This window comes from Arvicanthis niloticus, chromosome 12 (genome assembly GCF_011762505.2).
Source record: "Arvicanthis niloticus isolate mArvNil1 chromosome 12, mArvNil1.pat.X, whole genome shotgun sequence".
In the NCBI taxonomy this organism is placed as follows: Eukaryota; Metazoa; Chordata; class Mammalia; order Rodentia; family Muridae; genus Arvicanthis; species Arvicanthis niloticus.
The window spans coordinates 48,145,384-48,289,562 of NC_047669.1; the positions used below are offsets into that span (position 1 = coordinate 48,145,384).

Here is a 144,179-nt window from a genome sequence, read left to right on the forward strand (position 1 = left end):
AGAGGCAAAGGAAATTTACATGGCTGAACAAGATGCTGTGAGAGGAAACCTCAGACGATTCTCGAGATTTTCAGAGACTGGAGAGACCAATGTAGTGATAAGAGAGATGAAAAACTAAACAGTAGCACCAGCACACAACAAACTGGGAGCAAGCAGACCACAAGGAATGGGGTCATCGGCAAAGTTAACCAACATGGTGATTTTAAAAACTGTGTATATATACAGCATTCCAAAGACACTAGCTAGAAATTTGTTTAGATTAAATTTTTAAAAATAATTTAACAAGAGGAACAGCAAGATGGTGCCAGAGTTTCTCTAATGTTTTCCCTAATTTGAACAGCTGTGTTCAAGATGACTCTCTTTCTTGGGCAAGTGGATCAAAGGAACTCAAAGGTAGCAGTTAAAGACAGGACAGCAAAGAAACACTGCTTTCTGACTTGTTTGGTCAAGTTGACCCATAGAGATAGACAGACAGACAGATGGACAGACAGATGATAGATAGATAGATAGATAGATAGATAGATAGATAGATAGATAGATAGATAATCTAGTCTACTTGCCTAGGAATGGCACCTTGTACAGTTAGCTGGAACCTCCGATAGCAATCAATCAATAAAATGCCACCATAGTAGCTGTCTAGCTAGCTCATCAATTACGAGCACTTTCTGCTCTTGCAGAGAACCTCATTTTATATGCCAGCAGACAAATGGCAGCACAGAACCATCGGTAACTCATTTCAGGGGAACCAGATTCATCATCTAGCCATTTCAGGTCCCAGACATGCATTCGGTATACTTCCATACATGCATGCAAGAAAAACACTAAGACGCATAAAATTTTATATATATATATATATTTTAAAGATGAAAAGGTCTCACAGACATTCTCACAGGACAATCTGAAGAAGGCAATTGAGGCTCCCTATTACTGGGAGATTCTATACTAATGTGTCTTCTGTTCAATGTTATCACTTGGCTGAGAATTGCTTTTCAAAACTTTAGACATAATTGTTTAGCTATATTTATTCTGTTTCATTTTCTTCTTCCAGACTGGGGTCAGGGCCACTATTCATGTTCATGGCTCTATGTTCTGTACTAGGTACCCCTATTACTTAGGGGTTAAAACCTTAACTAAAATGTTAATTTTTTAAAGTACTTTTGCTAGGAAACATCAGTTATATGATCCATTTTGTATCTTCTATAAACACCTAGAGTATTTACAAATTCCTATTTTAAGCAAATAGTAATTGTTATAGTTTAAAACATTCTACATAATTCACAATAATTTTTGGTGTGCATGTATGTATCATGGAGACAGGGCATCACAATGTAGCCCAGGTTGGCTGAAACCTGAAATCTTTGCGATTCCATCTCCTGAGTGCTGTGTTTACAGGTATATGTCATAGGCCTAGCTCATGTTTTTTTTTCTTAAGAACAACTTAAGAAATAAGACAATAGAGAAGCAATCATTATTAGGGTTTTCTATAACTGCCAAATTATCTCCCTGGCATTTCATACTGTGTTGCATGAACTAGCGTGATCAACTGTGAACCCATAGAATCTGTTTTCTACTGCCCTGCCCTTCACTATTAGATATTACTGATGTGTTTCGGTCACTTTTCAAATAACCTTCTTCTTTAACGACTAAGTTGTAAATACTACTTCCTTTAAATATTGTCTCTTCTCTACAAAAAAGCTGAGAAAAAATAGTTTTATCTTTCCGTCACTGGCAGGATTGTCCCCTCATGAAATTCTGTTTAAGCTGAGAAGATATCATAGAAACAATTAAAAAAAAAAAAAAGATGTGTTATCACCAAAAGTTTGAGATGAAAAGAGCTTGTGTTATAGTTCTCTGAAAAGGTTACAGAAAGCCTTGTATACATTAACATATCAATAGTATCATTTTATCCATATCTTTATTAAGATAAAAAGTAAAAAAGAACAAATTTATGGTTAACTGTATTAGAATGCGTCAGACCAATGAAGCATTACTTTAGAGTTTGGGTTTTGTTTTGTTTTTTTTTTTTTTTACATAAAGAGCTTCAATACCATGACCTCAACATTTACATATATTTTAGGGTACTTTACTCCAAAGATAAGTTTTAAAAACAACAAAGAGAAATCAGACACTTCCCAACAAGAATTTTTAATCTGGAGAGTCAAAAGAAATAGGAACAACAACAACAACAAAAAACCCATTGCAATGTATTGTAATAATTGAGAGCACCCCGATGAGAGAGCATAGCGTTTTATGTTCATAGGAAAGCCAATCTTTGCACACTAAGCAAGAGAAAGTTTCCCAGAAGACGCCAAGGAAAAGCAGACACTTTTTGGATAAAAAGGCACAAACAGAAGAACTTTCCAGACAAGAAGGCTGTGAATTTAAAAAACGTGATGGGATAAAGCCCTTACTATAATTTATGCATTGAAAAAAAAAAAAATCAGTGTGTGTGAAGCAACTGAGCGGAGGCAAGAGAAAAGAAATCAGTTTTGGGAACGCATTGTGATTTGAGCTGGTGAGGTGGCTCCAGTCCTGAGATGCTTTGAACAAAAATGACCCACATAGACTCATACATTTGAATGCTTGGCCCCAAGTTAAAACAACTATTTAGGCAGGATTAGGGTATGTGACCTTGTGGAGGACATGTGGCCTTGTTAGAGAAGGTTGGCACTGCCTTCACTGGGGGGTAGGCACTGTGCACAGTCTCTCTCTCTCTCTCTCTCTCTCTCTCTCTCTCTCTCTCTCTCTCTCTCTCTCTCTCTCTCTTAAGCCTCTAAAACTATAAGCCCTACAATTAAATGATTTCTTTATAAGAGTTTCCTTGGTCACAGGACCTCTTCACAGCAATGGAGCAGTAATTAATACAAGTAGTAAATGCAGTTTACTATGCAAGCATACTGACATGAGTTTGATTTCTGGAACCCACATAAAGGGGGAAACAGAGAACTGATTCCAGAAAATTGTCTTGTGATCTCTATTTATGAGTGCTATGGTACACACACAAACACGTACACATTAATAATAATAATAATAATAATAATAATAATAATAATAATAAATAGTGATGAGGATTATTAAAATTTTTAGAAAAAAAATTATCATGCTTCATCTGGGAATTTAAATACCCATAAAATAAAAGACAATGACTGATTTAAATTACAGGCAATGGAGAATTATCAATTTTGTATATCTCAAATTCAGATTCAGAACTAAAAGCTCATGTTTCCAGGTTATGTGTGTGACAAATAGCTATGATCATATCTAGGATAAACTATGATAGTAAAATGGGGGAGCAACAGACCCTAGCAACAATAATTCTACACAGTTAGTGACCTAAATAAGAGACAGGTAGTGAAAACAGTCCCACGTGACTAGGTAAAGATGGAAATTATCATTGTAAAAATGAAGAATTATGTCTAGGTCTTGTTGAGTTTGAGATGTCTTGGGCTGGAGAAGCAGGTTTGTAAATTACTAAATCTTATCATAGGTACTGATCATCAACCTTGGGGCTACAGGCAATCTATTGGTAGATCCTGGAAATGAAGCATATTTTTTAGACATTCTTTTTATCAACACAATGGCTGTATAAATGAAAGTAATAAGCAAGCGACATTACAACTCATGTCTGAAAAGTCTGCAAGTTAATAACAGAACTGATTCCTTATGTGTACGTTTTCACCTATGAAGTGAGATCTGAACTTTCCTGAGAGCTAGAAAAACAGATTTGCATATATTGACCCAAGAATACTGTTAGCAGAGAATTGCCTTGTCAGATATCACTGGGAGGGGAGCCCCTTGGTCCTGTGGAGGCTCCATGACCTAGAGTAGGGTAATGCTAGGGCGCTGAGGAAGGAGTGGGTGGGCAAGTGGGGGAGCACCTTCATAGAGGCAGTGGCAGGGAGAGGGTATAGGGGATTTGTGGAGGGAAAACTGGGAAGGGGGAAAACATTTGAAATGTAAATAAATAAATAACAAAAAATAATACTGCTATTAATATAGCTTATAAAGGAGAATAACCACATAACATTCAGTACCAAGTGGGACAAATATTTCTGATATTTGACCATAAACTATTCATTAGCATTTACACAGTTTCTGCAATGAGCAAGAAATTCTGTTAAAAATGTAGCATTCGCAGGGCAGTGTGGTGCACGCCTTTAATCCCAGCACTTGGGAGGCAGAGACAGGCAGATTTCTGAGTTTGAGGTCAACCTGGTCTACAGAGTGAGTTCTAGGACAGCCAGGGCTATACAGAGAAGCCCTGTCTCAAAAAAAAAAAAAAAAAAATGTAGAATTCAGGGTTCAGCTTTTAAAAGATACAAGTTTATCTTCCAACTAACAAATACATTCTAAAAATAATCTTTCTCCTTGAGTAGATGCTTCATCATCTAATATACAGAATCATAATTTTTTAGCAAGAATTTAAGCAAGCATGGTAAGAGAAACAGGCATTAGTGTCAAAGAACTTGAAAAATCATTGGTTTCAAAGAGATGGAAAGTTGATTTAATCAAGATTTCTCATTTTGAAACTTTGTTTGGAAATATCTGAGCAGTGTGCTGGTATCCCTTCTCCCCTTTTTCAAGGATTTCGAGTTATGAGACCTCACAGGCTTGGTTTTGACTGATGGTGGTTGTCTTAGTTTGGTGGTGTCAGAATTTGAACCCCTTATGAATTCAAGCCAGGAGGTCCCTGGAGGTAACCGGTGGTAACTTCTCACCTTTGCTAGAACATAGCCTGTAACAGGCGCAGGAGTGGGATCTATGCAAGGAGTGGATAGAGAGGGATGTCCAGTAGATGAAGAGGAGGAAGAGGAGGAAATGGAGGAACAGGAGGAAGAAGAGGAGGAGGATGGGCCTTGGACCTGGGTTTGGGACTGAGGACCATTACTGTTTTTAACGTACAGCAGCCAGTCAATAGACTGGGGCTCCTGGCTTATATCTTTGCTCTCGGAGGATACAGCCAAACACTTTCGCTTTGTCTTGAGCCCCTGGATAAAATCAGATTCGGATGCAGGGAAAAACTGTGTTATCTTCTCTAATACTTCCAGATTATCATCGATGGCTTCTAAATTATTTTCAGATTGACTGTCTTTCATAGGAAGTTGGAAACAGGAAGAGGAAGGCGTCTCTGGTAGAGAAAGGATAAGGATTATTTTCACATCTGCTTTTCCATCGTTGCCACTCTCGGGTGTTGGTATGACAAAGAGTGTTGCGCATCGGGGATCTCTCTTTCCTGAAAGATGGTTACAATGAGATTTTATAGCGGAAGCACATTCTAAACAAACAGAATATGTTGATGAAAGGCGGGGACCAGGACGAGGATTTGGCTTTCCTCTCATTCTTCGAAAGAGAATTTGCCTAGAGAGATCCTTCTGGATTGTAGACTTGGGGATGGAATTGACAATTTTATTTACAACATCAACAGGAACACTACCACCTTTAATAATGCAGGGATGACTGTAATCTAAGGACCATAGGATTTCATTCTCTGGCTGTGACTTCACACTTTTATCAAAGCTACATTTATTCAGCAGTCTGGAACACTGAACTGAAGCACTTTTGCTCTTGATACAGGGCTTAGGACTTGATATTCTTTGGCCTGACATATTTGGTTTAGGATGAACTGATGATAGCTGACGAAGTCTTTGTTTGTCACTGAGTGAACCTGTATTCTGGACCTTGGGGTGGCAAACAGTTGCGTTGACGACCCGGGTGCTAGGATCACATCTAGTCATTATTTTAGGTTTGGGCGGGCACGTTGATAAACTCCGAGATGGCATGAAAGAATGTGATGATGGAGCTGATTTTCTCGATTTTGTTTGGGACAATGGTAAACTACAAACATTGTTATTAGAGTTTGATACAGGAATTTTCAGAGTCTTACCGTCGAGTAATGATGAATTCTGAGCCACTCTGTTGGATTCAAGAGAAGATGAAGTTGGAGGAAAGCTGTTTCTTTGAAATTTGTTGGTGAATGATGGTGAGCTCAACGTTTTTTGACTGGATTCTAATAAAGATGACCAAAGGCGGTCTAATGAGGAATCCTTCTGTGGCTTAGATTTACATAATTGTGAGTTATGTTCACTTTGGCTAGATTCCAAAGAAGGTGTAGTCCAGATGATATTTAGAGAAGGTGCTTCGTGATGTTGGAGGGAAGGTGGAGATGATGTTGAGGTTCTTTGAGTAGACTCCAATGAAGATGATTTCCAGCTAAGGTCAAAACTTGATGATGTCTGTGTCTTCGGGAGGGGTAACCTTGATCTCGGACTTGTTTTGCTAGGTTCCATAGATGAAGTACTAGTGAAGCTAGCTGTAGAGGCCTGAGATTTGTGGTGAGACCAAGACGAGTCCAAGGATTTCCAAGAGGGATGTGACGAACATTTCAAGAGGGAGTCTTTTGAAGCTGTTGGTGAGCACTTGGAGTATAATGATGACGATGATGATTTCATAGCCCTGTGGTAGCCTTCAGTCACTGCAGAGTTCAGAGGAGAAAATGAAGAGAAGCTCTGGGCCTTCTTGTTAGAGCTTACTGGGGACACCGTGACTGTATTTTGGGATTGTTCTTTGCACACGGGTTGGCTGTAAGGTTGGTTTAGTTTATCAACTGTGTAATGATGTATAGGCGAATTGTTTGTAGCCTGCTGCTGACAGTCTTGTACATACGAAAAGTGTTTATCATTATAGCCTAATGGCACCATCTTGTGATGAGGCAGGGATCTTTGGAGAAGCAATTGGCTTACAGGATGTTTTAGTAACAGTCTTTAGAACAAGAATCCATGGACAATTGCCACTTAAATAAACACTAGCAGTTCTAATTTCTAGGTTGTTATGTTGTGTTAGTGGCAAATGTTGTAGAATGTGTCACAATTAAGCTGTAAATGAAACTGGAGGGGCAATGTTACAATGTTACCATTTAAGCTTTTCTCTGTCTTCCATTTAATTTCCAAGAGTTCAGGGGTTTTCTCTCTCTGTCTCTCTTGAAGAAATAATTCCTGTTAACAAAATTGTAGAGAATTTAGAAGATGTCCCCACAGGATATACTTTTACTAACTTGTAGTGATTAGAACAAAAGGTTTATAAGACTATACACAGAATGTGTACCCCAGCCATCTCACACATCTTTTGAATTACCTTTTCTAAACCCATTACATATCTATAAAATAGATACTTTTAGTTTCCTGAGCTAAAGACTAAAGTAATACATATGAAATTCTAACAGTTCTAAGAATCTTAAATGTTCAAAAAAATTAAAAAAAAATTACTTATACTTCATCACTTATTTTATTCCTACAAAAATGAATTAATAACTTCTTATGCCAATAATAGCATCTTTAAGAAAGGTAAAAAACAAATTTGAAAACGTTGGCTTTAAAGGTAGATTCTATTATTACTGTCACATTTTTTTAGTTAGATCTAAGAATCTAAACATCGAGTTAAAAGTCTTATATTTAGTCTCATTTCTGTTTGTCCCCACTTCAGCACTGTAATCATGCGCTGTTCCCTTCTAAATCTACTGGCTTCATGAAATTCAGTCCTTCTGCCCAATTCTCTTATTTCTCTTTAGGTCCTTATGTTATTCATTATTTGCATCTCACCACAACACCGTCAGTTACATCACTGTGGTGATTTAAGTGAAAATAGGACTCAAATGCTCATCAATTTGGATGCTTGGCCTGCAGTTGATAAATGCTTGGGAACAATTAGGAAGTATGATCTTATCATTTTGGTATATCATTTTGAGGTTTTAAAAGCTCATGCCATTTCCAGCTAGCTAGCTTTCTCCCTCTTGCTTGTGGATGAGCTCTGAGCTCTCAGCTACTATTTCTGTACCATCCTTGCCCACCTACTGCCATGGTCCCCTCTGCAATGGTCATGGACTCACCCTTTAAAAATGTAAGCCTCAATAAACTGCTTTAGAAGTTGCCTTGATAATAGTGCTTTCTCAGAGCAATAGAAAAGTAACTAAGGTAACTACCATTTCTCTTCTCATATAATCCCTGAGTAAGTTCATCAATTATTGTTTAGGATTTGAAAAGAAACTATAGAAGTCACTTTATAGAATGTAGACACTCATTCCTAACTTAAGGAAATTCATATTAAGATATGAGATCTGAAGTTATTATTTTTTCTACCTCTCTACTACCAATCTAATATATGATGAAAACAATGTATTCTTCACATATATCAACTTATTCAAGTAATGATTAAACAATTAAATTATTGCTATAGATGGTCCCTTTTGTCAATGTAGTTTGATAGACTCATTCTCACTCTACTTACAATTATTTGAAACATATGAGAATCCTAGTGCAATTGCTTTTAAATATTTGGTCATTGTGATCAATAGTATTTATTGATTCAATATCAGTCTTCCTAATACTAGCTCTGATTAGCTCTTCTATGTCAATGGTGTCAAACGAAGTATCAAACTTCTCCATCTAAAAGTGCCAGTGAGCCAGCCTGGCAGTGGTGGCACATGCCTTTAATTTCAGCACTTGGGAGACAGAGGCAGGTAGATTTCTGAGTTCAAGGCCAGCCTGGTCTACAGAGTGAATTCCACGACAGCCAGGGCTACTCAGAGAAACACGGTCTCAAAAAGCCAAAATAAATAAATAAATAAATAATAAAAAATAAAAATAAATGAAAAATAAAAATAAAGGTGCCAGTGATAATTCAAACACAAACAAATAAAACTCAATTAATTCAATTCTCTTCCTAGGGAAATTATTTTCTCATTTCTTTTATTGTAGTTCTAAAACATAACCATTTATTTTAGAATCCTTGTAGTGATAGAGGATAATTTCCCTTTATGAAGCTAATTAATTATCAACATTGATTGATTTTTGCCTCTTTCATATCTTAGTTTCCCGGTCTCACCATTTCTGTTTTTTGTATAGGTACATCTCAGGCAGATTAATGTGATTATATTTACTTCTATAAATCATTTGCCCGTAAATGAACCCTTTTCCATTTTCCTTCACCAGATGTAAAAGAATAAAGTCTCTCTGAACAGACACTTCTGATTCTCACTTGTGGGTTGTACAAACTTTCAATGTCTGACAAGGAGTGGTTAAGTTTCGAGTTCAGACCCTCAGAATCAAACAAATGCCCATTTAAACAACAGAGCAATATATCAGTAAATACCAGAATTTGATAGACAAAATGAAAACTGAAGGCTTCAATACCTTCAGAGAATGTATATTAAATAGAATGCTCATGTACTGCTAAATTGGCACAGATAATTCTGTTTGATAAGTTTTCTAGTTGGATCTGTTATTAGTGTTATTATAAAAGAGAGAATTTCCACTACAAAGAACATTACAGCAGACATATGTGCATGGAACAAGACATCCTTTGAGTATTTTCATAGAAACCACAAACCAGAATCTAGTGCTGATCAATAGTAGACAATATAAATAATGTATACTCATTCAAAAATAACAAACAATGAAAATTTATAGAAAATATAGCATGAATGCAGCTGCATACATGAGTCTCACATGGAAAATATTAAGTGAAAAACATCACATATAAGTGCTAAATGTTTCATGATTTGATGTAGGAAACTACAAAAGCTGGTGACCTTGACCATGTCACTAAAATGAGTGTGCTTTGTGGGGTGAGGATTAGGAGAAAGCACAAGGTATGTCTGAGAGGTGGTGCTGTACTGCCTGTGGACCTGGGTCCTGATGGGATGAACGAGTTCATTTGGTGATAATTGGGTTCTAACACTTATAATATGTGCGTTCTTGTAGATCCCTTCACTAAAATAAAAAGTGTAAAAGTAGATGACTTGAGGCTAATTAGAAAAGACACATCTGAGAGAGTATTGCACTGGAAGGTGAAACTTTAAAGAACAGACAAAGATCTGGCTCACAGATGCCAGGGACCTCACCCCTCCACCCCCAACCCACACACATACAAAGAGAGAGTGAGAGAGAGAGAAAGGGAGAGGAAGAATGCAACGTAGAGATCCTGCTAGCCTATCATCAAGAATAAAGGAATTCAAAACAACTGGAATGAGCAAGAAGAATCTAAAGGAAAAAAAAAAACATAGAAAGTACCATTTCTGAATGTTTTTACTTTCAGAATTACTCAGCAAATGTCATTTATATTTCAAAAGCATATCTTGCAATAGCTATAGAAGTATTACAAATATTGAGAAAAGCTAGGACTCATGGTAAAGCTACAGTTAGTGCAGAAAATGAACACCAATATAAAACCATTAAGTCAAATATTTTCTCTGTTCTAATGCTTTTATTCTTGGGTTGATTCAAATGTTTCACCATTAAGTATAATATAAATGTTCTTCAAAGTAAGATAAATATAGAACAGTTCTTAATTTGTTTTTTGAAAACAATGTACAATCAATACATTTAAGTATGACAATGGTAAAACAAATAAGGGGAAATATTAATATTACAATTCACAAGTGGTGCGTACAGGCCAGAAGATGGCTTTAGATTTCTCAGAACTGGTGCTGGAAATTGAATCTGAGTCCTTTAGAAGTCAGTGCTCATAATCACTGAACCACCTCCCCAGCCCACCTTAATTTTTTAAATTATCTTTTTGTGTTTTCAGTTTTCATATAACATTGGCATTTTCCATTTTCTTTATTTCCTCCAAACCCTCCTATATACCCCTTCTTTCTATCTTTCAAAGTCATGGTTTCTTTCTCTTTAGCATGTTGTTGAATGCATACAAGCGTGCACATGTGTATACCTGCATGGTTATTGTGTTCGGTGTGTGTGTGTGTGTGTGTGTGTGTCTATATATGAATGTGGTGTGTGTATGAGTGTGTGTGCTGTATGTTTGTGTGATATTATTAGTCGTAGATGCAGGGCTGACCATTTGGTATTGGATGCCAATGTTATGTTCTTCCCTTGAGAAGACTATTTATCCCACTTGCAGAAACCCTATTATGTCTTTACTAGGGTTGAGGCCTTGGGAGCTCCCCCCCACCATTGTGTGTTAGCCTGTGTGTTAGAGTAATCACTGTTCAGGTCATATTTATGCAGCCATGTTGTTGAGACTACGTGGATGAAGCTTTTGACCTTTCTAGGAACAATCACAGCAAGTTCATATTCCTCTGGTTATTACAGTCCTTCAGACCCCTCTTCCACAATCATCTCTGAGTCTTAGGCACAGGATTTGTGCTGTAGATGTATCAGTTGGAACTGGGTTCCACAGTTCTGCATTCTGATTGGTGGTGATTTTCACTGATGGCTCTATCTGTTACAAAGAGAAATTTTTTTAATGAGAACTACATTTATCTGCAGGTATAAGGATAAACATTAAGACTGTTTTATGAGTTATACAGGTTTAGTGATGATCCAGCTGTAGGTTTTTCACTAAAACATGTGGTTTCATTAGCTCTGGGTAGTTAGCTGGTTTCCAGTTCAGGCACAATTTCTGAAGAGAATATTGTCAGTGAGTGCTTTGCAAATAAAATATCCAGACAAATTTATTATTCTAATATGTTCAGTTTATTCACACAAACATTACTCATAATGCCTTGCTAATATAAAGGTTAAACCATCATCTCAACAGCCAGGGAACAATTGGTCAAAAAAATGCTGCAGGGTTTTACTGGGAAATCTTCTCTGGTTGTGGTTAGGATGCTTCCAGAACTTTGAGAGTATAATGTACATCCAACACAGATGGATGAAATCCTTCATCTCTGTCACAGGCCAGAAGTATGGCACTGGTGGAAGTTCAGAAAGTACTTGAGTGTTCCTGATGGTAGCTAGCACTGACAAGTGGTCATGTGTGACCTGGAGATTGATAGTGAAAATCCCACAGTCACCGGATCCAGGACCACACACAGAGGACAGTTACAAAGTCCTCTTACCACTGGGTCTTAGAGCAGAGGTTTAAGATGCCACATCTTGGGAGCAGTGCACAGAGGTGCTAGGGATTATTTCTCATTGCAGCACATGGAGATCATTATAAAACCAACACAAGTTGCCAAAACACAAAGAGTAACTGATTGAGGCATTCTACGACAAACATATTCATCTACCCTACAACTTCTGCATCTACATTTCAAGGAACATCATGGAAGGTGTGAGAGACAGAGGACCAGGAAGTCTTCTGGGAAATCATATCTCCTAGAAATAATAGGATAGCTGCATCCAAGAAGATGTGGCTGCTAAACAGCAATGACAAGACCAAAATACAGGGTAATGGGTAAGAAGAAACTCTCATAGGACTCCCCCTTGAGACAAAACTTGAGGCAGTGAAAGACTACTGAGAGGGAGAATTAGTGATTCTCAGCAATGAGCACCTAATTGTTTTTCCAATTCCAATTCTCAGCCAGAAAATTATACGTGTACATGCAACACAAAGAAACTCAGTAGGTTGTAGTTAGTTAGTTAGTTAGTTAGTTAGTTAGTTATGTATTTGTATATACATGTAATAACAAAAAGAAAAGGACTGCATGTATTTGAGGGGGAATTGGGAGCATACATGGAGGAGGTAAGAGGAATGGATGGGAAGAGTAATAATATACATTTTCATTTTAAAATAATATAGTTAAAAAACAAAAATGATAATACCATTTCTAGTGCTGTACAAATGCAATCTTTATGAGAAAGAACAAGAGAAGTCATTATTCCATAAATATTTTCTATAATATACATTAAGCCAGTTAAAGTCACGGGATGTGCACAAGAAACCATTGTCACATATTTGAGAGATTCAAGCATAGAGACTAAATAAGTGTGCTATGATATCCTGGATGGGCTATTAGACCAGTAATCTGACATTCACTAAAACCTTCACAAAGTTCTGTGACATTCTGTCAATAGTGATGTCTCAGTTACTTTCTTGTTTTGATAAATGACATAATTCCCTACAATGAAAACCCTAAAGACCATCCTAGAACATCAGAGAAATATAAAAGTAAACTATGTGAAGTTAGGGCATGCAAAGTAAATATACAAAGATTAGTTGCATAATCAACAAACCATTCAAAAAAACAAGAGTTTTGTAAATGGAATTTTTCTCCTGGTTCCATTCTTGCAAATTATTGACATTTAGAAAAATCTCTCAGCTTCTGCATGTCTGCTTTGTATCGTGCTAATCTACTGAAAAGTGTTAATTAGTCTTAACAGTTTCTTAGTAGAGCCCTGATGGTTTTTCAAATTTGAAACCATGCTTCCTGCAGACAAGAACAATATGGCTTCTGTTTACTCACATTCCTTTTCTTTCTCTTGTATTGACAGAGTCTGAGCAGTACAAATTGCAAAGGAGTACAGAGAATGCGCACTTCTGTCTTATCACACATTATAGAAGAAATGCTTTAAGGTTTACCTTATTATCATAATGTTGACTACGGATTTGTCATAGACCTCCTTTATTACGTCGAATACTATACCAAGCTGTACTGCCATCTCAAGGGTGACCTACCTCCACCACTCCACGGCTGTATCTATTTCCGTGTGCTAACCCTTGGAGAACATGTTCTTCAGCAGTTGCTTTGTGAACTGGGAACCTCTTCAATTCAGGCTTTTGGCTTTCAGATAAACATTGCATAAGATACAATCTCAGATGGGTAATGTTTTTCTTTAAGGACACCTTTCCAATTGTCTCAAGAATTACCTGAGGTTTCTCTTCCATGCTACTGATCTCTGTAACTATTACAGCTGTTTGCTCAACCCCACCCTGAATGCTATCCTTTTATTGACATTTCCCTTGCTAAACAAGCTACTCTGTTAATCAATTCCCCAGAGCTAGGAACCTCATACTCAGTTTTATCACCCCCCCACACACACACACACATACACAAAATGGCCCCATTTCTTAAACCTAGTTTCTATCATAGTTACAACTGTGGCGACTGTGGTATAATATCTTGTGTTATAAAAGCAATATAAAGAGAAATATAATTTCTCTCGCAGTTTAATGTTGTAGTACAATATTTTTGGAAGGTCACAGCATCAGGATCCAGCTACATGGGGCAGCAGTTCTCATTGCACCCATATTCAAGAAACAGAACAATGAGGTTCAATTCAACACGTGTCTCCTCCATAGCATTTAGGAACTCAATCCGGAGATTATGACAACCCACGGTGAATAGGTCTTCCCACATTAACTAAATAAAGACGAATAGAAATAATCACATACTGGAATGCTCAGGGGCCCATCTCCCAAGTAATTTGAGATTTCATCAAGTTAACATTTAAGATTAACCCTCACAGATGAATTATTACTGGTCTTACTCCCTGCTCGTGTGAGAGACTAACAGATACACTGTTTGTTTGATCTGGAATATTTCCTCTTAATCTTTCTTTGTTCATCTGTTCTTTCATGAAATTTATTCTTTCTTAAACTCTAATGGTTGAAACTGTCTTTTTCTTGTGTCTTTCTCTCACTATTCCTTCAAGTATCTTCTGTAGTGCTTGGTTATTGTTCTTAAATTTTCTTATCTTGACATGTCCTTATTTATTTATCATTTTCATGATGAATAATTGACTTTATGCAGACAGTTGACTGCATAAAGGATTCTTGGTTCACAGATCTGGGGTAGCTGTTCTGGTGATGGTGGATACTGTTCTTGTTTTCACTTTCAGCTCTTGAAATGCAGAATTCTTTCCATTTTTGTTTTTGAGGGTTTCTAAGGAGAAGATTAATGATATTCTAATGTGTTTTTCTTTGTGCATGAGTCCATGCTTCCCCCCTCACAAATCTTAATGTTAACCATTGCTTTGTATGCTCGCCACATTGACAATAAGATGATGCAGAGTAGTTCTTTCCCGATCATGCTTGTTTTAATTTCTAAATATGCCTCGTGTGTCTGAGTGTTTATTTCTTTCTCTAAATTTGGGGAATTTTCAGCTATCATTTTTGCTGATAGAGTCTCCACAACTTTGGGTTTTCTCTCAAATCTTCTCCTCAGTTGTAATCCTTAGTTATTAAACTGGTGGACATGCTCTTCTTTGTTCTAGTTGATATTCCAGTAGTATTTCTTCAACCTTGTTCTCTAGTCCTGATAGTCTTTCTTCAGCTTGATCAAGTCTGCTGTTGGTGCTTTTCACTGTGTTTTTCATGAGATTCAGTTTTCCATCTTCTAAATTTCTAGTTGGCTTTGTTTAAGATTCTCAAGTCTTTGTTAAATTTTTCTTCAATATTACTGTCTTTTTCTCACATACTTTACGCATTTTTTTTCTGTGTATTGCTGACTTCCTTCTCTGGGCATATATTGAACATACATTATTATCCCTTTCATCTTTCAGGGCACTGATCATTATATCAAAAAACTTGTGAACTGTCCTAGCATTTTATATCTTTGAGTTCAGTAGTTGAACATTGTGAGTTTTTGAAGGAGTGTTACTGCCTTGGGTTTTTTCCCCCATGTTTCTTGTGTTTTTGTGCTATTATGTGTGCATGTGTTGATTTCAATATTTGTTCTGAACTTGACAGGAGAGGGAAATATTATCATTCAGCATCCTTCTCTTATCTTTCCAACCTCCAGCACCATTCATCAAAGAGGAAAGGAACTGTTCTGCAAGAAGCAACATCAAACCACATGAAATACAATGTATACTTAAAATCCATTGCAAACTACTAATAGCTAACAAATAATGAACCTGAAAATGACAATACTATGTATAATGCATGTTGAACTTAAAAGTTATCTAGAGTAAGTGTGAAAATAGTAAACAAATGAGAAGAAAGAGTCAGGAACTGAGAAGACAGAATAAGATTATGGTTATAATAAAAGAGGCAACAAGGGCATAAAGAAAATATCCTGAGGAAAACAAAAGCAGGATTTGAGAAAACAGAGATCCTTATAATGAAGCCATTTAAAAACAAATTAATTTAATTGAAAAGGGCATAAAAATAAAACATGAGAGTATTTAAATACACTATTAGGTATAGGGTGGAAGCAAACAAATAAGGAAATATAAGGAAAATTTAATGTTTGGATGAAGAAGGTTTGACTTTTTTAAACTGCCACTAATTTAATATTTATGTGCTGAGTAAAGACAGACATTAGAAAATATTAAGCTTTTGTTTCCTATAATTACACCATGTTGTTTCCCTAAGAGCAAAGCCTTTGCAAAATAATTAACACTGCAATTTACAATGTACAACTGTTTCAAATATGAACCTAGGTGCTTTATGCAACAATTCTTGGTACTGTGTAGTATGATGTCGTCCACTTGACTTTCATGACATTAAATGATGTAATAGGTATATTGCCAGAGATACCTCAGATTCATCACACATTTGATTTCTCACTTTAGACATTAATTTATTGAGCTGCAGAGACTGCTCAGCAACTAAGAACATGCACTACTCTTGGAAAGGGGGCAGGAGTTCTGTTCATAACACCCACATTAAGCTGTGCATAGCTGTCTATAACTTTGTCCTCAGGAGAATCAGATGCCACTGAGTCCACAGGCACCAGCACTCCTGAACACACACACACACACACAAACACACGCGCGCACGCAAACATACAGAAAGAAACACACACAACACATGCATACACATTATTTAAAATAAGTTTTGCTATTGTTAAACTTTTGGAACATTCATGTTAGTACTGTATAATTGACTTCAATGCACTTTACTCAAAAATGCATATGCTTACAATCAATCATGTAGTCAGCTACCTACTCACCAACTTTACATTTTGGCTTCTCAATGTGGGTTCAGTAATCCATTGGGATGAAGATTTGAGATATAGTGATTTGATTGCTTTATAGTCTGCTTCTAACAAATGATTGAAAGTCATTTTAATCTGGAGTAATATACACTAAAGTATCTGGGTAAAATTTTGCAGAAATCATTTGTCATTAATTAGCTTTCTATTGCTGTGATAAAATACCATAGACAAAAGCAACATGGAAAAGAAAGGTTTTATTTCAGTTTACAGAACCACATCATAGCCCATCATCCATGACATAAGAGCAAGAACTCAAGCAGAATGGGAGCCTGGGGTCAGGACCTGGAGCAGAATACAGAAAGGAGTATTTACCAACTTGCTTCTCCTGGCTTGCTGGGCCTGACATTTTATACACCACAGGACCACCTTTCTAGGTACAACATGCACAATGGCCTGGGTCCTACCAGATCAATCACTAATTTAAAAAAGTGACCCACGGGCTTGCCTGCAGGTGAATCTTACAGAGGCATTTTCTCAATTGGCGCTTGTGTCAAGTTGACAGAGATAACAAAAAAAACTTACAAACGGTTCTTTCCTTGTTTATAAAGTCACAGTGTAGTAGGATACTGAATGAGTGACTCACAAACATTGACTTTATCAGTGATAATGAAATGAAGCATCAAGTTTCTGTAGAGCAAAGATTGCTGCCAAACGCTGTCTTCCTAGATATGGTCCCTATGTATACATGAACAGCGACAATACTTTCAAAGTTATATGAAACACAGTTCTCAGGAAAGCAGCTGTGCAAACAAAGAGAAGAGCCTCAGAAAACCATGGCACATTTTCAGACTTGTTGATTACACCGCATGTCTGATTCAAGATATTTTGCTTATACAAAATCATGAAGTGAGCCTGCAAAGGATAATTTGGTAGGTTACACATTGCTTTCATTTTATTTGATTCATGTTTTCCACTTAACAGAATACCCCCAACTGTCTGAATCTAAAAAGATTAGACTTCTGTAACGCCGGTTTTCTTCCAAATGCACTGAACTAACTAATGTATATACAGAACATTTTCAGATCAATGTACATGGCAATGGCCAAATTTTAATCTTTTACAGATAAGAATGAAATATTAGGATTTAAAATATCATATTTGATAAATAGCTAACAATATTAGTATGCCTTTTCAAATGTAGGATGCCCATTTTCTTGTGTTGATAACAAACACAAATGTTATCATAATGACAGGTAACACACCCATTTTCTGCAATTTATGTAATTTAAACATTGGATAGCCTTTGCTGATCATAAAGAAAGGCCTTGATTGCTTTTTAAAATAAGCTAATATTAGTGCTAGTGACTAAATTTTCACTAGTGTAAATCATTTCATAAGGTTTGCCATTTTAAAAAATTATTTTGAATCCTTGATTCATGATTTAAAATATTTTTTAAGCTCAGTGTTGGTTTTTGTTTAATATTTATACAAACTATTCCAGGAAAAACATTAAATTATGAGCAGAACTAAATCTAATTTTAGTTATCTTCCTTACAGATTATTATTATTTATTAATGTTAGTAACAGTATGTATTAATGTTAGAGAGAAACTACTGTGTTCTGGGAATCATCTTGCCTCAGCTGCCTATGAGCTAAGATTCCTTCCCACCATATGCCCCAGTGCCCAGCTAATAGCTACTACATTGAAATATAAAAATTGAAAGATCTATGAGACTGCCTTACAATATTCCCAACTGAAAGTCTACCAATAATGCTTCAAAACTGATTTTACTAAGCATTCTCCCTTAGCACTATACTGTAAATACAATAAAAAAGTAGGAGAGAAGTACAGAGGTCTACTTAGATCACTAATATCACAAATGTCACCAATTTTAATCATACAATCATGTGTGCCTTTCATAATTTTCGGTCCCACGACCACATTTCTTCTCACAGAAAACTGGGTAATGAGCAATGATACAATATCAAAATGCATCCATCCCTCAGCTGGCACTAATTCAGCCTTCAGCTTGTGAGTCTTTTCTTTTTTTCTTTTCTTTGTCTCACACTGTTCTGTCAGGGCATTTTATTTTTTAACTTATATATCCTTTGCGCATATATATATATATATATATATATATATATATATATATATATATAATGGCTACTAGGGTTTTTTGTTTTTTGTTTTGTTTTTAAATCAATTTTATTGGATATTTTATTTATTTACATTTTAGATGTTATCCCCTTTCCTCATTTATGCCCCCATAAACTCCCTATCCCATCCCTTCTCCTTTTTGCTTTTATCCCATTTTAATTTCATGCAAGTATTAAGGTCAGTTCTAGGTTGAGGAACTAGCAATACAATAAATGCAAATAGTCAAGGAACAAGCAATAGTCAAAGAACAAGTCAGGCAGTAAACAGAGTCCTGTGATCACTACCGTGATCATTATTTCTAAGGGCTTATCAGGATGACCAAAATATCTGAGCCTACTCCCTTGTCCTAGCCCAAAGTCATCTTCATGCTTGAAGTCTACTTCTTTGTTCTAGCCTGAGATTTAGATTCCTGCCTGAAATTACTTCTTTGTTCTAACCTAATGTCAGATTCCTACTTGCAGCCCATTTCTTTGTCCTTGGCCAATGTCAAATTCTTTCCAAGAAGCCCATTTCCTTGTCCTTACCCAATGTCAAACTCCTGCCAGGCAGCCCTAAAAGCTCTCCACATCAGACAGAGTTATTAATTTAACAGGCTGGCAAGCCAAGGACTGGTAAGATTCTGCAGAGACTTACCAACCTGAGACAGAAGTGCATTGTTTTTGATAATGGATATTCCATGATGGGAAAGGAAGGCATTCTTATCAGAATGACATAAGAAAGGCTCAGTCATGTTTATGCAACAACAACAACAACAAACCCTCTGTTCTTTCTGTTGCTCTCCAGTAGCCCCATCTTCAGCCCTATTTCGTGAGGAACCCTGTCCTGGTTGTGCAATCTACTTTCAACCAGATTTGACTTCAGGCTTGTTATTTCCCATACAGGATAAGGATTGTTTTCCCGCCTTTTTTCTTTCCCCTTGGACTTAAGGCTGTCTGATTTCTGTTTCTTTATTCTGAGTGATAAATAACCTTCAGAACTGCCATCCTCTCTGCACTCTCTCAGCCTGCTGCCAGCATCTGTTTTTAGTCATGTCCAACATACCTTCCAAAGCCTTCCCCTCCTCTTCCTAACCTTGCTCTTTCACCCAGATCTCTGTACTTTTCTCAATTTGCACTCCATTTTCAAACTCTATTCTAAAACTTTCTTCTACTTTACACTCAAGTTCGTTGATACACACACACAAACACACACACATTCCCACACTTCTGGGTCTATCAAAATTGCTATGCCAGCAATTTTAAGTGTTTGAGGTAAAACACAGATGCTCATACAGAACAGTCAAACACAAAACACTTAATATAAACAGCATGTTTACGAAGTCCCTGGTGCAGACTAATATATCTTCAAACCTTTATCTAGCCAGAGTATTGAATGTATGTAAGAAAGGGAAGAAAATTCAAAATCATTCACTAGATTTGAAAAATCATTGTTGGACTTAAAAAATTATATATTATTTTCTCATATTCCCTAAGCCAGAAGTATTTGAAGTACTCAGCATTTTCTTAAAGCACACACTTTTTTTTCTGCTTGGAAACCCAACTGAAAGGTCAATTATCAAAGAAATTAAAGTAAAATAAGAAGTTGAGTTATATTATATGGAAATCTCATGAAAATATGTTTTAAGTCATTGTGCTATGTGACAATTGACTGTGTCCAGGTTTCTTTATATTAGAAAATATAACACCACCATATGCAGCCCAGTTCAGGCAAGAAATTAGCCAACAACCTAGGTCAGTCATGTTTCTGGTGCAGTCTTAGAAAATCTAGGTCAGGCAGTGAAAACAGAGTCGAGCTTTGGTATTTTCTAATGTTATACCTTGTGTAAATTATTTAAGACTGCCTCTTCACCAGTGAAATAAATACAATTATACATATAGAAATGTTTTACAAAGCAAATGTAAATACGCAGAATGTTGGGCCAAACATTTAATAATGCATGAATGATCAATAGCTAATTTTTAAAGATTTGTTTAGTTTTAATTGAGTGTGTGTACACACATGCTCATGTGTGTGTGCACATGAATAGATGTGAGTGCAAGTGTGCTTGAAGGCTACAAGTAAGCATTGGATCCCCATGAGCCAGAGTTATACATAGTTACAAGCTGCCCCATATTAGTGGTGAGAATCAGACTCAGGTCCTCTTTAAGACCAATATGTGTTCTCACTGCAGAGCCAATTTACCAACCCCATTACAATAGATTATTATTTCCATAAAAGCTACCCATGTCACCTTATACAGAAGAAAGTCAAATTATTAAAACATCTTCTTCATAATGTTTCATAAATTGATTGTTTGAGCATTTTGTTCTTGGGAAGCTAGGGTGTTTTTTCGTAGCTGTATATTTATAAGGAAATACTGAAACTTGAGAATATTTGAGTTGAGGATGTCAGTCAGTGCAAGAGTTCTTGTGTCACATGTGTTAAGCCTCAAGTTCAAATACCATCGGAAAGAAAGAAAGAAAGAAAGAAAGAAAGAAAGAAAGAAAGAAAGAAAGAAAAATAAGAGTGAAAGAATTGTGAATACTCTAAGTACTTCATAATTTAAATCAAAAGTAAAAAGATGGTCATATATATATATATATACATATATACATTATATATGTGTGTGTGTGTGTATACATATATATTTCTCCCATGGGAAGCTAGGGTGGTTTTCCTTAGCTGTATATTTATAAGGAGATATTGAGACTTGTGAATATTCAAGTTGGGAATCTCATTCAGTGCAAGAGTTCTTGTTTCACACATGTCAAGCCTCAGATTCAAAATATATATACATATATATATATGTGTGTGTGTGTATATATATATGTATATATACACATATATGCATATACATATATATACACATTTATGTATATATACACACATTTATATATATACATATACATACATAAATATATATAAGATCAATATATATGTTATATATATAACATTATGTATATAACATATATATTATATATATAATATATATTTATCTTAACCTAAAACTAACCTTTTAATTTTCTTAAAAATTATATTATTTTAGCCTCTCACAAAATCATTTTAAAGAAGTTTTCCTAAGTTACCATTGTAGCCCATGCCTGTTTTTCTGATGCTCAGCAGGCAGAAGCTGGAGTGCTATGAGATCAAAGTCTGGTGGACTACATTAACCTGCTGTAGACAGGAGTAATTACACCAAGGTCTGCATGGAGTTCATGGCAAACTTAAGGCTTTTCTAAGCTATGTAGTAAAACCCAGACAAAATTTAAAAAAAAAAAAAAACTGTATTAATAATCTTGGCTTCTGCTTTTAAAATAATCCCTTTCTGTTTTCACAACAAGTCTAAGACAATTCGGTTTTACTGTGGACACAGAAGATAGCTCTCACCTCAAAAAAGAATAATAAAATGGTTTGTATGGAACCCAGTATAAATGAGTGTGGCCTAGGATGTGGATATGAACAGCCCTGGATAACATGGCTGCAGGAACTTCATAGTCACAAAGGAAAGCAAGACATTTTCAAAGACTTTGCTGGCCATCAGGCAGGCAGAGCACAGCCAAGCACAGGTTACACGACAGGCTTGGGATGTCTTCTTGTTATATTCTTACCTACTGGTCTGGAAAGTTGATAGATTCCAAAGTGCTTATCTAAAGGTTAGATCTGTCTAAGGTGAGGCACGGAGGAAGGCGATAAATGAATATTAAAAGAATTAAAATTGACCTAAGATCATTCTGACCCTGGCTTTAAATATGTCAACTCTGAGCAGGATGTTCCAATCAATCTGCCGTTAGAATCCTTAACACACGGACAACTTTTTATTCTAGAAACTTCATGTTTGTGAAGAAAAAAAAAAAAAGTACTTTACAGAAAAACAACCTATCTTCTAACGCATATGATTTTTCAAAAATGTGTAGATATATCAAAGCAACTATGAGACCACTGAAATTGAAGAAGCTGGAAAAACAAAACAACAACAACAACAAAAAAAAAACAAAACAAAAAAAAAACAAAAAAAAAATCTCTACACTCAAGAATTTAAACCAGCATACAAGCAATCATAAAAATACACTATATAAATTTTATTGATTTTTTTTTTTTGGCCTAGGACAACAGCTGAAAGAAGAAATAACCTTGACATCTGCTAACATAGGAAACAAAGAAACAAGATTCATTTAAATCCCATGTTTCTTTATTTTTCTTTCTACAGCAATAAAACATCCTCTCTCTCTCTCTCTCTCTCTCTCTCTCTCTCTCTCTCTCTCTCTCTCTCTCTTTCTCTCTCAAGTTACATTGTCTAAGAAAAATGTGGGGCAGCCACACATGGCTTCCAAACCCAGACACTGAAGAACAACAAACATTAATTGTTTTCTTGGCAAAACCTAAAGATTAATCAGCTATATCTTTAAAAAGAAACCACCTTTATACCTCTCTGGTGTCCGGGGGAGGGGGGGCGTGTTAGCTAATAGAAGCTCCTTTTGTTATCCTAATGTAATGTTCCTTCCTTTGAAAAACTCATGAACCTCTCTAGGCAACACTAAGATAAATCCGTCGTTTATTAAGTTACACTCTCCTTTTGAGTCACCTTTGACCTCTTGGCACAGGTTGTTAAGTGAGGCAGCCAACGTTCCTCTTTGCACCTGCAAAGGACAGTTCAATCTACAATTAAAGATCATTTCCTCTTCTTTAAAATTCAAATAACGGTGTTAAAACAAAGTAATGTTTTCTATCTGCATCTGGTCAGGCTATTTCCTGGCATGTGTGATGAAGTCACAAGATTGAATGTGTAAAAAATGGTTCAGAAAGATGCTGAGATCATTTCTAGGTGAACGAAGAAAGGCAAGCAGCTTCTAGATTTTCAGATGAGTATACAGTTGTGTAAACAGGCACATTCTATAGTGCTTTTACAGGAAAAAAATAAAAAGATAGCATTATCTTCTTCACACGAAATTCAAATATGGCCAACATTAATGGTACTTAAGGTAAAATATAACAAAGAAACAATTACTTCTATTACCCTTAAGAATGATTTTTCCAGAAGGTTTACATCACATGTACTTTATCCTTTGTTTGAGGTGTGTTCACCTTGGTTTGGAGCAGCATGTTTCCTATCTTACTACTTCAAAGCGTTTCTCATACTTCTCTTTTGTAATACCTGAAGATTGTGTATAGTATGTATATTAATTTATTCTTGCATACACTGTGATCCTAGAGCCTCAATTTTTGTTCTTAGTCCATCCCCAACTAATCTAAAAAGGAACTTACTTTTAATTGCAAATTCGATTTTTCTAAATACCATTTTGTAGAGAGGTTTTTCCTTCATTCACATTACTCCTGAGTTTAAAATGCCAAATGCAAAAGAGATGGTCAAAGATTAATAAGGGAGTAAAAGCAATTCACAAAACAGTTACGTATTTTGTACAACTGGGTTTTATAGCTATCACAAACCCCAAAGGCATGAAATGTCTCACATGTTCAGTTCACATTTGTGATAGAAGAATGGAGAGACTGAGTTTCAAAGTCGTTAGTTAGATGGCTTGTACAATTTTTTTCAGCTGTTCAGATTTCTATCCACAATGAAATAGATCTGGAAATAATTCACATGGAATTGAAAAACTTATCCGTGAGGATAAGAAAAATTTCAAAGTACTAAGTAAATGTTAGATGTTCTTGAAATTGATATTAAAATGGGTCAGCTATGAGGGAACATGCCTGTGATCCCAGTATTTGAAAGGAAGAGGCAGGGGGATTGAATGTTCAAAACAGAGTGTGGGGCAGTAAGAGATGGGGTGGGGGATGGTAAATAAAATAACCATTGCAGAAGGAATGGCAAAACAGATATTAAATATTGAAACAGCATCTAAGGATCATACACAACTCAGAATCTTAATTAAAACAGACATTTTTAACATTAGGATAAGATCATCCAGCCATAAATCAGTGTTTAATAGCAGTGATTAAATGTCACTCTGTTTTTATACTATGATTATTTTAAATTAGTATTTCTGGCATTAAGAAGTGATTTTGACTCAGAAAACACTGCAGCTTGTCGCTTCTCTCTGATAATGACATGTGTAAAAAATGAAATGAGTTACAAGGTGCTTATAGATTTATAATAATATTATTGTGGAAAATTCCTCTCCTTGTCTATGATCATGTGGGTACTGACCATTTTCTAATGCCTGCTTAGCTTCAGGTAAACTCACAATATAGTAATTTGTAATTATCTGAGGGGAGTATGCTATGAATTATGAGACATATGTCACTGATTGAGTAGAGTCATTAATGGGATATAGTTTGTTCTCTATTAACGGTCCTCGAGTAAAACAAGCTCTGTGCACCTCAAAGCAGATTGAGACTACTGAAGAGGGAAGCGGAGAAAGACTGGCTTCTCACTCTCATCTATCCAAATTATGTTAGTCGGACACCAAAGCAACTTAGTGTGAAAAATTAAACGTGGCAGGGACTTAAACACTTTTAAAAAATGTATCCTTTTGGCCTGATAATAAAAGAACATTGAGTGTCTTTCGTTCAGATTATTCATACAGTTATTGAATCAGGCACATTTCAAATAAATGAAGCCCACCACATCTAATTCTTAAGACAAAGTAATTTTTTTTTCCTAGTCTTCAACACTAAGAACATGACTGGAAGGTAGCACAGTTCACACTTGGGAAAACACCTGTTCACAATGGGAAAACAAGTTTGCTGTGAATTTTGAATATCGAATTTTAAATTTTGAATATGGAAATGAGTGAAAATTTCCAGTTCAACAATAGTGTGAATAGCATGGGTTCAGCTTTCTTTGGGGTCTGCTGTTGTAGCTATTCAGCAAGCTAATCCTTCAAACCAATAGGCTTTCAAGACCAGATGAAGAGGCTCCTCCTTCCTCGTTAATCAACGAGCACTGGGAAGAAATGCATACCCGAAGATAGAGCTTCCAGCACATCAAGGTTGTTTTGATTATTTTAATTATGAACTTATGTCATGTTTATTTTCTTTTCGAATTTGTACACTTTCACATTTTTATAATGAAATTTAGAATTTGTTTAAATTTCAGGAAAGGATTATACTTAATGAAAAAGCATCCTGTTAGCTTGATTGAACTCAACCATCAGTTAGACTGTGAAATGTGCCCAGAAGTGACTTTTAGGATCAAAAAGACGTTTTTAAACGGGGAGAAATTTCACTTCTATTCCTATTCAATTTATATCCTCTTGTCAGACTTCTGGAGTTATCGCGGTAGTCTGGCACGTGACTCATGACTTGGAAATCTCTCTTAATGATCTCCATCTTATAAATTTATTTAATCCAGCATTTTAGTCAGTCCAGAGCGACTTCTCATTCCTTCAAATGTGTTACCACTTAAAATTCACAAAATATTTTGGCATTTGGTACTGCATATTACATAAAGTGTTTATGAGGTCTAAATGTAATGTGTTCCATCTTGCTAATTTGGATAAGGTCGTTCAGGCTATAAAGATTTTTAGTAAATACGATTTTTCTTTCCTTTTCACTCTCTCTCTCTCTCTCTCTCTCTCTCTCTCTCTCTCTCTCTCTCTCTCTCATCTTCCCACACATAGCATATTCTAAAATTTATTTCAAAAAAATCTTTCTCGAAGGAAGAATTCAACTGGAGATATGTAAATGAGAAAGTGGTGGAGGATGAATCTGGTCAAAATACATTATATGAAGAGGAAAATGAGAATTTACCTGGAGAGAGAAAGAGCCAGAGACAAAGGTTGCTTGAAATGATCACAGAAAAAATACACTAAGTATTTTGTCTATACAGGAAATATTTATACTACAGTGTGTACACACTACACACACACACACACACACACACACACACACACACACACACACACATATATATATATATATATATATATATATATATATATATGTAACACTTGATGTGACAACGCCCCCTACCCCACGCTACAAGTACAGACAATCTCAAAATCTCCCGTGCCAGGCATGATGAACCTCTCGTTGAGTTGTTTGACAGGAGAGAGAAATAAACTTCTAAAATGATATAGGCTGCTGCCATTAGCCCTGGTTGCCTTCCAGAACTTAAAGGTAAGGCCCTATTGCTGAAGACATCACACTCCTCTGACACAGTAATTGAAAAAAAAATTGAACTGAAACTAACTCTGAAGCTTCTTTACAGATTAGCTCTCATAGCATCTCAGGGGCCTATATAAGCTTCTGAGAGAAAAAGGCAGTCAATGTTCCTACCCAGCTGTAATGCCTGTGGACCACAACAGTGACCAGTATGATAAAGTATCTCCAATGATGCAATAGCAGCCTTATATTTTATGGGTAAGTAACAGTAATCTAATTGGACTTAATGGCTACTTAATGAAAAGGCGTTCATGCCTGGTAGTGTAAACATAGCCAACTACATGTGGATGGTTAGGCTATAGTTTCTGGAGAAGAATCTACTAATCCACCTTCCTGAATATAATCTAATCCCTAACTGTATTCTAAGTGTTTATTCTTACACCTACAGAAACATATAGCTCTCGCCCCTCATCAAAGAAGTTTCTATTTGCAGAAGATGGAGACAATCACAGAAATCTACAACTGCTTAAAATTCAGAGAACAGCTGTCCATGGAATGCCTATCCTGAATTGATACATCTACAACAAAATCCCTATACTTAAGGCTCTGTAACATCACAGAAGAGGGTACAGAAACATTGTAAAAGCCAGGGTACCAAACAGTCTCTTATAAAATAGTGTCCACTATGTATTGCAGGAAAGGTACATCCATGAAATCTCAACAGCATGGATGCCTAAACAAGACCTGCACAATTACAACACCAGTTGACATGTCAACATGGGTAAGAGAAACTTCATAAGGTCCTATGCTTAGAGCTATAGAAAACTAATGGCAATTATTATAAGAAAAGAAGCATTAATCTTCTGGGGAGCCAACCACTGATAGTATATCTAATTCCAAGTGGTAAATGCTAAATACATACTTATGAACACTAGACTTATTATACACCCTCCCACACACATATATATTGTATAGGAGATATGTATATATACATATATATGTGTGTGTGTGTGTGTGTGTGTGTGTGTGTGTGCATACAAATATATGTGACATGTGTGTGTGTATGTGTGTGTAATAATAAAAACTATCATGACTTTGAGAGGGAGTGGTAGGAAAAGCTGGAGGAGATATGAAGGGATAGAAATGATATAAATACAATAATCATATGTGAAATTCTTAAAAATAAAACTGAAGACACACCTTCAATCTTGCATTTTAGAACTCTTATAGCTGTTATATAGCATATTTAATATTTATACAATTTTTTTCTGACCAAGGCATTTTTGGCTTGAACCAACAGAAAATCTGAGCTCAAAATGAGATATATACTACTTGATCAAGAAGATGTTTAAATCATATGAATTTTCAAACAAGAAGGCATGAACTAAGATCTTGAATTACAGATAGCCCTAGGAACTCCCCCAAAGCAGTAGTCACATCCAAGGACAGTAGTGACAGCCCACAGCGAGGAGTAAGAGCAGCAGTAAAGGTACACGTTACCTGCACTGTAGGTATGTGTCTGTGGCATGACACTTTGATAACATAGGTGTGCACAGTGAGTTATAGTGCTTAGCAAATCTTCACACATTTATACATCAAGTCCCTTAAGAGATGACTGATGTGACAACATCACTGTGATGTGGCTGCTACAGAGACTTCATGATTCCTCGCTTTAAATTCTGGCTATACCACCTTCCCAGCAATCAAACCGATGCTTTGATTGTTTGTTTGGTTTTTTTTTTTTTTTTTGCATACTTGCAATCAAGAGCCAAGACACTAGAGTTAATTGTTCTAGTTAAATATTATTATACTTAATAATATTCATTCCAATGCAAAGTTCCAATTATGAGTTAAAATAGATTTTTAAAAATAAAAGCCAGTATCAATCAAACATTTACATGAGGCAAACTTATCCATACTAAGGGTAGAAAATTGGTTATTTAGAAATCAACACTATCTTAGGTTAGTTGCAACTAATATTTAAAAAATGTAGCAAGCTCTATTCTACCACTGATACATGAGGTGATACATTGTATAAAATAACCAGTAGCTCAAAAACCCAAAAGAAATGATACTAAATGTTTTACCACAAAAAAAGATGTGTTATGTTTATAATGTATGTATGTCAAATGAAAATATATAATAACTAAGAGATTTAAGCCAAATGTCCACAAAAGTATGTTTGCTATGTAAAGGATTTACAAGTCAAAGAGAAAACCGTATGTTATATTATATTACAAAGTAGAACAAATTTCTGTCTTGACCAGTAATTACAAGAATTCAAATATTTTTAAGAAATTGTTCATGAACAGGTTTACAATGCCAGGCATAAAATCCCTTCTGTGGTCCAAGCCCCAATCAGAAAGCAGTTGGATACTACCCAAGCTTGCTTCTCTGTTACTGTGATAAAACACTGACTGGAAGCAACTTGGAAAAGGATGGTTTTATTCAGCTTATGGGTTTTCATTCATCATCAAAGCAAACCAAAGTAGAAACTCAAGGCAAGAGCCTGAACAAAAAAGCTGAAGAAATCCTGTTTATAAGCTTGCTTTCTCTGACTTGCTCAGCTATCTTACTTACAAGCCAAACCGACTTGCTTAATGATAGTGTCACCCAATCTGGGCTGAGCCTTCCAATATTAACTAGGAATAGAGAATATTCCCCCAGACACAGGTCTACAAGCCAATCTGATAGAGACTCTTTCTCAGCTGAAGATCTGGTTTCCCCTAGGTGACTACAGTATGGATCAGGTTGACAATGTCTGACCAGCACAGTTTCGCCCTTCAACTGCCATGTCATTCTCCCGTGAGAGGGCACAGAGGGCACATCTTAACAGACAGGTGAGTACTGATGAATAAAATGATCATAATAGATTTTATAAATGTATAAAAATTTCAAAAATGAATAGAAGATACTACTTTAACATTATTGACTATTAGGGGAGGAAGGAAAGCAAATGTTCATACAGTAATAATCAACAAATTATTTTAAAGTATCCAGTAAATATTTTACTTTTTTTTTTCCCACGAGACGTGGGAGGAGGCGGGTGAGAGCGAGCGGGATTCGAACACTTACAGAGGGAGAGAGCGCGGAGGGACCCACGCCCTCTGCAGGCGGACGCCTTATGGGCTGCGCCTCCTCCGGTTCGCTGAAGTAAATACTTTAAGGTTTGAAAATTAACATTAGGTTCTCATGATGGCCTGCACGGATTAAATCCTAGTAATGTCCGATACCTATCTAATTCAGCATGAAGTTTTTGGACTTTTTTAAAATAAATATATGAAGTTTAAAACTTGATCTCAAGGCTACCTCTGCTTTCTCATTTAACCAGAGCGTTGAGAGAAGACATATGACCTCTAAACAAAGATTTTTCTCCTTAATGATATTAAAGTTTTGACTGGACCTAGTGGCTCATGCCTATAACCCCAGCACTCCGGGAGTCAGACCTGTAAGGATTATCAGAACTTCAAAGGTTTGTGAATCTCTGACCAGCCAGAGCTACACAACCAGAGCCCACCTCAAACAAAACAAAGCAAAGCAATACAAAATGTGGGGAGAGGCAGTTAGATTGCTGGCTTGGCACCGGCAAAGCTCGGGGTTTCATCCCAGTGCTGCAAAAATCAAAACTAAGAAAGAAGCAACCTAAGCCTCATGACCTAATGGATAAGTTTATCAGTTACTCGGAACTAATCTATGGAATGAAATGCTCGACAGTCATTTCAGAGCACAGTTTTTAAAGACTAACCATTGGTAAGGGATATGGCCCAGGTAATAGTATGTGAAATTAAAAAAAAAAAAATGCAGGCTTAGATCTGAAGGCTAACCCCACTGCAAGCAAAGGAGTTGATGAAGCACCTACTCAAAACCACGTCTCTGGTTGACTGAGAAGTTTGCAATTGGCTTTTGCTTGTTTTCAAATTTGTTTGTTCATGTTGTGGAAAGAAATTTTGTTCACTTTTCCCCCATAGAACTATTTTTATTGTGCATGTTTATACTCTATAGCACGATCTTTTGGTATCCCTTCCTTGAAATGTCATACAAGTACATTGTGATTTGTACAGTTCAGCGCATTAACACTCCCAGAACTATCTTCCAGTTTCATGTACATAAAAGTGCTTAAAATCTCCTCTCATGCAAACTATTATTATATGGTACGCTATTCTTATATTCTGCCTACATTTCTTTAATCAATAAACCAGATATATGATAATGAATAAGTTTCATGTTTTTATTGCTGCTTACATGTATTATAAACTTTCATTAATTTTGAATTATACTGTAATGAACTGAAATAAGGAATTAATTTCTAAACTTTAGATAAATATTTTTCTTGGTAAGAGAAACTCTTTCCTAAAACACTCTCCTAAATTAAAACAATTGTGAAAATATTTAGTGGCTACAGCTACTTGTCCAATTTTGAAGGTATGAGTGTTATGATTTAGAATAGCTAACTTTCTCTGCAGAAATAACATAGTAATGAATCATTTAAAAGTCAGAGGCATTGTGAAAATACAAAACACTAAAAAATAAGCTACCTATTAATATACACAAATTTTAGAGAAATTGAAAGATAAATTCCTAATGACTTAAGCACTCTCCAGAAATGACAAAACTTTTTAAAGAATGTACAGTTATCACTGGGAAACTTATCCGCTATATTTTGCATAATTTTAAACATTAACTGAGACATATAAATTAAAATTTACATTTCATATATTAATACATTATAATACAAATAAATACATAAAAAACTCAATTATAACTCTTATTGATATTTTACTCATTTGGTCTTACTGCTGCTTCATTTGTTTTCACTTACTTAGCTAGCAAGTATTTTGGAAAAGTTTAGTCAGTTGTTTATTGGGTTATATATTTAGAGACATCACATATTTATATAGTAATTACATTGTTGCTATGTTTTTCTTTCTTTTTTCTTTTCCTTTTCTGTCTGTTTGTTGTTCTTTGGTTTGGTTTGGTTTGGTTTGGTTTGGTTTGGTTTGGTTTGGTTTGGTTTGGTTTGATTTGGTCTGATTGGTTGGTTCTTTTCATTTTGTTGGAGACAGTATATCTCTATGTACCCCTGGCTGTTTTTGAACTTGCTATATAGACCAGGGTGGCCTCAAACTCATAGAGATCCATCTTACTCTGCGTCTAGGTGCAGTGCTTAAAAGTGTGTGCCACCACGCCTACCTGCTATGTTTTTCATAAAGCATGTCTCTTGATTGCTTGCTTCATTTCAGAATATTTTTATAGCTTTATAATTCCAAGAATTTTCAGTTAATTTTCTTTTCTGTTCCTGGCATAAACTCCCCTATAAAGCATAAAGAATTTCTATGTCTCCTTCTTGTAATCAGGTGGTAGTTTCAAACTCTACTCTGAAACTCTAATGTCTAAGGATGGAGCAGCTCCACACAAGCTTACTGTTTTCTTATAACTCTTGGATTTCTTCTCATTAGATTCAAGGGGGGATTACATTAATTCTTTCATTATTTTTTTTTTAAAAAAGAAACATATACACATACACATGATAAAATTACTGAACATCAGGGCTTCTCATAAACTCATTCAAACATTTGATTTCTTATTCAAAATTACACTTGAAATTTTCATAAATTATTGATGAAACTGTGTTGTCAGAAAACAACTGAGACCCAGTTATCTAATATCATTTTGGAATCAGCTATAGAAAGACCTCATGGCAGAAAACTGAGCAGATAATTCCCTGAAAAGTGTTTTGGATCATAAATATTTAACTTCGTGTATTCACTAAAATTCTTATGTTCAATACCTTGATAGTAAAGAACAATGCTCTTTACACGTTGGTATGCATTAAACAAATATTCAATCTGCACCCATTACGTAACAGGTTCAGTGCTTGCCACTGGATAAATGAGCAGAAAATCTGACAGTTGGGATTCTTTCTACACATGGGGTGACTTCTGCCTAACTGCTAAATGAAACCTAATATTTAACCTAAACTCATACATTGTATATTGTTTTAAAGGTGAGAGATAGATGGGAATAATTTAGATGTTTTATTGTTGCTATTATCTGTTTCTAGATTTACTTATAAGTAGATATATGCCATCATAGAATTAATTATTTTAAAAGTCTATGTTATGTTTAAAAGTTGAATGATGTTAAACTTTTTGGTCAAAGTTTGCATGCTGAAAGGAACCTACAGCAGATGTCAGTTGCAGAGCGATCTACAAACACACATTACCACTTGTTGAAAATGAAAACTTAAGGGATCAAATTGTGCTTAGTAGTTTTTGCTATGAAAATTTTCAAGAAAACATCCAGACCCTCTGGAAAAAAAAAATGATTCCTAGGATAGTTTCTGCTAAAGGTTGTTCTTACAAATAAGCTCACAGCACAGTGAGGAGAAATTCCAGATGGCTGCTGAGAGTCGTGCTTTGTTACTGGAGTTTGATTTCTTGATAGTAGGAGGCAAGTGCTGTCTTTCTGAAAAACAAAAATTATTTTTAACTATTGAAAATATGAAATGAAGTCATGCCAACTGAAGGAAGATCTTACTCAAGGTTGCCATTGCTGCAGATAAGAGAAAGAGCTGCCCTGTAGACTGACATAGCTTAAGATAGTGTAACCCTGCTGCAGAGGCATCCCCTTCTCAGGGCTTAAACTTGAGATTTAATATGGTTTCTTTAAAATTTCTCAGTCTATACCAGATATTTTGAATATTTTTATACTTTAATCTTGAATAATTTTCTACTATAATCACAAGAGATTATTTCTCACTGATAAAAATCACAAGTTAGAGAAATGTTTGGTTTCGATGGATGTATACAAAGGCATAGAAAAAACCAGGTAGATACAATGCTACAAACAAAAGTGAAATAAGCTAAAAGATTGTTTTTTGAAACATGAGAAAATAGAGGAAACACGATAGGCCCTACATGTATCTCATAGAAATGTCTATCATGTAGTTTCTCTGTAAACATCCATCTCAGTGCTTAAATTTGAAATTTAATATAGTTTATTTAGATTCAACACAATCCCCATCAAAATTCCAACACAATTCTTTAAAGACATAGAAAGAGCAATTCTCAGTTTCATATGGAAAAGCAAAAAAAAAAAAAAAAAAAACCAGGATAGCAAAAACAATTCTTAACAATAAAAGAACTTCCAGGGGAATTATCATTCCAGGGGAATTATCATTCCTGACCTCAAGCTATACTACAAAGCAATAGTAATAAAGGTAACTATATGGTATTGGTACAGAGGCAGACAGGTTGACCAATGGAATAAAATTGAAGATCCAGAAATGAACCTACAAAATATGAACACTTGATCTTTGACAAAGAAGCCAAAAATATACAATGGATAAAAGAAAGCATTTTTAATAAATGGTACTGGTCTAACTGGTAGTTGGTATATAGGAAAATGAAGATAAATCCATTTTTGAAACCTTGCACAAAGCTCAAGTCCAACTGGATCAAGGACCTCAACATAAAGCCAGATACACTGAATCTAGTAGAAGAGAAAGTGGGAAAGAGCCTTGAACTCGTTGGCATAAGAGGAAATTTCCTAAACATAATTCTAATGGCTCAGGCTCTAAGACCAGAATTGATAAATGATACCTCATGAATCTGAAAAGCTTCTGAAAGGCAAAGGACATAGTCAATAGGACAAATAAATCAGCAACCTACAGAAAAAAAATCTTCACTAACTCCATATCTGATAGAGGGCTAATATCCAAAATATATACAAAACTCAAAAAGTTAACCTCCAAAAAACCAAACAACCCAATTTAAAAATGGGGTATAGAGATAAACAAAGAATTCATAACAGAGGAATCTCAAATGGCTAAAAAGCACTTAAAGAAATGTTCAAAGTCCTTAGTCATCAGAGAAGTGTAAATCAAAACAACTCTGAGATTATACCGTACACCAATCAGGTGACAATACATGTTGGCATGAATGTGAAGAAAGAAGAACACTCTTCCATTTCTGGTGGGACTGCAAACTGGTACAACCACTCAAGAAATTAATCTGAAGGTTCCTCAGAAAATTGGTAATAGATCTACCTGAAGACCCAGCTATATCACTTTTGGGCATATATGCAAAAGATGCTTCGCCATACCACAGGGGCACAAGCTCCACTATGTTCATAGCAGCCTTATTTATAATAGCTAGAAGCTGGAAAGAAACAAGATGTCATTCAACAGAGGAATGGATATGGAAAATGTGGTACATTTACACAATGGAATACTAATCAGCTATTAAGACGGGGACAACATGAGTTTCGCAGGCAAATGGATGAAACTAGAAAATATCCTGAGTGAGGTAACTCAGGCCCAAAAGCAAATGCATGGTATGTACTCACTAATAACTGGATATTAGCTAAAAAGGTACAGAATACTTAGGATACAATCCACAGAACTCAAGAGAATTAACAAGCCGAAGGGGCCAGGTGAAGATGCTTCAGTCCCACTTGGGAGGGAGAAGAAAGCAATCATGGGAGGCAGAAGGAGGGAGGGTTCTGGGTGGGAGAGGGGAGTATGAGGGGAAAGGGGAAACATGATCAGGTATTGCGGAAACAGGAGAAAAGACCTGAGGGCCAGCAGAATGAATGGAAACAGGCAACTTCTGAGGGATGGAAGGTGGGAGGACCCTCTAGAATGTTCCTCTAGAATGGGAAGTGAGAGCCTCTCAGGACTTAGATGAAGTGCCCTACAGTGGAGAGAGAGAACTTGTAGAGTCCACCTCCAGTAAAAAAACAGGGCATCAGGTGGAGGGATGGAGTTGCCATCCCACAGTCAAAATACTTGATCCAGAATTGTTCCTATCTAAAAAATATGCAGGGACAAAAAAAAAAAAAAAAAGAAAAAAAAAGAAAAGAAAAAAGAGAAGAGACTGAGGGAAAGGAGGTTCAGTGACTGGCCCAACTTGGGATCTATCTCAAAGGGAGGTTCCAAGTCCCACCCTATTACAGACACTATGGTGTGCTGACACACAGGAGCCTAGTGTATCTTCTGTCTTCCTCATAACCAAGTCTAGTGTAGCCTAAGTGCGCACATGCTATAGGATTAAAATGAAACTACAGCTTAATACATATTTTGCAATCAGAAAACTTATAAGATGTAAAAAAAAAAAAAAAAAAAAAAAACTCACTGCAAAAGGCTCTTAGGAGCCTTATTTTTTTCCCAAGAGTAACATGAAAACTATATTGTATTAGTCATAAATTTTACACCAAAAAAACTAAGATTTATTTAAGCTAACTGAGAATAGAGGAAAATTAGAAATACAAGATATGGGAAAAACTTAACTGTTAACACTAGCAAAAAAAAAAAAAATGTCATTGAGTCTTTGTTGACTAATGATAGTCAGATGCAAGACAAGAGGCTCTTTGTTAAGCTAAGCTCTTATCACCTAACACATTTGATTTAGAGACTGGATACTGTCTCCACAACAAGAGATAGCAAGAATCAGCTTCAGAATAATGATAATTCTGTATCCAGCTGCAGTACCCATTAAAGTATGCGTGTTATCATTATGTTGTTCTACAATAGATAAGTTGTTGCAATGCCTAGCTAAATATCGGAACCATCTAGGAGATATTGAAAAACACTGTATCTTTGGTTAAAATAATTACAATGTCATGGTAGAAAGTTGGGTATGATTAGTATTTTTAAAAACACACTCTCTGGTAATTTTGAGTCAATGAAATTGTGATATTCTGACCTTAACCTCATGTATGATTCGTCATCACTCCTTTGGAGTTTTTGAGCTTCCCAAACAACAGAACACGCTTTCATTTGCCTTAAAAAGAATAGCAACAAACATTTAAAAGGACCGACGTGAGCCTTTAGGCAAAAGGTGGTTTTGTTGCCACTTCTTTTGTTACTGGAATTGATAACAATTTTTATAAAATTCATCGTTTTTCTCCATATTTAAAAGAAAACATTTTAAAAACAAAATAGCAGCCTTCTAAGAACAACAATATCAACCAACCAGACACCTCCCCCCAAAGCTTCCAGGGACTAAGCCACCAACCAAAGAGTACACAGGGGGTACCCATGGCTCCAGCTGCATATGTAGCAGAGGGTAGCCTTATCTGGCATCACTAGGAGGGGAGACCCATGGTCCTGTAGAGCCTTGATGACCCAGGATAGGGGAACTCTAGGCCACTGAGGCAGAAGTGGGTGAGCGGGTGGGGGAGGCACCCTCGTAGAATTAAGGGTGATGAACTATAGAAATGATCCCTGAACAAGGAAGTAGGCTTCAGACATGAAAATCACCTTGAGCTAGGACAAGGAAGTAGGCTCAGATACTTTGATCATCCTGATAAGCCCTTAGAAGCAGTGATTACGGTAGTTTTCACGTAATTGGGTTTAATGCCTTGCTTTTTTCTTTGACTATTTGTGTTTATTGTATTGCTTGTTCCTTGACTATTGCATCTATTGCTAGACCCTCAACCTAGAACTGACCTGAATACATGCATGTAATCAAAATGGTATAAAAGCATAAAGGAGGAGGGGGTGGGATGAGATAGGGGTTTCTAGGGAGGGGAAATGGGGAAAGAGGATGACATCTGTATTGTAAATAAATAAAATATCCAATTTAAAAAAAGAATCAGGGGTGAAGGAGAAGGGAAAAGGGGGCTTGTGGAGGGAAAACTGGGAAGGGGGATAACATTTGAAATGTAAATAAATAAAATAACCAATAAAAAGAAGCAGCTTTTCTGTATTTAGTCTCAGATCACAATTAGAATTGTATTTGTTTTCTCATCTGGCCTCACGGAATAAAGCTATGTAACTAGTTCAAACATAATTCTATGTTACTAAATGCTAACTAAGGATAGAGAAGGTCTCAGTTATTATCACACACACACACACACACACACACACACACACACACACACCCTGACCTTCGTTTCCCTGTAGACATTTGGAAGTTGTCAGCAGTAGCATAATGACAGTGCTAATTATTAAAATTACTCGTGTGGAGAGCGCTTTGGAATAAGATGCCGACAGGCATGCAATATGTTAACTGTGTGACAATCTTTTCTTTCAAAAATAAATGAAATTCTGAGGAATATTCCACTGGCTTTCATCAAAACGCCCTCAGTGCCCCAGTGACAGTCATCTTCTCACACATTCCCATGCAATTATCAATAAATTCTTAGTTCGTAAGGAATCCCGTACTACCAAGATGTATTTTATTATCACATCCATTCAGAAAATTCCATTCAACTCCAACTACAAAATGTTTTGTGCTCTGGGTTCTTTATGTTTTATATAACTACATTTTTAGAAATTCTCAAATACTTTATGATATCATATACGGGCAGTGATTAAAACAGTATAGATTTAAAAATGTTTTAAATATATATTGGTTTTACTCCCAAAATGAGCTATACTTTAAAATACTTACTCTAAGTGATATTATATTTATATTTGATGTACCTGTCTAAATGCACAATTATAATACACAATTCTGATTTAAGTATCTCATTGTCTAACACAGGCTTCTCTAGGTAGCAGAAAATGTCACACAGAGATTCTGTGTCAAAAAGAGAAAAGGGTAGTTTAAATTGTTAGAAGAACCAAAAAGTTGCCAGGTACCCCAGAAACAACTTTGGGATCAGTATACCGTAAAGCGGTGAAGGAAATCAGCTGATCTAACTTGTGTTTGTTGTTGTTGGTTTGGTTTGGTTTTGTTTTTTAGGAGGATGACACTGGATCTTTGCATGTGGTATGCTTGGCCAGCCTATGAGAAGCCTTGATTTAATGCTCAGCGTTTTGTAAAACAGGGTGAGACGTTGCACACCTGTAACCCTCCACAGCTCTGGTGGTGGAAGCATTCAAGGTTACCCTTCCATCCACACTAAGTTCGAGGCCAGCCTATGTTACATGAAAGCCAGTTTTCAAAACTAATGATTTCATATGAATCACAGTCTCGTGATAGTTGTGCTTGTCCTGGTTCAGTAGGAACAGTGTGAAAACTCGCCGTCTCTGAAAAAACGATAAAAATTCTCAGCTAGCTCCATATGCCATGGGTGTGGCCAGCATGAACTCAGACACAGGGAAGTCTCAGCCTGAACACTGGTGTTCCTGCCTCTGTCACGTGTAGATTGCCTTCCTAACCCAGAGGGAAGAATTAAATGTTTGAGTTTTAAAATGCCACCCCTTCCAGCTCCCAGGGAAGCTTCTGCTGGGCCTGATAACAAAGGGGAAGGTATAAGCACAAATCTTTATCTCAGAAGACAGGGGCAGATTTCAAAGGATAAATAAATAATAAACATTAACTACTAACAAATGTGGTTGTTTACTGTGTAAATAAACTAAATTGCCTCCATGTCTTCATGTCATTGCCTTTCCCTCTGTAAATCAGTACAGAATATAAATTAAATGTTTACCATTCATGGGTCTTATTCTCCAGAAACAAGGCCAGATAGCTTTGATTTTGTTTTCAAGGAAAAAAAAAAGTTTGATGTAAAGGATATGGAGTGATTTATGTAACATTTTAAAATGTAGCATATTTGGAAAAAATCGCACACACACACACACACACACACACACACACACACACACTGTGGTGTGCTAAATTATTTTCATGCCTCAGTAGATCATGAGTCCATACAACAGAAACTGTTAATGTGAGGCATTCAACAGAAAAATGCTCTTTTAATTTGGAAATAACAGTCAAAACGTCCTTTTATTTTGAATTAAAAAAAAAAAAGAAAAAGAAGCTTACTGACCAAATCTTTTAATAGAATTTAGTTGGATGGACTAGCCTGTATTTTATCCCTTCAGTGCTCAGAAGCAGCTCATAATGGAGAATCATACTCAGCAAGATAAACTTTGAGCATTCAGTGAGGGAGCTCTGAAAGCACTGAGAAACATAGCATTGTAATCATCTAAGAATTGGTACCCAGCCCCAAAGCTAGAAAGACATAATACTGATCGCTTACCACCTCTAGAGTGCTTACATCTATTGATCTGTGGCTTGAAACATATACCCATGAGTGTACAAGGAGTATCCCAATTCATAGAGCAAACAAAAATAATAAAACAAAATAAATAAAATAAAAGGCTGGTATATTCCCTCATCCTCTTAGCCAAATGTCTGGGTGCTTGAAGCCATTTTTAGCATCTAGTTCATATCTACTAGGAACCAAGGTGAGAATTGATGTCTGGGTTTCTGAATTCTGGCAAAAAAAAAAAAAAAAAAAAAAAAAAAAAAAAAAAAAAAAAAAAAAAAAAACCCTCACTTGAAGGTATCCCAGAGGAACTGAAGCTGTAATGAGGGAAATGGTACCCTCTCAAGAGGTCACACCTGCCAAAACCATTCCCCCACGGTTGCTAGACCAGAGGAAACACTACACCTCCACAATCTGGCTTAGGACTCATAAAGCAGGCTCAGCGCATTAACACAGCTCTGGAGATCAAATGACCTTTGCAAGGAATGATACCCAGAGTGCCTCACTGTTCTACAAGGATTATATGAGATTATGTATGTCCAAGATTGGCATAGTATAAATATCGAATGTTTCTCTTTCTCTCCTTCCCCTTCTTCTCTCCACTTTTCTTCTTTCGACAACCACAGTGCCCTTATTTAGACTTGTTATCAGTTTACAAATAGGAGAGAAAATGAAAATTGAAAGGATAAGTACCTTTTCTTTGAATGGTGATGAAAAGAAAAAGTCAGAAGTCAGTCTGATCATGCCACATAAATCTCTCTCTCATAAAATGTGCCCCCCTCATGCACACTCATTTTCATGTGCAGAATGCTTACTGAACATTCTTATTAAACAACACATCCCACTAACCCTGATCCCCTGTGGTCTCAGTTCCTGGATGCATCTTCCTTGTTGGTTTTTTTTTTTTTCTATAATCTGCATTTTCCCACCTTTCATAGGAGAGTGTTAGCTGCTGTTTTTTACTTTTGCTTGCTTATTTTGTTTGTTTTCTCATCAACAAATAAAATAATAATGGCAATTTAAGGAGAAAAGGGAAGAAACAAAGGAAAAAAAGCAACAACAAAAATCACTGTCCATAACCTTGCTTCTTAAAGAATGATCATCAATGCTGTTAGGTTCTTTGGCTTTCTCTCCTTTTATCAGACTATAATTAAAGTATTTCTGTAGTTCTTTACAAAGTTAATATACTGAGAGCTGTTTTGCAAGTGTTTATACAAATATTGATTACAAAATCTTTGCATGCTTAAATTTTAATGAAACCAGTTTTCCTAGGATATTTAAAGCATAATTTATTCACAAAGTCCCCTGGAGGCCTATGTTGGTTATTTCTATTGGAATACAGTACTGAGAGCCTAGTATTCTCTCATCAACTCATTAGGCAAGATGAATTGTATAGTCTTTCCATTGAACTGCTGAATAACTATAGCAGCAGCAAGACACAGGCATTAAAACAACCCCTACTCCAAATACAAGAAATGTCAACTGTATAACAAACATCCTGCCCTTAAAGAATCTGGTCTCTAAAATTCTTTGCTAACTTGCTCATGTTTCAGATTTTTCAAGAACTGCTAATACAAATTGTTAAACAATCTACTCCAGATACTTCCTTTTTATCAACAGTTTAAGAGAGATTCTGGATCTAGAAAGACGACTCAGTGGGTAGAGAACTAAGTACAAGTGTGAGGCCCATAGTTTGGATCCCCAGAATATGTATAAAAGACAGAAGTTGTGTACGTGTGTGATGCCAATGCTTCCGTGTTGAGGTGGAAAACAGCACTCCCCAAAAGCCTGCAGGCCAGCCAGCATGTAATATGTAAGTGCAATCAACAAGCAATCCTGTCTCAAAAAAGGAAGATAGCAAGAACCTACACTCAGTTGTGCTCTGACCACCACACACATGCCATTGTGTGTCCATTCAGTATTTATTTATACATATGCAGAAATATGAACACACACACACATATGCACCAGAGGAAAAAAGAGATTCTTTTCCTTAAACCAACTCATTATTAAAAACTTTATATTTTTTCATTAAATACAAAACAAATTTTCTTTTGGTATTATAATTGACATCTGTAATACCTGTATCTGTGTGTGTGTGTGTGTGTGTGTGTGTGTGTGTGTGTGTGTGTGTGTATTCAAATATACATGCACATAACAGTGCCTTCTGTCAGACTTTCCAAAAGCTATCCCTAAGTACTTTTTTCAACATAAGTCTTCTTCAAAAGATAAGACATTTCTATGCCAACACACTACCAATTCTATATCTAAGAAAATATTATCCAAAATAGATTCTTTATTGAAAAAATTAAATATCTTCTCAGGATCCCGTCATTACAGTTTTTTCTCATTGGTGCCTTGATCTATGAGTCATGTTCTCTCCTTGGCACTTTATGAACTGATCCTTCAGGAGCCCAGGTGAGTCAACTGATAGGTGATCTGTCTGATTGCTTTTTAGTATTATTAGACATATCTCTCAAGAAGGCAACACTGAGACATACTCCTTGATTCAGTTTATCATGAGTCTATGTCTGCTAAACAGGAATTAAATAAGTTTGATATTCTATCAAATTTACTGCCCAAAGTGGGAACTGGAAGAGCTAGCTTGTGCCTAGATAGACTTTTAGTTGATAGAGAGCCAGTTGAAATATCATCAATAGAATTTTAGTTTAGAGAAAATTGGTTTGATTTCTAGCTTTATTACTATGAGGTATGTAAACTTGGGCAAATCACTTATTCTTTGAGTCTTAGGTTTCTCACAGAATGAGGACACTGGACTAAATGATTTCCCAATTTCCAGCTAGTCCTAGAGTTCTATATTTCTACATAGTTGAATTATTTTACCATGCTGTTGTTGGGGAATATAACTAACACTTTGAAGCTACTAATTTTATGTCAAGCTTTAAAGTCCATAATTGTTATCTTCAGAAATATTATTTGACATACAGTATGTTTAAATCAATTTCAAAAAATCACTTTAAAACAGGAAAAAAAAAAAGAGCTAGCTTGTATCAAAGTCAAAACAGACTGGCCTACTGTGGAGGTTTAAATAGGTGTGGTCCTCACAGACTCATGTGTTTGAAAGCTTGACCCATAGGGAATGGCACTATTAGGAGGTGTGCCCTTATTGAAATAGGTGTGGTCTTGATCTAGTTAGTGTGTCACTTTTGGGGGAACGCTTTGGGTTCTCCTAAGCTTAAGCTAAATGACAATCTCCTTCTGCTGCCTTCCTATCAAGATGTGGAACTCTCAAGTCCTTCTCCAGGACCATGTCGGCCTGCATGCCACCATGCTGCTTGCCAAAAGTGATAGTGGATTAAACCTCTTAAACTGTAAGCCATCCCCAATGAAATGTTTTCCTTTATAAAAGTTGCCAGGATCATGGTGTCACTTCACAGCAATGAAACCTTAACTAAGACACATACTTTTATGTCCCAATTTAACCAACCCATTGTAGCAAGGGTAGCTGTAAAATAACAGTTCATAGATTTGTTACACATTTCCATATTAATTACTTTTAGTTGTGATCAAATACCATGAACAAATGTAACTTATGGCAGAAGTTTATTGTGAGAGACTCCATCATGTCAGGGAGTCACAGTAGCAGAATGCTAGAGCAGAAAATTGCGAAATCACCTCTTCAGCCCCAAATGTGAGGAAGAGACTGAACTGGAAGTAGGGTGAAGCTATATATTCTCAAAGCTTACCCTTACCCCAGGTGACAAACCCCAGCAAGACTCAACCTTCTAAATATTTACTCTATAACCTCCACAAAGTTCAGAGGGTGTCAGCAGTTAAAGTAAGGGCGTTAATTGGCAAAGTATGGTATCTTATTACTTGGGATGTGGCTGTGTGGGAAGACCCTGTTGACGCTGAGAACTGTGAATTCTCTGATTCTCAAGGGTTTACCTCACCTGAGGAAGTAGCGCCCTTTGAAATATTACTTTTTTCACTTGAGGAAATTAATCCTTCATTGTCTGATAAGCTAGTAGTGACTTTCTCTGAAGAAAATGCCAGGCTGGTGCTCCTCAAGACCCACTAATAGTTGCCTCTAGACCTATAACCAGACTCAAGGCAAAACAATCCCCTGGAGGGGAGGTAGAAAGTGTGGTCCATGAGGAAATGCACTACACTACTAAGGATCTTGATGAGTTTGCTAATTCACTCAAACAGAAGTCTGGGGAATACGTGTGGGAAAGGATTTTTAAGGGTATAGGATAATGGTGAAAGGAACATAAAATTATATTGGGCTGAGTTTATTGCTATGGGCCCTCTGAGTGGAGATTCTAGGTTTAATATGAAAGCTCGCACCATTAAAAAAGGTATCAGAAGTTTGGTTGAATGCTTGGCTGAATGAAGCATTTATCAAAAGATGGCCTTCTACAAGGAGGTGGAGTTGCCTATTATTGCTTGGCTTAGTGTTAATAAAGGGATTTTAAGGCTCAGGGAAATAGCAATGTTAGAGTAGATACACTGTGTAAAACCTAATTCTCCACAATGGAAAGTCCCAGAAGACATGCTCTTCACAAACCTTATAAGATGCAAAATGGTGAGAGGAGCACCAACACATTTGAAAAGTTTCTTCTTGCCCTTTTCCTTGCTCCAGATCTTAGGACTGAAGATGCTACTGCTCAACTGGGTGAATTAAATGCAATGGGTTTAATTGGGCCCTGAGGTAGTAAGGGCCAGTTGGCAGCATTGAATTGCCAGAGGCAAAGTGATTTAGTTAGTATAATGGGCAGCACAGACAAAACAATGTTTATAGTGACCTAGCCCATAATGGTCAGCACAGAAGAGGTGAAATTTATAGTGTGATGACGCGTATTGATCTTTGGTGCTGGCTAATAAGTCATGGTATTCCCAGGCACAAAATAGATAAGAACTCAACTGCACTTCTGTTTGCTCTGTATATGCAGAAAAATTTTAAAACAAATGAATGAAAGACTGCATTGGATTGTAGCAAAGGCAATCTGGGCCAGTGAATAAATTTCCACACTTGTGCCAGTTTGAAGACTCAGAATCATTGAGTAAAGGGGTGACCAGATTCCCCTGAGGAAGATCTTGATAAGACACCTAAAAGTTTTGCTGTTAGCCTTTCTCCAGTTCCTTTTTCCCCAGAGGGACCTATAGCCTGTTACAAGGGTAACTGTACACCAGGGATAAGGAAATAATCATACTTTCTCAGGTCTACTGGATACTTGTTCTGAATTGATGCTGATTCCAAGAGATTCCCAAGAAACACTATGGCCCTCCAGTTAAAGTAAGGGCTTATGTAAACCAGGTGATCAATGGAGTTTGCCTGATGTCCAACTCACAATAGGTCCCCAAACTCATCCTATGGCTATTTCTTCAGTTCCAGAATATATAATTGGGATAGATATACTTGGAAGTTGGCAGAATTTTCACATTGGGTCCCTGATCCGTGGTGTGATGGCTATTGTATTTTGGAAAGGCTAAATGGAACTCTTTAGAGTTGCCTCTGCGGAAAAAAAAAAAAAAGTGAATCAAAAATAGTATTGTATTCCTGAATGAATTGCAGATATTAGTGCCACTATCAAGGACTTGAAAGATGCAGGGGTGGTGGTTCCCATCACATCTTTCTTTATCTCTCCTGTCTGGCCGGTGCAGAAGACAGGAGGATCATGGAGAAATACAGTTGACTATTGAAAACTAAATTAGGTAGTGACTCTGATTACTGCTGCTCTACCAGATGTAGCTTACTTACTTGAGCAAATTAACACGTCTCCTGATACCTGGTAGGCAGCTATTGGTCTAGCAAATGTCTTTTCTAAGTACCTGTCCATAAGGACTATCAGAAGCAATTTGCTTTCAGTTGGCACTGCCGGATGGGCACAGGAACAAAGTGACCATGGTGGCAGAGATGGGGATTATGCTTGGGCTCAACAACATGAACTTCCAGTCACAAAGTCTGGTCTGTCTAAAACTGCTGCTGAATGCCAGATCTGCCAAAAGCAGAGATCAACACTGAGCCCCAGATATGGCACCATTCCTCGAGGTGACCAGCCGGCAACCTGGTGGCAGGTTGACTACATTGGACCACTTCCTCCAAGGAAAGATCAATGTTTTGATTCGTACTGAAGTAGATATTCACTTTGGTTGTGGATTTGCCTTTCCTTCGTATAATGCTTCTGCAAAATCACCATCCATGATCTTAGAGAATGCCTTCGTCGTTTTCCACACTGTATTGCTTCTGACAAAGGAACTCATTTCACAGCCAGAGAAGGGCGTCAGTGGGCCCACGATCATGAAATCCACTGGTCTTACCATATTCCCCACCATTCTGAAGCATCTGGTATGATAGAAAGATGTAACTGTGCCTTTGAAGACACAGTTACAGTACCAATTAGGTGGCAGCAGCGTGGAGGGCTCTGGAAGGGTTCTACAGAAGGCAGTATATGCTTTGAATCAGTCTCCGATAATATGGTACAGTTTCTCTCATAGCCAGGATGGGGTGGAAAAGTAAGTTCCACTTACTATCACTCCTAGGGACCATCAAAAAAGTTTTTGCTTCTTTTTTGCCTAGATATTCTAGATATTCTAGATATTTTGCCTAGAAGTTCTGGTTCCAGATGGGGGAGTGTTCTTGCCAGGAGCCACAACAACATTCTACTAAACTAGAAGCTCAGACTTCCACCTGGTCATTTTGGGCTTCTAATGTCCTTAAACCAATGGGCTAAGACTGGAATAACAGTGTTAAGGGGGGTGATAGATCCAGATTACCATGGCGAAATTGGATTGCCTTTCCACAATGGTGAGATGAAGAATTATATCTGGAGTGGAGGAGATCCTTTAGGGGCTCTCTAAGCTCCACCATGTTCTGTGGTTAAAGTCAATGGTAAACTACAACAACCTAATCCAAGCAAGTTGCCATAGGGTACAGACCCACCAGGAATGAAAGCCTGGGTAATTCCTGCAGGAAAAGAGCCACCACCCACTGAGGTGCTTGCATAGGTTGGAGGAAATACAGAATGGGTAGTAGAGGAAGGTAGTTATAAATATTGTCTAAGACCACAAATGAAGATTATGAATGACATGGGTAATTCTGTTTTGTTTTATTCCTAAAAGGATGTTTCCCAAGAGACATTGACTTATTATAAATTTACAATGAATTTGCAGCCATACAAGGGATAGTTATATCATGTTAGGCTTATTTATGTTCTGGTCATTGTTTTCATTTAGACATGAAATATGATTTGTGTCAAGTTGACAAGGGATAAATTGTGATGGCCATTCACAGTTGTCAACTAGACTATGTCTGGAAAGAACTACAATCCAGACATGGTGGGCTTCCGGTGATCCATATCTTGAGGCTGGAAGACACTTTTGGTCAGAATCCTGAAGCATAGTGGACACGAAAAGTTTAAGCCCAGGCAAGGTGGTACAGGCCTTTAATCCTAGGACAGGCAAGCAGATCTGTGAGTTCAAGGCCAGTCTGGGACAGAGAAAATTCCAAATAAAGAACAGGTTAGGTGGAGGTGTGGTGGAACACATCATTAATATGGACTATACCATCTGCTGGAGGCCTACATAAAGACAATGGTGGAAAGTTTTTTTTTTTTCACCTGCTTGCCCTTACTTGCCAGTATATCTGTTGGAATGTACTTCTTCAGAATTTCAGCTTATACAGAAGACAGCTGAAACACCTAGCCTTGTGTGAATGAGCAACTACTAGATTCTTGGACTTTCGATCCATAGCTGCCCACTGTTGAGTTAGTTGGAATGTAGACTGTAAGTCATTCCAATAATTTCCCCTAATATATTGAGACATTCCATAAGTTATGTGACTCTAGAGAACCCTGACATACATGCATATATACATATATATATATATGTATATATATATGTATGTGTGTATGTGTGTGTGTCTTATACATACATATATACATATATACATACCTGTATACATGATAGATAAATAGATTGATAAACCACTGATATATATGATAGAATGAATGGACATGTTAAAAATGTATGGAAAATTCAATGTTCCATAAACATCAAATAGTTTAAAACCAAAAGTAGAAATTTGAGATTTGTTCTGAACCATATGAATAACTATATCTTTAAATTGTACTTCTTAATTTTACTTTTATAACTTGACAAGGAGTTGCATTTCATTGTGATAATTTTCAAAAGGAATTATTTGTGTTGTGCCCCTTGTCCATCATGTCTTTCTCCTCCCTTGTGCCCTCCCACTGACATCCCTTCCAGTTCCATGTCGCACACATGTGGGCCTTTCCTTCACCCCTTTTGTCAACATCTATTATAGTCACCTGCCTAGCATCATGGTTTGTATCACTCTCATAACCCCTTATTTATGAACATAGATCCATTCACAGTTAATGTCTACATATGAGTGAGGACAGATCTTTGGTTTTCTGAATCAGTCACCTCACTCATCATAATCTTTTCCAGTTTCATTCATTGTCCTTCAAATTTCATATTTCATTTTTCACCACAGCTGAGTACATTTCTATTATGCATGCTACATTTTCATTATTTATTCTTCTGTTAATGGACATCTAAGCTCACTCCTTTTTCTTTCTATAGTGAAGCAATAAATGTGGATCTGTAAGTATCTCTAGAGTCAGGTATAGAACCCTATTGGCATATATCCAGGAGTGCAGTAGCATGGGCATATGCTGGTTTTATTTTTAATTTTTTGAGGCTTCTCATACTGATTTCCATAGTGATGGTTCCAGTTTACACTGATGAGAAAGCCCAATGAAATACATTTTTAATCTGACTGTACTTTTGGATATTTTCCTCATTACTATAAATGAGAAAATTTTTATCATAATTGTAATAAAATGTCAGTTTATAGGAGCTGAAGAAATGACTCAGTGGTTAAGAGCACTGGCTGCTCTTCCAGAGGTCCTAAATTCAATTCTCAGCAACCACATGGTGGCTCTCAACCACCTTTAGTGGGATCTGATGCCCTCTTCTGGTGTGTCTGAAGAGAGCGACGGTGTACTCCAATACAATATATATAAGTATGTATAAAATAAGGGAATAAATAAATAAATTTTAAAAATAAGTTTATACAGTTACTTACAAACAGCATGAAACTAATTTGCTTTTAATATAACATTACTAATTTCCCCATACAGCATCCTAAGCCTTAATGTTTCAGTCACAAACTATGCCTAATCCCATCCGCAGTTAAATTAAGAAATGACATTCTTGGAGTCAGTATTAATAGCTCACAGACTTGCTATTTGTTCTACTGTTTCTCTAAACATGAGAAAAGTCTGTATTTCACAGATTAATTTTGGAGACTCAATCCTGTGTGTTTATCAAAGAATTCATATTGTGAATCAACCATGAGGCAAGAACACTGTAAGGCTGATGTCTCAGAGCCAGGAATTAATTTAATGGTGCCATTTGCAAATAGTTAAATTCAAGTCACAAATAACATAAATAACATCACAAATAACAATAAAAGCAATAAAACGAAAGTTAACAATGAAAGTACTAAATTTGTGAGATATGCTTTCTATTTAACACCAAAGCACAGATTTTAAAGATGTTAAAGTCATCTCATAAGCAGACAATTGGAAGATTTGGTCAAGAGCCACAGAAGACAAATTGCTTTAAAAAAAAAAAAGACAATTATTGTTTTCACAGCAGCAGATACACACACACTATACACCTATACACACACACATATTCTCTCCCTCTCTCTCTCTCTCTCTCTCTCTCTCTCTCTCTCTCTCTCTCTCTCTCTTTCTCTCTCTCTCTCCACAGAAGCCAATGCAACTAGAGACTTGGATGAATACAAGATACCCAACCATACAGTAAGAGTGTAGATTGTCACAGACTTATGGGACAGGTTGTTATAGCTACAGGAACGACTCACAGTATGAAAGGAAACCCCAAATTCTGTAGAAAGACACACTATCAGGATAGTCTAAGCTTGGCACCTTAATTACTGCTGCCATGTGGATTTTTGTTCACCTACTCAGGAATCCAATTTGCCCCATTAAAGTAAAGCCCTGTGTGGGAATGGTTATTTTCAAAGAATATTTAATTTTTTTTTCTATTAAATACTTTGGAGTTTTTTTTTTTGTTTGCGTGCTTGTTTTGACTTAGTTTGGATAGGTTTTCTCAGCAATGGTCAGGTAAAGAGGCCTTCTGTGATGCAAGGCCCTAATTTCTACAGAGCCAACGGCCCCAAGGGAGCAAAATAATATGTCACTGATGCCTTTGTCACAGAAGTTAGTGACTATCCCTGATTTCATAGCTTTCTACAGTAAAGAATAATTTAATACTGCATTGTTTCATATTACAAATGACCAATAAAATGAATATTGGATGTCCCTGCAAATAATAAAGACAAGAACACTGACTTCACTGGGATATGTGGTAAAAACAGAAACTCAAGGAGAAGACACTAGGACTAAATTTCTTGATTCTTAAATTATAATCAACTTGCAGAGCTGCTGCAAGGTGAGCTCAGGACTCCACTTCACACTCTACAGAATCAACTAGCTTCTCTGCTTGCTTCGTTTTGTATAATTAGGTACTGAGAATCCAGAGAGGGGAAAATCCAGTTTAGAGAAAATTTTCCCACATGACCTAATCCTCGACTTTTTCCTCCCTGGAAGAGATCTGAATCGTTTCCCTTTCTGATAGTCAGCCGGTGTAGCAGGGAACGTTACACTGTCTAAGCCATTCCGAAGCCTAGACAACCAATTTGAATACCTAGCAAATTTCTGCAAGCAGATGCTTCCAGGTTTTTCAGAAGGGAAGGAAGTTGAATGGGAGGCAGAGACAGAGGGGGGATGGGTACAAGCACACACTGAAATGGAGTAGGGAACCACTGAAGCATGGCTAATCAGACAGGACACTTCATGCATATTATGGACCCTTTGTGATAATAAAATTGGAATCAAATTGCCTATCCCAGCCACTCGAGGCATCCTGCATCTTTAATTTTTAAAGTTATGAAGACACTTGACACAGAAGGGGATCAATTATCATGAGTTTTTTCGTGCAAATACTTACTTAAGCTGTGCAGTGGGTCAGAGGCAGTAGCGAAATTGCAGGCTTGCAGTCACATAATGGCGGCTAATTACACTGCTCTATGGACCCTCTCCAGTGGGCTCAGTTGGCAGTAATGGTCATGGTTGATTTATTTGGATTCATTTTCAGGGGCCTGAAGTTATAATAAATTTATGTATTTGCTAAAGATAACTGGTTTGGATCGTGAAACTACCAAACTACCAAAATGTAAACACAAAAGAGATTCCTCCAGTTAACTTGTTAGGAATTCAAATCCTTGGGAAAAAATTGCTTGGCACTGCATTACACTATATATATATATATATATATATATATATATATATATATATATATATATATATATATTATTTAATGAGGTTTCACAAAGCAATGGGGGAGATACTCTTTGGTAAGGTTAGAAATACCATATTGCTTTTAAAGTGAAAACTTTCCTCACTACTTAATTTCTATGGTTTGATACTTAAATGGTTAGGCATAAAAGGCTTGCTCCTCCACCTTGGCATTATTTAGAAGTGGCAACACCATTATGGAATGGATCAGAGGCCTCCGGCATGTGACAGAGACAGCCTCCATCTTGAATTCATGCAGGCAGATGAGAAGAGCATGGGGTAGCTAATAGAGGACTATTTTATATAAATAAAATTTATAAATTCTTTTAACTTCTGTTAATCATAATGTTTAGTCTTTCTTAGGCACTGGTATGTTTCTGAACTATTAAAACCAATTTGAGACGCGTTTAAGATTTATTTTGATGTATGTGTATGTAGTATGGGGACATTTGTTTGCCAAATGTCCCCAAACGACAGAAAGGGGCGTCAAGATCCCAGAGCAGGAGTTACTCAGAGTTACCCGAAGTGGGAGCATTGGGGATAGAACTTGGGTTCTGTGAAAGAGTAGTAAGTTCTGTAGAGTGCTTGAGCCATCCTCCCAGCCCTCAAATTCAAGAGTTGATGTTACTTTTAGTATACTACCTAAGAATAACCAGCTGATTCAGTAGGAAACTCTCAATTTCATAAAGCCATGAGAGAGTAATGTTACTTTCACACTGGAATGAAAGGAAAAATAGCAAATTGATCTAATAGACAAGGAAACTTAATAGCCATGTTAAGGTCAGTAAAAGAAACTAAGTGTTGTCAAACTCCTAGTAAACAACAAAAAGAAGGAAACTTCCCCCTGGCTGCCTCAGTTTCCTTGAGGGAAGAACAACCTACACCTTGTTTATTACCACCTGTGAAAACCACCTAAAGCGCACATGAAGACAGAGTGTATCCTTATCTATAAGCTCTTGGCCCTTCACGAAGCAAGTCTGGTAATGGTGAATTAGTTGCTTTTTTCTTGCATTCTTCTGTCTTAATGCATACTTTAATATTTACCCATTGCGTATTAAAAAAAATAAACCCATTACATAGGATGTTCTGGAATTTATTGCAAAGGTAGCAGCTGCACAGGACATAAAGCTTTGCTTTTGAAAGAAATTCTCTGACATTAAGGAAAATAGTCTGGCAATGTTACTTCCTGTGCAGTTGAGACAGGGCACAGACCTCTGTTGGATGAAATAGCACTCGTTCTAAAATGGAAGCAGGTAATGTTCAATGTGGCATAGGTCCCCCGGAAGCTACTCACATTTTAAAGACCATTCCTTTGCTCCCTTGAATTTGGTAACAAAACCTTGTTCTACATTAACCCATAGTAAAACATAGAATACCCCTGTTTACGAATTCCACCCAGGAGATGGTATATGAAGTAAACTGAAAGATCAAGGACCTTGGTTCATCTCCTAGACCATTAATGCAGAAACATGACAAGCAAACAAACAAAAATGCGACGTTCATTTAGATACCTCTGTCTTTATCTAACGCTGTTCCTTCACTTCACTTTCAAATGTACAGTGTGTTAGGATTTGAAAACAAACACACACCACTGGGTGACTGATGACTGGCACGATAGTCTGCCAATGATTCCCTTCAGACTTCCACTTCATCCCAAGCTGTGGTGGGATGGTGAGGTTACCGTTCCCTATGGATCTTTGAATTGATATGGTTGGCAAGAGCAGTTTCTCTTTGTTTTCTCCACTTGGCGGTCTGTGTGGGAGTCTGAGGCTGTAAGCTTTGGGATGGGAACTAACAGCATTACATGCTACAGAGAGTCAGCAGCTTGAGCAAGTTTTCCTAAGGCCGAGCCAAAGCAAAGCAACTAGGATCCTCCCCCTCACCTCTCCATCAGGCACATGACAATGGAACTCCGACATCTTCTCCACAGGGCAAATTCCATGACAGAAACTGGCTCTGTGGCCAAAATGGGAGTGATGATATGGGTATGAAAATTAAACAGTAAACAATACAGACGCGGTTTTTTTTTCTTTCCAGAGTAATTTTTAGTAACACGGGTATACATGCTTGACCTCACTGAAACAACAGGAACAAAAAAAACCCTTCTAACTATAGATAAATGCATGATATTTGGAAATACTATTGTAGCAGTTTTGTTTGGTGATTGAATATGCAACCAAAGAAAATGATGGCCCCAAATTCCCTAGGGATTCCCTTTCCTAAAAACGTGAACAAAATAGCCCCTAAGGCCTGACCCATAAGAAGTGAGTGCCACCACATTGTCCATTCTTAAAATGTTATACGTTTCGAAAATTGTCTCTTACTTCCAAAGTCATAAGAAGAAAATGGCATGGAGTAGACCACATTCAAGCAAAACCTTTTATACTTGTGAAAATAGTTGAAGCAGCCACTGTTCACATCCACCAGGAATGAGAAGGTGGGTCTGCTGTATGCAGAAAACACTGAAGCTGAAAGTACAGATACTCGATGTATAGGAAATAATTACCCAAATTTAACCTCGTTGATTTTTTTCTTGTTTTGAATAAAACTTCAGTGTTTAACGTTAAAATTTAAAGCTACATAATCATTATAGTTATTTATTTGACATTTTTATGTCTAATTGGCACCTTTGTAGTTTGGAATCATTTAGATCTATTATCTTTCCCATAGAATTCTCAAATACTTTCCCAAAACATAGACTAAAATTTAGCACTACATGGCATTAAAAGTTCATATATTCCTTACCTAAGGAAATAATAGAATCTTAAAGTTGGCAGATCCTTTTAGCATGATCTAATGCAAATCCTCTAATTTTTATAAGGAAAAGTAATGAGGTTTGGGAGGAATGAATCATTTAAACTAGCTATCTACACTTTCCATCGTGAAATATTTTTATTCTATAAGCTTCCTAATGAAATAAAGATTAATACACATTATAATCACCTTTGTAAAGAATTGAGTGCCTAAGAAGACCGGAGTGCAGAATGTGTAAAGTAAAGGGGAGAGATGATTTAAAACAGTTGGCTGGTTCAGATTCCCCAAAGGAAATAGATGATACACTCAAGCCGAGATAATTGGAAGAGAGTTTAATGAATGAACTGCTTGCCAAAATATAGGCAAAATATGAAGATATTACAAAAAACCAAATCAGCAGAGTCCTTGTTGTACCTGTTGAAATAAGTTGATATTTATTTCTCTTAGACTAAAAACCAATCTCCCTGATGAAGTAGCAAGCAGGGGGTGGGCAAGTATGGCGCTCATTAAAGAAACAGATGATTCATGGTACTTCCTGCTAAGGATCAGATGGGCTTTATTTCAGAAGGCAAGCATAGGACGAAGGCATGGAAAAAAACACTGGAATAATATTTTGGTGATGCTAATGTAGCCTATGTATACTATAATATACACTAAGCAAATACTCTACCCCTGAACTAAATTCAGCCTTCTAAATGGAATTTTCAGGAGAGAGCTTGAACTGACTCCCAGTGTATAGTGGATGAATGGAATGGGTCAGTGGATGAAAAATTACTAAAAACAAACATCAAAAGCAAGATGAATTTGGGGTAAATTAACAAGATCCAGGCAGAAGGTAGGCTTCCGTCCAGAAGCACCCCACATTCCTTCTATATACTCATCAAGGTATCATCACCCAAACTGCCCTGACACATTCTTATGTGCTGTGCTCCATAAATTTATCTCCACAGATCTCTGGCCAACTGTTTTTATTCTGTTATTCCATCTCTTTCTTCTGGTTACTTAGTATTTGATTTCTTCCACAGGAATTCACAGGCATGGCAGGCCAAGGACGTGAAATTTGTCTCCCAAGAAAGAGTAGGCTCTGCCTGATTTCTGGGATCCGCATGGGTTTTTCTGTGCCCACTGTAGGCCTTTAATTCTCTCGTTTTACACCACCCAAATCATTTTTAAGTTCACACCATATTCTTCTTAGAATTTTGTTACATTTATTTGTGTGAGAGTTTAGAGCATGCATGTGCCATGATAAACTTGTGGAGATTAAATAAACAAGCAAAGAAAAAATTGAGGGTGGGCAGGAAGACGTCTCAACGGGTAAGAGCACTTGCCACCAAGTGTGTTTAAATTTGTTGAGATTATATTGATTCCACAAAACTTCAATATCTATACCTGGTAAAGCTAAGGGTGACAACTTCAACTTCAGGTTAAAAATTCTGCAGGGGACAAGCCGTATAAAGTCATAAACATGTGTTACATGTAATAGAAACTATTTATTAAGATTAACTATTAAGAAATTAACTATTATTAAGAAATTATTTATTAAGATTAACTATTTTTTTATTATTATTATTATTATTGATTTTCTAACCATTGAAAGCTGATAATTTATTGTAAAAAAAAATGGTAAAGAAAGCAAGCTATGAGGGGCTAAGCCTATGATATGAAAAATGAAGAGGAAAGAATAATGGTAGCACCTGAGGGTCCTCTGTATCATTAAGCTAATGTGTTCTCTAGTGACACGCTGATATTTTTCTCAGGAGTGATGAATATTTATCTTCATAAATCAAATTGGATAGTCCAGAGTAAAGTTACAAATTTTTAATAGTGACTTTAACTTTTCAGAACTTGTACTAAATGAATCATATTCTGGGAATTCAATTTCATGTTTTTCCTTTTAAACCAAAAGAACTAGGTTAGAGTTCAGTGAATATCTGAAAATCTTTGAGAAATATTTTGGAAAAAGATTAGCAATTGAATTATGACCTATACAAATGAAATCAAAGTAGAAACATGGGCTGACTTATGTGGGGGGAAAAAAGCAGCTGTAAGCTTGAAATCAGATCAGCAGAACCACACAGAATAAGCCGGATGAAGCCATATAATGCTACAGATATTAGTCCACATGATAAGAAATAGCTCAATATTTATTTGGTTAAATATATTTGAAAATAGACAAAATTAGCCTAACAAATGCCACTCAACCACCTCACAGACTTAATAAACATATTTCATTTCCTTTGGAACGTTTTAGAAAAGCCTAACCTAGGAAAGATCGGTTGAACCTTTTCTGTTCCCTGCATGCCACTCCCTTTGAGCCCACCACATAACAATCATGATAAAGTAAAGGCATATCCCTTTTGCTGACATTTTTATACTTCTATACATTTCATTACATATGGATATTCAATATATATATATATATATATATATATATATATATATATATATATATCTCCATACAACATATATCCATAACACCATGTATCAGTTTTCTAGGGGTTTTTATTTCCCTTATCCACTGTGATTGCTGTATATAAAGTTATTCATTTCTAATAATAGACATTTAGGTTGTTGCTGATTCCTTACTGTAAACAATGTTGCAATTCGTTATCTTTATATATTTTCTTGTGCACATATGCTAGAGTTTTTCTAACGTAAATACTGCGCTTATGAATGTTGGACCCTTGGCAACTTGACTAAGCATTACCAAATTGTCCTCAAACCTTCCATCAACTTAGACAAATCACTAATGTCTTATGAGGACTCCCTCTGTTCCACATTCTTACTGGTGCACAGTACTATCAGAATTTTTGACTGTTTATTGTTCTGGTGAATGCAAAATCAAATCACATTTGTTTAGATTTTATTTGAAAGCCAATGTTAAAACAAATTTTCAAATGAATGTCTTCTAAGCAATCAATTGCTGGGTTGCAGATTTGAGGTAACCTGCTACATTTTCATTTAACCCTTAGTGTACCTGTCTGGAATGGTACAATATACAATATTCCAAACTGTCCAAAGGCTGACAAATAAAGCATAGCAGACTGCCCTTCTTTTCCAAACAGAAGAAAATGGTTGTCTTATCCCATTTTCTCTACACCCTAAAGTAACCAAACATATAACAGCTCACTTAAATGGTTCAGATGTCTTATTTGAGAGTGTCATAGACGGGTCCACACTGTGTCATTTCTAGCTCTCCAGAGCTCTTCTTTTCTAACGCATCCTAAGTTCCCATCCCACTCCCTTATTCATGGTCTCTTCTTCTATGATTATTATTATTCCATATACATATACTCAACAATCCGCTGGATTCATTTACTGTCACATGCTAAGTATATGAATTCAGGTCTGACCGTTTGAATTTGCATAGCCAATCAGTGGTCTTGTCCATGCAGAAAATTACTTTTTTTTTTATCTTCTGACACCTATTGGTCTGTCCCTCTTCATCTGTGAATAAGGCATTGTGAGATTTCTTCTAACCACATGACATGTTGAATGATGTGTTTATTAGGTGAATCTTGTTTAAGCAGCTGTATCGTTTCCTGAGTTAGGATTCCTTTATCATGACTAGAAGCCATTAACTCACAGCAGGTATACTGCTAACAGACATTTCCACGTTAACTTACACTTCTGTTAGTACTACTTTACTTAGATGGTCTTCTTTTCTTTCCTTTTTTCCTTCTCTGCTTCCCCTTTTCTCCTCTTTTGAGGGTTCTCTTTTCTCTTAAGGAACTCACTTAGAAATATTTAGTTGTTTAAAGCCAATGGCTTAGCCACTTTTTGAAAAGGACAAAGACTCAGTCTTCCTATCTTTGCAACAATGGAGAACTTCATTATATTTCAATCAAAGATTTAACAGTGCCAATGAACCTATCTTTGTCCTAACCAACTGAATCCCAGCTACTCTGGAGTTCGAAGCAAGGTGATCAACACTTCAAAGTTTGCCTGAGCTACAAAATGAACTCAAAGCCAGCCTAGAAAATCTAACATCTGTCTCAAAGTAGAATAGATTGAGGAGACAGCAGAGTACTAGTGTATTTGGCTGGTGGAAAGCCCAAGTTTCACTCCTCCAGAACCATACAAATGAAAGAAAAACAAAGAACCTAACTTATGACTTTTTTTTATTGTGATTCATATTTCCAATATAGTCACAGCTCTATTTGCTCCAAATTAAATTTTCTATGAAAGTATCTTAATTCTTATGGTTCATTCATAGGAGTAGTTTTAATAAAATGAATTCTTCCATTAAGATTTTCTTTACCAGCACCAGCAATAACTGCATGAATATTATTGATGTATTTCTTTCATTGTTATTGTTGATGATCACATGATTTTGTATGTATATGTTCATTATTTTACAGATATTATAAATTTCCTAGAGTCAGCATTATTTGAAAATGTATTTATAAGATTTAAATTCTTGTGAAACAATAAGAATTTGCTCATTAAGTATGGATACCAAGATTCATAATCTTTATTGCAAATAAGACATTTTTTTTGGATTTAGGATCACCATAGAAACACAGCTTTGGATAGGTCTATAAAGGTGATTCTGAAAAAGATTTAACTGAAGGAAAAAAAATCTGCCCTGAATGTAAATGGCATTGCAACATGAACTGGAGTCCCACAAGAACAACAAAAAGTCAGTGGAGCACCAGCAATCACCTCCCTTTACCTCCCCCTTGGAATGTGACAATTCCCTCAAGGTCCTGCCACCATGATGTCTGCACCACGACAAGCTGTATCTTCAAACACGAGGGTAAACAAAACCTTCCTTCTTTAAGTTTTGCTTTTGTCAGTTATTTTGTTTTGTTTTGGGAAAATGTCACTATTGAAGATATTATATTGCTATCCATCTTAAAAGGCCTAACCTTTGATCTTCATGTTTTATCAAAATTTAATACAATATGTATATTCTCTAGCTATTATTAATAACTTATTATTTTTAATCATAAAAATAAAACTGGTACCTAAATGTCAAGGCACTTAATACTTTTATGCAATGTAGTTCCATTGACTCATCCTAAACCTCAATGACATCTCTTGGTGATTCACTGACCACTACAGCATACTTTTCTCCATTGGTGCCTCAAGTCACCCAACAACTTTTTGTGGACAATTTTGCATCATTTTTTTGGTAATAAATAGCCTCTTGTTTAATATCTTAAAACACATAAGTTAATTTCTTATTCTTTGAAGTTTAGAAATTCAACACAGGTTTTCAATGAAGTAAGATAAAACTGTAGTCAGGACATCACTCAAAGATCTTGAGATGTATCTTGACAATATCTTGAGATCTTGCATGTATCTTGACAAGATCTAGAATCATCCTTTTGAGGAGATAAGCTTCTGGACATGCCTATGAGGAATTACTGTAATCAGGTTGACGTGGGAAGACCTACAATAACTGTGGGTGGCAATATTCTGTGGGAATGAGTAAAAGGTCAATCATGAGCTGAGACCTGGTATTCATAGCTTTTTTTTCCTAACTGCAGAAATAATATGCAGAATGGTCTCAAGCCTCTACCAACATGACTTCTTCCCACGATGGACTTGTGAGTGAAAATACCTGCCCATTTCCCATCCCCCACTCTTAACTTGGTTTGTGTGGTATTTTGTAATAGCAACAGGACAGTACCTAAAAAAGTTCCTCTTCCAACATCTAGATTTCACCCACAGTGCTTGGCCTGGGATCTCCCTGCTCTATACATACATGTATATGTATGTGTATGTGTATATTATTATATATAGTATATTATGTTTTCAGTTTATTTTTATTACATTTTAATATACTTCATTATAAAATAAAATCTTACAAATAAAAAATCACACATTAACTAGACACAAAGTCTACAAAGCTTAAAGAGTGTATACACAGAATTGGCATTTGAAGCAGAGGCTGAGAAGCTTCACATCAAATATTACTCTTTCAGAATCAAGTATATTTTATGCTCTTATCCACTTCCTCCATTATTCCAAGCTAGCAATGTTCCATCTTTTTGAACATTCTAAAATTGTGCTTTCCCATACTTTACCATCCTAGGAAGTGTTCTCCAGCTTTAGGGACTTACAGAGTTATATCAGTTCCACTGTGATAATATTCTCGTCTCAAATGCCCTAAATTACCCATCCCGGCAGATTCCCTTCACCCATGAGCATGAGTTCAGGAGATTAGCTCACAGACACTTCTGGGAGGGAAACATTATTTGTCTCTTACAACTTCTTATTTTCACTAATACTAACACTTCATATTTTAGCTCTTCATCCTTGAAACATAGCATCCTTGAAACAAACATGGCTGGCACTGGGTAGTTCAAAATTGCCTCCATGTTTACAAATAAGGCCACTAATCTTGCTAATACTATATATTAGCCTTTACCAAAGAATTATTAAATGATAAATAAAATACCTTGCTTTTGACATTATAACAACTTGAAGTCCAATTACAGCATATAAATATATTACTTATGAATAATTTCTCTAACATTTATCATTTTTGTTACTTTATAATCTTAAATTTATTTTAGTGACAAACTTTTCTTTCTCAAATGCTAAGTTGATTGTATGTTTTTTTAAAGATATTTCTGTTATAATAAAATATCTTATGTTTTACTTTTATCCTGATTTTTAAGAGTCATTTCTTTGTGTAGTCTGTAGCCTGTATCCACTATTTTACCAATTTGAGGCACCATCCTACCTAAAGCAAAGGCTGAGAATCCTCATTTTATTTAGGGACAAAGCACAATGGAGTCTTCATGTAGTATATCTTTAGGGAAAGATATACTGCATGAATGTTCCATTTCATGCTCTAGGACTGTGATGGTTATATTCAGACCTTAGCCTTTTAATTTATGGAAGAAGAAGTAGGGATTTCCACTTCAGTCCTGGATGATGGGTGTGTTATAATTTACAGTGGGAAATCATGTCTATTCGTCATTGCTGCTCAATACCTGGAATGTTACTTGCATATGACATGCACATAGAAAATATTTGTCAACTGAATAAATGAACAGATGCAGAAGTCAGACTCTTTCATGTATGTTTACATCCATATCTGAACTTTGAATGCAGAATGGGGTATCTGAGGTTTTTCCACTCTCCTTTTCCCAACCTACCCTGGATACTCATTCTGGAATATTTCTCAGACTGGCAATATATGTACTTTCAGCTTAAAGATGTGGGTCTTTTTTAAAGATGGTGAAATTGTTTAATCCAGTGTTTTCATTATGTAGTTTTCATAGCAGGCTAGTCTGAAACTCACTATATAATCTAAGCTTACCTCAAATTTATGGTAATTTTTCTATCTTGGTGGAGTATCAGGATTATAGGCATGTAGTACCTTTCTTAGCACATGGTGTGATTTTTTTCAAATGTTAAAAACTAAAAGTTACCTTATACAAACCAAAAATAATAATGCACAAGGCAATTATTTTGTCCTAAGAATGAAGTATCAAAACTTTAGTAATAGAATTCATTGCAAAAGTTCCAAAAAAATATATTCAGTGCCTATGCTAATTTTGAAGAATACATTCCTCAAACATGACTTCACTAGAAATATCACGCACATCAGTACTGATATCCCAAAAGTTCAGCACGTTATTTTTATTTGAGTGCAGCATTTATAATTATTATACATTTTGTGTAACTTCATTTTTATGAATTGACTATCAAATCCCTCAGATATACTTGGTATATTTTTGAGTGCTTATGCTGAACACAGTATTTTTTTAAAAGCTGTAATGAAAGAAGCTGCACATGGTGACATATACCAGTATTCCCAGAACTAGCCAGAGTATTAAGGAATCAAGTCAAGTCTGAGCTACACAAAGACTTCCAGACTAGCCTAGACTACATAGTGAAACCACGTCTGAAAACTCAAACAATGTGCTAGTTACTTTTTGTAAACTAGATATAAGATAATCTGGAAAGAGGGACTATGAATTAAGAAATTGACTCCATTAGATTGAACTGTGTGCAAGTCTGCAGAAATTTCTTGATTAATTAGTGATGTGGAAGGACATAGTTCACTGTGGGTATTACCACCACTGGGTGGGTAATCCTGGGTTGCATAAGAAATCAAACTGAGCAAGCCATCTGAGCAAAATACCAAGAAGTGTTACTCCTTGGTCTCTGCTTTATGAAGTGGAAATTTCTGGTTGTGTGATGTGATGCTTTGCTGAGGCAGACTCATGTAATGTTTTGCTGAAGCAGACCTGCGAGAGAACACACGATGTTTGGAAAGTATAAGTAGGATCCCAGAGACAGTGATGGTACTCTTGAGTAGCTGGTCATGCAATGCTTCATTGGTCTAACATCTTTGCTGATCTTCACTATACTGAGAGAAGCATGGCAGAAAACTTCTGGCAGTGGCCTGGATGTTTCTGCTGGATCATGCCAATGCTGCTGATCTGTATTTGGTGACACTTTTTGAACTGGACTGTTGGTATCCTTACACTACTGAATGGAACGGCTAGTATCCTAAAAACAGAGATTGGAATGACCCCAAAATACTACTTCTAAACAGGTTTACATCCCTATTGTCCTATTTACCATCTTTTTTCCCCTACCATTGGTTAGTGATCTAGAAGCGGGCATCAAAGCATTTGAGAACACTTATTAAAGTAGGTTTTAAAAAAATATAAGCCTACAGCTTTAGTGCCTGCCTCCAAGCTCTGTCCTTCTTTGAATTCCTGGTTTGACATTACTCAGTAATGGACTGTGAATAGGATATCTAAGCCAAACCAATCATCTCCTCTCCCAAGTAGCTTTTGGTCATGGTCTTTAATCACAGTAACTGAAAGTAAAGTAAGACAAACCACAAGACATGTAATGAGTGCGGTCGACTCCATGCTTAATATTCCTTTCTCAGACACAGTGTGGATATTAATGTGTATACAAGGAACAGTAGGGGCTGAACAGACTTTAACACTGAGTAAGACAAAGGTCCATGGGCCATTGGAAAGAAGAGAGAGAGAGAGAGAGAGAGAGAGAGAGAGAGAGAGAGAGAGAGAGAGAGGAAGAAGAAGAAGAAGAAGAAGAAGAAGAAGAAGAAGAAGAAGAAGAAGAAGAAGAAGAAGAAGAAGAAGAAAGAAAGAAAGAAAGAAAGAAAGAAAGAAAGAAAGAAAGAAAGACCCCTCCAAAGAAATAGCTATCTCTTTATACAGATTCCCATTGAAGATATCTCAAGAATTCTTCTATTTCAAGATTTCACTACTAGATAACATTTTCAGTTTTATTAGTAAACAAAATCTCTTGGATTTTGATCTGAAATATGTTGTTTCTTTTTTATGTTCAAAGTAGTATCTTTATATGTCCATAAAAATGAACAGACCAGAATAGAAAAAGTTACAATGGGAAAATAAAGCACATATTTTAATGTATAGATAAATAGATACCATTTAATACTATTTGAATCTACATACACCAAATTTGTGGTACAATTAATTTAACTAACTGATGCCCAAATGTAAATAGTTTAAAATTATAAGGCTGGCATTTAGACTTTCAGAGCATGCTGGTGTTGTTACTTTTTAAAACATGAAAAATTGAAGGACAGAAAGAAAGTCCATTTTTCTTCTTATTTTACTGATGACAAAACAGGAACATGGGAATTTTGAGTATTTTGTCTAAATCATCTAATGATTCCTGATTAAAATCGCTGTTAGAAATCGGAGCTTTTTATTCAATGGGTTTAACAATGAGCCATTCATCTCCCTTTGACATTTTGCATAAGTAATAGCAGCTCAAGATGAAGAACAATTCCAGAAGCCATAGTGTCCACATTCTTCTGAACATTAGAGCATTTAATTTTCTGTTTATAAATTCAGCATATTTCTCTGAGTTGGATGTAGTTCAGAGTTTTATTATAGGAAATAATATTTTTTTCCTGTAGGTTGTCAGGAAACAGTTACCCAATTTTACGAAGTTATAACAATGGTTCTTATCCAAATAGCTGTTATAAGTAATGAAAATGAGATCAATTTACTGGCTCGGCTCCCAGTCAGGGATTGCTTTATGAATAAATAAAATAATACATGGCATCTGAAAGGAGAATGAACAATTTATATATTATCGGGGCACTTCTTACTTTTCACTTTTAGTAATGAAACACTGTTTAGAATTGAAATCCCTCCAAACATTATTTAATTTTGGAAAATGGATGAAGAAAATAAATAGCTAAATATCCTATTAACAAATAATTTAAGTTTAGCTTGCACAATAACTTTGTGCATCCTAAATAATTTTAATCTTTTATAAATATACAATGCCTCTTCCCTTTTATGTCAACAGTGTATCTATCACATTAAGGTAAATTCTTTCAAGTTTTAGGTCTTTCTAGAGATTGCTTACAAACTAATAGAAGTAGAGGGAAACATCATGTGAGATACAGAATTTGAAGTGTAAAATAAAAAATACAGAATTTAAAGAGATAGGAATAATATAATCTCAGTGCCAATGTTATTATTTTGTAGGGAAAAATGACAGAGATTGGAAGGCAAGAGAGTTTTAGCACTGAAGAAGGTATATGACACCAACCACTCACTTGTACCTCAGTCAGCTACTGATTTTGTTTTGTTAGTAAAGATTGCTTTTGTCTTTACTCCATTTCATTTTAGCCACACATTTTATGATCACAAAATTAAGCAATAGCTCACAGAATTATTGTTCAGAAATGTCACTGTCTACACTTATCATTCTATGTCAATTGTGTTTTTTTCTTCTTCATTTTCTTTGAGAAAGAATCTGATGTCTTCAGGCTAACTTCAACCTTACCATGTAATCAAAGCTGGATGTGATCCCCTGATCTGGCTCCTTCTGCCTTCTGAGAACTGGAATTACAGGCAAGTGCCACCAAACCTGCCTAATTATACTTATTATAAAAAAATACTTTTATTTGCTACTGGTTTAATTGTTCTGTATTGTATACACGTCAAATAAGCCATTCTCCATACAATTTAATTATTTTGATAATTATTTAAATTAAATATTATTCAGTCCATTGGACCAATGCCTTTTCAGTGTGTTATTAAAAGTTTAATTATACTATGCTATGGAGAATTTTTGTGCTCCTATCCAGTTGACTTTTGGCCTCTTGTACATAGGCAGCTCTTGCTCTTGGTTGAGGAAATTTTCTTCTCTGATTTCACTGAAGATATTTGTTGTGTCTTCACCACAGTTTTCTCTTCTTCCTTCTGTGTTCATATTTAAGAGGCTATTCCAAAACTTTCCCATGTTCTATTTACATTTTCCTAACTTCTCATTGATCTTAACTTAGCAATCCAGTTCCCTTTCTTTTTTTCTTTTTTGTTGCATTTTTTATTTATTTACATTTTAGATGTTATCCCCTGTCCCTATTTCCCCTCAATAGAAACCCCTTATCCCATCTCCCCTCCTTCTTTTTGCTTTTATACCATTTTAATTACATGCAAGTATTAAGGTCAGTTCTAGGTTGAGGAACTAGCAATAAAATAGACGCAAATAGTCAAGAAACAAGCAAGACAATAAACATAAATAGTCAAAGAACAAGCAAGGCAATAAACAAAGTCCAGTGATCACTCCCATGATCACTGTTTCTAGGGGCTTATCAGGATGACCAAAATATCTGAGCCAATTTCCCTGTCCTGGCCCAAAGTTATTTTCATGTCTGAAGCCTACTTCTTTGTTCTAGCCTAAAATTTAGATTCCTGTCTGAAATTACTTCTTTGTTCCAGCCTAATATTTAGATTCCTGCCTGAAATTACTTTTTTGTTCTAGCCTAATGTCATATTCCTGCCAAGCAATCAATTGCCTTGTCCTTGGCCAATGTCAGATTCTTGCCAAGCAGCCCCAAAAGCTCTCTGCCTCTCCCCCTTTTTTATTTCATAAACAAGACTGAACCTGTCTTAGGACATTCTGACAAGAATGCCTTCCTTACCCATCATGGAATATGCATTATCTGTGTATGTAGAGGAGGATGGCCTCATAGGGCATCAGTGGGAGAGGGGAGCCTTGGTCCCTTGAAGGCTGGATGCCCCAGTGAGGGGGAACTCTAGTTCCCTTTCTTTGTCTTCTATTACTGACTATTTTTTGACTGATCCTTTCTGTTTCTGGGGCTTTCTGTTCTGGTTTTTAATTGTTCTATTGATATTTTTTTATTTCCACTATTGTTTCAGCTTGCATTTTCTTAAATAGTTCAAACTCTATCTTGGACAGACTATTCACTCCATAAATCTCTCTGTCTTTGTCTTCTTCGAGTTGTTGATCATAATTATAATCATATCTTGTGATTTCTTTGTAAGTTCTTCCACACCTTTTTCACAAGGGGTCACTACCATGGAATGTGTATTTTATTAAACTGGTACGTTATTTTGGTTTTTGTATTGTTTTTTATCTCAGAGTTGGGATTTGCACATCTGGGATTAGTTTGTTGGTTGTGTTTTTGTCTCCTGTACATTCAAATCACCTGTCTCCCTTTAATAGAGATGCTTATGATGTTCTGGATACGGTTAATTCAGAGCAGGGTTGGGATTTTGATTTCCTCTATTCATCTGCTATTTGAAAATACCTCTATCCAGGTCTTTTCTTTTTCTGCTATAGTCTGGTGCCATTGGCAGTTTAGTCAGTTTTCCCCTGATTGTGTAGTCTGTTCATGGTTTTAAGGGAAGATAAGACAACTGGAGAGTTCCAGTCTGGAAGTTAGCTAGGATTTAGCATCCTCTAGCCAAAATTGTTTCCAGGACGCTGAGCCAAATACCCAACTGCCTTTACATCACTAATTTTAGTTTGAAGCAAGCATTATTGGTTTAATAAACACCTCCTTCTTTTCTGCATGCATTATTTTCATGAATGATATTCTGATCTTCTCAAGTGATCCCATCCAGCAACCTGAGAGTTGTTTTTAGCCCTGAAGAGAACTCTGTTCTCTTTAACCCACAACAGGTACTTTTGCATAACTGTCATCAGAGTGCCCAAGAGGACAAGTTAAGGGAAATGGATTTGTGCTCAGATTTTCACAAGATTAAGAACATGGTCAGTTATCCCTGTGTAGTTAGGCAGAACATGATGGAAGGTGGGAGCATGTGTCAGAGGAAGGTCTGCAACTCAGATGGAAGGGAAACAGAAAGAGAAAGCACTAGAGATAACATGAAGGTAAAGTCACTTCGTTGAAGGAAGCATCCATGTTAGAAAGTGAAGTCTAATTGGGTGGCAGACAAGGTGAAGAATCAGAGAAAAATTTGACAGAATACTATATGCCCAACTCTCATGCAGAGGAAAAAGAAGCAACTGGAGAGAGAGAGAGAGAGAGAGAGAGAGAGAGAGAGAGAGAGAGAGAGAGAGAGAGAGAGAGAAGGCAGTTTTACTGGGGAGTATTACAAAGACAAGTTGCAGAGAGAATAAGATAGAAAGACAGAGCAAGCCGGCCAGAGATTGAGGAGGATCCAGAAGATTAGAACACAGTGACAAAGCTAGTATGAGGCCAAGCAGAGCAATTCAAGAGATGCCTAGAGAAGCCGAATTAGATCAGTTAGTGTAGAGAGGAGTGTTAAACCAGAATAGCTAAGTTGAACCAGCCAACAAGAATTCAGAAAAAGCAAGAAGCGGTGTGCTTATTTAGCAGTAAGTCTCAGAGGCTGAAAACATTCTAAGCCTAGATAGATTATACAGAGATAGAAGCCTCCAGACAATAATTACATCAGATGAATAAAAGTTACTATTACAAATTTCTTCAGTATACTGTCACATTTATAGCTATCAAAATACATGAAGTAGAAACCTTGGAGATCCTAAACTTTAAAATACTAATGGAAAAAAGTCAGGCATTTATTTTTCTGCATTAATTTTTTTCAAACTGCTCCAAGCTCATTAGCTAAGAGTAAAATAAATAAGATCTATGATTCCTAAAAGAGTTAATGTCCTGCCAAAGCATACACCTTGTAATCATCCTACAACTTTTCAGGAAATAATTAAAATAATACTAAGAATTCTCTCATTAATTTCATTATTCAATGTTTTGTCACATTTTTCTTTTGTCAAATATTTAGAACTAATTTGTCTCCCTTGAAATTTTTGCTAGATGTGACTTTGGTAGCAACTTTTAGATAGATAGATATCTATCTATCTATCTATCTATATCCTTAGAGCCAGCTCTTATTTTCTATATACACCATCATGTTTTTCTACAGTGTCAATTTTACCAAGTTAAAGTATATCCTAGATAATAGGACCTTTTGTTCTCCATTTGTTACATGTGAGTCCCATTTAGCACCAGTGAAATCAGAAACCCATGTGTGTTCCCCATATACCTGTAATACAAGTACTCCAGAGACTGGCATAATCACACTACAAATTAGAGGCCAGTCTTGACTACAGAGCAAGGCCAGGGGTAATGGGTATTGGAACAAAACCTAACAAACTGAGTTGGATCTCTAGAATCTACATGATGGAAAAAAGATCTGACTCCCCCAAGTTGTCCCCAAACTCTATATATGTTCAAATGGTACACACATACATGCACATGTTTGTACATGTGCATACACACACTAAATAAATAAATAATAAACAAATAGACAGACAGAGGATGTAGGAAGGAAGAAGACAGTAGGAGGGAGGGACATATTGTAGTCATCTTGAACCTTGTCATATTTCTCCCCTTAACCTCAATGTGCAGATTTTCTTGCCAAAAATAGCATTAAACATAAACACCAAGCCAATCCTATTATCCCACAGTTCACTATTTTCTACGTCAGTCACAAGAAAAGTTAAAGTCACTATGATGCCTTATAATCCCATCCACCATCTGACATCTGGATTCCCTAGCCCCATCCCTTTGAGGTTCAGCCTGTATCTTCACTCTCTCTAGACACAATGATTTTCTAGTTGTCCCAAATGGATTCCCATCTTAGAGACTTCTTTGCTGGTTGCTTCTCCTTCCTGGTTAGTCTTTCTCTCCATAAACATCATCCTTATGTTTGATCAGTGCTACCTTCAGAGAAAGGACTTTTCCCACCCCTCACTTTAAAATGTGTCCTTACCCTGATACTCCTATTCTTTCCATTTGATGTTTCCTCCTTTTCTTTGGAAAAAAAATATTATTACCTAACAGTGCTATCATATTAAAATAAGAAAAGGGAGAAAGTAATGCTAAGGGGATAACAAATACACCTTCTTTTGAAAACCTCCATTGTGGTTAAACAGTCAGCCTTAATTAGGAGTTATTCAAGTAAGCAATGATTCAGACAACTTGATGAGGTACTGAGTGTTTTGTCTATGTGGGACATAAAGGCTTTAAAGCAGAGCGAAGGGAAATAAATAAGACAGCAATGATAAGGACATACAATTTTGTCTCTAAGCACAGATAATAAAATAACTTTCTCCACTTCCTGACATCTATGTATTTGCAGTATCTATCCTAACACTGAATTACAGACTTGCATTTAATTAGATAATAGATTCTGTGCATTTGCACTTCCTGTAAAATAAAAGACCATCATTTTGACCTTTTTAATTGACTTAATCTGCCAAGATTCTGACCAAAGACTGTAACATTTTGACACTACATTTTGCAAAAAGCTTTTATATATTGAAGCTTGATCAAATTGAATAATATATGTGCAGGGACTGGAAATATGTACTTTGCTTAATATACTCAAATTAACATAATTGGCCTAGAACCAAAAAATGACTGAAAGAGTTACATCTTCTAAAATATACAGATATTAAAAAGAGAACTCTTTCACATAAGATACAAACAATATATGTGCCTACTTTTATGATTCCATCAGGAATTACATGAACAAAGTCAAGAAATAAGAGGAATCACTGGAACCCAAAATATGAATGATAAGGAAAGGTATAACAATAATATTTCCATTGGGACATAAACAAGCAAATAATGAAAACAAAGAGAAAATAACTAATTATGAAGCCCCACTATAGTAGATGATAGATAGATAGATAGATAGATAGATAGATAGATAGTAATCATATATGAGAGAGAAATGTGTAATAGAATCACCAAATAACAGTAACAGGGAGGTAAACCCACTAACTAGGTATCTCTCATCAGTAAATGAAATCTCCAGTGCCAGGAATGGGTACATCTGAGTTGTTGGTCAAATGAACCCCATAAATCCCCAAACAAACTAGCCTATTGCCAAGACTGTTCACTGTTCTACAGAGTGATGGTAAGGCCGTATTGCTGAAGACAAAATCTACATAACTGATTGAACATGGAAGAGTCAAGTTGGTGCTTATCTAAAGCCTTCACTTCCACTGACTAATGTTTATGGTACTAGAAGACACACTGAACATTACCAGAGGGGGAAGGTAATGTCAACACAGCTATAGACCCTTCAATCTATAATGATAAACTGCCTACATAATACACTGACAGAATCATGGTGCAAAAGTTGCAAGAGTAACTGATCATTTTCTGATTGAATTTGGAGCTTTACTCCATGAGACGAATCCATGCCCAGCACTGATTTTATGGCCAAGAACTAGGACTAGATAGGTCATGTACCTAGTGGAAAACAAAACACTATGTTCTGTTAAAGAAATGTAGCAACATGTGCTGACACACAACAACATTCTGCTATCTCCAGATATAAGTGTCCTGGGCAGCCATCATGAAAGCAGCTCTCACCTGCAACAAAACAGAACAAATCCAGAGATTCACAAGTGGAAACGTGCTTAGAGTGAGAGACTGTAGAACACTAAGTCCTAAGTGGGATGTCTCCATGCAACTTCTCCCCCTTAGGGATCAGAAAACTTTGAAGAGGAATCAGAACGATTGTAACAATCAGTGGAGATCAGAGACACCAAGACACAACAGGATTACTACACATATAAGTTCACAGAGACTGTGGCAGCATGCACAAGGCCTGAACAGGTCCAACCCAGATGTGGTCAGAGATCTCCCATTCCTAACCAAGAAACTATCTTCAATTGACAACTGCTCACAAAGGAATGCTTAGTTTTTCCCAATGGAGTTATTGCTGGGCATGCTATCCATACTAATGAGCAAGCACCATACCCAGCTGATAACCAGATCATATCAAACTCATCAATATTTTTGGAGAAGTTTTTTTTTTTGTCTGACAATGCTTTGTCTGGGCATTTATATTTTACCATAATAGGTTTTTGTTTATATATCATAGTTTCTGATTTTTCTGTTGTTATGAGTCTTCTGCATATGCATATATCTCTATCAGTATGTTTCTGTGTGTGTGCATGTGGCTGTATATACCTCTTTGTGTTTTTCTGTGTTTTGTATTTTTGTTGCTGCTGTTGTTCGTCTGTTTTCCAACTCTGTTTGTTTATTTGGTAATTTTGTTCTATTCTAGTTTTTTGGGGGGGGGCGGGGGCTTCTTTTAAATTTGCCTATTTGTTTTCTAAAGGAAAAAGAAAATGTGAAGTAGAATATGTGGGGAGGTGGGGAAGATGTGGGAGGAGATGGGGGAAGGGAAACCATGATTAAAATGTATTTTATGGAAAAATTTATTTCACCTTCCAAAAAAAACCAAAAATGATTGATAACATAAATCAAAGGCCAGACTTGAGCTTCAGGTTGATGTCTAGTTACTGCTCAGCCCCTTGCCCAGTGCAGTAACTCAATAACTAATAAACAAGAAAAGAAAGAAAGAAAGGGAGGGAAGGAGGGAAGGAAAGAGGGAAGGAAGAAAAGAAGGAAGAAGGAAGAATGGAGAGAGGAGAAAGGCAGGGAAACAAGGAAGGAAACAAGCAAGCAAACAAACTTAGTAGAACATTTTAATTTTAAGTACTTTCACAGTATTTATAAATTATCTCAAGGAATCTCTGAGTAATAAAATAGAAGGTAAATAAAATTTGCAAACTAGTATAGCCCTATAAGGGTACAGTGTTAAGATAATCTCTGGTTTAAACTTTCCAAGAAAGTTTGGCTTAAAAAGTAAGAATTGTCATGTGTCCAAAACTAGCCTCCAAAACAGGATACAGATATGCAAGGACATGGTAGCAAGAGATACATTTTAGAAAAATGTGTGTGTTTTCTGCCAGTTGTCTTTAAAGGGCAGTGGTTGTTACCATGTGAACACATAGAAATACAAACTGACTGTTACTGAGAATAGAGTCTGCATGTGTTTTATTCCCTTTTGCCTCCAGATCACTTGTAACTCCCTGTTTATTGTTTGAAGAATTTTGCTTCTTTCTCACTGTGTTTCTATTTTATCTCATTGTCTAGCCATTTTGCTGCGGACATCACATGTGATCACCCTCCTGACAACTGATCTCGCAGGCTCTTTCTCTTGTCAGCTTTGATTACCTCTCTTCCTCCCCCAAAGTCAAACCCTGTGCTTTGTTTCTTAACAATAGTACACTTAAAAAAAATCTTCACTGATCACCATGTGGTTATCTCCCATTGCCCTTGTGACTGCACTCTCAATCACCCTCTGTGTGATTAATCCACCATTGTGTCTTGACTGCATCCTTCCCCACTACCCTCTTATTCATGACCTGATCACAAGTTTCCATCATTACAATCATTGCTCATAAATTCACTCAGTTCTTTCCTTTTCTCTACGTCCTACCTGCCTGGCTCAATGGCCTCATGCCTCACTCAGCCATATTGCTTGTCTTCTTGTAATTTCAGTTTAACAGATGAAGTACTGATGTAAAAATATTTATCAGTGAATAGCTGAAGTTCATTTTACACTTATGAATTCTAACTCAAATTGAATTCTTAACATTCCTCTCAATCAGAATCCTTTTGCCCACTTTCTACCTTATATTTCACATCATTCTCAATGTCCTCCAACAAAGAATATATCCTGTCACTTTAACAGATGTTTTTACGTAGTACTGATAGGAAAAACACAAGCAACAACATATTTTTTTTTCACTCTCTTACCTCCAACTATGCATATAGCTCAGTAGAAACTTTTTCTTTACCTTGTACCTTTCCTAGGAGACTGAAACATCATATGGCCATCTAACAGTAAATTAGGTTGAGCCTTCAATTGATCTAATTCAGGGGACTGTATTTCATGAGCTGTGTTCTACTTACCTGCCTTACCCATTTCTCCTTCTAAGTGAACATTGCCAGTTGTCTTAACCAGTGTTCTAGTCTATTGCTATGAATATGCACCACAGCAACTCTTACAGGAGAATTTAAACTGGGGCTTGCTTATAGTTTCGTGGTGGGAGGGTGCATGGATTCACACAGGCAGACATGGTGCACAATTCTACATTTGGATCGACAGGCAGCAGGAAGACAGATACATTGGACCTGGTTTTGGGCTTTTGAGACTTCAAAGCCCAGCCCAAGTGACATACTTCCTCCAACAAGGCTTCACCTCCTCCAGCAAGACCACACCTCCTAATCCTTCCAACATAGTGCCACTTCCTGATGATGAAGTATATGATATACATAAGCCTGCAGGATCATTCTTATTCAAATAACTACACCAGTCATTCTGTAAATATGTCTTATAGCATGTAACTTAATGAAAAATATATTGATACCACATCCTCTTTCGACTCTCATTTTGATCTCTAATGAGGTACACTAAAGTTGGGACCTCATATTTCTTACTCACCATGGTAGTCCTAGTACTGAAAGGAGCCTGACAAAACATACCTATCATTATGCATTGAATGTAGTCATTATATATGTGGTGAATATCGCCATGTAAGATGTATGAAATGTCTCAATTGTTACCACATCATGGCTAACTGAGGAAAGTCTTTGTTTCTTGCATGCCAGTTTCTACAGTCACAGAGAATAGGAAGAGTCTATTGTCTATTCAAAGTAGACCAAATTTCTAATTTAAAGCCAAGACGAAGCTGAGTCAGTAGGGCCAAATGATGGGAAGTGAACAGAAAACGGATTTTTTATCAATCTGGGAATTGTTGAATGTACAGTAAAGATTACACTAGGAGCAATCCTTCTTGGTAACAAATACTCCAGAGCATGGGTTGTCATTACAGTTTTGCAGGTAACAATTTTAACCTCAGAAAGAAAAGATTTTCTAAAATTTCATGAGCCATAAAAGATACTTTTCAGATTAGAGACTGTTTGACCAACTCCAAAGCACATATTCTTTCTATGATACTATATAATCTTGTGTGTTTTCTTCTATTTCAAAAGAGATTAAAGGTATCACTTCTGCTTCTTGAACTTGGTAATGGCACTACTTTAATATTACACAGACCACGTTAGGAGACAGAAATGTGCTTCTAGTTTTCAACTTCTACAAGCAAAGTCCTTTGATTATCTGTATTATCCATGTTATCTGCTTTTTTGGTCACAATTGTAAGGAAACAAAAATGAGAAAAGGAAAAGGTAAGAATATGGCTCAATGTCAGGAAGACTGTTGATACAAGTTTTGACTCTAGATCTTACTAAATAACTGAACCGGAGAGATCTGCACGCCATTTGAGAATACTTATCCTAGATCTTTATTCCATCTCTGGTAAGTACATGGCTTGTTTCTATGGAATTTTCATCTTCAAGAATGGCTCTTTCTATCACATTTTGTTTTGCTCAGCACTTTGGTTCTATGCTCGTGTTTTATTGCCATTTTTATTTAGTGCCGAGTTTGATTAATGACTGCATACACGCTAAATGGTGTCACTTTGAAATTTATATTTGCTCAAATTCATGTCTAATCTGTAAACATATGCTTTGGGTACCTTGGCTTCAGAAAAACACAACAACAAGGTAATATCTAAAGACGCCTGCAAGAGCCCTATCTGTCATGTTTAACAGGATCTGGAAAGATTACAGAGGACAGGAAGGAAGGGAGAGACCTGCAAGGTAAGCTATCACAGTGAGTCATGCTAGGGTCAGTAACTAGAAATGGGACTTAAAAAACAGGCCGAGATTTACTTTAGTACTTGCATTCAAACAGTTCGGTCTAATACAAACTAGAAGCACATGACTAAGTAATAATGCGCAAAAGGGGTAGGTCCATATAATACAATAAACCAATCAAATCAGAAATGAAATTCATTGGTTAAAAAATAAGATGGATGTCACACTCCTTGAGTGTTCCCCCACAAAAGCCAAAGTCACTTCAATCACACTGTAAGTTTCAGCAAGCATCAACGAGGACACAACTAAGGACTTCTGTCTTGTCCGCCTTCAGGTCTTTACAATTTAGCCCAGTGCCCCACTCCCAACCACACACAAGTTCTGTAAATGGGAAATCTAAAAAATATATGTTAGAAAGAAAGTACACCAAGAAAATCTTTCAGAAAAAAAAAATCTGATAGAATAATCAGAACTGTTTGGTGAGTGCGTGCATATGTGTGTGTGTGTGTGTGTGTGTGTGTATCTGTGTGTGTGTTTTATGTACATATGAATGTATGTATGTATGTATGTATGTATGTATGTATTCTTATTCTCAGGGTTTTCACATGACTGATTCTATCTGCATAGTCATCTCCAAAATGACAACCCTTTAGCAATATCACACTCTGGCTCTATCACATTTACCTGGCACTAATGGCAGCCTCCTCCCACTCAGTTTTTCAATACTGATGTGCTGACTTTAGAGGGCCACACCACTTCTTATCTCAATGCCTAACATCAAAGCAGCCAGCCTTTATGTACAAAGATAACACTGAAATCAGTTAGCCCAAGAACCACATCCAACGGAAATGCTGATACTGAAGACTGAAGAAATTAGATCCACACTACTGAGGTGTTTGAACAAGGGTGTGCTTAGCCACTCCAAAGTTAGCAAGTGCATACAGGTGTGGGACCGTGATAGGATGACTTGGGTTTTGGTAGAAGCGCTGGCTGGAAGTAGCCCAGAGACCCAACAGGGCCTGTGAGGGACGGCATCTATTCCTCTGCGCTCTCAGAATCCAGGATCCTGACACATGACCATGATCTCCATTAACCTGCGCTGTTCAGTCACATGGGACAATGCACCCCCTCCCACCCTCCCAAGAGCACAGGTAGAGGGCATGACTACAGGCCTCAGCCATAGAGAGATTTCCATATTAATGAGTTACCTAAAGGCCAGAGGGTATAGCCAATTACATATTCCTTTTACCAGACACCAAGACCCTCCTTCTTTCTCCATCCCTATTTAAGTCAGGTGCCCCCTGGCTTAAGTGGGGGTGCATTTCCCTCTTCTAATTGCTCCCAGCTCCTCCCACTTTTGTGCCTTTTTTTCTTTAAACATTTGAATTCAACTTGTGATGTCTGGCTGGAGGGAAGGCTCAGCAGTTAAGAACACGGACTGCTCTTCCAAAGGTCCTGAGTTCAATTTCCAGCAACGACAAGGTGACTCATGACCATCTATAATGGGATTTGGTGGCCTCTTCTGGTGTGTCTGAAGACAGCTACCAATATAAATAACATAAATACATTTCAACTTGTGATATCTATATATGGTTAGGTGTAGATTCATCACAAAAGCATGGTCAATCTGCCATAGACCATATCCTTAAAAAAAGTGGAGGGAGTCTCTACAACTAACTATAAACTATAAATTGCCAATAATTCCTCAGCAAAGTTGAAGAAATACAAAAAGATGGAAAGCCCTTTCTTGTTTATGTATTGTTAGAAGTGATATTATGAAAACGACCACTCTAACAGAAGCAAATCTGCACATTCAATACAATCCTCAACAAAATTCCAACATACTTAGGCACAGAAATGGAAAAATAAGCTTAAATTTCAGATAAAAACAGATGCATTTTGTATATTATTTCAGGGTCTTCTTGCCCCACTCTACCACTAAATGTGGCTATGACTATTCAGTAACTCAGCTTGGGTTCTCATACCAGAGTTTCAGGAGGAAATATTGAAAATACTGATGTTTTTCCATTCTGAAGGCCTCTGATCTTTTATAAACAGACAAACCATTCTCTTGGGGAACATAGTTGTGGTTGGAGACCCTTGAGAGTGGAAACTTTGACTAATACTTGCTAATGCAGGACAGTGACCTAATTGTAGCCTTAACATGGCAGAAGCTCAGGCCAATCAGAGGCATCATTTAATTGGTTCAGGACTCTTACTCTTTACCTGAGACAAGAAAGAACGGGGCATTTTAAACAACTTCTTTCACTGGGAACATATTTAAGTTTTAATTTGAGTGACATCCTGTTTACACATCTGTAAAAGATATATTTCATCTCAAAATATTATGACATCTAAGCTCCTTGGCAGAAATACACACTAGCAGTAAGATATTAATTCTTAATAGATGAACATGTGAAATGAACAGAAATAAATCTGGGCTTCTTTCTTCTAAAACATTATCACTTGACACTGGGTGTAAACTACTCAGTTTCTTTTCCTGATACAATTTCTCCATTACTAATTTTCTCATACACACACACACACACAGAGTGTTTTCTTCTTGTCTTAGCTGTGAATAATACTCTAAATGTACTAAGTAGTGGTTCTAAAATGTTGCTTTCCTCATAGCAGGTCTAAAGTATATAAATAAATCATCAAATTTTATCATCTTTAATGATATCAATAAATTATATAAAAGGCAAATATAATATATAAGAACATGTTAAAGTAGGGTTTGGGTTCTTTAACCAAAAATGTTTTTATGTGCCTCTAGTATTGATTTCGCATAATCTAATATTTCTAAACTGGCTCTTTGGGCTCTTAAATTACAAACATTTATCTGTGCAATACACAGTACCCAGGTAGTTGTACTATGTTAAAATACAAAACATAACCCCCTAAAATTTTTAAGAAATGATAGTCAGTTGTTGAAAAGGAGACTGAAAGAGTGTAAAGCCAGCAGATGGGAGAGGTGCAGTGAAGACACTGTTGTCTGCACATAACAAGGGGGTGTACTCGTGAACGCATAGCAGCTCAAACTTTACCATTAAAGACCTACACAACATCTTAGAAGCTAAAATTCCAGCACAGGTGGGGGAGGGGGCTCCTAATGGCCCAACCCTTACTGAGGAGCTATTAGCCTATGACAGATGCTAGGAGATGCAGAGTCATTCTTCTTTATGTTAGAATCACTTCTCAAGCATCAGTGGATATCGCCACAGCCATGAACATATGTACAGTATGAATTAGACTTAGTGAGCAGCACCAGAGGAAGAGGAAGGAAGAGGTGAGATCTTTTGTATTTTCAAATCACTATTAATTTGCAGGACTGAAGGGGAAGACCTAAATGGTGGACTTGAGGAAGATCCAAACAATTAAAACTGTAGAAAAAGAAAAGTTTATCTGTCAGCCTGAAAGAACTTAAAGGACGTTGTGATGCGAAGCAAAATTATCACTACTATTAATTGCACAGGCATATTAAAAGGACCCCAGAATGTGACCTCCTCTAAAACAGAGTATGCATGAGAAAATGTGTCTTAATCTTCTATTCTGCACTTAAAAAAATGTCAAGTATATCTATCACCTCAATTAACCATAGGAAAAAGCTGTCAGAATCTAATTCCTTTTCTGACAAGGCATTTATTTCGAAGCCAGCAGAGGGAGAAATAGGCAGTTGCATTAGAAAGAGACAAGTGTCACAGGGGTCTGAGCCACATGGGGAGCCTTCCATATGTGCAGTGCTGATTAGAACCCTGGTAAGTTTACACTCCCATGCTCAGGGCTTTCTTGACTCAAGCAAAATAAAACTAAGACTTTGTGGTCAGGTTAACTTTGGAGTTGAAATTGCTACAAAAGGTGTTTGTTTTGTTTTGTTTTGTTTTGTTTTGTTTTCTTAATTTCTAGCAATGCTATAGAAAATGTGAATGAATTGATAAAATAGAAGCACTTTGCTTTAAGGAAGATGAATGCCCATGGAATTTTATAAACATGTTGTTTGCCTTGACAGTTGTGAAAAAAATTGAACTATGGAGACGCTTTTTAAAGGATTATTGTTATCATAATTAAAGTTAACACGTGAGTATCCAGTTATTCAGTTACATAACAAAAACTGTATTTTGTGCTTCTGAACAAAAATGTACCCGATCCATTAGGATGCATGTAACATTATAAAATGAAGATTTAGGCAGGCTAGCTGACTCAGCAAGTAAAGGTGGCTTAACCTAAATCCTGACGATATCAATGCAGTTCTCAGGACTCACAAGGTAAAAGAAACTGACCACTAAAACTTGTCCTCTGATCACAACAGGCACACGGTGCCCTGAAAGCAAATGTGCACACACACACACACACACACACACACACACCATTCCATAAATAAAACATAATAGCATTCTTATTGAAAATAGATTTTTTTTTCACATGATATATTCTCATTATGGTTTCCCCTTCTTCAACTCCTCACAGACCCTCCCCACTTTCCCACTCTGCCACACCCACACTTTCCTCCATCTCTACGTTAGAATAAAAACAGGAATCTAAAATGAATAAATATATATATTAGATGAAATAGACATGAAAATAATAGAAAATAAGTATGATTATATTTTGTTAAATATTAAAATGTATAGGCCAAGAACTTTGATTGATTGCCTCCCAGTTGGTCATAAAGACTAGATTACAGATCTCCAATAACAAACTGAAATGCACGGTGGGCATGGTAATCCAGATCTACTTCCAGCCCTAAATGGCAATGACAAGAGATTCTCTAGAGTAAGCTGGCTAGCAAGGCTATCCATACCAGTGACCTCTGTGTTCGGTTCGAGAGACCCTGTCCGTTGATATGACAGAGCTCAGTATTAAAAGTGCCATTTTTATTTTTAACCTGGTTTGACTTATGTACATGGGTGTTTTAACAGTATCAATGTACATGTGTCACATGTGTGATTGGTGTCCGCAGAGGTCAGAAAAGGGTATCAGATCCCCTGGAACGGGAGTTATGAATGGTTGTGAACCACTATGTGAGTGTTGGGAACATAACCGGGGTCCTCTGCAATAACAGTAAGTGTGCTCTTAACTACTGAGACACTCTCCAGCCCGATTCAGTCGCTTTTTAAAATGGGACAACAAGCAGTAAAAGAAGGATCTGTATATGTCATTAATAAGTCTACATGACTGGATCTGTGCATAATGACATACTGAAGAACGGCATCCTAAAAGATGGTGTATTACATGATTTTGGCATACAGATGTGGTGGTATACAGAAGTGGTATACAGATGACATTGTTATTTGAGTAGCGGTGTGTGTACTTTACAGGAACCTGCAATAGAACCTTTATCTTGCTGAGGGGGACAAATGGCTTTTGTTTGCGTGGTGTCTGGGGTAAAGGGAGCATGAGAAGATGCACACGTATTCGCACACATGGATGGTACCTGCTTGGATCGCTCTCCACTTTGTTTACTGATGCATGGTCTCTCACTTCTAGACACTTAGCTCAAGGAATCTCCTGTCTCTACCCCCTGAGATTGCAGGTGGTCCCAACGCTGACTGATTTTTATGTGAGCCCTGTGGATCTAAACTCTGGTCTTCAAACTTGTGTGAGAAATCCTTTACTCTCAGAGCTACTCGCAGAGCAGTGGTTTCCAGAGCCCCTGAGGCTGAATTTTTTACAATGGCTAAACTGTAAACTGAATGAAGCTTACATGTATACACTGAATGGGCAATGAAGAGTTTTTTCCTATTTTATGGTTATGATAGTTAACAATGGTGGGTAAAACCATCAAATACAATTTAAATCCTTACCCATGCTTCAAGCTCTATTTCTACAAGTAGGCATATTTAAATATCTCCTGAAACTAGAGAAATGACTCACAGTGCAGTGTTAGCTGTGTGAGTGCGACCACCTGACTTTAACTCCCCAGAACCAACTTAAACCCCTGGTGCTGCTGTGAGCTTCTCTAACCCCAGTGCTAGGTTGAGGGGAGAGAAGAGGATCCTGGAAGCTGATCAGCCAGACAGTTAAGCTAAGTCAGCAACTCCAAGATGAATGAGAGACCTTGCCTCAAAACACACAGGGTCAAGCAGAGTTACAAAAAGACGCTTTATCCTTTACACATAAAATAATATATATATTATATATATTATTTTATATTATTATATTATTATATATATACATATATATACATATATATGTAATATAAGATTTAAAGGAAGGCCAATTGTAAGGGACCACAAGAGGGTGGATAGCATATCTGAATCACTTAAATTTTTCTGTCATGACTATTAATGGTGACCTTTGCTGCATGACTAGAACTTCTTACAAACATACAACTGTTCATTCTTGACACTTTGTATACGAAAGTCACCATTTCTTCCGGGGGGGAGGGGTGATACCATTTCCACTATCCCTTCATGTTTCATTCATGAGATATATCGATATATACATACATTCATATGTACATATGAATACAGACATAGATCTGTGTGTGTGTGTATGTAGCTAAAATTAGAAGGCTTTGATATCCATTTATTTCATCAAAAATTATTTGCTTAACAGTATGTCAGATATACTTTGCTCTAAAAGCAGGTAATACAGAAACAACAAAAAAAGCAGTAATTCAATGCTAGTAGCAGGTTCAGTTACCTAGTCTTGTCAGTCCTGTATTCATTTTCATATGTATGTATACATGTGTGTGTGTGTGTATATGTGTATATACACAAACATATTGTTTTCTCTTTTGAGAGCATTCCTTTCCTGCAGTGAGCTCAGTTACATTTATATTTCAGCTATATTATCCAAAGTCAATGATGCCTCCTTGCCTTCTCTGGCTGATCAAAGACTTGCCTCCTCAACCATATGCTCTTGGTAGGTGCTGCCTGCCCTGCTCAGTTTCCTGTCCCACCTCCATGCACACCTTTCACTGACCCTTCGTAGGTGCCTATGTGGCTGATTCCATTTCATATTTTTATGATTTTAATAAATTGTTTCCCCCCAAAAAAAGTTTTAATGGAACAACTGAATGCTACTTAGATGACTGGGAAAGACACTGAATCTATCACTTGGTTTTGTATTTTTTTTCCTTTGCAATTTCTTTTTTGTAGTGCAGCAAAACCTTGTTTTGCTAATAATATTTTTTATTATTAGCTAATAATGAAAAATATTAGCTAACATAAACAGTAACTGAAAGGAGAAAGACAAAATTCACAGAGCTCCATCTTGAATTCAGGAATATAAGTATACAATGATAGCCTTCCATCAGATAGTAAACACAGGGCCACTGAGCTACATCACTTGTTACTACTACAAGACACTGCAATCGGGAAGAAGGAGATAGCATCAGATGAAATCACTTGAAATTGAAAAAAGCGGTTCTGTGCCAGAACAGGGTGATAACAATAGGTGTAGATGAGGGGTCGTAGACTCAAAACTGTGCAAATAGCTAGGTCTTAAATAAGTTAAGATGGAGATGGAGGAAACTTGGAGCCCTGAGAAAATAGTGAAATTCTCAAGTCTAGGTAGAAGGGCACCAATATATAGTGAGAAGCAGATGTTTGGGAAGAGAGATGATGGGTTTCATTCCAAAAAAACTTTGAGGTTATGGCAAAAAACTTCAAATCAAGGCATCCAAAAAATCAGTGGGAAGAAGGGCCTGGAGCTACGTGGAAAAGTCAAGAGTGGAGGTTTATAAATCACCAGCACATTGTTAGTGATTAAAAAACCAAGACGCCACATTAGGCTGCCATTGGAGCTAAGATGGAAAAAAAAAGAATTCCTTAAGGACACCTGTGTGCAGCAGGAGAAGCACCTAAAGCTGTCACTGCAACCGAACACAAGAAGTCAGAGAAGCAGATGAAACGTCGGGCTGCTCATATAAAAGCAGAGGACAGAGAGCTTACCAAAGGCACGGCTGGACACCAGTGTTAACGGCTACAGCGTGGTTAAGAGGATGAGAACTGAGAGAAACCACAGAGTTTAATAACTAGGAATTACTAGGAAGCTTGGAATGAAAAGCTTGGGATATGCCAAAACCAGTGTCCAAGCTGGACATGAAGGTCAAATATTGAGGCTTTCTCAGTAAGCTTAGTCACAAAGGGAACGAGGGAAAATATGTTCACTGGAGGACATGGCAGGGAAAGTTCTTGCTTGGTTTTGTTTTGAACATATTTGTAGGCTAAAAAAAAAAAAATTAGCTAACATAAACAGTAACTGAAAGGAGAAAGACAAAATTCACAGAGCTCCATCTTGAATTTAGGAATATAAGTATACAATGCTTACGTTTTGATGTTTTAGCTGAAGTAAATTTGATTTTTTTTAAATGTCTGAAAGGAATATTAGATCTCAGCTAGGGAAAGAGGAAAATTTTGTCATGGAGGAAAAAAAAAAAAACGATGGTTGCTGAAATTCTACAGAAAGTACCACACTAAAGTTAGCTGTTGAAAGTAGCTAATAGTAGAAGGCTTTGGTATCCACACACTGGCTCAGAAACTATTTGCTGAAGAATGCGTCGTATATACCTTGTTCTAAAAGCTGGTGTTTCAGAAATAACAAAGGCAGAATACAGGGCTGAAAAGACAGCTTGCTGGGTAACAGTACCTGCCACCAACATTCAATAACAGAGGTCTAGTCCATGGCGCACGTGACTGAAAAAGAGAATCAAATGCAGCCAATCGTCCTCTGACCTCCACAGGTATATTATGACATATGTGACCCTCACAGTCATATATACATAATACAAATATATACATATGTAATACAAATGCACAGACATACAAGCACACACATACATACACACACACACACACACACACACACATATATACATGCATACATAATACAATAAAAGAGAAAGGCAAGAACCCGAATTTATTGAATATATTTTAAAATGAGGAAAAAGAAATATAAATAAACCAATAAAACCAGGTTCGAGGTCAAAACAGAGAACACACAATACTTAGAAATGGAAAATGTTGAAAAAATAATAGTTAATTATCAAACTCATTTAAAATAATGAAATTGCTATATTCCATAATAGAAGAGCATATAGCTAAGGAGGCAGTTCTTTAGTCAGCCAGAGAAGGCAAGGAGGTATCATTGACTTTGGATAACATAGCTGAAATATAAATGTAACTGAGCTCACTGCAGGAAAAGAATGCTCTCAAAAAAGAAAACAATATGTTTGTGTGTATATACTGTCAAGAATGAACAGTTGTATGTTTGTACGAATCATTTTTGAAGAGTTACAAAGAACTAAAGAATAATGAATAAAGAGACACATTGTTTCTTGTTCTCAGATGCTTCTAAATGACTAGCTGACTGCAGAGATCAGCCCAAGGCAGCCTCCAGACCACAACCTAGAACTACTCCAAGGAATCCCATCCAGTTTTCGGGGGAAAATATGTCTGGATGCAGATGACCTTTATCTTCAGCCTGGACTCCTTAAAAAGTCAAAACTATTCCAAGTTTTGGTTCATTGGTTTTTGCAGAAGCATTTTTAATTCAGTACATGTAAACTAGAATTTTTCAAAACTCCTTTATCCCATTCCTAAATTCATTTCTCTCTAGTTTTCTCCATTGTAATAATTCGCCTCATTTAATAGTCCCTAAGTCAAAACCTAGTGGGCATCTTGATTGGCCTGTCACACCACAGAACTACCAATACTCAACAAGTATAATCAGCATTACAGCTACAAAACTTATTTAATTCACTGTCAATTTAACATACTTGGTTAGAATCAGGTCTTGACAAATTTCCATGCTGCAACCTTTGCCCCTCTGTGATTCATTCTCTGAGTACCAGGTAAATTAATATTTCCAAAATGACTTTACACAGAATTGGTATCGCACATTCTTTAAATGTTTCAGTCTACCAAAAAAATCCAGTCTACCAAATCACAAATGACCTGAGTTTCCTGGGCAATTTTATGCAAAATAAAAAAGTCTGCCTTTGCTCATGAAGACCTTCTGTGTATACTCAGGATGCATTTAATAAATGTGGCTATTACAAGAACCATATTAGCATCATCTAATCTTTATTGTCATTACTGAGTTTTCTAGTTTTCTTAATATGTCTATATAGATATTTATGACTTTTTGATTTTTTAAGGATATTAATTTTAGCTTACTTATGTGTATTGCAGGTTAGTGTATACGCACAAGCGTGTAGGTGTCCTCGGAGATAATAGGATGCATCAACCGCACTCTAGCTGGAGTTCTAGGCAGCATGTAAACAGCATTCAACACGGACACTGGGAACCGAGCTCCCATTCTCTTCAGGAGCAGCAAGCAGCGTTAATTGCTCAGTCATCTCTCCAGCCCCATTTGTTTTTTCTCTTAACAACTGATTTGATGCAGGGCAGTGGTGGCGCATGCCTTTAATCCCAACACTTGGAAGGAAGACGCAGGCGATTTCTGAGTTTGAGAATGAGTTCCAGGACAGCCCCGAGCTATTCAGAGAAACCCTGACTGGGGGGTGGGGGGGAGAGAACTGATGTGGAATAATGCACCCTCTCTTATTCATTATTTTCTATTTTCATTGAGTAACAGTTACAATAACTACTTCTTTCTTGTTACTTAGATTGACTTTGCTATGCCCTTTTCTACCATCTTGGTGCATTCATGGTGACGTAAACTCACCCCTGTTTTCTGAAAGAAGCATCTGCTGTTTCAGATTCCCTTCTGAGTACAAATTCCCCCAAATTTTAGAACACTGAATTTTTAAATTTTATTCATCTTAAGATACTCTCTCAGATCCATCTATTTTGTCTTTACCTCAGGATTATTTCAAAGTATAATCACTCTGTGCCAAATGTATGAGGGTTTCCCAGATATCCCACTGGCACCCAATTTAGTTCTACTGTGGTCAGTGGACATATTTTTCTATGACTTCAATCCTATCAAATAAATTAATAGTGTTTTATTGCCCAGAGTATGGTCTATTTTGTAAAATATTCTGTTTCTGTGTACTTCTAAGAAGAAATGTCTTCTCTTGTCTGCTAGGGTCAAATTATCTTATAGTATCAATTAATTTTCTGCATCATTAACAAGCTTATTCTATGGATTAATATAAACTCCAACTATGTCTGTTTATCCATCATCCCTTGTATCTTATCATATCTTTTTGGTAGTTTATGTTTTTTATTAAAATTTATTCACACAATATATTTCATCATATTCCCTAATTCTTTGCAGATCCTCCCCAATTCCTTACACACTCTACTTTATATCCTCTCTCCTCCCGCCACCTCTCTCTCAGGTAAATAAACAGAAATGAATCTAAAACTAAAAAATAAAAAATAAAACATCAGGTACACAAAAATAGCATTAAGTTTGTTTTGTGTTAGCCAGCATTTCCTGGAGTGTGGTTGATACTCCCAGTGCTATTCCACTGGAGAAAACTGATTTTTCCTTCCCAAATGTGGTCCTCACAAACCAAAAAAAAAAATCTATATTATCTAAATTTCTCTTTAATTGTTTCGTTAGTTGAGTTTGTGTTTTTAATTGTTAAATCTTTCTGGGTTGATCATTTTATCACTGTGAAATATCTACTTTGTGTTTAGTAATAACTTCAAAGTCTATTGAATTCAATTGTAATATAGATACTCCAACTTCCACATGTTTAGTGCCTTAATAAAATATATTTCTATCATTTTACTTTCACCAAAATTTAGGGTGAACCAATGAATCCTGTGGTTTCATCTGTGACAGACCCTTTGACAACCATACATATTTAACAGTTACCCAGTTGGATTGGTCTCACATGCACTCTGTTCCCTTTTCTTTTATGTTGGCTTCTTTTGTGTTAAACTGCTATTATTAACTAGACAATTTAATTTTTTTCCTTATTGGCTCTAGGCCTTTCTATGATAAAGAAGTTGGCAAAGAACCAATCAAGCAGGAGAAACAGAGTTCAAGTCCCTAAGATCTTATGAAGATTTCAGGCTTGGTAATCCATGCTTGTAATCCCAGATCTGGACAAGCTGAAACAGACAGAACCCTAGGACTTGGTCAGCCAGTGGAGCCTATTTAGTGAGATCAAGGCCCATGAGAGACCCTATCTCATAAAAGGAAAAGAAGTAAAGAACTAACGTAGACATTGCCTAAGAACTAACAGCTGAGGTTGGCCTCTAACTACCACATAAATGTACACAAACTACACACATTTACATATGTATATACATATTAACATATGCATACACAAATAATTCCATCTGTATAAAATTTTTTTGTTTTCATTTCTCTGATAAAATTTTATTTCTTCTCAAGCATTAAGAACACACTGTTCTAGCTGAACACATTTTCCTTCCATTTGTTGAATAATCTCAATAGCTCCTTTGATATCTGGCTAATTCAACATCTGAGCTAACTGTAATCAGATTGCATTAAGGATTTCTTTCTGCACCATGAATCTACTTTTTGTTTTATTTCTGTGCCTAGTAATTTTGTTTCTCTGCAAACTTATCATGGTAGGTAAGATGCATGGGCTACCACAATGAAGTATGTAACACTAAGTGGATAAGAATGATAGAAATTTACTCTCTCAGCTCTGTGGTTATCATGTAAAGAGGACCATGTTGGCTGATTTGATTTCTGAGGAAGGCTTTCTGTGGCTTGCAGAAGGCCACCTTTTTACATGGCCTTTTCTCTGTACATATGCAAAGAGGAATAAAGTGCTATCTTTCTCTGTCTCGCCTTCTAAGACAAGCAATCTTATGGGATCAACACTGCCTCGTGGCTGTCTTAACTGTTTCTGTAGGGGTAATAACTTCTACCTTCAAGGTGCAGTGAAAGACTGCATTTCAACAGATACAGACCAATGGTCAATGTGGACACATTAGGGAATAAACCGGAGGGAATGGGAAAAGGAGCCCTGTGGGTTCCTGATGACTGTAAGAAATAACCCTGATTGGAAGTGAGGACTTAAGCAGTTGTGGGTAGATGAGGTACAAGCATTCTGTGAATGACAGGCATTCCACATTAGAGGCACTGAAGTCTTGTTTTAAGGATCTTTGGATTTGGGTTCTAGTAAGAGACTAACTCATGTGAAGTACTACTAAAATCCAACTCCCCTATGGTGTGGAAAGAGACTGGTATCACTGCCAAGTTTTTTTGGCTTCTAGTTACTGCTGTTTTAGCCTGGCCCCCTGGTGGTCTCTTCCATGCCTATTTTGTTTAGGCTTCTGCCAAGGAATTTAGCTGAGTTTATACTCAAGATTTTGAGGCTCACCCTTTTGGTGGTTTCTTGCCTGTAGGCCCCCCTAGTAAATTTCCAGTTGGTCTTCTATCCCATAATTCTGCCCTCTGACGAATCAATCTAATAGGCTTCTGTTTTCTGCCACCCAGGCTGTGTGCACACTATAGAATTCATTCAAGCATGGGTAAACTCCAACACCTCACCAGAAGCAGCCACATCTTTCACCAACAAAATCACATCTCCTCTCTTCCTGCTTTTTCATAATGCTCTCGGGATATAGCATATAGCATACTCACTAGTTATTCAGGGATATAGACAGACTTTTATTCTCAGAGTTTTGAACTTAGGGTTTATTGTTTGTTTGTTTGTTTGTTTTTAGTATCTTTGCTTCTAGCAATTTACTATGAATAACCAATGATTCTATTCTTCTACAATAGCATCCTTCAAATTGTCAACACAGCAAAAGCTCCTACCATTTCTACCTCATAGAGTATTGAAATCAGACTTAGGTCATTGCCTGCTCTTTGTTAATTTCCAGGCCTTTAGAATGACTGGGTTTTGTTATTTTCCAGTGTCTGAAATTGTGTTCCTCAAGAACAATGATGTAATCAACACACACACACACATCTGCACTTTTGTGTACATAGAAACACTTAAAACTACAAAATATAATTTTCTTTCAAGTACAGTAGAATTCAAAAATCAATATCCTACAAGACTCTACATAAGATGACCTCAGCCTCTATGTCTGGCCTCACATATATCTAGTCTTTTTCACTATGTTTCAGTGTAAGTACTTATAACCAATAATCATTAGGTTGCCTGGCAATCAGTTTGGCCACCCACCCTTGTCCTGAAAAAGCATTATGAATTTACTTTTATTCCTTTCCTTCTGCTTTTCAGGCTGCGGATTTCTGGAGGATGTGGATAGGAGAACCTACTTTCTCAAATATATCAAGGTGAAGCTGATTTACCAAAGGAAATTCCATTCTACTGCCCACAGTCTAGCTCAGGGGTGACACTAACATGGATTTGGGAGCATTTAAGAGATTCATTGGGGCTTCTGAGAAAAGAGCTGTGACTTTCTGAGAGACTATGGGCAGTCACTTCCTGGCCTTTGGAACATGATTGGCGAAGTTCCCACAGCTCCTGGGACACATCTTGCAGCTATGAAGTAAAGTGACCTTCAGTAGATAAAAAGCAAAGGCTAACACACTCTGGCAAAGGAAATTTAACAAAGAGGGAAAAATAAAAACAAGTCTGAGTTATACAAACAGGATCACACAGTCCTGACAATAATTGGCCTTCATACTTCTAGTTAAGTGATTCCAAAGTAGTCTGAACTCCTTACCTCTTCAATCTTCCAGAAAACACATTAGTTTCTTGAGAACAAAAATCATACAAGCCTCTCTTCCAGCTCACAACATAAAAATTAAAATCTCAAACTGCTCCTAACCTAATACCTTTTAAGTAACAATTTCTATGTCCCAAGACCTTTCCCCTAGATCTTAATTTGTGTTTTTATCATTCAGATCATCCCAATTCTAAACAACTTCTTAGTCCTCTGTGGAATCAGCCCAACTGAAGGAGTCTCGTAGTTATCCAGTGTTTCCCATCATCAACCCATCGAATTAATAAACCCTTTTGTGTCCATCTACCCAGTAACTAGGACTAAAGGTCTTCATGTCAGTGCTGGCTTTCCTTATTAGCTTTTTAAAGGATTTCCCTACTTTAGTTTTTCTACTTGATATTCAATAACTCCTAGTTATTGTTTTCATTGTCTCTTTTTCCCAGCAAGCATGCCATGTTCAAGGTAGACAAGTTGTCTTGTTCCCCTTATGTCTCCAGTGGCTCAAACAGGCCCCAGCAGCTAATAGACCTTCAACAGTGGAGTCATTATTGAAAACAGCAACATAGACATCCCAACTTGCCTAGAAGAAGTTATACCAATAATACATTCTGCCTTAAAATAGAACCCCTCCCCAAGCATAGACTATAAACTATTTACTTCTAAGGAAGAAATGTTAATAATACCATGTGAAGTCCATATTGTTTAGCTCATCACGTCTTTTCCTCCCCATCATTCCTTGGAGACTTGTGCTCTCCAAGTTATTTGTATATGCATTTTCACAGCCGAAAGGGTTCTACCACTTGAAAACTAATTTAAAGGTCACTGTTTCCATCACTCAAAATTCCTGGAACCTAATCTGTTTACTTGGAAGAAAGACAAAATATTATCATCTTACCATTCATTAGTCAGAAGACTTGCATTTTTAATAAATGCTATCCAAGCAAGCTTTTGGGTACAAGCCTCTGCAAATTAGCACCGGATCATATGCCCACGAAAGCAAACAAATCATTTCGATAATACAGAACTGTTTCATGTCCCTAGCATTCAGCAGCATCATGTGGAGAGTCCACGATCAAGCAAAAGGCTAGCGTGTGCTTTGTTGGTACAATGGTTTACATTAGCCTGATTAGACTTAGGAATCTGCTCTCCAAAGCACCGAGTGAGACAAAGTTAAAGGCCAGTTCTAAAATCTGAGACTTGGAGCTATGAAAGGCATGTCAGGAAGCAATATGGACTTTTCTCAGAACATCTTCTATCTCAAAAAACAAAACTCTTTTTCAATTTTAATTGCAGAAGAAAAAAAGCATGAAAAAGCAATATTCACCCAGCACTGAGCTATTTCTCCCAAGTATCCTGGTTGCTGCATCCTTTCTGCCTAGGACATCTCCCAAAGCTCTACTGAAGATAGTTCTAAACAAGTCTGACACATGGAGGCTCGACTTCCCCAGCACAAGTGTCTGACTTCCCTCCTCATTCAAGTCCTGTGGCCTTCCTGTGAACTAAATACTTCTCTGTATAGTAACAAGGACTGAGGGGCAGGCAAGACTCACCAAAAGAACACACACCCTGCAAGATTAACCATACCTCTATTTAAGAGCCTCCCCCTTGGCATTAGCTCAATTTTTCAGTTTCACTCGTACCTTGCCCTTTCCCCCACTTCGGTATAGTCACCACCTCTTTTATTTTCTTAATCCTAGAAAACAGTTAATCACTTTAGTACCTCAAGTAAAATAACTAAAACAAACATGGGAACACACAATCATTACTTGGGGAAATATTTTGTTTTTCGCTTCAATACTCATTCAGTAACCAAGATTTAAGTCTTGCTGACACGAAAATATTAAATGGATTTTTTTTTTTTAGCTTTCCTCCTAATTTGCTTTCTTATAGGTTGATTTCATACCAGGCCTGCATAATTTGGTTTTCAGTCAGCTCGATCCAGAACTTGGTGACAGCATGATTCCTGCATGTGACAGTAGTAGCTGGGTATCACACACATTGAGCTGGAATGCCAGTACAGATCTGTCACTGTCAAATACTGAAGCACCTGACCTAAGGTGCCTGGCCACCACAAGAAAGCCACATCCTCGCACAGGCCAGTGGGTCTGTAACACCTCCTTAAACTAAGGACTAAACTAGACCCTTGAGGATTTTTTAAATTTTTCAGCGAGGAACAAATGGTGCAGAGCAGAAAGCCCACATTAAACAAAGTCAAAGTAAGGAAATATTGCCAAAATGCAGGAACCTTTGGACTGAATGCCATACTCCAATCCTATGGGGTACAGCATGAAACTCATGAAGGTCTCCTCCTGTCTCAGACTGATATTCATACTATCTTCCCCTCAAATCTCCATCAGGTATTTATGTAAATGACAAGCATCTTAAAGAGCATGTTATTAAAAATTAGAGTGGCAATATGTTTTTCTACTTTAAGTTGACAAATATGTGAGAGCCAATGGGATAGCAGGAGTTCTATCTATAAGACCCACATGGTGGAGAGAACCAGTTCCCATGAGTTGTCCTCTGACCTCCATAAAGTGTGTGTGTGCTTGTGTGTATGTGTACATGCATGTACATACATATACATCCATGCACACTCACATGCATGAACACATGCATGCACAATTTTTATTTAATGAAAAACCATTAAAAAAATTGACATTTTTTTACCATTCTCAGCCAATAAGCAACCCAGAAATTGATTCTACAGATTTGGTGCATCAATGTATAGCTGTCCTAAAGATACTATGTCCTAAACGATGACAGTAAAACTTCCCTAAGAAAGACCCTTACATTACTTCTAAAGAGATTTCAAATAATGCACAGGAGAGAAGCAGGTATATCCATTTACAGTCGGCAGTCAAAGACCTGACAACTTTTCATTCCCAATAAAATGTGGTGTCCAATGTGGTAAGTGTAAATTTTTTAAAAGCCTAGATGAAACCATTTATAGAAAAAAGTCCATCACTGAGATACTACGAAACAAAAAGTCTCTATGAAGACTGTCCACAATGCAAGCCTGATCCCCAGTAAGTGCATAAAAGAAAGCAGTGACTCCTCTCTAGCCAACCCGTTGGTGATAGGAAGACTTAACTCAAACAGACTTAACTCAAACAGCCACAGAGGAGCATTGGTTTCAACTGCTTCCATACTGAGAGTCAAATATGGACCAATCAGGACCACCATCATTTATTTGCAGGGCAGGAGCTATATTGTAAAAACCCTAACTGAAAAGAAGATACGTTCGATATAGAAGTGTCTACAGATTAAGTGTAATTATGTGTCTTAAGACTAGAAATGAGACCTAAATAAGCGAAAAACAAGTTTTAAGAAAGGTTGTGGAGAGCGAAGCCAGGTTATCCTCTTATTACTGCCCTTTCCCACTTCTTCCTGGTGGAGTATGCGACAGACATGTTTTTCTACTCTGGTCTACAATAAGTAGATTCATTCACTCCCTTACCAAATGCTACCACATCATCAACAATAGCTAGTTACAAAAATAAAATTTTATTAGCCTACCCTCTACCTCCAATTCAGCCATTGCCATGGGGCTACTTAATGTCTATGAACATGAATCATCAAAAATGGCCTGAACGTTCTCAAATGACCAACTCCAATTGCCTTTGCTCCAATTCCACTTTCATCACCCACTTTAGGTCCAGCATCACCCAGAACTGCTCTGTCTTTGGCATCCTTAGCATTAATATCCTGCTCTCTGACCGCAACCCCCAGTCCTTCCAGCTCTCTTGCACATTTTAATCCAGTCCCATTTTAAACTCATTGGCAACGTAGTCAGTGGTTACATGTGTGGGCTCTTAAATCAGGCTGCTTGGACCCACATTCTCAATCAGTCACTTCCGAACTGTGTAAACTTAGGCGAAGGCCTCAATTTCCTCGTCTAAAGAAAATGGAATTACACTTAACCCAGTGGATATCCGCAACATGCCTGATATGTTAGCAATGGGGAAATAAGATCATCCTGAAGACAGAAAGAACACAGGGAGTGCTGCACACAGTAGGTTCTAAATAAACATTACCTATTGCTTATTCATTTATCCTCGGAGTTATTCTTTTTTTTTCTTGATTTCCTCCCCAGCTGGCCCAAAATCTGTGTTTTATTATTTTCACTATCCCATATAACACATGATAAATTTGACCAAATATTTTCTCTGCCTGATGCCAAGACTTTTGGAAAATGATGGAAAATATTTCAGTATAACAATTAACACAGCCATAAATACTTTAATACTTTCTGAAGCAAGTGAACTGTGCCTATAGCACAAGAGCCTTTCGCTGGTCAGTTACCAGCACCTCTAAATAATAACCATCCATATTGCAGTCTTTCACCACGGTATTCAAACATCCTCTATTATCTGCTTTCTACAAAGAATTTAAAACTATACTGCTTCAAGACTTTTTCTACACCTATTATATTCTTCTACTGTACTTTTACACTCCTTTCTAAGATTTTACCAGATCCTTCAATATACTTGCTAGAGTTAGGGAGAAAACACAAATGAGAGCCTACATGCAGTATCTTTAGATGTTTAAAAATTACAGATCAGTTTAGTGGAACCTTCTGAGTCGACGCAAGATGTGGAAACGGTGACTAGCTAGATTTATTATCCTATGTAGAGTGACATCTACCCCCTAAATGACAAAAGTAAAAGATATAAAACAAGGAAGTTTGAGACAATGGATACCAGCCAATAAACGCCAATGCTCCTTGAGAGATGAGGTGAGCCATACAAATCTTTTAGAGTCCTGACTTGAGAGAGTTTGCAAAGTGAAACTCAGAAAAGAATAAGCCATAGCCTCCCTGAGTTGAGGAATCTGAGCCGGTTGTGCAGGGGAATGTGCCTGCTCGAATTCATGGGAAAATGTCAGAGGAGAGAGAAACATTTAGAATCAAAACCCTGAATGTCTCCAGAGGTTTCCCTCAAATACTACACAGATTAAAAATATGTACGTGTATGAGGAAACTACCCAAAGCATGGAGAAAGACTGAAAACATGCCTGACACTAGGGCAGAGTCAAGAAGGGAGCCTTTCCTCACCAGGCAGAGTAAGGATTCTATTCACCAGTAACAAAGTGAGATGCTCAGGAAAAATTGTTCTCAGCAATGAGAAAAAGTAACCCTAGAATGGGTTATATCACCTTGGAACAATCCATAAAATGAAAAACCAGACCAACAGCTCCCAAGTTATTTAAATAAACTCTGGAGGGAAATTCATAAATAATTAGAGGGACACAAAGCTTCTGATGAACTAGAAGGGTAAATTCCCACTAATGAAATCCAATGAAATCATGTTGGTCAAATCTAACAACACTCAAGAACCATGCCAACATGAAGAAAACAGTGACTCAAACAGCACTAAGCTAGAATGAACAATTTACATTAGAATTAGCAGAAACCAGTAAATTGTTTCTAATTGTACTAGAGGTAAGATTAAAAAATTAGATTCAAATCTAATTTATAAGGATAAACTATGTTTACCAGTAATAAATCAGTGATATCATATATCATAAAGGATATTATCAGTAGATGAAACATTTCAGAAACATATTAGCAAATTGGCATCATAATTTAAAAAATGTGAAAAATTAAAGAGAAAATATTATATACAAATTAGACAGTATAAATCAACAATGTGAAACATTCAGCAACCTGAACACAAACAAGTGAAAAGATATTTGTGAAACACTTTAAGCAACACCAGACTACACATTCTTTTTGAAAGCAGAGTGTTTGCCAAAACAAACCACTGTCTAGCCATAAAACAAGTCTCCATAACTCATTAAAAAGTATATTATTTGACACAGTGGAAATAAATTAGAAATTAATAAAGATATCTGGAAAACCTTCAATTACTTAAAATATTGCATTTGTCTAAGTAAACCATGAATTAAAAAAGAAATGAGGAAAATTAGAAAAACGTTTTAAGAACCAACGTGATAATAGAAGGTCAATGCCAACCAAAAAGTCCTGGGCTTGCAGTGTTAGTAGAAGACGTCTGAACTCAAAGGTTCCTCATCGTTGTGCAGCTCAGTCAGATTCCCTGAAGTAGATGCAGGTGTGTCAAATAGAGCAGAGGGGTCATTTTAAAGTCTCTGACCCTCAGCAAACACTCTATTTTCCTGGACCTCAGAAAGAAGGACAGATGAGGTGTACAAATGCTCAATTCACTTCTGTCAGAAAACAACCATCAACCACACCTTTTCATTCTCTGATCTCATTTTTGTTCTTGTTGCATTTTTTGGAAACTACAATCTGCACGTGCTCTATCATCATTTTATCATCCACCTTGATCATCCACTAGCTACCAAACTCACTCCACATAAGCCACCAATGTCATCCCTATTTCAGCCATAAAGACTCAAGAAGCATCTTAGCATTGCCAACTTCCATGTCCATAGTATGGTCATTCCCTGCTCACATCCTACTTAGGCATTCATCATTACCAGCAGTCTCTTCCCAGTCCTGTTTACTCTCACTCAGAGCAGTTGGCATTCTGCAGTTGCTGGGGTGGTAGTGAACCAGCACCTCCATTCCATCTCCAATATATATGGAACTTGAGAATGGACTTATACAGTACAGCGTGTGTGTGCGTGTGTGTGTGCGTGTGTTTGTGTGTGTGTGTGTGTGTGTGTGTGTGTGAAGTCACATGCATCCATTGTTTTGGTAGTGTCCCAATCTCATATTTTTGGTTAGTTGCATTGTTTATCTTCCTAAAAGTCAATTTGGAAAAAAAAAAAGGAAAAAAAGAAAAAAATGAAAAACAAAAGTCAATTTGATCTTAAAACACATTTCTCTACAGTGATCAGGGTAATCATTACCTCCTAACAGGGTGAGTGACTCAATTTTCCTTCAATTATTGCTGACTTTTCTAGCTTCTCTTGATCTGCATTCTATGATAGCAGGTGACACAGTCACCTGCCTCTGCCATCTCAGTTCTAGTTTAGTTTAACAGGTGACAACCACCTAACACAGTAACCTGCTTCTGACTGAGTTCTAGGTTAGCAGGTGACAGCCAGCTAATACAGACATCTACCTCTGCCTGAAGTTCTAAGCTAACAGATGACAGTCACGTAACATAGTCACCTGCCTGAGTTCTAAGTTAACAGGTAGTCACCTAATACAGTCACCCGCCTCTGCCAACTAATACAATCCCCTGCCTCTGCCTGAAATTCTAAACTAACAGGGGGCAGCCACCTAACATAGTCACTTGCCTAAGATCTAGGTTAAAAGGTAGTCACTTAACACAGTCCCTGGCCTCTGCCTGACATGACTGTCTTGTTGTTCACCAGCTTCCTGACTCCTCAGCTTTCTAAACTCTCTTCATCATTTAAATGAAGCTGTTAGAGCAGTATCATCTACTCTGTATCACATATGTATTTAGAAAATAACTTTTCCATGTGTTTTTATCATGTATGTTCACTTCATGCCAGTATTCTCACACTTACAGCCAGCTACATTGTAAATGATGTTGTTCCCATTAGATTAAAATCAGAAGAATACTATTAAATATTATATAGTGCTTCTAAAGCTTAATAGTTATGTTTCAGTGACAACATCTCATAATATTGGAAGCTCAATACCCTGCTCCTACTTGTTCAACTCTGGCCAAGAGAACAGTTCTGCTTATTGCAATGTCTCCTTGGTCCAGGCTGGCAAGAGGTTTTCTTCAATATGTGCTTCTTTGGCAGGGAAACAAATGTCATACAGAGTCATGTACAGGAAGCAAATTGTGACCAGAAAGGAGTAAAGCATATCTAATGGCAATCTCTGATGCCAAACAAATATTAATAGCCATATTGGAGCTTAGAACTATAAAGCTATAACTAGCTTTGGTGGGTATTACAAATCTGCTTCCTTTTTCCTACCATTTTTTGAGTATGAAGTAGCAGTCGAATTAATGTATGTTTGTTTAGTAGATAAACAATGACAGCCTTTCCATAATAAAGATATTTGTAAAGCTAAGACAATAGGGAATAAGATGTTGAAGTTAACTAATATAATTTCTCTAATATTAAAAATTATAATGGACATAGTTGCTATAAAAATGATAGAGGTAATATGTCTTAAGAAATGGAATAGAGACACTTATTTCATTGTCTCAGACAACAAATAGTACAAATTTTTTCATGAGAAACTTGTGAGGAAGTTACCCTGCAGGAGACTTTACAGGGATAGTAGAATTTCTAAAATAAGTTTACAGTGGATTCTTTCTATGTACCTCAGTGTGACATTGGACAAAGACTAATAAAATGCCCAGCAGGAGACGACCTGGATGGAGCTCTTCTGTGAATATGTGTGGAACTTGAGAGTGGACTCATGCACTTTGCTTTTCATTCACAAATGTAAGATTAGTCTATGAAATCATCTGTAGACTCACTTATTTGTTAAAAAAAAAAAAAAGTCTAACAAAGTACAAAAGTCATTCATGTCTCTTTAAAGCCTCAGAAATATATTTTGCATGATCCTGTCTTTCCTTCTGTGTAACATACATACTCAAATATAAAAATCAATTTTCATTACCCAAGAAAGACACTCAAAATAAAAAAAAAGTTAAGTTAAAGCCAGTTCTTCCCGAGGGTACTTTCTCAATCCCTTTGTCTTGAATGGTAGTTCAGATATTAGGTGAAGCCATTACTACATAAATTATTCCAAAATTGCCTTCATCTGCGTTAGGTTTAAAAGTACATATTCATAGATAGCCAGATAGAGAAGGCATTAATGTAACTGAAATAATAAAAGTATAGAATTATAGAAAATTGGCATATATCTCATGCTTATTCTTGGAGCCTAACCATAGAAGACCAACTGTTGGGTTCACTGCAAGGAAGGCCACATTAAATGCAATGTGATAAATTGCCATACTGTGGAGATTAACAAAAACACAGAAGAGCCTAATGTTATGTAAATGGGTACTCAGGGCTTGGTATTAAACTTCCAGTAAAAGTGTCATAAACAGTTACAAAAAGATGATGGGCTCAGACCAGAAGAGCCCCTCCAAAGGATGTCTCTACTGATGAAAACAATGTCTCAGAATACAAGCTTTTAAAGTAGTCAACATTTTAAATGAACTCAGTACTTATTCAAATAAGTGATTAATGTTTTCGTAATGAATTAACCCTCTGACAGGAAAAAAGAAGGAAACATTTAATGCAGCTTTCTCTTGGATATAAGTACATGGCATTTGACACTGGAAATGACTCTGTAATTACATAATTTTACCTAGTGTATTTTATCATATAATATTTTTCAAAATAACTAGCTATACAACATTACATCTTGGTAAGTTACCCCTGATCATGCCTATCAACAAGTGAAGGATATGATTCGGGTTAATCATTTTGTTGTTTAATTTTACCTGTGTATGAATTGTCTTCAATTAACAGAATAAAGTTGACAAAATATGCAAAATAAACATGTTTGAAGTTATCAGTCTACTTCAATCACTTTGACTGAAGAACTGTGTGTTTATCTAAAAAGTTATAGTTTCCCTTAATAGATTCTTTATAGTGTTGTAATGAACTATGATTTGGTTGTTTGGTTGGTTGGTTGGTTGGCTGTCTGTTCAGTTGGTTTGTTGGTTCGTTGGTTGGTTGTGGGTTCCCCAATTTGTGTGGGGCTTGGGAGCATGCTGCTGTCTTAGGCTCTAAGTAGTTTCCAGCTGATATTAACAAGACTGCAACCTGTGCAGGCAGGCGCCTTTCCTCACCATCTGTTTATAAGAAAGTTCTTACACAAGAAAAATATAAAAGGGTTTTCCGGGAAATCTTTAAAGTGGTTTATTTTTAAAACCAAGTTAGATAGTAACTTCTCATTCAATCTGTCTGTGATGTCAAATATTTTTGTCTTATTATATAATAGCAAGAGTCATGGTATGTTTCTAATGGTTGTTTACCCTCTACTTGAAATAGTAAAGCAAATGTGAATATTTTCCACCGTTCCTTCTGGCTCTGAACACACCCTCTGAGTTTTAATTGTCCTTTTGAAGTCTAAGTACAGTAGGCAATACTCTGCTCACTGATAGCATTTTGAAGCTGTCTGACCCATTATTGCATAAAGATGAGTGTTTCACTTAATAAAGCCTTACAGTAACACAATTTGTTACACTATAATTAAAGATGGACACATCTGTTCCATTTTAATTCAAACCCCTTTGAACATAATTACATAAAGCTGCCAGAAAAGAAATTCTCAGTCTTAGAAATTTGCAATAGAAAAAAAAAATCCATTCTGTCCACAGAGTCTGCATGGTCAAAGGACAATTTGTAAAACGAAGTCAAATAGTTGCCTCTTCCTTTATATCAAAGAGCTAAAGCCACATATTAAAGTAGTCTCCTCCTCTGAAAGCCACAATTAGTTAAGGAAAAGGAGGGGAAGGACAGTCATAAAGTATTGCTGTTCAATCCCTGTGGTGAAGGTCAACCTTTCGATGTTCTCTTAGCCCATAGATACATTTTTATAAAACAAGGAACAAATACTAAAATTAAAAGAAAATAAAATAGGAGATATTCCACCTTCATGTGATACTTGATTATCCTAATAAGTATTAAGCTTTATGTCATGTTGATATTTATAGAGGATTTGCCAAATAGTAATACATTTTCTTGCAAGAGTCTACCATCATATCCAGAATATTTTGTTGCGTAATAAGATCTGATATGTAATCAAAGAAAGCAGAGGTAAAGAAAACCCCATTGCAAAATGAATTCTAAAAAAAAAAATGCAATAGTAAGCATTGGATAGAAAGCCATGAACACAAACACCCATAAAATATAGACTGTTACCCTGTTTTATTTACATCTCTGTATCCTGAAGGTGGCTTAATGAGGAGATGCAATCAGTGATAGCCAAGCCGTGAGAATTTGAAGTGAATGGGTGGCAGTTAGATTTATATAAATATTTGCAGAGACTGGGAAGAGCAGATGCTCCTCTAATCCAGACAATGTGTGCACACTTGATTTTAAAATATAATACAACAGTAGAAAGCCAAACATAATTAATCAGAGGAAATGCTTTAATCAACATCTTCTAAATCGTTAAGCACTGCTGAAAAGATTAGAGAAACATATGTGAAATTAAAATATAATATTCGAAAGAAAATCAGAATTAGTCTTATTCTGATTTTTTTTATTTCAGATATGGTTAGAGCATGGAATTAATATGCATTAAAAATTCCTGCCAACCAGTGAGATTTTCTGGGCTTAAGGTACTAAATAAATCACCTAAGACTTACTGTATAATTTACAATGTGAGTAATGATATCTCTCTCCATTATTAATGTATTATGGGAAATGTGTGTGCTTGTCCTTATTTCCAATGAAATTAAACACCTATCTTTCCAATAGAATGAGGAGCAACACGTTTAAATAAGTACTGATTTCATACTAATAGGCTGCATGTATAGATTTTATGTTAAAAATATTTGCATGTTAAATGTTAATGTAGGGAATCTATGTAGTTATCCAATTTGTTATATATAAAGCAAAACAAATAGGATTAGCTTTGAATTCTGGGATCATCTCTTCTACAGTCTGAGATAATGTTTTCTGCCCATATTTGATGAGCTGTTCAATGTGATCCCATAATTATTGCTAAAGCTCAGAGAAGAAGCAAAGATTTTAAAACATTGTCTTAACAAAATAAAAGCCCATGCCATCATTGAAAGTTCAAAAATATCAACATTTAAGTCTCAAAGCACTTATTCTTTCCCTTAAAAATGTTTGTAGGTGATGGAAATTATTTCATATGTCTTAATAGAATATGATTTTAAAGGAATAAGCTTTAAAAAGATGGTGACCCTGTGAGTAGGGTTCTATTAATTCCAAGAATATATTCAAGTACAAGTTGACTTTGGTTGTAACTCCAATCCAAAATAAAAATCAGTATCTACTAAAATTCTTCCACAGAATTTCTGAGCGAAAATCGTAAAGTCTTTAAAGTTTAAACAATCCTGCAAAAACATTGCAGAGATTATCTATATTGAAACACCAGAAGACAAAATTTCTTATTATGTGCCATCCTGTAAAGAAACGCAAATGGTAGAAAGTTGATTGACCAAGGAGAGCTCGTCTAAAATCTATGTTGGGACAACAAAGCAGCCACATAGCTGCTTATGTTCTATCATAAGAAACAACAGCCTATCATTACTAATGCATCAAGAAAAAAAACAGGATATACACAAACTTTATTTAAATAAGAACATCTTGAAAAACCAAAAGAACATATTAGTATTAGCATTCTGAGGCTGATACATTTGATCACTTAGATTTAACAATACCAAATTACTTATATGGTTTTATACAAAACTCTACTTGAGAAAAAAATAAAAAAATTGAAGTTGGGAAGATAGCTCAATTCTCAAAGTACTTGTGACAAGTACATGAAGACCTAAATTTGGGTTCCCTGGAAAATAGCTACCCACATACAGACAGACACATACACACAAAAGTCATCATCATCATTATCATCATCATCATCATCATCATCCTAGATGCTGTGTAGGTGGAGACAGGAAGGTCCCTAAAGATCATTGGCTGTCAATCTCATCAAATAGGGAGCTTCAGTCTAGTGACTGTCCCTCAAAAAGTAATGTGAAGGGTGACTGAGGAAGGTACCTAATGTCAACTTCTTTATTTTCACACAAATGTGTGTGCATCCATGTGCCCATGCTTTCTTCATCCATGTACCCATACCATTCTTCATATATAAGAATATATACAATACAGAAGCACATTTGTGTGCATGAACATGTAACAAAAAAAGAGTAAGCAAAAATACATCAGTGTATATGAGGTATTAAGCAATACCATTGTCTTCAAACGTACCAAGCTTTATATGTTTAAATAAATGGTGATCTTCTCAAATACATGATTTTTCAGAGAATGAACATCATCTTCAGATTTTGTTATTCTTATGGATAGAGTCGATGACATTGGGTCTTCATAATTTCATGCTACTCTAAGTTGGGAAAGAACTCAAGGTTCTCTAATTTCTATTCTGGGTCAAAATTCTTTTGCTGATCAAATTGGAACTAAAGAAAATCAGTCATCTCTTGCATAGGGATGATAATAGTGAGATAGTGTGAACGAAGTGCCATGGAACATAAAGAGGTACAGAATATTTGACACAGTTACTCAGTCTTCTCATTTTCCATCTGACAATGAGGGAAACGGGTGTTCATAGATGTCCCTTAAGTTGCCTAGGGCCCCAAGAAGCACACTGAAAACAAAGATTCAGACCCAGAAACCTCTCTTTGTCAGATACCGGGATTAGTTTTCACTAGAGGATTCTAAGATAAGATTTTGTTTATATGTCTTGCACAATTTCCATTATTATGTGTTATGTTGATCACGGCCCATATCAGCATTTAATGTATATTTTGCTGCCTTATTTTTAATAGAAAACACTGTGTTTAAGAAAAACTACTAGGGCTGGTTTGAGTGACTCCAACCCAGACACCGAGAATGACATCTTCCCCCAAAGGAGAGCCTGAAGAAGCTGGAGGAGGAGGAAGTGGAAAAAGGAGGAGCGGTCCCTCCAGCAGTCAGTGGTGAAACAAAAAAAAAAGACATGACTCTGGAAGAGCTGGAGGAGAATGAAGATGCATTCAGTGAGGAGGATGAACGAGCTGTCTAGATGTCCCGGCAGCATATGTTAGCTGAGTGGAAAGCTACTCAGCTGAAGAACAGATTTGGAGAAGTTTTAGGAAAGAGATACGTTCAAGAAGTTACGAAGGCTAGAGAGGGCTTGTGGGTGGTCTTACAACTGTACAAACAAGGGATTCCTCTCTGTTCCTTGATGAACCATCACTTGAGTGGACTCGCCAGGAAGTTTCCTGATGCGAAATTTATCAAAGCCATTTCAACGCCTTGCATACCCTACAGGAATCTCCCCAGGGTGTTCGTCTATCTACCGGGAAGGGGATACAAAGGCACAGTTCATTGGTCCTCTGGTGTTCGGTGGCGTGAACCTGACCAGATATGAGTTGGAGTGGAAACTATCTGAGTTGGGAGCAATCAAGACAGGGCTGAAGGAGAATCCCAAGAAACCCGTCAAGGACCTGCTGCTGTCCTCAGTGCGGGGCCCTGTCTCCATGAGAAGGGACAGTAATTCCGAGGGCGACTAAGATAGCGGTGATGTAGCCTTTTGAACTTTCTTGATGTGACGCATTGTCTGGATTTTTAATAAAGAAGAAAAAGCAAAAATTTATCATTTTGGCTTTTTAACCTTTATAATTATTTAAATTTTATACATTTCAGATATAATCATTGCTGGAATCTTTTAAAAATTTGTTTGAACTTTTTATATTAATCACGTTTCTTTAAGAGAAATTTAAGCAGGTATTAAATCACTTACCTATGTTTTCCTACATGTATTTCAGCAAACCGTGAAACTGTCTACTATTTTTTGATATGAAACTATATAGAAAGGAATGTGGGGCTTAAAAATTATAATGTGAATAAATTAAATTAAAAACTTAAAAAAAGAAAGAAAATTACTAAATTATCATCCTAAATATATTCTATTTTTAATGTAATTTTTTAAAACTAAAAGTCTCAAGATAATTGATTAGTTTAGTTAAATATAAGGCACTTGATAGACTTCTTAAGTTCCATATGAATTCTCTAAAGTTAACTGAAAAGTAAATATGTATCCATATAAACTTGCTGCATGAGAACTTCTATGCGTCTAAGTTCTAAAATATTTACAAAATCCTAACAAAGCCTGGTACAATACACTAAATTTTCTTACCTAGCACGCATTGGTTCCAATGTGCTAATTATAAAAAATGATGAAGTCTTCAAAGTGTGGTTTTTAATAGCTATGGGTAGAAATTAGGTAAGACAAAAGATCATATAAATACTTATGATTGAGCAGTCAGTTAAAAACACTAACCTAAGGTGAAGTTACTCCAGCACAAAGGGTAGTGGCACACATGCTATGGAAGTAACCAATCACCTTCTGATGGTTCAATGTGACAGAACCCAGGGAAGTTGACACAAATGCCCATCGCTAACCAAGAAGCTAACTTCAAATGATGACCACAATAAAAAATAAAAAATAGTTTTCTCTAACAGAGTCTCACTGGGTATATAAACCATACTTAATGGTAGGCGGGCTTCACTCTCATCAGCAGATAGTTAACATAAAATGAATTCAATGGCCTTTTGTAGATTCTTTTTTAATATTATTTTGTTTGGGCATTTTTATAATCTTACTAGTCTTTGGCTTATTATACATTATGGTTTTCTAATTTGTGTTGCTATAGGTTCTCGTGTGTTTGTGTTTTTAAATGTGTGTGTGTGTGTGTGTGTGTACGATTCTCATGCTTTTTTTTCTCTTTTTACTTATTCTAGTTTGTTTAAGTTTTATTTGCCTGTTTTTGTAAAAGCGAAAGAAGATGTGGAGTGGAATGAGTGCAGATGCGGGAAGGATTTGGGAGGAGTTCATGGAAGGAAAACCATAATAAGAATATATTGTATGAGGAAAAATTAATTTCAATGAAAAAAAAAAAAACAGAAAGTTAATGTAGTTAAGGCTATCCCTTAACCCTTAAAGCTCAAGGGAATCACCAAAGCCTAATCATACCCATCCTGGTGACTTGGGTTTATATGAGATTAAGAACACTCCACAAATTGCAATTGGTTTCTTATCACAGTACCACTGAGACCATAGAGGAACATGATTACAAAGTCTTGTTACTTACTCATGTCCTTCTGAACAGTAAATGGGTTTTTTAATAGCTGTTATTCTTTGAGCATGACAGTCACTCACCATAAATCACAAGTCAGTTGATTTCTAGTTCTCTCTAAATAGAAAACACACATTTTTAACAACACTGAAGAAAACGACTCACCTCAGAAGCAATATTAACCAGTGTTTTCTCTCCTGGGAGTGTCCTTTCTCCACATCTTAGCCCATTTATCCACACTCCTAAATACTACTTCATACGTCATTGCAGACAATTAGGATTCTATAAGTATTCAGAACATACATCTGTGTACCCATTTCTTTTAAAACAAAAAAAAATTACTCAGCTATAATTCATGAGTCTCAATGAGTCGTAATTACAATCCTAAACCTCTTGAACCCAAGTGCTTCCATGATATATATGAAGTAAACTATTCCATCCAGCTAGTTGAAATCTATTTAATGCTCTCACAAAAAGGAGAATATATAGCTAATTCTTCAGGCTCAATGTATACCTAAATATATCTGCTTTATATTTCATGATAGAAAATGGTGACTGTAGACAGTTGCAACAATGGCCCAAAAAATCAAGGAGAGAGGGGAAAAAAATTACTTCAATAGATTCTAAAATAAGTGTTTCTCTACTTAGGAAAATAACCATAAGTTCTCACCCCCATAATTGGGAGCTATTCTGGTTGACATTCCTTTTAACCAAGAATTATATGGTTTGTCACTGTTCAAAGATTTACGAAGAGTACTAAATCTATGCTGAAAATAGTTTAAGTGTGGATGATTCAGAATTTTCTCTGGGACTTCTTCTCTGCCCTGGGCTTTATCATTACACATATATCAATTCTCATTGTATACTCTTTATACAAAATGTATCAGAAACAGACACATTTTTGTACATACTTTAAAGTCTTCCCTTAATATCTATGGTGAATTGCAAGAATTGTAGTAGATATAAGGTTCACAAATTCCAGTCTCTCTCATATAAAATAGTATAGAATTTTAATATAACACATGTACAACCTCCCATTTACATTAACACATTTGTGGATCATGCATACTACCTCATAGAACACAAATACTATGTTGATAGTAATTTTACAGTACGGTTCAGGGAATAAAAATAAGAAAATGTTTGCCTGTGTTTATTCAGAACAAAGCATTTTTTCAGATACCTTGGTACATGTTTAGATAACACACTGATGTCATAGAGATATTACTGGATGTTACTAAAGTCCACTTTCACTCTATTGAATGAAAATTTACCTTTTAACCACAAAGGCAGAGAACCAAACAGAGAATTATTATCTGTTTTTTTTTTTATATATTTAGATGTTTGCAAGTCAACCTGCCTTCAGTATAGAAGAAGAAGAAACCATACAAATGTGAACACACACACATAGAAGTACAATGCTTCACAACAAAGACAGAGTAAGCTTGTCACATTCTTGAAAAAAATCAAACATGTTATTGGAAACTTACCACCACACTGTAGCTGCTGAATGGTTCTTTTCATCCCTTTAGCTGTGAGTGACCCCAGGATCTTCCTTTAATGTTCACTGATGGTGATGCTTATGTCTGGGATCCCCATTACCCCATTGCTTTTGTACTTGATGCCAAGGGAATCTTCCTGTCCTACCCTCCCTGATGGTAAATGAGGGTGTGAAGTGTGAGTAAAAGGCTGTTTCCACTACCGCGTGTATGTATGTATACCTCACAATGGGAGAGGGGTTCCAGAATCTTGAGCGAGAAATTTGAATGTGTTTTCTCATGGAAATAAAAACCTAAGTAACTGAAACTTCTCAGATAATGAGTGACACAATTCAGTCAGGACACAGTGTTTGGTAGGTAAGTTAGGGTAAACAACTTCAAATCACATTAGTCTTATTATTCAAAGAAATGTGTATCTACCTTTAAAATAACTACAAGAATAGCTTTTGAAATACAACTTATTTAAGAAACATCTAGGAGGAAGAGAAGAGGGGAAGGGGAAAGATGGGAAGAATAAGGTATGGGAGGAGATAGAGGAGATGTACAGAGGGTCAGGAGATTGAACAGAAGTATATATCAACTGGGAATCGGGAACTGGGGATAGCAACCAGAAATTCCCAGATGCCAAGAAAGCAAAAGCCTCCCAGGACCCTCGGGGATGACATTAGCTGAAATACCCCGCAAAGGTGAGGGAGAACCTGTCAAGACCATATCCAGAGGTAAGGTATGCCAACCTGGTTGAGGAATGGGGCCACCGACCCATCTCCAAAATTTTAACCCAGAATTGGTACTGTCTAAAGTAAATATGGGGACAAAGAATGGAGCAGAGACTGAAGAAAAGGCCATCCAAAGACTGCCCACCTGGGGACCTATCCCACATACAGACACCAAGCACAGACACTAATGCAGATGCCAAAAAGTGCTTGCTGACAGGAACCTGATATTGCTGTCTCCTGAGAGGCTCTCCCAGATCCTGACCAATACAGGTGTGGATGTTCACAGCCAACTATCAGACTGAGAACAGGGACTCCAATGGAGGAGTTAGGTGAAGGACTGAAGGAGCTGAGGGGCCTTATCTGGCATCAATGGGAGGGGAGCCCCTTGGTCCTGTGAAGGCTTGATGTCTCAGTATAGAGGAATGTTAGGATGATGAGGCAGGAGTGGGTGGGTGGGTGGGAGAGTACCCTCATAAAAGCAGTATAAGAAGGAATGATATAGGAGGTTTGCAGAGGGGAAACCAGAAAAATAGATAAACCAGATAAATGTAAATAAATAAAATATACAATTTTTTAAAAAGAAATATCTATATATTAAAAATAGAAAAGAAAAAATTGAAGCACTATATAGCAAAATCACTAAATGTTACATAACTTTAGTGAGCATACATTTCATCTATTACATTGAAAAATAATCAAGTGGTAAACAATGCAGTCAACAAGATATATGAAATTTTAAGTCCCTAATCTGTATTTATAATTATTCCAGTTCAACTGGTTGTTTCAGTTTTTGTTTTGCTTTGGTCCACAGACCTCATGATGTTGGACAGTTCTCTACTGTATTCTTGTAATATAACACATTGACTCTTTCTCATTATTTACATTAACTTAAACTTGACTTTTTTCCTACCAGAACAAAATAGAATTTTTGGAGAAACTTGTCTTTGTGTTTTTCAATTCTATTTTCTTATTCTCTCCAAGTCCCACTCTTTTTTTTTTATGTATTTTTTTTTAGATATTTTATTTACACTTCAGATGCCATCCCCTTTCCCCATTCCCCCCCCCCACCCCCCTTAGAAAACCCCTATCACATGCCCCCTTTTCCTTTTTGCATTTATACATTTTTTTTAAATAATGTTAATCATAAGCGTTATAAGTTTGGAATTGTTCAATCAGAGGTGTAACCCACTGACCGACCTAGATATAACAACTATCTTTGACTGGTGGAGATACATGAATATCTGCCTCCCTGTCTCCCCCCTCTTTCTCTCTTTCATCACCTAGCTTCTCCTATCCTTCTTCTCCTCCTCTTCTTACTCCTTTTCTTGCTCTTAGTACTCCTCCTACCTTAGCTCCTCCTACACATCACCCTTCCTGTTAAAATGAAACTTCTCTCAAAATACAATTAGAGCATAATTATGCCAATTTGTACCAGTGAGGTACAAGATAGTCCTAATACCCAGTCCATCATTTTGTTGCAAGTCCCACTCTTAATAAACTGTAAAACTGTCATTCCACCACAACTGTCCTGTCAAGATTTTTTGCTTCCAGATTGTTCATTTCAATGGCCAGACTCTGATCTTGACTTACCAGCAACATTTGATGTAATTGAGGTCATTTTTTTTCCTTTCCATGACCCTTTTCCATTCTTGGCTTGACTTCTATAATTCTATCACATCTACTTAATTTCTCAAATTCTCATTGTATTTATAATTTTATCTGATTCCATTAAATACTTTTGCACGTTAAAGACATTATCCCATCATCTTGTATGCCCACTGTCTCTGACAGTAAATCAGTGACTTTCCCGATCATCTCTTCCCAGTAGTTAATAGTCATTTTTCTCTTGCTACTTTCAAGGTTCTCCCTTGGTGTGGTTCTTTGGAAGTCAGTTGTGATTTTGTCAAACACAGTGTGATTTATTATGTACACTGGTCTGTGTGTGCTTAGGCTTCTTAATCCATAATGTTGAGTATTACACCAAACTGAAGACATGTTCAGACTGAAAATCATTATAATTTTTAAAGTTCACTGATTCTTTAATTTTTATACTTCTATTAATGCATCCATTGTTTCCTTCAATTCAAATGCTGCTGTTTGGTTATAGAATTTCCATCTTATTCTTTTCCATATTTTCTTGTTTTCTGTTTAAATCATCCAGGTTAACAGCTATAAACATATCTTTTATAGATTATAACTAATTATTTTTCACTCTTTCGACCTGAATCTCAAATCTGAGTTATCTTGACATGGTTTTATTTTCAAGTTCTTCATTAAAATATTTATTAAAGTATCTCTGATGATATCCTGCATCAATGGAAACTTTCTACTTGAATCTTCAACTGTCAGTTTTTCATTTAGCTGACAGTTCAGTTAACTGGACTCAGACTGTAGGCAGCATTTCTTCAAAGGTAAGTCAAATGTCAATGAAGCTCAGTCCCACTTATTCACTAATATAGTGTCCACTAATATAAATAGACCAAATGTTAGCTACAAATTTGATAGCATCTGTATGCAAGAGGCTTCTTCTCTGCCCCTTTGTTTTCCATTTCATTTTTTGTAATCTGTGGGCATGCCTAACTCTGTCTTCTATTTCTTCAGGATAAAAATTATTAAATTTTTGTTAAAGTTATAGACACATGTCACTGGAACTCCTAAAGACAGTATAGTATATAAGTAAAAAGTTCTTGCTAGGCAGTGGTGGCACACACCTTTAATCCCAGCACTTGGGAGGCAGAGGAAGGCAGATTTCTGAGTTTGAGGCCAGCCTGATTTACAGAGTGAGTTCCAGGACAGCCAGGGCTACACAGAGAAACCCTGTCTCAAAAAAAAAGAAAAGGAAAGGAAAGAAAAGGAAAGGAAAGAAGAGGAGGGGAGGGGAGGGGAGGGGGGAGGGGAGGGGGGGAAGGGAGGGGAGAGGGGAGGGGAGGGGAGGGGAGGGGGGGAGGGGAGGGGGAAGGGAGGGGGAGGGGAGGGGGGAGGGGAGGGGGAGGGGAGGGGGGAAGGGAGGGGAGAGGGGAGGGGAGGGGGGAGGAGGGGAGGGGAGGGGGGGGAGGGGAGGGGGGAGGAGGGGAGGGGAGGGGAGGGGGGAGGAGCGGAGGGGAGGGGAGGGGAGGAGAGGAGAGGAGGAGGGGAGAGGAGGAGGGGAGAGGAGGAGAGGAGAGGAGAGGAGAGGAGAGGAGAGGAGAGGAGGGGAGGGGAGGGGAGGAGGGGGGAGGAGGGGAGGAGGGGAGGAGGGGAGGAGGGGAGGAGGGGAGGAGGGGAGGAGGGGAGGAGGGGAGGAGGGGAGGAGGGGAGGAGGGGAGGAGGGGAGGAGGGGAGGAGGGGAGGAGGGGAGGAGGGGAGGAGGAGGAGGAGGAGGAGGAGGAGGAGGAGGAGGAGGAGGAGAGGAGAGGAGAGGAGAGGAGAGGAGAGGAGAGGAGAGGAGAGGAGAGGAGGAGGAGGGAGAGGAGAGGAGAGGAGAGGAGAGGAGAGGAGAGGAGAGGAGAGGAGAGGAGAGGAGAGGAGAGGAGAGGAGGAGGAGGGAGAGGAGAGGAGAGGAGAGGAGAGGAGAGGAGAGGAGAGGAGAGGAGGAGGGAGAGGAGGAGGGAGAGGAGAGGAGAGGAAAAGAAAAAGAAAAAGAAAAAGAGAACAAAAGTCTTTAAAATGAGCAATTGGGCCAATGAGAGGTATTTCCTATATACACCAATTTTATTCCACGGTTTGACTAATATATTAATTCCTTGGAGTTTTTGTATGGCTCCTTTTGGTATTTTGTCTGGAATTTATACATGTAACTTAAAAGATAATATTCTGTCACATGACTGCTCAAACATACTAAAGAAGATCCTGCCCTCAACTCAGACTCATGGCTTTGCATAATTGTGCTGAGGCCTGAACACCCTCCAACTGGTATTCCCATTCAAGACCCACTAGACTCATCCCACTACATGCTCAGCATTCCAGTTCAATTCCAAAAATAGGAGAAAGAGATCTACAATTATATTTAATTGCCCAACTCATTGATTTCCTCATCCTTCCCAGAAGCCTTCCTTCTTCATCACCAGGGATAACAATTTCATTCTCCTCGTCACTCAGGAAAGAAATTCAGTTCCCGTGAGAAATATCTATAGGAGTCGACCTTTAGAATCCCAGAGCTGGTCTTCTCAGTTTCTGAATATCAAAATGTCTATGGGTCTTTATCATTGTATATTCCACCTGTTGAGAAAAAATAGAAAAACAATAAAACAAAAGTGGGGAGAAGAGGTGAAGCTGAGGCCCAACTCTTGGTGACCTTCTATGTTTGACCAACTCTCTTCTGTGCTCAGCTTTATCTTCCAGGGCAGTTATCTGAGTAGAGGCAGAAAGAGTTCAAAACCAGACAATAAGTATTCCCTGTAACACATCTTATCTGAAACATAAAGCTTTAAAATGTAAAATCAAAGACTTTGCTGCCTTTTGTTTTTCTCTCTGACTCCTTAAACATTTTCTTGTCCTTATTATTGCTGATAGTTTTCAGTAGACAGTCATCAACTAACTTTTAGATGCCTAGAATGGAGAAGACATGGTGTTAGGTCCCCCAAAAAGAAAATCAACACAGTTTAAATGTGAAGGAATCGGCGTAGGGAGGTGAGAAGTAACCAGAGATTTCAGTGGACTCTTCCAAATGATCACCAACTTTAACTCAAACCCATTATTTGAACAGCTTATAACTGACAGTGGTTTTGCTTAAAAAGAAATACTATAACAAAGAGAATTTTTAAAATTAGGATGTACAAATCCCTTTTTCTCAGAAGATACATCTCCACAGTAATATTAAAGTTGCCCAGTGTTTTTAAGAAAGTAAAGAGCAAGCCATGTGACCTACTGGCTCTAAAGGTCTGATGGAGTAAGAACAAACAAACCCAAGCGAGGGAAGAGTGTGAGGAACTTCCTCCCTGCTCCCGCGGATGGCTTAGAGACTCAGGAACACATTAAGGAGAAAGAGAAGGAATGATCACTCTTTGACATAAAGTGCTGGGAAACAACCTGCCTTAGCATCATGTAAAGCCAAAATCTAAATGAAGAAATTCTTAGCCTTAATGAAGGTCGTGTGTAAACATTCAGAGAATTCCACACCACTTTTAAAGGGAAACTTGGGAAATTAACTTCCACACGTGATTAACGTTGAGCTTTTCAAAGGAAGGCAACTACCTACATCCAACATAATATTATTTAAAACTTAGTTTCTTTTATAATTAATGAAGCAATTGAAAGTGATTTCCTTTTTATTGCAGGGAATTAAATTAAAAAAAATAAGTCCTCAGGATATTTGGATAGACTTTCCATTTGCCAAGCCCCGTGTCTCCGTCCCAAGACTGTGCGTCACCTGGAATTGCATTTCCTCAGAAAGCCTTTAAAAATACTAAGTGAGAAAGTTCAGTCACCTTCACTTCTATCATTCATCATCTCTGTGGGCTATATAATTTGAAGTTAACTTGTTTGTGTATTTACTTGCTATGGCTTACATTCTGTATTGGATTATAAACTATGAAGTGTGCAATGGCTCTGATCTAACCTCTCAAAGTATAGAGCCCGAGAGTTTTCGTCCAGAACCCTCCTGGGATACCGCAGCCATGGATACTCAAGCCCCTTATGTGAAATAATATAATATTTACACATCATCTCTGCACATCCTGCAGTATACTCTAGATACAACAGGGCTTACTGCCCACAACTGGTTCTAGTTCCCCCTGTACCTGGAGTGTCAGCTCCACTGTTGCTGTAATCACAGTATGGCAGAGTTCTGGTAAATGCCAAACAGCACAGTCAGTGTACAGTAGGACCATATGCTTAGAGGATGTTTACTGATGTAAAGGGTTTGTATCCTTTGACCTACAATCAATAATAAAATATCCAGCACCCACCATAGGAAATTCAACAAGCCCATCAAATTCTAACAGAACATTGGTATTGATTTTCCAGAACACTTGTGCCTGTCAGAACTAATATTTAAAAATAAAAATCTATTTGTAATTTACTTATGTAGATCACGGTGAGCATTTTGTTTGTGTTATTCCAGAGAATGACAACACAAAAACAGATGTTGGAATGTCACACCTGTTTCAGAAGTGTCATTAGCTTTTTTGCTGAATCAGCCACTGTAATTTTCAGATGTAAGGAAGCATTTCACAACCATCTGCAGTTTTTACATGGAACATCTGGACTGACAACAGCACCGTTAAGTTTAATATGCAATGCTGATGTTCGCCATTACAATTTTTTATGATAGACGAGAAGCATAAACTTTTTGTATGAGGAGATAATGAACATTATGACTATATTGTCTCTACTACAGTGACCCCTTGCTGCCACTGTATTATATAAACATCTGTGGGCCATATATGAATAAATGAGGAGGTCTCTGTTCCAACCAACCATGAGTGCAAGAGGAAACAGTGGGACAGGCCTGCTGGCACATGTCTGTAGGATAGAATACCAGCACTCAGGAAGCTGGGACTGAAGAAACATGAATTCAAGTCCAGCTTGAGCTACATAATGAGTTCTAAGCTAGCCTGGGCTTTAGAGCAAAGTTTTGGTTTTTTTTTTTTATCTCAAAGAACCAAACCAGTTTTTGAAAGTAGGCTGATTTGGCCTAAGAGATTCAGTTTGCTAGCCTCGTGAAATAATAAGTAACAGAATTAGAACCAACCTTCATTTACAGTACTTGACATTTCCATGGATTCAGTGCTCCCCACAGTGCTGATTTCAAACTACATACCAACACAAGAGAGTATATGGTTAAATTTTTACTGTCCCCTTAGGGTTCTTTAAGGTTTATTTATGTATTTTATGTACATGAGTACACTGTAGCCATCTTCAGACACACCAAAAGAGGGCATTGGATCCCATTACAGATGGTGGAGGGCCACCATGTGGTTGCTGGGAATTGAACTCAGGACCCCTGGAAGGGTAGTCAGTGCTTTTAACCACTGAGCCATCTCTCCAGCCTTATCCCCTTAGTTTAAAAGGTTTCTTTTCCTCTTATATGCACAAAAGAAACTGATGGAGAAGATTAGCAGTATATATGAAACTTAAAAATGATGGCAATGTACAGGTGTTATAGGTGAAGATGGTAAAATATTGAAAATTTATTCTTTCAGTATTTGAAAATGAATGTATCTGATTCAGGAAAAAGAAAAAATCTATTTGCACCAATTACAAGGTGCCATCCTTTGTAGGCTTGGTGGAAAGAGATTGAACACAGCATCATTCTCTCGTCTTTCCCCATCATATGGAATACATATTAAAGTCTCAGAAGTCTGGATAACACTAGTAGATAGTAAAAGACCTGGAAAGTGATTATGTTTGCATTTTTGTTAGCTTTGTTTTTAAGAAATGTTGTATATTTGGGAGTTTATGTAATTTAAGTGTATCACAAGTTTTTCAGTGATTATGTTTCTAAACTGGCTCATTAAATCACTGCAAATTTAACCATCTGCAATTGTATGCATGGGAGTGGGTTTCTGTTTGCCATTAACTACCTCTTCCTTGAAAACCACAGAATCCTCACATCTCAGAGCACACCCAGCTTCTCTGTCTTCTTCCACGTCGTCTTCTTCACACATGAACTTCTAATGATCACTTTTAGTTCTTGAATTCAGTGCATCCTTCGTTCTTCTGTCTTATATAAAAAGTATGCTCTTTTCAACCATTCCTGCATTGCTAAGCAGTGTCACTAGTGTATATGAATATATGAATTGGCAGCTCTGTCTCATTGTCTAGATTCCTAAACAGGCAGCTTTTTTAAAGACTTCAAGGTCACATCTGAGTTTACATTGCTGGTTCAAGTGTATTGAGCTTTTAAAAAGTTTTAACTTTCTAACCCAGTCTCTTATCTCTTATTCAAGATATTGCCACCATTTTGTCACCCAAATAAGTGTGATATTTTTGGTTCAATGTCTCCTTTGCCAGTATACTGCCTTATCAATATTTTGTACTAAATATATTGTACTTATAGCTCTCTATATCAAATTTCTGTTCTGTTGCTCATATCTATTTATAATTATAGTCTCTTAGTTGCCATACCTTTCTCCAGCCGTGACATTTAATTGTTTAGCATCATATTCTGCGACTCATTTATTCTAAATCCTAAACTCCTGATCAAGAACCAAAATTGATTCTATAGCCTACTCTCTAAATCTCCATGTTTAAAGAGCTTCATAGTTTAAATTTGACCTTACTAAGCATTATGGTTATCTAATGACAGACCAAATCCATAAACTTCTTAGACAATATAAACTTGTATTTTAATTTTCATTTGGATATCCAATCAACAACTTCTAGGTATAATTTAGTTAATTATTTATACATCCCCCACCCTTGTCCTCTTCCTCTTGCTCTAGCCCCCACTCATTTTGACCCCCATTAGCTCCAGGCTAATCATTTATACCTAAATAATTATAATTGAATTAGAAAATTAGGAAATGTTCATAGTTGAAAACTAAAATACAATAACTTGAAGAAGGTGTAGATGTCATGAGGATGGTTAATATGAAAATGCATTATTCATCTACTTATACATTAGACTGAATAAGTAAGTTAAGCCTTGAGGGTTATGCTACATGTGACAGGTAGCAGGATAAATAAGACATATTTTCCTATCTTCACAAAGCTTCAGTAAACTCAAAAATACCATAATGAATGTAATTTGGAGTAGCATTATCCCAGAAAGTGTGTAAATATTGGTGGAAATGGTATTAAATCCTAAAAGTCTGTATACTATTGAAAGAGTTATTTAAAAGATGAGTCTTTACTGTAAAACTACTTGCTTAATTAAATGATATACATAACTTATTTGCCTACTGTCTGCATGGTACTGAGTTCAATGCCCAGTTCTACAAAAACAAAACAACTAAAGAGTCTTTTCTTCATCAAGCCAATTAAATAAACATAGACAAATACCTCTTCTACATGGACTCTAGTCTCTGACAATTAAATATACATATCCGGGTGGGAAGAGATATAGGTAGAAGGCCAAAATTGAAAAGAGACAACAGTGATGAGGGCAAAAAAGGACTTTGAGGGAAGAGATGGAGGACGACTATCAATCAAATAGGAGACAGAGAAAGACGGGAGGTTGAAAGACGGGAGGTTGAAACAATTGATCAAAGTAAATATTGTCCAAAAGTCCCCACATGGAAACTTTGTAAGCTACATTATAAGCAAAAAACAGACTTATGAGAGTAATTAAAAAAAACAGCTTGCCTAATTTCAACTTTTAATGGGAATTTTAATATCTCCTTTGATATAATTTCTTTTTAGAAGAGAAGTAGATTGTGGCTGGAGAGGCGATACAGATGGCTTCGTTTGTTCAGAGCACGGGCTGCTCTTCCAGAAAACATGAGTTCAAGTCCCAACTTTCACGGTTTTATGTACTCCACTAGGCCCTGCGGGCACCGTGTACACACATACTACAAATGCGTACACATAAAATAAAACATATTTCTTTTTAAAAAGAGAACTTAATAGCTGATAGATTTGCCACTATTATATGAATGGGCTCCTCATTTGGGGATGATTGGTATTGTCACATACAAGTTCCAAAACTGCATAGGAGCATTGGGAACAATTGTCCTCCAGCAGCCACAATAGGGCCTTCTTGTGTCACAAGGGCTAGCCAGTGAGGAGCAGCTCCTGCCACAGTTCTTTGTTTTCACAAAACTGTGTTTTGCAACAAAGGTATGCTGTGCCTTCTTACTACATAGGTCTCGTGGGCAACTGAGACCAGTAGCTCTGCTTGTGCTGATCTGTGGTTACTCTAACTGACTGTAGGGAAGCAGCCTTCACCTAACATTCAGTTTCATTTAATAAACTATGGCTACTTTAAAAGGAATGCTAATAGGAATTGAAAATTTATACTCAGATAATTGTTAATGTTGGCAGAGGCTGCATTATCTTAGTAGTAGCTACTGGTAAAGGCACACATATTTCTGTAAACATCAGGAAGAAAAGCATTGAGTCACACACATGGGGAAAAAGACAAGAAAATAGAAGGAAGGTTAATTAGAAAGGAGGGTGACAGGTATTGGTGACTGGGGTCAAAATGATCAGTGTAAAATGTCTCTATATATGGCGATGTAATAATGAAGCATATTGCCATGTGTAGTTAATATGAATGAATAAAACATACATAAGAAAAAAAGAGAGAACTTGGTTTAATGTGCTAGCACCATTTTTCTTGGTGACCCACCAGAAATTGATGGTGAGACCCTATGGTCACAAGCACCATACACTTTATCTCGGGACATGGATAAATCAATCTCCTACCTAGAGGCTAGTTTTCACACTGATGGAAGATACTATGTAGACAGCTAGGGAAGAGAACTAAACAACAATTTTGCCCAGCAATGAACCTTGAAAGCCACAATACTGACTGCACTAACATGATACGCACATTGCTTCAAACCACTTTCAAATTTGATTTAAAGTCTCCTCCTGATAGTGGCACTCATGCAAGGTATTGTAAAACTGTCCAAGGAACTGCACCTAGGATGTCATAGGCCCCAGAGGAGAACCTATAACTATTATTTTGCTAATTAGACATAGTTTTAAATTTCATTCTACATATGTTATCTCCATACGTATAGATGAGTACATCTGTCAACCCTCATCAGAGATGGTTCGTTCTCAGTGGACACTGATTAATGCAGAGACTCATGACTACTTAAAAGGCAGAAAATACATGATGGTAATGTGCTCAGCCCTGAATGTAAATGCTACATTATACCTGCAGCTACCAAAATCTCAGAGAACATCATCCAGAAGGAGATAGGAAGATGATAAGAGCCAGACACCAGGGACTAGTGCTGGAACTGGTGACTTCTGGACTTGAAAGGGTTGTTACATGAATGAACATACAGAAATTGTAGTGCAGCACAAGACTGAGATGGAGAAGGAAGGGCGTCCCCTTCTGAGGAGCTACAGGCAACTGCTGGCTTCTGTGACAAGGGAGAGCCAATTTATTCAGGGAGTCACTCCCAGTAAGTTGCATATGCTTCATTAAATGGTCCTGTAGTCATGCATTCATGGACAACATGAATTATACTCAGTGAGTTATAAGTAAAATAAAATAGAAGGTAAGATGGCTCATGAACTTAGAAGCTATGGTGGGGTTTGGGAGGAGCTCCCGACAGAAATGTGGCTAGATGGGAACTAAGTATATTCCATACATATATATAAAATTTTCAAAGAATAAATTAAAATATTTTAGGAATAGAAGTAGATTTAAACATATTTTTCTACGGCAACTTTTAGCTATGTGTAGCAAATTAGTAGTACCTCTCTCAGTACATCTTTCTACGTGGTAAAAGCAAATCTTTAGGGTTAATGACTACATAGACCAGATCTAGAAATAAATCGTGTGTAATACTTTTTTTATCACCTTTTTAAATAGGCTGATTTTAGGTCAAATGTAATTGAAAATTATTATTGTTAATAGAATACTAACAAATATTAAAAACATAATAAACATTAAAGAATTACTACTTAGGAGCTAGAGAGATGGTTCAACAGTTAAGAATACTTGTTGCTCTTGTTGCTCTTTCAGCGGACCTGGGCTCAATTTCCAATGTAAACATAGCTGCTTACAACCATTCCCTACTCAATTCCAGAGGATCTGATGCCTCTTCTAACCTACACAGGACTAAGCATGCATGTGGTTCACAGACATACATGCACTCACAAAATAAAATAAAATGAATAGATCTTTTTTTTTAAAAAATTAAGAATGTCAGGGGCCAGTCATCCTATTAGTAAGATAGTTGGATAACTCTGTAGTGTTGTCCTTTTAAATAAATTTAAATTGCATTTTGAAAACCTCTAGAAGTAATGGAAATGGTGGTCAGGGCTAAAGTTATTGAACTACACAAATATTTTATATACATACATATATATATATGTATATATATTATATATATGACATACAATATTTCTAAATCAGGAAGTAATGTTAAAAAATAAATTACTAAGTCCAGGGTATTTAATTCTTCATTTATGTTTTAAAACCTAATTAAATCATATTTAAAGAAATGAATGCATTTTAATGATATAATATAGATAGTGTTTATCCACCTGGATTTCATGAAATTCTTAATCTTCACTGTTATATTAAGCTTTAAATTACCTTCATTGCTTCAAGGGGATTAAGAAGAAATCTGTCTTCACTTGTCCATTAGCTCTAGGTAGACATTAAATCTCCTCCTTGGAATTAAACGTCTTATGAATGTGTAAAGACAGAAAATGAATATTTCAGTGACCATTGTCTAAGGTAACTTTGTGTTTCTAATGTGATAATCTTTGTGTTATCTTGAAGCTGCTTAACATTACGTTCCAGCTGACGGAAAAGTTGAACAGAGATCGGTTTCAGTCCCAAAATACCATAATCTCAGCCTACAGGCTTCTCCTAATCACCTAAGGGTACATAAGAATTTTTCTGAAAACAATGTAGATATCAGTTCTTCCCTTATCTTTTATCCACTTTGCATCTGTAGAGTGAGCTACCAGCTACTCAGCACCAGACCTCATGGTAACTCTCCGTGACTGATGCATTGTCAACTCTCTACATGTGATGTCATGTGTCTTGCAATAAAACTCCTCATGTGACACACACACACTGGTTTTGAAGATAAATGTTACAGGTTGCTCTGAAGTTCTTATTTTAGAAACATAATTAATTTAGTGCTTTACTTGTCAAAATATATGTATTGATGTTGTATGAACATAGGTGAGGGAAAGAATAGAACCAGAAAAAGCCTCAGACTTTTTATGGCATGCAACACGTGAGTGGTAAGAGTCATCTTCAATCCTTAAATTCTTTATGAAGAAGCATGATGATCCATATTTTCAGCAGAAAGAATGAAGACAGGCAGCCGTGTCTTCAGAGTACAGTCCCTTTCTGTGCTGGTGACTCAAGCCTGGGTAAACTCCTAAGTGAGAGACTTCAGTATATGAATTTTGAAGAAATAGTACCCACACAACTTTATTTTTTTTCTTTTTCCCCTAGGCCTTCTCTCTCTAGACACCAGATTGAGAAGTATCCCTTCTTTCAATTCTAGGACCCTGTACAAACTTGGAAGAACTTTTGCACTGAACTCTCATACTAGCCTTTGACATACCTTCTGGAATTACAGGATCACAATCACAATAAGATTCTGGGGGTGAGAGTTCCCAGGGAATAAACCACCAACCAAGGAGTACACGTGGATGGATCCATGGCTCCAGCTGCATATGTAGCAGAGGATGGCCTTGTTGGGCATTAATGGGAGGAGAGTATTTTGGTCCTGTGAAGGCTTGATGCCCCAGTGTAGGGGAATGTGAGAGTGGGGAGGTGGGAGTGAATGGGTGGGTGGGGGAACACCCTCACAGAAACAGGGGAAGGGAAATGGAATAGGAGGTTTCTGGGGAGAAGAAGTAAACTGGGAAAGGGAATAACATTTAAAATGTAAATAAAGAAAATATCCAATAAAAAAAAAAGATTTCTAGGGGTGATGAAACAAGTGAGCATCAGTAAATTAAACTATGGGTATCTGGTCTTCAGACAGGAATCATCTCAAATCTCTGCTATGGTTTTCATCGCTTCTACTGCACATCATGGCAAGAAGTAAGGGATCATCTATGGTTAGAGGTCACAGACACCTCTGTTGAAGCTGCCAGCGACCCTAACATCTTCATTGCTTTCTCATTGCAGTGATAAACATACTGACAAAAGCCACTGAAAAGAGGTCAGGTTTATTTTGGCTTACAGTCTCAAAGGAATAGGGTCCAAAATGATGGAAAAGACACAGGAGCAGGCAAGGAAGGCATGATGGGAGGAGCAAGAGACTGGCTCGTCATACTGCATCCACACTAGAGAAGTGAACAGGAAACAGGAAATGAGACGAGCTATAGAGACATAACACGCACGTTCAGTGACCTACTTCCTCTATTGAGGTCCTATTTCCTAAGACTTCTACAACCTACCCAAACAGTGCTACCAGCTTGAAAGCAAGCCAGCGTGCACACATGGTTAGTGTGGAAATAATACAGTGGCAGTCCTCAAGCTTCCTCCCCCCATCCTGTTTACTCCTCAAAATGGAAATGCATGTAGAGGGTAAGTGCTGTTCACTCAAATCCCAAAGATTTCCTTCTCAGCAATATCTCCACATTCCTAAGGCAAGGAGAAATGATTCCAGTCTAAAATCAAGTCACCACTCTCTTGCATAATGGGATCATGACTCTGTGTCTATAACACACATTGATTCATTTTTCACAACACCTTTCCTCCTGAGACTTCTAAACATGGGTTTTCAGGAAACATCCAGATCTTCTGTGTCTCTCCTATTCTACCATGTCTGATTTGATGACCACACTAGAGATCAGCCTTCTTAAATGGACAAAAGAAAAACAAAAACAGAAGGCAAGAAAAATACAGAATAACATCTCAAAATATCATCGGAGACAGAACTTCACATTTTGTTTCGTGAAAAATTTTTGAAGGATATGGATCCCCTAAGAATGCCTACCGTTCTAATCTGGATATAGTGTTTTGTAAACAATCATTGTATAACTAGTTATACATGTGGAAATGGGTAAAGGGTAATGTAGCAGATTCTGCAATGAAACTGCCCTTTTTAAAATGGCTTTTACCTCTCCACTTTTGCACTGTAGAATACAAAAGCAAGAAGAAAGGATGGTGCTGAGAAAAGCATGCTGACTACTCTTTCGTACAACTAGAATCCTAATGATGCTCAATCTGCTCTTAACTTTACGTCCAGATTTATATCATCTTTATCATGGCAAGTCTATAGGTTTCATTTCTACACAAAGTATGTCACTTAATATTGTAATGGTCTTTTCATTGTTTTTTCTTTGTCTTCTCTTGCTTAGATTGCCTCTGATTTTCATTTGAAAATCTTTGCTCTCATTAATATTGAAATACATGTCCGACTTCCATCCTTAAACATTTAGTAAGCTACTGCCTCATGTATCTTCAACTGTCAGTGCCTAACTTGATTAAATACACACACACACACACACACACACACACACACACACACACACACACTATCCCCAAAGCTGAGTATGGTAGAATGTTGCTACAAGCTCCAACCTTTGGGCTACTGAGACAGGAGGAATACAAGTTCAAAGCCCACCTAAACTAAATAGTGAGACTCTGTCAAAAAAAAAAAAAAAAAAAAAAAAAGTCGGAAAATAAACATTAAGAAAACATCATAGCCTATCTTTAAAGATCCCTTTAAAACCCACATCACTTTTGATCACCCTCTTTTGAAGAAACTCTTTTTTATTAGATATTTTATTTATTTACATTTTAAATATCATCTCCTTTCCCCATTTCCCCCCTCCCTAGAACCTCCCTATTCCATTCCCCTTCCTCCTTTTTGCTTTTATACCATTTTAATTACATGCAAGTACTAAGGTCAGTTCTAGTTTGAGGAACTAGCAATACAATAGATGCAAATAGTCAAGGAACAAGCAAGACAATAAACACAAATAGTCAAAGAACAAGCAATGTCAGATTCCTGCCAAGTGTGGGGACAAAAAACCTTGAGGGGGTGGGGGGGAGGGGGGAGAGGAAGTCCGGTGGCAGGTCTCAGCAGCGGCTTCCCACACCACCCCAGGGTCCCACATTCATGCAGCTGTCGGTGGGTGGGCCAGCGGCTGCATTAAGAAGGTTCCAGGATTCCAAAGGCTGGGAATCTGGTGGAGAGACCAGGCGACACGTGGAGTCCGGTTTTCCAAAGCTTTATTGTTCATGGCATGTTTAGTGGGTATAGATGTCATGCGTTTCTCCTCCAAAAGCCGGGGAGCCTAATTTTTATAGGGAGGGGGAAAAGGGGAGGGAGTAACTTAATTAGCTACGCCCCTGGCCTTTTGATAATTCATTAATATTTAAATCTCTGGAGGTGAAGACTTGTTAATCACGCCCTCTACCTGTGTCCTACGAGACTGAAGGTGGCAGGTTAAATGGAGTTACCCCATCCAAGGCCCAACAGCCAAGCAGCCCATTTCCTTGTCCTTGGCCCATGTCAGAGTCTTGCCAAGCAGCCCCTAAAAAGTCAGCCTCCTCATTGCTATGTGTGCTGGGAACTTCCATGTCTTATCTATTTTTAATTTCTCAGTCTCCATCTTTATCCATCCATTAACTCTCCAAGTTATTTACTGGTAGTGGCAAGTACATAGGTCCCACCCCAACTCCATGGTTTCATGAGGAGATAATACAGAGGTGGAAGGGGAAAAGCAGTAATTCTAACAGTCCTAATTCAGAACTTGCTGGAAGAAAAATACAGTCTCTTAAAATATAAAGACCATGATGTTGACCTAAGACTAATTTGATATGCCTAGAATTGTACTTTGGTTTATTTTTCTTCTCTTCTATTCCTTTGCTAATGCTGTTGCTGCTTGTTGATATTGTGAAATATTCCTTCACTGGACCTTAGGGAAGACTTTTTGAATATTTGCTTGAAACTGATTTTCCACCCCTATTATTCTTGGAAATCAACTCCAAAACAAGAACAGAATAGTTTATTAAATCATTCAAAATGTTTAGCTGTAACTAATCTTTGTCAGGTTCATCATGACACAAATCATCATATTATAAGATTTCAAGCTATTTTTACCTTGGTGATATATTACTTTTGCAAGAATTTTCATGGTATGGCAACTGTTGGATCTTACACTCCACTTTATAACACAGCCATCTTACATTTGCTATGATTTAAGAGACAGTATCAAACCAGCTTGTGTACATATCCACTTCAGAATGTAATCCAAGGACGCTAAGCGTTGTGTTATTATCTATGAAGTAGCATTTTCATGTTTCTCATCTGGTAATCCTTCATATGAATTTATTATAGCATTATGAGTTTAGAAACATTTTTAAAATGGTTGAAAACAACAATGCACATGATACTCAGGAGGAACAAAAGACATGACAGAACAGAAAATTTAGAATTTTCAATTCTTTTATTATTTATTATTAGTTCATTGCTGTTAACTTGAGCTAATTTTTAATTGTGTGAGTTCTTTACAGTTCACTCTCTCCTCACCTAGTGAAGAATATGTGGATTCTACTTACTCTCATGAGACAAACATTTATGAACTAATTTTGTAAGAAAATTTTTTCTGCATTATATAGTAAGCGCATGTCTGATTTTTAAAGAAATTGCTAAAATGTTTTCCAAAGTGGCCCTACAGCGTTATGTGCCCACTGGTGTGCTATGCAAGCATATTCTACCACTAGGCAGGGCCCAGCCTCTATGACTCTTGTTTGTCCAAATTTAACACACATTACATGTCAGCTCTGTGGGTCAGAGACCAAAAACAGTGTCTATAGGCTGAATTAAAGGTACTGACAGACCTGCTTGCCTTCTGGGGGTTCTAAACAATTTTAAATTCCTGATGAATAAAGAATTTGTTTGTTTTTTTTTTTAAGTTCTCCTCTGATTTAGAAATATAGAGATCCTGAAATCCCAATATAAATTTCCTTTCTTTTCATTTTTCCCAAATAAAAAGATCTCCAACCATTAAAAAAAAGTCTCATAGTTATTTAACTGATTTTTAGAAATAAACTTTTTGATTAATAATTTTATCCATTTACATTTCAAATGGTACCCCCCTTCCCAGTTATCTCTCCACAAGCCCCCCCCCATTCCATCCCTCCTCTCCTCCCTCCCTTTTGCCTCTATGAGGGTGCTCCTCCACCCACTCACCCACTCCCGCCTCACTGCAATAGCATCCCCCTACACTGGGGCACCAAACCTCCACAGGACCAAGGGCATCCCCTCCCATTGATGTCATATAAGGCTATCCTCTGCTACATATGTTCCTGGAGCCATAGATATCTCCATGTATACTCTTTGGTTGGTAGTTTAGTCTCTGGGAACTCTGGGGGGTCCAGTTAGTTGATATTGTTCTTCCTGTGGGGTCGCAATCCTCTTCAGCTCCTTCAGCCCTAGCTCTTCCATTGGGGTCCCCAGGCTCAATCTAATGGTTAACTGTGAGTATCTGCATCTATATTAATCAGGTGCTTGTTGGGGAACAGTAGAGTGATGGTGCAGCATTTAAGATCTGCTGATCCAGACAACTCCGATTCAATTCCCAGCATACATGGTGGTTCACAACCATCCACAATTTCAGTTTCAGGGATCCAGTCTTCCGACCTCTGCTGGTGCAGAGCACAAAGGTGGTGAGCAGATATCCATGTGAGGAAAACACTCATCCACATAAATAAATAAAATAGATAAGTACAAAGTTTAAATGACCATTTTGTTTTTCTTTTCTACCAGTACTTCAAGATGCACATAAGCACAGTTGGTCTGTGACAATGTGTACGGACACCCAGAGATGCAGGGGGAAGGTGGTGGCATAAATTAGCTGATTTGATGCCATTTAGGGCTGTGCTGAAAATTTTCTTTCATATAAAAAATTAATTTTATCATGTCACTTCCAACCCTCATGCCATATTGTCCACAGAGAATCAGAACCAGTCATGAAGGACGCAGAGCCCTATTTCCTGACATAGGCTCTCCCATCCAGATCTAAAGCTGTAGCAACAGTAAAACTTCAGACTGCTTCAGGCTCTTTTATTTCACTGCTTCTCCCTAAGAACGAATCATCTCTTCTGGCAATGATTCATTGTGCACCCTTATGCATCCAATTTCATTCCTGAACAGCTCTAGAGACCACGGTGCAAGGCAAAGGTGTTTTTTCCCCCCATATCAGAACGTTGAAACAAAGCATTCTCCCGGTTGTCTCTGTATCTTAGTGATAACTGCAGTGTCCTGTGTGACCTGATAATACTAAAAGGATGAAGATTGTGATCCACTTCCTTCAGCAATTACGCTGATAGAGTCTAAACCAAACATTTCTTAATAATGGCATGTCAGTGTTCAGCAATAACCCAAAAATGTGACGTGCCCATGATAAAGAGGCAAGCCATGGGCAGAGGGCACCGCACTTCTGTGCTTTACGAGTATGCCTACTGTGATCTCCACTTAGTGATGTTGCTTCTGGTAGCCCTCGAGATGCTTAATATTGCTCTCAAGTCCCCACTAGGCTGCCAGTGAATACCATGCTAGTTGGCTCCCCTTATAATCTGTCATCACAATGTTCTGTATTACCACTAGGGAGACAAGTTTGGCAGCGTAATCCTAAGAAACCAGCTTTTAACTTTTCAATCATATTTAGCTCCCTTCACACTTTGTTTTGATGAAGAAGGGGAAAAAAGCAGAAAACATAGATGCTGGCAAAGTAGCACTAGGATTTAGAAACTTTTGTCCCTGGCTTAGAAGTTTATGTGTTAGTCCTGGGGCGGTGATCCAACTCAGCAATTCAATGCTCTGGTTCTCCATGCAGAACAGTCCAGCAATGAACCAGCATATACCTTTGACCTCTTGATCTAACCTATAGGTATAAAACCCGAAGGACTTAGACTGAGCACAGTATATGCCTGAATGTATTCCGAGTCTTCTCATAAGTCCTCTGGGCCTCGTGTTTACCCTGTCCTTAGGTACAATGGCGAAACATCCACATAAGCTCTCTTGATAATAAGAGCCAGAGATTTTTTTTTTTTATTATTGTTATTACATTTACTGATTTGTTGGAGGAAGAGGCTACATACTATGGGTTGTTCAGGTTGGGCAGTGAGGTCAGAAGCAGCTTTGTAGAGTCAGTCCACTCCTTCCCCTTTGCAAGTCTCGAGGTTTGAACCCAGGTCCTCAGGTTTGGCTTTGAGAACCTTTACTCACTGAGCCATCTCAAAGGCTTTTTTAAAAATCTTGGTTCCTACATCCTCACCACATCAACAACTCATCAAAACTTAACACTTCCCAGAGCACACTCTCTGTGGTTATGTGTCCTGAACTTTCTGGCCCCTGTATTCATACTGGTCACACTGGCTTGAGAGTTTCCCATGTCCTTTTGTACTGGTCAGGATTTTATCAAACTAGTTGTCCTGAGTTCAGAGAGTCAAAGGAACTGAATAAATTCTAAAGTTTGTGTGAAAGAGAAAATCAACCTCGATGCAGCATCAGTTTCGTGGTTAGTAATGGGGAGTCACTGAGCATACCTTCCATCTTACAGAGAATCCAGAGCCACAAGTGTCACTTGAGTGTAGACATCAATGACTAAAATCCAGACCAGTAAAAAAGGACATGGGAAACTCCCAAGACACTATGACCAGTATGAATACAGGAACCAGAGAGTTCACGACACACAGCTACAAAAAACCATAGGGTGTACTGCAATCTGGGTATTCTGGGGGGCTATCAACCAATTCATCTTCTGCTTGTCCAGAAAGGTACAGAAGAAATACTGTCACCAAGTTCTTGTGCTGCTGTTGTGGCTCTCCCTAGTACTAGCCATGGGCAGGGGTGTCAGATCCTTGCTGCACGAACCTCATACGACCTATTCTCAGTCTTGCTTTCTCTCAGCAAGTCTTGCTTTCGCTTCTTGTAACCTAATATTAAGAATGGCATCTCATTACCTTTGCTATGTTCCAGTTGTTGAGTGCAGCACACGCTCAAGGCAGGGTATGGAATAGATAGTAAGAACCAAGAGGCTATTGGGTTCATCCAGTATCTGCCTACCACACAAAGAGATTTGCTTTGCTTGTGTTCTCACTGATATAATCCAAAGCAACCAAGAATAAGACAGCACTCACAATGTGGTTAGTGAGTGACTGAGTGCCCTTTCACATATTAATATGATGCTTAAAAGCAAAGAACATGTAACCTGCTACATTCTAGCCTGGGATGATTTTAACAACTATATATATATATATTTTAATTCATTTTATTATGCTACATTTAAAAATCAAAATCAAATTTAGCATCGCTCCAAGAAGGTATTATGAAAATAATACCACTTACTGAATCCTTTTGTGGATTTACTGGTATTCTGCTGGAAACTGTCATTTTATGACATATAGCGCTAGATAATATGGTTGAAGATAATGCAGTCTATTTTAAGAGTTTAACATTGGTTACTGAGAGGCTTTTATGCTTTGAATTTATAAAAGTAAAATACACAGAATACATGCATGTTATTTATTCATAGATTGTTTGGTTTGGTATAGATTTTTAAATAGTATTAAGAATCAGAAAAAAATCAAAAATTTATTAAGCACAGGCAAGTTGCTTAATAGAAATATTCATGTGTAACATTAGTCATTTAATTCTCTCTTTCTTTGTGTGTGTGTGTGTGTGTGTGTGTGTGTGCATGCGTTCACACATGTGCATACATTAATGGAGAGAATGTTGTTGTAAGATATTATTTCTGGAAAGAAATGAAATGGACAAATATCTACCCATCCTATTCAGAGAACTAACAACATATCAAAGTAGATATACAACCAAAACCCAACTTGGTGGGCCAATGAATATATTGGGGTTATTTATGCAAGTTTGGTTAAGGGGTTACTTACAAGAGCAGAAAAACTCAAAGACAAGTGCACTACCAAAGTTCACCCCACCATGGGTGACAACTCACTAAACTGAAAAGCTGACTGTACCACAAGAGGTTAGAAAAACTCCTTTCCAAGTAATTCAGTTGATCTGAGCCACTTCCTGGAAGCTCAGCATGTCTGAGAGTGTTCCTGCGCAAGTTGAAGGAGACTCTTGCATCTGATCAGCTTCAAGGACTTCCTGAAACTTTCAGGTTGGTTACTCTCTGAGTCTTACAAGCTTTCCTGCAGGTTGGAACATTTTATCTCAGAGGACATTGCTAAACAACAGGTGTACATGTGTTTACTGAGGTATGTGATTGTGTGTACATGTGAATGTTATAGTTCAGTCTTAGATGTTTATTCTCTGCTGTCATTCATTTTTTTTTAAAACAGGCCCAGAATGCACCACATAGACTACACAAACTGGTCACCCCTGAGTGTTATAATTATAAGCATGGACATGGTTGCTGTTGTGTTGTGTTGTGTTATATTTTTATATATAAATTCTAGAAATTGACTCAGGTCTTACAAGGCAAGCACTTTACTGACTGAGCTTTCTATCTAGTCTTTACTGACTATTTTTAAATAGTAGATATTATTTTCTAGGTCCTGGATACTCAGCGTTTCTGAACTGAAAATTGAGTAAAATCCCTGAAAAGGTAGTTAGGTAGATTATTATCACTCTCTACAAATGTGAAAGACATATTCCTGGACTGGGTTGGATTCTTGAAAAGCTGTACTAGGTATGTCTAGCACGTGGCCTGCAGGCACTTCCATCCCAGCATGATTATGAATATAGCCCAACTCATTTGTAGAGATTGAGACCATATTACACTCTCAAAGGCTAGCAGCAACTTTTGTTAACAAGAAGTAGAAGGAGTTTAAATGTTCAGAAGCAGAGAAACATGTTATGATACAATGTTCAAGTATTTCCTTAAAAATTAAGAATAAATTTTCTAGCCAGACCACATCATAGACTATTTGGAAATCACTAAACTTTGAGAAAAGAATGATTCTAACAAAATAGTTTCATCTATTAACTAACTCCTATCAGCTGAAAGTGCCTATCTTACTGAGTGCTGTTAGGAAGATGGCATGCCAATATTTGGGCAAATATATGTACTTTTTAGCTACTAAATGCTGCTGGTGATAGAAGAGGGTAAAGGCAAACATTTACTCATTGTGTATTTTGTGGAATTGTGATTTTTAAAAATATGGTTCCTTGTGTCTTTCAGTGCCTAGCACAGTACATCAAAAAAAATTTGTGGAATTTTTAAAGCTAATATTGAAGAGTCCCAAATGGTACTTCACCATGCTTGTGATGAAAGGAACTCTAAACTCCATCGATCTTCAAAAGTTCATGATTACACAATAGTCAATTACTCTAATGCTATTTTAACTAAGTATAAATTAAAAATAAATTTTTTATTAAATAAAATTATGATGTCATGCTTATCACATAAATCCTCAACTCTGACTTTTCTGTTTATGTTCAAAAGTGGCCAGAGACCAAGAGAAGGCATTTAGATTCCCAGGAACTAGACTTGTAGAAGGTTATTAGTTGCCTGATGTAGATGCTTGGAATCAAACCTAGGTCCTCCATAAGAGTAATATATGCTCTTAACTTCTTGGACATCTCTCCAGCCCCTTCCATTGATTTTTTTAACCTGTTTTTCTTAAACTATAGCTTGTACATTTAAAATAATTCTGGAATACAATACTTTAGAAGAATTCCATATATGTCATAACCCAAAATTTTACTAATTATTTGAATTTTGGTATGACTCTTGTTTTCAATTAAATTTAACTGAATTGATTAATTCAATTAAGCATTCATTTAAAAGGTGAATAATCACCATAAAGGAGTAAAATAAAATAGTACTATTATTTCTTAGTATAGGGTAATATTAGGTGGAAAGACTGTTAAGAGCTGGAGGACTATCATGTCTTCTATAAGCTACTCTTTTAGACATAACAGGAAGCATCACCCATGAAGGCTCAACAATATGGTTGCAAAACAAGACCTGCATGTACACACCAGAACCAATTAATGTCTTTGTAGCTGGGATTATTTTACAAGTCTTACCCCTAGGAGTGACACAAACAACCAATGGCTGTTGGGAAAGAAAAAAATCTGCTTTCTCCAAAAATGATCCCCTGATAGGTTATCCAATCACATGGTCAGCCACTAACACATGTAAGAGCAACATTAAGTGAACTCAGTATGGTGTGTGTGTGTGTGTGTGTGTGTGTGTGTGTGTGTGTGCGCGCGCGCGCGCGCGCTCGCACGCGCACACACATGTGCACATGTGCACATGCGTGTAACCATAATATTTAAGAAAAAAATGTGTTGAAAGGGAGTGGAGCTGATTATATCTGCCTAGACAGAGTAATCAGCCCTTAATAATTCTGCATCACTAAGGTCTGTCAGATGATTCTGGACCAGAAGGCTGAAGATTTGATGCTCCAACGTTCGGTAGTATAGGGGCTTTCCAGGTGTTCAGCGGTCTCTATAAATTGGCAAAGTTATAGAAGCTATGCTTTGTGCTTCCCATAATTTCAGTTAACTCAGTCATTCTGGATTTCTGATGGGGTTGAAGACCTATAGTCTCATAGCCAATCCTGGCTATTTACTTTGAGAGAAAAGATATGAGTGGATGGTTTTCAGCTGACATTCATTCTAAAGCCAAGAAAAAAGCCAGGTTCAAAACTAAGTGTTTTAGTTAGGAGAGATGACAGAGGTTCTGGTTAGTCAACAAAATGATGGACTGAGTATTAGGACTATCTTGTACCTCACTGGTACAATTAGGAATAATTATGCTCTAATTGTATTTTGAGAGAAAAGTTTTATTTTAACAGGAAGGGTGATATGTAGGAAGAGCTAAGGGGGAAGGAGTACCGAGAGGAAGAGATGGAGTAAGGAGAGGAGAAGATGAAGAAGAGGAGAAGCTAGGTGATGAGAGAGAGAAGGAGAGAGAAAGAGGTGGGGGCATGGAAGCAGATGTTCACATGTCTCCACCAGTCAAAGATAGTTTATATATCTAGGCTGGGTATTAGGTTACACTTCTGATTGAGCATTACCAAACTTAAAAAGCCTTTGATTAACATTTTTTTAAAAAATGTATAAAAGCAGAAAGGAAAAGGGGGCATGGGATAGGGGTTTTCTAGGGAGGGGAAATGGGGAAAGAAGATGGCATCTGAAATGTAAATAAAATATAAAATAAAAATAAAAAAAGAAAGGGAGTGGAGGAGCTGGAGTAGTTAAAGTGGAGGTGGAAATTATATAAAGACTCTACTCATGTATTAAATTCTCAAAAAAATAAATTAAAAAAAGAACAATAAAAAGAAAGCATAATATTAGGAATGAAATGTAAAGGCAGATCAAATAAATAAGGGTCTAATGATTAACAGAACTCTAGAGCCATCAATAAAACTACTGAGTCTAAGGTTAGAACCTTTTTACAATCTCAGGTAATGATAATTCAAAACTGACCAAGTTTGGAACTTGTAATAATAAAAATAACTTGATCACTGTAAGTTACAAAACTTAGCATGTGGCCTATCTTTGCCTTATGAACATGACAAGTGACACTCTTTTCATATTACTGTTTGGACATATGCATTCTAGAAACTCTGCAGTAAATACGCATGTTCTCAAGCATCCGATAAGGCAGACAGGGAACCCCGTACCAGACTTGAGTGTCATCACAGAGACTTTCCACATAAGATCTTCATACTAACTCAACTTCAACAAAAGGCAGTTTCAGTTGAGATGTTACTTTTATCCACTCAAAAGGCCAACTACTATAAGATTGTTTGAGTTTAGGAAAGTTAAGTACCATTTGACTTTGAATAGCTGTACAAACATGTAAAAGCATAATGCAATTGTAAACATTGAAGGGAAGGGTTTTGGTATACAGTTTCTAGGCTTCCACACACCTGTAGACCTTCTGAAACCATGCCTTATGTTGATGAACATCTTTCTAATAAGAGGACCTGGGAAGCAAAGGGAAGAAAGAGAGAAGATGCTGTGTAGGTCTGCAGTGTGTGCGCAGTGTGTGCAGCAGGGGGAACACGCCCCATGGGGAAACAGGACAAAGTAGAGCGCTTAGGAAAGTGCAGGTCAGGTAACCAGGATTGTGACAGTCTCAGCTGAGACAAATGAGCTAACGTGACCTGGAAATAGGGTGGTGGGAAAAACAAATCTCCAAGAGTTAAGGAAGTGTTCATGTGGGCAACAATGCTGTCGAGACAGTGTACTGGGGTCCTAGGATGCATTATGTGCCTGTGTTTTGTGCAAATGACAATATAATTCTCCTCCCAGGTGCAGCTATAGGGAAAAAAATCTATTTTGCAACCGAGAAAGAAGCTATTTGCTCCATATGCATTATTTGTTGTCCCAGTGATATATAGCTAATAAATGTGGTTATAAATATTTAAGCTATTAATGGCTGTGTTACACATTATAAATAGCTCCATGAGCTCACCAGACATTGTAAGTGATACACTCAGCTTCCCCAAGGAATGGTGGATAAAGTCACGGCCACATAATGTGCATTCACCAGTGACAGATGAGTACTATGTCAGAAACAGATACTACACTGGGTTTATTTTCGTCAGTAAAATTGGTAGCAAAGAGGATATTACATAAACTGACCTCATCTAACTGATGGCATGCTATGACTAAGGAAAAGTTTAGCTTTTGTAGAATTAATTTTACTCCATATACCAAGTGTGACTTTTAAAAAGCCTGAGATGAATGTGAAGAATTCGTTATTTAGAAGCCCTGAATGTGGCATTCTGAGTGTTTCTGCTACCCATTTTCTTCTTTTATCTAGCTTTATGTTTCCTTGCTCATACATCTAATTAAGCTATAAGGTAAAGGTAATGAATCATCTCAGCAGGATGCTAGAGGCACAGAAGTAAAGGCAGGTCAGTTTCAGAAATGGCCATGTTGAATTGCTTAATTAATTTCCATGACTTGTGTTATATACCACTATTAATCTATCTAATCTATCTAAGGATCACTTTTCTGTTTTGTTTTGTTTTGTTTTGTTTTGTTTTGTTTTGTTTTGTTTTGTTTTTAATAGGAAAACAGACTAAAGTGATATCTCAGCAGTTCAGGGCACTGGCTGCTCATCCAGAGCACCCAAGTCCAAATCTCATCATCTGAATGATGGCCTGCAACCATCCCTAACTCCAGTCCTAGGAGAGCTGATGCTCTCTTCTGGGTGCAAGTCGTCCCAGTCATGCATATGGTATACAGGCATACATGCAGGCAAAAGACTCATGCACATAAAATAATTTTTAAAAGTTAACGTATAAAAACAAGCTCAAAGTTGTTGTGAAATTAAATGTGTATGCATAGAGAGTTGTTCATGGAGAGGTGCTAAGGTAATATAATGACCAAACTTCAGAAAGGTGATGATTTCCATCTTCTTTTTTTTTTTCCAATGTAATATCTGTATTGATTATTTGGAAATTTTACAAAATGCACCCCAGTCACACCCACTTCCCAGTCCCAGGCACATATATGTGAGAAGCACAGAGTAATTTCACTGTCCATCCTTCACTCATTGAAGCTTTAAGCTGTATATCCACTGGATACCCAGGGGCATCTCTGCAATTGTTATGGCAACCTTGAAATGTAGCATCATTTCTCCAGTTTTTAAGAAACTAAAACTAAAGCTCAGGGGTGATGTGCTCAAAGTCACACAAATATTAAATGGCAAAGCCAGAAGCTGGCTCCAGCCCAGTTCCGTTAAATTCCAGAACCTGCAAGAGTTCCAAACCTACAAAGACAGCAGAGAGATGCAGAGGACAAGAAGACCTGATGAGCAGTCTCCCCACCCATCCACTCACCCCCTCTCTATGCCCCCTAATTCACTCACTCTCCCAAGGCGAGTTACGGGAATGTGTTGAAACTCAGTGTTCTGTCTCTAAGATTACCCTAGATGATCTTCAGAAACCCAGAGAAAGAATTTCCCAGAATGAATGAGGATTCTGGGATCTGTATATTTTCTAAAATGTGGTTTGTTTTTGCAAAGTCAGCTACCTAATTGAATCCTTTGCTGATTATCCTCAGGCAAGGACTGATGTTAACACAGAGAAAGAATGTCCTTAGGTCTACAGAGGCAAGAGAAAGTGTCTCTGCTACCAGTGCTCTGGATTTTCTCTATGTTTGTTCATTATGCATCTCAGATTTTCCAGCAAAAATAAAGAAATCACATGCTGTAGCAAAGAATGTGTATATTTTCATGTAGTCGGAAGATAGGTTTCAGGCATATTCAAGAATGCTTTAACTATTATTAGTGATGATAAATCCTTTACCAGTTAGCATTTGTTGACTTCTATATTAAATGTGGACAAATAAAATTGATTTAATCCCCCAATCCTACAGAGAGACTGAGCATCAACTGGCATTTAAATAAAAGACTTTATATTTCTTACTGTCCTCATTATTCTGTGCACCTGGGATCCCCCTTGATATATCTGGACTGCCAAGCCTCTTGTGTGATCACTTGTAGACTACTCTTATCCTATGTAAATTCTTTTATATATTACCCAAACTTCATATAACCAAAAGCTTTCCACATATAAATATATAGAAAAAGTTAATTGTAGTTTCTGCCTTCATATATACTTTGAAAGAGAACGACAGTAATTTGGGAATTAAATGCCATGTTTAGAATTGAGGACAGCCAAAGAAACTCCACCATATACAGTTATATGACTGGGTTATCATATAAATCTGAGATAGAATGTTGAAATGGGACTTTGTTTTCTTGTCTTTAACTAAGAATAAAATTTATAATGGATGAAAACTAAAAGAGTTGATAAATAAATTATGATACCTTTCTGACCCCTGCTGCATCTTACAGCATAAAATTTTCGCTTATGTTGTGTTATATTCTAACTTTCTCATTAAATAAATTAGTCTACTTCAACTGAAGTGGAAGGAGATGCTACATAAGAAAGCCTTGTGTTGATTGATTGTGATGTCTAACTGAGCTTAACACTTATTTTGCACTTTATGTCCTCAAAGCACTTCACAAACATTAGCTAATTAATCATCATGTCACGCTGATGTCAGAAAGGTGGTTGAATTCCCATTTCTGAGATGAAGGAATTAAGCAAAGTGGCTTATGACAATGAAAGGCCTTCAGAAGTTTAAGTCTGAAGTCCTTGGGCAAGTTCTCCCTAACTGGCTGTAACATGGAGTTAATTGTGTATACAGAAGAGAAGGAAAGCAGGAGAGTCCATGGCTCATCATAGTTTTTATTCTAGAAACTTTTGATTTACCAACCACATTTAATTATAAAAATCAAGAGTTTTTATATATAAGAATTGAGTTGACCCAAATATTTAAAGAACCAACCTACATAATTCATTAGACAGAAATGATTTCTTCATTGTAACTACCTTTGTCATAGTAAAGTAACTAACCATTGTCAGGAAAGAGTTGTTCTGGACCCTAGAAAGTCTCATTTGTCTGCCTTTTTAAAAGTTGTTTATTAATATTCAAATGTTAGGAAATACCACAACTATACAACATATAACACATAATATATAAGGCATGATGTATGATATAATCTTGGCAATGTTAAGTCCTCAACTTTTGTTTGTCTTTTTCAAATTACATTAGGTTATTTATTACAAGAAACATTTAATTTATTTATTTATTTATTTATTTATTTATTTATTACAAGAAACATGTTCCATGGCTGAATTAGGTCCCCAGAACCTATAAAATAAAACAGAAAGAACCCCATAAATTTTCTTACTTCCACAATGTGCCAATGATATTCTTGCACACACACATACACACACACTCTAAATAAATAATAAATAAATAAATAAATAAATAAATAAATAAATTTTAAAATTGAACTTACATTAAATACACACATTGATGTAGAAAATAAAATTTTTGCAGTACAAATACTTCCATGAATAAATATGGTATAGCTATTAGAATTTCATATGAATATTTAAATGTCATCAACACCATAATTTGTCTATACAGATATGACATATTTTGTAAGGTCTATTTTCAGAATTATTGTTTTGATGCTTTAAAAACAGAATTGGTTTTTAGTGGGGTTGCTTCAAGTATCTCTTCATTTAATTTGATATTGGCTGTTGGTTTCCTGTATATTGCTTTTATTATGTTTAGGTATGGGACTTGAATTCCTGATCTCTCCAATAATTTTAACATGAAGGGATGGTGTATTTTGTCAAAGGCTTTTTCAGCATCTGAAGAGATGATCATGTGATTTTTTTTCTTTGAGTTGAATTTTGTTGATGAATTTCCATATATTGAACTGTCTTTGTGGACCTGGGATGAAGCCTACTTGATGGTGGAGAATGATCATTTTGATGTGTTCTTGGATTCGGCATGTGAGAATTTTATTGATGCCTTTCATACCACAAGAACACATGTTCTACTCCGCTCATAGTGCCCATTTTTTGTGATAGCCAGATGGTGGAAACAACACAGATGTCCCACAACAGAAGAATGCATACAGAAAATTTGGTTCATTTACACAATGGAATACTCTTCAGCTATTAAAAATGAGGACATTATGAATTTTGCAGGCAAATGGATGTAACTAGAAAATATCATCCTGAGTGAGGTAACTCAATCCTAAAGTACATGCATGATGTATACTCACAAATAAGTGGATATTCCCCCCAAATTACAAAACACGTAGGATACAGTCCACAAAATTCAAGGCAGTTAACAAACAGAATGGCCCAAGTAAGGATGCTTCAATCCCACTTGGGAGAGAGAAGAAAGCAATCACCGGAGGCAGAGGGAGGAAGGGACCTGGGTGGGTGTCTATTCCTACACAAAATATCATGAACATGAAACAAGTTGGGGAGGAAAGGGTTTATTCAGCTTACACTTCCACGTTGCTGTTCATCACCAAAAGAAGTCAGGACAGGAACTCACACAGGGTTGAAACCTAGAGGCAGGAGCTGATGCAGAAGCCACGGAGGAATGCTGCTTACTAGATTGCTTCCCCCTGGCTTGCTCAGCTTGCTTTTTTATAGAGGCCAGGACTACCAGCCCAGGAATGGCACCATCCACAAAGGGCCCTTACACCCTTGATCTCTAATTTAGAAAAATGCCATGAAAGCTAGATTTCATGGAGGCATTTCCTCTAGGGAAGCTCCTTTCTCAATGATAACACCAGATTGTGTCAAGTTGACACACAAAACCAGCCAGTACAACTGACCCCTTCTCAACTTGACACACAAACACATCACTATTAAGCTTCAATCCTTACTTTCTTTTTTTTATTGGATATTTTATTTACATTTCAGTTGTTATTTCCTTTCCCCATTTCCTCACCCACCCAGAAACCTCCTATCCCATTCCCCCTCCTCCTGCTTCTATGAGGATGTGCTCCCAACCACCCACTCCAACCTCCCCGCCCCCAAATTCCCCCACACTGGGGAATCCAGCTTTCACAGGTCCAAGGACCAAGGATCTCCTCTCCCACCTATGCCCTACATATACAGATGGAGTCATGGGTCCCTCCCTATGTGCTCCCAGGCTGGTGGTTTAGACCCTGGGAGCTTGGGTTGGTTGGTATTGTTGCTCTCCTCATCAATTCTTACTTTCTTATTCATCCCCAAGATCTAAATAACTTTAAAAGTTCCAGAGTCTTTACAAATTCTTACAAATTAAATTTTCAATCCCTTTAAAATATTCAATCTCTTTTGAAATTCAAAGTCTCTGAACTGTGGGCTCCATTAAAATACTTTCTTAATTCAACAGGGAAAAATATCAGGGCACAGTCACAATCAAAAACAAAATCAAAGTCTAACCGTCCAATGTCAGGGATTCACTCACTATCTTCTGGGCTCCTCTAAGGGTTTGGGTCACTTCACCAGCTCTGCCTTTTCTAGCACACAGCTTGCCTTCTAGGCTCCAGATGCCTGTACTCAACTGCTGTTGCTGTTCGTGGTGGTCATTCCGTGGTACTGGCATCTCCAAAACACTGCTGTCTTCTGCTGCAAATGGACTGCACTTTCACAAATAGCCTTTCATCGGCTCTTGTTATAGTGCTAAACCTCAACTTCTCTGCATGAGCCCTTCAGTTCTGGGCCTTCAACTGCCACTGAGGCTGCTCCTTCACCAGTGGCCTCTCCTGGTCTCTCACAGTGCCAAGCATCTACTCCTTCATGTTTCAAATCCACTACCACCTGGGTGACTCTTATACATTACCAAGTCTGGCTGCCAACACAAGGTACAGCTGTGGCTGACTCTTCAACACAGCTTCTCTGTGCTCTCAGGAAACACTTCCCAGAAGATTTCACCTTAGTCATGCTGGCCTCTTCTTAATCACTGCTAATTTTTTAGCTCCAGCTAACCAGCATCAATCATCCTAGTAATGCAAAGGTTTCACTTTAGTAGCTCTAGCTATCTTGTCAATCACAGCCGATTCCTCAGCCGAGCTAACCAAAACCACAGAATCTTCACAATCAAAACAGCAAGGGTGCTGATAAGAGTCTTTAATCTTCCCTCTGAAATTTCACAAGCCAAGCCTCCATCATTTGCACCATTCTAAACTTATCTTCCAAGCTCCTACAGAACATCCCACAGACCTCTTAACACCCAATGGCTCTTTTAGCCCAACGTTCCAAAATCCTACCACAATTCTCACAAAAACATGGTCCATCTGTCACAGGAATATGCCACTATGCTGGTACCAATTTGTCTTAGTCAGGGTTTCTATTCCAATAAAAAAAAAAAAAAAAAAAAAAAAAAAAAAAAAAAAAAAAAACAAAAACATTGTGACCAAGAAGCAAATTGAGGAGGAAAAGGCTTATTCAGTTTATACTTCCACACTGCTGTTCATCACCAAAGGAAGTCAAGACAGGAACTCACACAGGGCAGAAACCTGAAAGCAGGAGTGGATGCAGAAGCTATGGAGGAATGCTGCTTACTGGCTTACTTCCTCTGGCTTGTTCAGCTTGCTTTCTTATAAAAACCAGGACTACTAGCCCAGGGATGGCACCACTCACAATGCCCCACACACAAACCCTTGATTATTAATTTAGAAAATGCCTTACCGCTAGATCTTATGGATGCATTTCCTCAAGGGAGGCTCCTTTCTCTGTAATAACTCCAGCTTGTATCAAGTTGACACACAAAACCAGCCAGTAAAGTGGGAGAGGGGAGAGAGAGGGAAAAAAGGAACATAATCAGGTATGGGGAAGGCAGGACAGAAGAGAGGACCTGAGGACCAGCACAATGAATAGAAATATGCAACCTTGTGGGTGGGAGGTGGAGGGACCCTCTAGAAAGTACAAGAAACCTGGGAGGTAATAGACTCTAAGGACTCAAAGGGAGAGACCTTAGGTAAAATGACCAACAACAGGGAGAGGGAACCTGTATAGTCTACCTCCAGTAGAAAGATAGGATATCAAGTGAAGGGATGGGCTTGTCATCATCCCACAGCCAAAAGGTCTGACCCAGAATTATTCCTGTCTAAAAGAACTTCAGGGACAAAGATGGAGAAGAGACTGAGGGAAAAGAGGTCCAAAGACCAGCCCAACTTGGATCCATCTCAAGAGGAGGCTCCATGGCCTGACATTATTACTGATGCTATAGTATGCTTACAGACAGAAGTCTATCATGGCTGTCCTCTAAGAGGCTCAACAAGGAGCTGGCTGAGACAGACACAGATATTCACAGCCAATCAGTGGACTGAGGTTGTGAATTCCTGTGGTTGAATTAGGGAAAGGCTGGAAGAAGCTGAGGAAGCAAACTGCATAGGAAGACCAGCAGTCTCATCTAATCTGGACCCCTGAGATTTTCCAGATGATGAATCAGCAACCAGGCAGCATACAGGAGCTGATCTGAGGCACCCAACACATGTACAGCAAAAAAACTGCCTGGTCTGGATTCAGTGGGAGAATTTGTGACCAACCCTCAAGAGACCTGAGGCCCTAGGAAATGAGGAATGAGGGGGTTGTGTGGGGGGGATCATCCTCTTGGAGACAAGAGGGAGGAGGAATGGGATAAGGAACTGTGGGAGGGAAGACCAGGAGGTAACAGCTGGACTGTAGAAAAATAAGTGCAATAAAAAATGGAATTGGTTATTTTATTTACTAGTAGTTGCAGTAGGCAAAATTAAATTTTTCTTTCATGTATTCATTTTATGATTAGTCATCACTGCTACAGAAAATATGCTGCTAGACCCATAGACATGTAATTATAAAAATAACAATCTATTTATATAAATATGTATGCTTATACATGTGTGTATTTACATGCATATACACACATGTCTATAAATGCCTGCATATTGAGTGTATCCCTTATCCTAAATGCTTGGGACCAGATTTCAGGGCATTTTTTTTTCTTTTGCAACAACTAGAATGCCAATCTTGTAAGCCATATTAAATCTAAATCCTCCAGTGGAGAATCCTGGTGGATTCACCATATAAGCCAGGAGATACTAGTAGCTATATCTTGTCCTCCAGCTGTCCCCATCCAAAATGGACCTATCTCTCTCCTGCTTCCTCTCTCTCTCCGTCCAACCTGGAAGTCCTTCTGCTCAACCAGTGATTGGCTCCTTAATTCATTAGGAGATGGTTTACTAGTCAACTGAGTACATGACTCACTCCTGGTCTACAGCCCCTCCCTGGAGAACAGAATTAATATCAAAATACAAACAGCATCAGGCCCATCCACACTTCCCCATTTCTGTTCTAATAAAAAACAAAACTTTTCTCTCAAATATAAATTGAGCACAACTATTACCACTTAGTAATTTATAAAGATAGACCTAACACCCAGTTCATCCTTTTTGTCAATAAAATAGAACACAGTCATCTATCCTAACTTAAAAGACTTATAATTCTACACCTGACTTATGTCCTGGCTTTAGATTGTATGCCATCTGAAAACCATTCTCTAAAATCTGTTTTCTCAAAGTAAATAGCCTGGGATGGCTATGGGACTATAAGTAGTCTTTCAATCCCTTCAGAAATCCGAGAATGACCAACATTATCAAAGATATAGGAAGCCTAACACAGCTTCCAGAACTGATTCAAGTTGTAGAGACAGCTGCCTACTTATACAGCCCCAGTAAGTCAGGAAGTTGGAGCATCTGTCTTCAGTCTTCTGGCCCAGGACCATTTGACAGACCACTGAAAAACAGGAATCATTGAGGACTAGCCTATTCTGTCTCGGCAGAACTAAGCTGTTCTAACCTGTAAATTGTATCCTTTCAAGAACAGTACAGGTCTGCATGAGAGATTGGCAATTTCTGCCCAGTGGCGACCTAGCCAGAATGTACAGTCTGACCTGGAGGTATAGTTGCTCAGGTGCTTCATTGATTCCACAAATGGGACACTGTTAGGAGCAGATTTGTATCAACAAGTGAATAAATAACATTGTCACATTCTGTAGATTTCTGACTATTTTTTAAAAATCAACTATCTATGTAAAGTAATCTAGGCTGACTCCATCAACTAATCTCAGCCATTTCTAATTAAATATCTTGAAAACACCCTAACAATAAACTCAGAGCCATGAATTTGCTATTTGGCCCTTAACTCACGGGCTTAAACATCTCGGATCAGTTTATATTGGTATTTATAGAAGGATTGGGTCCAAGCCTTGTACTTATAAAATTTTGTATCAATAGAAGAAATTTATACCAATGAAATCTTGATTCTGTATCAAAATAAATTCTGTACTGAAATAAGAAATTATGACTTCAATTTAATAACAATTATACAGATTCCTACCAAATGAGATTATGGCTATACAATCAATTCTAGCTATTTCCTCCCTGTTCCAATTATGACCATTTCTAAATTTCCTCGAAAGGCAACCTTAAAATAACCACATCCAGCCCCAAAGCCCAGGAAACTGGGGTGACAACTCTCCATAACTTTTTGAAGCCTTTTCAAACACACAGTGTGATACCTTGAAAATGAGATCCAATTCTGAGCGTGAAGTATTTGTATGCTGGGTGTGGGTCTCATACTCAAACTCTACGTGTGATTTTCAACAATATTTTAAACTTTTTCAGGAGAAAACTTTGTTTTATGACATCTTCCACTTGAGGCAACATTCCAGCATTCACATAGCTTCACATTTTGGAGTATTTCATACTTCACCTATCTTGATATATCTATGTGTGTAGGGGCAAAGTATAGTGGGAGGGAAATGTTGAGAACTAAAATCTTGCAATTACATTTTTCTAATCATTGAGTAGTCTAGCTTCTGGGCTTTGAGTGAACTGTTAATTCTAGATAGTGACTGCTTAAACTTAAACACTAGCAGAAATCTTGACCCTTCTGTAGCATCACAGGGCATGCCCCTCAGTTCAGAAACCAGGTGTTTCATTACATTTATTTTGTAGAGTCGTGAATCCTACCACTAGGTAATTATTTTCATATCCTAGCAAAATAAAGATCTCGATTAGATGCTCTATCGCAAAAGGATGGTAAAAGACATAGTAAAAGACTACTAATGTATTCTATGACTAGGAAAACCTTCTGGATCTGAACCTTATTATGAATTTGGAGGCTTCATACTAAGCATAAATTTATTGATGTTACAATTTTGCATATGTTCAAAATATAGTCAGAAATAAAGACAAACAATCCTTTGAAGATATTCAAATTTAATTCTATTTCTTTAATATTTAAAGAAATACATATCCTTTTCGAGACTCTACTGATAAGTGTAGTCCTCACCCCTTGTAGTGGTTTGAACATGCTTGGCTCATGGGAACTGTCACTATTAGGAAGTATGGCTTTGTTGGAATAAGTGTGTCATTGTGTAATTGGGCTTGGAGGCTTCCTAATACTCAAGCTATGCTCAGTGTGCTTGAGGAACAGAGTCTCCTGGTAGCTACCTTCCCATCAAGCTATAGAACCCCTGGTTCCTCCAGCACCACGTCTACCTGCATGCTGCTATGCTTCCCACCCTGTTGATAATAGACTGAACCTCTGAAATTCAGCCCCAGTAAACTGTTAGCCTTTATAAGAATTGTCTTGATCATGGCATCTCCTCACAGCAATAAAACCCTAACTAAACTAACACCCAGCATCAAGGAAACCTCCCCCTACAACAGACAGAGCCCACTACAGAAAAGCACACCCAATCCACATACAGAGTTGTGAAGCCCAGTCCCCAAAGACACATTCTCAACTCAACTCCTAGACCTAAACTCCTGTACCAGTCTTAAGGGTCTCAGTGCAAGAAAGAGAAGAAAGATTGTAAGAACCAGAAGACTATGAAGTTTCCTAGGGAATTGTGTCTCCCAGGAATGACAGAAGCTATACCCATAAACTCTCATTGCCAACATGACTGCCTAAGCCTGAGGCAACAAGAATAACAGCAATATTCAACTAACACAGACAAGAGAATTAAAAGTTGAACTTTTTTCATAAAAATGTCAGCAGATTATATTTGCATCCATGAGAAACATTATCTTTCCAAAGAATCCAACTCTTCATTTCCATTTATATAGGAAATTGATTAATACTTAACTAATTGGTACTTGCAGATAGGGATTAACAGAATTCATTTCTCTTCACTGCTCAACCACTGTAATT

The 144,179-nt window shown here is 37.1% G+C and overlaps 1 protein-coding gene and 1 pseudogene across 1 annotated transcript; one reads left to right on the forward strand and one right to left on the reverse strand.

Annotated features, from left to right (window-relative positions):
* Positions 1 to 4,479: 4,479 nt before the first annotated feature.
* Positions 4,480 to 106,610, reverse strand: Csnk2a2ip (casein kinase 2 subunit alpha' interacting protein). The gene is made up of 3 exons (XM_034515655.2): positions 106,401 to 106,610; positions 33,177 to 33,281; positions 4,480 to 6,992 (listed from the first exon to the last, which is right to left on the reverse strand). Exon 3 carries the CDS (start codon positions 6,696 to 6,698, stop codon positions 4,509 to 4,511), a length of 2,190 nt encoding a protein of 729 aa, XP_034371546.1. The 5' UTR covers positions 6,699 to 6,992; positions 33,177 to 33,281; positions 106,401 to 106,610; the 3' UTR covers positions 4,480 to 4,508.
* LOC117717627 (phosducin-like protein 3 pseudogene) lies at positions 102,687 to 103,344 on the forward strand (annotated as a pseudogene).
* Positions 106,611 to 144,179: the final 37,569 nt, after the last annotated feature.

What these genes read in the sequence shown, in the direction of transcription:
- Csnk2a2ip (XM_034515655.2), bottom strand. Translation starts at nt 6,698, where the DNA reads ATGGTGCCATTAGGCTATAATGATAAACACTTTTCGTATGTACAAGAC.